Here is a 123,582-nt window from a genome sequence, read left to right as displayed (position 1 = left end):
TAGAAGCCATGCGCGTATTCTGTGAATTACATGCATGAATAGGAGAGAAAAAACACATTCAATGAAGGTGGGCTGCAGTTTCTTCTGTTGTGCTGGGGGGGCGTATTGGACCATTCTAGAAACCGTGTATGGCTGTGTAATCGAGAAAAATAGAAAAGAAAGATCAGGTCCAACGTTCCTAGGTTGCTTTCTGTCCGAAGCCTATAGGGACAACGAGGATAGAAGAGATACATTTCTACCGATGAGTATATATATTTTAAAATATAATATAGGCAGGAGAGCAAGTCTAAGTACTTGGAGTAGATAGATAGCCGAGTCAAGGAAATGTGAATCTAGCACTCATTCTCAGGGGTAAGTAAGAAAATTAAAAAATTAATTAAATTGAAAATAATAATTAAAAAAACCTAACCATAAAAATACATGATTAAATTGATTATAATATTTAAAAAAATATTTGATTCGGTTTGGTTTCGGTTTTATAAATCTGAAACTGAAAAATCTTAACCAAACTGAACCGGTTTATTTAAAAATAAATCGAACTGAAAACAACTGAACTAAAAAACCAAACCCAAACCGAAACTCATCAGAAAATCCAAAAAAACCTAAAAAACAATATAATTTTTTATTTTTAATATAAAAATAATCTCTCTACTTATACTAAATTCACTATACTTAAACTTAACAACCAGCCAAGTTCAAAAAGCACACTTTTCTTGTAATTTGTGAAATAAACTCCAATAAGAAGGAACCAAGCATCCAGCTAGCAAAGAGAAACATAAAATCAAATATCCATGGTGACATAATTAAAGGAATTAAAAATTAATTCCGTTATGTTTTTAACACAATATAAAATACATGTTAAAGGAGTTGAGACATTAACTGGTTTCTATATATCTAGTTATCCTGGCCAGGCAATTAGTTTTTTTTAAAAAAAAAATATTACAAAACCTCGAGTTCAAACAATAGAATGGGTGTCGTATGGAAATTTATAAATATCAAGGTGTGCTTAACCCCATTATATAGCTAAGAATCGTCACGGCAAAGAAAACAATTAATATGGATTTTTTTGTAATCAATCTATCCTAATTGGAAAAAAAAAATCATGATTGATCATGACTTTATATATGATAGAGAATAATATAAATTATGTTTTATAACTTTATCTAAAAATTTAAATTTTTGAGTTGAGATGATTCCTTAACATGGTATCAAAGCTTTAATGACCAAGCGGTCATGAGTTCGAATCTCACAATCCCTATTTATTTAATAAAAATTAAGCACAAGATAATGTGGGTTTGTGCAGGTTTTAAACTCAAATTACTTTCACTTTAGAGAATGTGTTACAGAATAATATAAATCATATCTTAAGATCTCACCTAAAAGTTTAACCTTTTGAATTAAAATTATTCTTTAACATTATAAACTAATCTTTTTCTAGTTAAAGTTGAAAGAAATTAATTTTGGATAGTTCAAGAAATTTTGGGTGGATTGTTCGAAATCTTTTTATATCCCTTTTTTTATACGTAATGAGTAAAATAGTTCAAAAATTAGTCTGGGATGCTTTAGCAAAACTTTTCATGAAATCCCATGATTTAGCAAATGATTTATTTAATTTTAATATGAAAAAAAACAACCCGAAAATACTTCGGTGACAAAACTTTTTTTAAAAATTCATTGATAGAATTGGCGGTGACGATAAAGATGATACTTAAATCATTTGTTTCACATGGTAAATTAATTGTTCCAAGTCTATTATTTTGGACTCAAATTCAAATTAAGCCGTGAGTAGTATTTTTTTCATAATGCATCGGTCTTAGCTCGTCTCTTTTAGAAAATAATTTTATATTAATGTCTGAAAAGGGACACGGAGATTTTTTATTGTAAAATCACAAAATAAATAAATAAAAAATAAAAGCCCTAGCTTATGTGAGTGAACCCTAAGTTTTAGTGGGAATTCAAGTATAAATTATGTGTGATACTGCGAAGTGATTTGATAAAATAAGCGAATTCAAATATATCTAACCGTGAAGCTCCTGAGACCTGAATTTATGCATCCTCTCCAGGGGCGCATATCTCACACATGGGCTCGGGATGGTCTCGAGCCCGAGATGCCTATGGCCTAATCTTACACCCGGTACGAGACAGCCTGGAGCACCAATGGATTTGAAAGCGGACCCGGATAAGGTCTTTGCATGAGGAGGGAGATGGGCTGCTCTCCAGCCTAGACAAGGGGCCTAACCCCGAATGGCATTCTTCTCCGAGCACGAGCTTATCCCGAGCATCCATTCCTTGATAAAACGTGGAAGATATCATGATTAGTCTTCTAGTTTGTATAAGCAAAAAAAAAAAAAAAACCTTCTCCCGCACGACCAATAAATAATTCAGCATTCCTAAAATATTAAATTGCCGATTCACATTTATTCGTGTTTTAATTGATGAATTATTTAATGTCTGAATGGTGATCCACGTAATTTGAATGAAGTGTGGTAATTTTACTTTTAATTTCGAATGAGGGTCATACAAATTCTAAATCATTTCAAAAATTTTAAAACTCTCAACACGTGTAGTGTTGGAAGTTAGAAGTTGAGTAATTATTTTTTAAAAAAATGATTTTTTGGTTGAAAATATATATAATATTTTTTATTTTATTCTTTAAAAAATATTTTTAATATTATCATTTTAAAACAATTCAAAAATATTTAAAAAATTAAAATAAACATAAAACGTGGGCCTGAATTTATCAAATAAATTAACTTAAACAATGTTTGAGAACATGGATTAAATTATATTTTTTGATAAATTAAAAATTATTTATATAATTGTCTTTTAGCTGAAAGTCCAACCTTTGCGATCCACTCCTAGATCCCTTCATAAATGCTGAGATATTGGCAGTGTCATTGTTGTTCGTTAGGGTGACAGGGACCCTGCCGGGGGTGCCATAATGACTCATGAACTCGATTGCCTTATCTATTGCTGTGGAATGAGATAGACAGTTATATAAATAATACAAAATTACAATGAACTTAGCCGGTAAGGATCACTGATACTATTACTGCTTTCAAGCGTCATCCATCTCAAATCTCCGCTGCATGAACACATAAAAAACCTTAATTGATTAAATTTTAAATTTATTTTTTTAAAATTATTGATTAAATATTTTAAATTTTAAAATCATTACAAATTTTAACTTTAAAACTTTAAAAATTAATTAAAATATATATAAACTGGTCCAAACACTTATGATTATAAAAAAAAAAGAAAAACACAACATGCCCACCTACGATTATAAAAAAAAGAAGAAGAACATAACATGCCCATCCCCTTCTATACTAGACCATTAATTATGAGAGGTGTAACTCAACTGATCAGACTTTAAGTTTGTTTCTTAAAAGTAATCAGTTCAAGTCTTACAAATCTCGAAGCCACTAAAAATTTATATAGTCGTTAATTTTAGGATCTATAATATTAGTTGAGATACGCACAAGTTAATTTAAATACTCATATTAACCTTAAAAAAAAAGGGATTGTTTTTAAAAACAGTTTATTTTGGGCTGTAATATGCTTGCAGTAGTATTTTTTATCATCGCATGATAATTTCACTATCATTAATTCTTTTTTCTATTCCCCTTGAACTATCGAATCATTGCACAATTTTCATAAATAACACTTCAGTTTTATCTCTCAAAATCATATATATATATATTCGTTTTAATATTTTAAATTCTATAGTGACTAAACCCAAATAAGTTCTAGCACATTTTCTACGATAATATCACACATTATCTGCATAATTTTCCCTCTTTCACCTTTCATGGTCTATTTGTCGATATGTCCAGTAAAGGGAACCATGAGTTCCCTTATGTTTTCTTTTAAACTTTTCACATGAATTATCGTCATCGGGCACTAACACAACCCACAATGCAATTAAAATATAAAATTTAAAAAATATTCTCCGATACCATGATCGGTCCTGTGCTTAAGGTGGGGGTATGGTTTTTTTTTTCTTTTCATCTCAAATAGATGCTTTGCTCAGTGCTAAACTACTATAATAATTATGTTTAAAGCATTAAACAAGCCACTGACACAATCTATTCCTCTAATCTATTTTTTCCACGATACAAAACATCTCCTAGCACAGTAAAATCACGCTAAAACTCAAAAATAAGTTTTGATTAGTGTTCCTTACCTCTTAACCATGATTTTTATAAAGAAAAATGGCAAGGAAACTAGTCTTTCCTTCACCCCCTCTTTCTCTTCCTCTCCTTTTCCCAAAACCCGCCCCTTCTAGTTCCTCTGTTGTTTGATTTTTTCTTCAATTCCCTGGCTAAACTCCTCCTAGCCCCCTTTTATCTTTGTTTTTCTAATGTATTCTTGCAATTTTTTAAAGGAAAATTTGAAGAATTTTAGGCAAAATCCCCCTCCCTCTTCTCCTGTGGTGGCCGTCCACCCTTTTAGAAGTCAAGAGTGCATTTATACTCCCTTATTTACACATATTTATTGTTCTGCTCTTCTCTTTTAATTTCAGGTGTTTTTTAAATCAATTATTTGTCTTGTCAATGTTCTTAAAAATAAACCACGTTCAAAGGTTTTTAATTCTTAAAACTTCATTTCTAAAATAATTATTAATGTTACGTTATTTTATTGTCATTTATTAAATTTTAAATACACATGGGATTTACATTTTTAAATACAAAGGATTACTGGATTCTCTCGAAACCCCTTCTCCCCGCTCTATGCATTTTGTTTACTATTGATAGTTAGCTACCGTGACGGTTTCTGTTTTTTCTGAACTACATTGAAAAAAAATATTATTTGATTAGTTGAACAACTTATATGTTTTTTTTATTGGATTTCGTATATAATGTATTTTAAATTCTATATTTGTAAAAGCTAAAATAAATTATTTTTTTTAATCAATGGAGACCTGTTTTTCATTAATCTTACATGTAAAAATCAATCTCACAGCGATTTTAACTGAAATTTTTAAAATTATAACTAAAAATATTTTTCTTAAACTTATTTTTAAAATAATAACCATAAAAGCTATAATAATGCTAAATACACCCTTAGTTCACCATTGCAGTTATGATCACCTAGATTGTATTTGAAATTATAGTATAAAGTATTTTTAAAATCAAAACTAATTTTTTTTCTTTAACTTATTTTTAAAATTATAATCATAAAAGCTATTACAATGCTAAACAGACACTTAGTTCACCATCACGGTTATGGTCACCTAGTTCGTATTTGAGATTATGGTATAAAGTGTTTTTTTCACTTAAAAATAAATCATTTTTCTTTTACATTAAGATGTTTTTTTAAACTATTTTTTTTTTTTCAAAAATAAATCAAAATATTTTTTTAGATTTTTTTTATTTCTAATAGTAATACGTCAAAATATAGAAAAAAAACAAAAAAAATCAATATTTTTTCAATGTAAATAGATATTAAAAAAAAGGCATCTTAAAACGGAAGCCACCATATTCTCACACCAAAGACCAAGTGCCGAGGTGACTAATATAACGTTGAACCAATTTGTGCGTACCTTAACTAATTCTATAGGTCCTAAAGTTAACAAACATGTAAACCTATAATGATCATGAGATTTATAAAACTCAAATTAATAATTTTTAAAAAATAAATTTAAAACATGACTAATTAACCAACACCCTTCAGACTTAATTCAATACCTTTCTAACATTATAATATTTGGCAGTTCTTGCCAAATATTTTAATGAATTTCGGTGGGAATCGATCAAAAAAATAGGTGTTAAGAGGAACATTTGCCTTAACCATAAGGGCGTGAGGGTGTTTTTCTCGCCAAAATAAAAACAAATCACCCATGGGCCAAAATGCACTGTACACATAGCAGCAGCAAGCCGGTCGGCTTTCGGCCGGAAATTGACCCACATCTATCGGATACGCCCACCACACCACCCTGATGCCTACCCACTTTTAAATTCTAACTTTACACACAATAAAAAGGAAAAAACAGATCTCCCTCTTCCTTGTCTAAACCTCGTCCAAAAAACACTGAAAGGGTTTCCATATCGAAACAACCAGAGTTTCTTCTTCTTCTTCTTATTGTACAGTAATAATTTTACCATGTCTATGTCTAAAGCATCAGTGATTTTGACTGTGATCGTGCTCTTGCTAATTAGCTCCAAGGAAGCGGCGTCGATTCAGTCGGGATCGCGTTCGATCCTCCGAGCTGTAAGCAGCGAAAACAAAGCGCAGGTTGATTACGCTGTTGATTTGAATAGCACGAATTTCGATGCTGTTCTTCGTAACACTCCCGCTGCTCACGCCATTGTCGAGTTCTTTGCTCACTGGTCAGTTACTCTTCATCCCAAACCACCTAGCTGTTACTTTCTCCTATTTATCTATTAAATGAAGCGCTTTAATTTTCAAAATTTTTAGTCTTGATTACGAAATTATTTTATCATTTTATGTATTAAATTCATAAAGCAGTGATTTTTAGCACAGAACTATAGATGGATTTTCCTGTTTGTGTTTTTTAGAGGGATGATTAAGAACTGAATTGTGACTAGTGTAAATATAATATGTTTTTTCATTCACTAGTTTGATCAGATAACGAGACTCCATCATTTGCTGAGTTATAAGTCCGCCGAGGAAAAAGAAAGACAGCTATAGTGTAAAAGGGTTGTTACTTTAAAGTGCTGGTGCTGTCTTTATTTTGATTGTGGCTTCTATAATGCCTTTCTTAATAAAGTAAGGCAACGACCTTTTCAACTGAATTCTGCGAAATACTCACTGCATTATGTTATTCGAAAAATTGGTTACTGAATTCAGTAATACAATCACCAAATGATATCCAATAAAATTCAGTGACTGTAAAAGTGAGCTTTTGCAGAATTCAGTGAAGATTTTGCAAAACATACACCAAATTCTGTAAAAATTGCACTAACTTCCCTTTTAGGGAAGCATTGTAGAATTTCCCCTGTATGACCAATATTGTTTCCATCTCCTAAAGCTAATTCAGTTTTTAGTTTGCAATCCAGCTGTTTGACAAAACATGAAATGTGAGATTTGGACTGGATCTGTTTAAATCAAATGACAATCAGCTTCTTGTGTCTGATTCATATTGTGTCTGTTAGACCTTCCACATAACATTTTTTTATATTTGATATATTAACCATAGAACATTGTATATACAGGAGCTTGAGAAAGGTATTAAGACTGAGTAAATGATGGAAAGTGTATAGGGGTTGTGCAATGAATAAAATTAAGGTTTCCATGCCTGTGACAATTATTAATTTCGATACTTGCTGCCACATTGGGGTCAACATACTTGTTTATTTAGCGACTGTTTCAAGTGCTCATAACTTTTTTCCCCTGAGATTCAATTTCTCACTACCTTATATTAAGTTTGATATCATCTCTTGGTCCACTGTTTGAATGCTCTCCTGTAAATTATTTCCTCTGCATAACCTGTTTTCTATCTTAAGTTATAATAGAGCCATTTTGCATATGATAATTGGTAATGTAGCCTGTATTATTCCTATATTTGTGTTGATTTTCTAAAACTAAAACTGAGAAAAAGATTTGTGGTCTGAAATGATAGAAGAACTTCACAATAATAAAACCTGTCTTCTATTCTTGTTTATCATTCCTACGACTCAAACCACTTCTAAATGGTATTTTTTTGAGCTAGCTAGCTGTCACAGGCCACCTTGGCCCTGGTGTTATAAGCTAACGCGGGGGGCGGGGTGATCCTTCAGTTCATGGTTTTAAGCTAAGACAGCCACCTTTTGTACTGATGTTTTGAGCTGAAGGTCAAAAGGATCTTCCTCTTAGTTTCATGGGCCAATTAAACAATTTAAGATTGAAATTGCTTAAACTATAAATAATCATGTATCTGCTGACCAAGTTATTACTTGGTCTATTCTATGTTGTCAACAACCGCATTTTTGTTGGTTTCTCAAAATCAGGTTAATCTGCTTGTATGCATAGCCATTAATTGAATATCTATTATACTGAACCAATGAAAAATTCATAAATTATCAAATTGTAAAAGAACACAGCACACCATGTTCCCATGCAGATTATTTGTTGAATCATGCCTTGTGCAATGATGGTTATTACATTTCCTGTGTGATTCATCTCTTGCTCATCTTATTTTAACAATAACAGTAAGTTATATGACCTTAGTTTCTCCCTGCAATGACTGTCTTTTTCAGGTGCCCTGCTTGCAGAAATTATAAGGTATTGTATGATACACTTTGCATTAACATTTTTTTTGTTTATTTTCTTATTTCTTGAGCTTCAAATATTCAGCCCCAATACGAAAAAGTTGCAAGACTTTTCAATGGGCCTGACGCTGTGCATCCTGGTATTGCATTGATGACAAGGGTGGATTGTGCTTTGAAGGTATATTTAACGTCTTATTGATTTCTTTTAATACACGCTGTGGTCATGTTCTACTCCTTTTAAATTATTTTGCAATGTACAGGAAATTAGTTGTTCCATTAGCACTTAAATTGTGCTTTCTTTGCAAAATTTTACATCTCCACAGATTTGAAAGAGAAGAACGAAGCTTGATAAAATATTGTTTCCAACTATTTCAAGTGATTGGTGAACAGGGAAAAGGATTGTAGTTATTCATATTGGCACAAATGTTTTCTAACCTCATCAAACTGTTGGTTTAACCTTTTCCTATTAGTGATGATGTTTGTAAAGTTGCGGCTCTTATAGCTCTGTTTCGGTCAATTGATATACATGGGTGGCTTGGTGACTAGTCCCTCTTTAACTTGTTTGGCAGCACAGATAAATAATAAACTCTGTGATAAATTTTCCGTGAGTCATTATCCTATGTTATTTTGGGGCCCACCTTCTAAATTTGCATCTGGTGGTTGGGAGCCCAAAGAAGAGAAGAGTGAAATACATGTCATTGATGATGGGCGGACAGCTGAAATGTTGCTTAATTGGATCAATAAGCAATTGGGCAGGTATTAGATATTCCTAACCACTGCTTGTTTAAGTGAAATCTTCATCTTGTAATTTACATGCCTTTTCCTCAAATGTGCTTGTTGATGTTAAAATTTGTTAATAGTGTGCCTATGAAACAGAATCATGTATCAAATTTCTCTAGAAGTAGAAAGAAATTGGATAAATTTTATGTTTCACATAATCATTTGATAGTGTACCTCGTACTCCCTTTTAGTTAGTTGATTTATTTCTTTCTTTTCTATTGTACTATTAGTAGAAAAAAATTATACTTCATATTTTTATTGCTTTCGTGTTAGTGACATGCACATGATAAAGTCTTGTCAGTTTTGTGATATAAGTGCTTAACTACAGCATGCATCTTGACTAAGCAATCAGAAGATGCTGCACGCTCTAGATGTGCTAAGCACTTGTTCCTTGGGCTTTGTTATTCTGGATTCAGAGAAATGGGTTTCTGTTCATTGAATTATGTTATTTTGTTTCAATGAAGTCTGTTGTTGAAGGCTTCTGATTCTGGCAGTGTATGTTTTTTCGTTTCTGCGATACTGGATTTTGGCTTCAGTCTGCTGCCCTGTTACAACCTTTCATGGTTTTATGCAGTTCATATGGCTTGGATGATGAGAAATTTGAAAATGAGCATCTTCCTTCAAACATATCAGACCTTGGACAGGTTTCTGCTTGCATAGTTCAAACTTTGCTTTGTTACTTTCAATATAAATTCTTTCATTAATTTAAGATATTAACTTCTATGTTGCATAACTTGTGAAAGATTGCACGTGCTGTGTATGATGTTGAGGAGGCTACATTCTTTGCCTTTGAAATCATACTTGAACACAAGGTAGACATTTTCCCCATCTGGTTATGTTTGTGTGGGTGCATGCTCATTTGCATTGTCTCTCTTTGCTCTTTGTCCACCCATGATTTATATGCTTGCTCTGCAGATGATCAAACCACACACCCGGGCTTCACTTATTAAATTTCTTCAACTTTTAGTGGCCCATCATCCTTCAAAGAGGTAAACACCATCTTTTTGGAATGGAATTTTCCATACCCAAACCAGTAATTACTTCATTGATCTACTCCAGATTATTTGTATTAGGTGCCGAAAGGGAAGTGCAGAAGTGCTTGTGAATTTTGATGACTTATGCCCACCAGATATGTGGTCACCTGACAAACAGGAAGCTGTCAGTGATAACAAGGGGATGCTGGGGAATTTCCAGATTTGTGGGAAAGAAGTTCCTCGAGGATATTGGGTAGGTGTTTTTCTCTTTCCTTAAGGAAGGAAACGTTTGCTGGTTTTATATTTTGATAATATCAAGCATTAGTCTGCCCTGGCCAATTTAGGACTGAAGTGTAGTGTAGTCAAATTGAACTATTTAGGTATGTTTTGACATTTACTAATAGTGGTTAGCATGTATATATTTTTGACTGATGTATTTTGATATTTTGGAGAGAGGTTAATTATATATAATTTTTGTTGATGGGTTCTGATATTAAATCTAAGATTACTGCAGAAATAAGCTCCTCTAAAATACTCAAAAATTTAACGGAGCCCCTCTCTTCTTTAGCAATTGTCACCCTTTTACTTGTATTCTTCTACAAATAGAAGCAAAATTGTCATTTTGGGCAAAAATGTTGCCACTCGCTAACCTTATATGATATAGTCTGAGCTGATTTGTCTAAGAAGTAAAATTATAAAGTGGCATTTGAATGCATAAGTTTAATGAAGCTTCTTTGTGTATGAGGCTTAAATCTATCATCTAATGATTGCACGTGAGCATTTGTGTCTCTGGGATATATGCCATTTATTGATCTGTGGGGTACTGTACTCAAATATCAGCATTTTTTAAACTGTTTTGTGTGCCATTCTTGAAATGGTATCATGTCAGTTAATTTCTGTGTGATAATTGACAATTATTGAGTTATTACTTGCTCTATTAAATTTCATTTTCTAAAATTATTGTGTGGTTAGTGCCTAGTTTAGACTGTTTTTTTTTTCATCTAGCCATTGTTTTGAATAAGTAAGAATTGGTGGAACATAATATTATTTCAATGCTTTCAATATTGAAAATGGCATCTTAACATTTCTGGAGCCATTCAGTAATTTTAATGTTTGCAAAAGCGCCCACCGATCCATATGATAAGAGTGAACTAAGTTTGTGATTTTTTAAAATATCCATTCCAATTTGACTTCCATTTTATATTTTTTAGATATTTTTTTAATTTTTTTTTGAGAAGCTGAAAACTTGTTTGTGAGATCAAGCAATGATGTATGGTTTATTTTTGTTGAAAATGTTATTTGTTACTGCCCTTTTAATAGTAGTTTGTGCCATGTGTTTAACTATGGCTTTCATCTTGTTACTTGTCAAATTGCTGGATTGATTTTCTTAATATATTATTTTAAAATGGCTGTGTTTTCTTTGTCAGATGTTTTGCCATGGCAGCAAGAATGATACCAGGGGCTTTAGGTAACAGCATATTTTCCTTATTCCAATTATTTACAGGATGAACACTTTGTTCAGTATGTTTTAAGTTTTGCTATAGCGCTCTACCCAGTTATTGATACACTAGAGATGGCGAGTTCATGTGTAGTGGTGCTACATTACTTGATATGACAAGGTGCATCCAAACTAAGCCTAAAATAGTCTCTTGTTAGTCTTGTATCTGTTCACATTGGAGCATTTCTTGTAATGAGTTATTCAGCTTGCTTGGAAAGGCTGTGTATAGTTGATAAATATGAATTCATACATTGTCATGTTCTCCATCATCTCCATTGTACCATCACTGGGTATGTCAGAATTTGAGGACTGATCCACTGCTTCATTTTTTGACCATTTTCCAAGATCTTTGACAAAAAAATGCAGATTTGCAAGAATGACAGTGGCAGTCCACACTCTGGGACTGTTAAATAGATGGGCGGTGTGGTTACTAGGGAAATAATAAATATCTTGGTGATAGTGGTGGATGCAGTTATCGCTAAGGTGGTAGCGATGATTGTTAGTGATAGCATGTACTGTTATAGATGCTAGTGTCCAGAGAAGCTCTAAGTTTGCTTTCAGATTTAAGAATCATTTCCTTCTGCTGATAAGCAGTAATTTGCTTTATCTGCTCTGAAAATAGGCAAATTTGAAGTGCATGGCAGTTTACCTTTTGGATTCAGAAAGAAAGCATAAATTGCTTTTACTTTTTGTGTGCCATTATCCATGCATATGTATGCGCAATCTTATGATAGCTTCTATTATAATGTTTGTGAGATGGTATCTAGTATTTACTGCCGCTTGAGGCTTATCTTTTCTCTTATAAAAAAATGGCTCATCTGTTTCCAGCTTACACAGTAATATAAAACTTGGCATCTCTAGTAGTGTTTTCTCATGCCATGGAAACAGAACTCTTTTATTTTGAACAGCTATAACCCTTATAAAATTCCTCTACTGTTGAATTGTTTAACCAATCATCTTCCTTGTTCCATTTGTTTGTTTCGTCATTTGCAGCTGTGGTTTATGGGTTGTACTGCATTCACTCTCTGTGAGGATTGAGGATGGAGAGAGCCAGTTTGCATTCACTGCAGTATGTGATTTTATCAACAACTTCTTTATATGCGAGGAGTGCCGTGAACATTTTTATCAAATGTGTTCAAGGTAAAATCAACTCAGAATAAGTCACCTTTAGGCTCTCAAGCTCCTTCCTACTTATATAGGCTTTTCCAATTTGCAGCGTCACTGCCCCTTTCAATACATCCCGTGACTTTGCCCTTTGGTTGTGGAGTACCCATAATAAAGTCAATGAGAGATTAATGAAAGAAGAAGCTTCTGTAGGAACTGGTGACCCCAAGTTCCCAAAGATTATTTGGCCTCCAAAACAGCTCTGCTCTTCATGTCATCTCTCTAGTAACCAGAGAGAGAATGGATTTGGTCAAATAGATTGGAACTTGAATGAAGTATACAAGTTCTTGACTGGTTATTATGGCAAAACTCTTGCATCTTTGTACAAGGAAAAAGATCGTCTTGGGGATGAAGTGACTGATGGGGCTATTGCAGATTTAGTGGCCTCAACGAATGCAGTGGTGGTGCCTGTTGGGGCTGCATTGGCAATCGCGCTTGCTAGCTGTGCATTTGGAGCGCTTGCTTGCTACTGGCGTTCTCAGCAAAAAAACCGAAAGTATTACCACCAACTACACTCTTTAAAGAACATTTGATATTAACGAGGATGATGAGCTTTTTCAAATTTGATATAAAGTATTAACCAAAAGAAAATTGACAGGATGGTGAGATGCTTAAAATTTTGTGGTGAATTTTCTTATTTGTTTTCCTTCCCCAACATTTCAGGCCAAGGAGAAGCTGGAACTAAGATATTTAAAAAGGGCAAAACCATACAGTCATTAAGGTGCCCAGTTGGGGTTCAATCAGACTCTCAATAGGAATCCAGATTACAATCTTACTGACCTGCTTTGAGGTCCTCCTTTGTACCCTTTTCTGGACATTTCCTTTTGAGCACACTTTTGGATTCTACAGATTAATATTAGAATTTCAATTTTACAAGAGATCAGTTTCTCCTTTCTTTATTATCTTTTTCTTTCTTTCTTTCTTTCTTTATTATTATTCTCCTCACTTTTAAAAACTGCAACGATTCACAGTTGAGCATGGATCTTATTACGATAGAATGGATGCTGCAGTTCTAAGAGGGTATGACTGTTCCTTTGTATCCGCTGGATTTTACACTTGGAATGTGAGATTAATTCAGTGTACAGTTTTTTGAACGCAAGTACCATATCTTGGCTCTGTTTATGTGCATTTGATGGTGTGAAAAAAGAAAAAGATATCTGTAACGTGGAAAACATTTGCACAGGAAAGTTTGACAGTGGATAATACCTTTTTCTATCCTCCAGACTTGACTGTTAAACAATTTAGCTGATTGACAACTTTGCGTATCAAGTCATTTGGTATTGCTGCAAGAGATTTAGATTTCAAATTCTAGCAGCTAGGGATGGAAAGATAGAGACTTGCACTCGTTAGGTCAGCTTGTGTTCTTCGTATAAATGTTTGTATACACAGTGGAACCTTTTTTAACTGTACAAAGCATTTGGATGATGGAGAAGTAAAGAAAATGCAAAACTAGGAATCTAAATCACTATTGTCTTCCAGGGAACTGTCGTTTGTTTGTCACTGTCAACAAACAAGATACCGTGCTCTTTCAGAAATCAGAACCCATTAAACTTTGCCCCGTGAGGAAGGCACCTTGGAAACTTGATTTTTCTATCTTTTTTTCACATTTGAGAATGAAATTATCTCCATCTACCTTGAAACAAACTAGTAACTTGAAGATCTGGCAGATTCTAATGAACATTTATTATATGTGGCCGAGGCTGCAGGGTTGGATGCTCAGCATCTTCATCATATGAATGAAATGACGAATTTGGAGGCTCCTGTTGATCAACAATGAAACCAAAAAATAGGCAAAGAAAAATTGATGAGCATCGAGTACATAGTTCAACAGCATATCGTAAATGTAAAGAAAGAAGCACGAGATCGTATACTGTGGCTGGAACCGACCTGATGGAGGCAGCAACGCTGGAGAGCAGTCACTGCTTTTAACATGACATAGATTGAAAGAATAATCCCAGCAGTTCGTAGAAATAACAACTGTCAAACAAAGTAAGAAAGTGTTGGTCTATGATTTTCACACATGATTTTCATCAATGTCTTTTCCAGTTGTAGTAGCATTTCAAATTGTTATACCATAAATACCGGGAATGAGATATAGTTGGTTCCATTAAGAACAAGAGGAAGAGAGTGCCTTAGAATTAAAAGAACCATGAACTGCAAGAGAACAAATAGAGTAATGAGATTGTTAAAGGGACAACGCCATGGTGAAAAAAGGAATAATATAGTTATAAAAGGAAAAGAAATTATAAGAACATGGTCTCATAAAATGGAAACATTAGCTTCTGAGAAATGAATGTCCATAACACGACAGTTGTATCTCTTTCACATGTCAAGGTTTTCCTGGAAAATCTCCTTTCATATTTTATTCCAAAAAAAGAGAGGAGAGAGACTTACAACTACAGCAATTAACCGACAGTAGATTGCATTTCTTGTAGTTGACGCTGAATACTCATCATAGTCATTGTTCAAAAAGTTACGTTCAGTTGAGACCACTGCTATGAAGTGAGGACCATTTAACTCCCTTCTGGAAGTCTCCCAATTTCCCCTGATGAAAGTGTTGGAGCACATTGGTGAAGTTCTAGTGAAATGGAAATACAATTAGGACAGAAGTTTAATGAAAACCAAGAAGCAAGCAAGATCACCTGAAGTTCACTGGAAACCCAATTTGGAACAAGGGAGTTGGTGCTGTATAACCAGGTTTGAACTCCTGAAATCAATGAAATTTTGTACCATTAAAGCTATGGTCCAATTTGTTGGTGACAAAGACTAGAACCTCATGTCAACTACAAAGATTCCCCAGAACCAATGATAGTAACTAGATTGAAGCTGAAAATGTAAGAACAAAATGTACCTGGTGGCATATCTCACATATAGTGTTACCCTTCTCATTACACCACCTCTGTACGCACCTGCGATGAACATACTGCGAATATGAACAATCAGACATGAACATTGTCAGAAAGGGCAAGCTACATATGATCGTATTGAAGGCTAAGTCAAGCTACACTAAAACAGTTGGCAAATTCATCTAGGAGACCAATGCATACCCTATCTATATGACATTCTGATATTTCAAGCTGGTTTAATAACATGACAAACATCAAATCAAATTTTGATGTTTAAGATGTTGATCTTCGTATAGTGGAAACAGGAAAACACCTTCAGTTTTTCTAAACCGCGAAACAGTAAAAGGAAAAAAGAAGAGCAATGTCCCTGTGGTTGATTTTTTAGGCATATTTTTGAACTTCAAACAAGAAAACTGGTCAACTGGGTTGAGTTAGGCAAATCTCAGTATATTTTTCCAAGTTCAACCAAGCAAAATCAGATCAACTAACCCCACTTGATGCTTGAGTCATTCAGCTATTAGCTATCTACCAAACTTTCCATTTTCCCTCCAGGAAAATAAGGAAAGTGTATAATGATCATGATATTAACACTTTTTTCTTTCTTTTTTTTGCTGTATGACTGTATCATATAAGATGTGATCCACGGTACATGCCAGTTAAGCAAGAGCGATGACAAGGGTTTCTCATGCAAATCTCACTATGGAAGCCTATATGAATCAGCTTATCAGTAAACCAAACGATCAAACGGTCCAATTACACGAGGAAAGAGAATATCGGTTGTGGTCTTTTTGGAGGAAAGAAAAGAAGCCTTCTAGAACATAGCAGTGAGGATGAACTTTTCCAAACAAGCTGGTGAGTTATTCTCCCTCCAAAAGGCAAAACAATTGTACAGAAAGACCGAAGCATTGAGTTTCAAACTTAATGACTTTGACTTCAGACCAATTGGCAACTTTACTTTGAATTCCAGAGTAATAAAAAGAAAGTAACGAAACTATACCTTGACAGTTGACTAACACTCATTCTCATATGCATGAAAAGAATTCATAATTTTCCAAAAAGCACCAATATAAATGAAAATTATTTTTGGTTGATAAAGAAAAATAAAAGCTCAACGAACCTTCAAGCTGCCACAACAAGAACATGGTGTCTCCATATTGGAATCATCATCCTCATCCTGGCATATCCTGCACTCCACCAATTTCCTTGGAGTCGATATATCACCAAAATCCACTTTCTGGGAGGATTTATCAATTTTAGTGTCATCAACTGTTGATGCTGTGGCTTGCATCGACAGGTTTCTGCTCTCAATTGCAGCTTCTAATGTGGATTCAGTTAACAGCCGATTCACCAGCAACACAAAATGATCCCCCATCTCTCAATTTTCCAAAACAACCACCAATTGACGAATCTCAACTAATGTTCAAGAAATCCGAGCCCAGAACCAAGCTGTTGTGAGCCCCCTTGAAAATAAATAATCACTGTGGTTGGAATAAAACAAGGAAAATTTGAAAGTTAAGTACTTCAACAAAAACAACCAAAAAAATGTTACAGAAAAAGAGAATACGGACATAAATATAAGGCGGAAAGAGGGCAAAATTCAGAAAAAAGAGTTACAACTTCGTGGAAAAAGGCTTTAAAAAACTGCCAAAAAAGTAGCATCACACAAAGAGACCAACAATCACAAGAAATGGCAAGGACCCAGATGAGGAGAACACAACTATAAGCATTAGAAAAAAAAAACCACAAACAAGAAACAGAGAAAACCCAAAAAGGGACAAGGGAAAGACAAAAGATGAAAAGAAAGAAAGCTCTCAGATGCAACGAAAAGGAAAGAACTTTACCAATTCAACAGGTAAAAGAAATAAAATGAGAATCAGCAGAAGAAAAGGCGGTATAACGAAAAAGATGACAGGAAAGGAAAGAAAGGAGAAACTTACGTACAAGAAAGGGATCGTAATTTCTTCAAGCTAAGAATATAGGTCTTACAATGAATTTTATAAGTGGTCTGTGTTGGTAGCTTTCTTTAGGTTTTTTGGTTCATCTCGTCAGGATTTTTCAGATAATTTTATAATCTTAAAGTGTAAAACTTCAATGTACTCATTCTTTTTTTCTTTTCTCCCTTGTTGCTCATTTCTCTTCTTTCTTCTTCTATTTTTGGATTTGCTTGTTCTTTTTTCTTGTCATTTGATCTAATTAATTAGTTTATGCGACTTTGACATGCCGGTAGTGTCCGGAAATGCGGCACAAATGTTATTTGGTAAATTTTTTTTTGAAATTTTTTTGATATATATTCTTAAATCATTTTAATATATTGATAACAAAAACAAAATTTATGATGCATATGAAAACTAAATAAGAATGAAAAAGCAATGGGAATGACACATAACTTGAAGGATGAAAATGTAAATCTTTTAAATGTTTGGGTGTCATGGCCCTCTCATCCTAATGCCTGCTTTCGCCCCTGCGAAAAGCTCAGCCACCGCATACATATGTATTAACCAACCACCTGCTAGTAAGATGATTTACATAATCCACAGAAAATACGGGTAATTAATGGCAAATATGATGGTCTACACTGCTCCTCATGATGCACACATATCGATATCGATGTTTAATATAAGCAACAGATTGGAGTGGGGACTCGTCTCATGTTCGAAATGGGGTCTGCAAGCTTTGGATATAGCTTCGCCATGAGATGCATTGCTTAGGTTTCCTATTCTAGACAGTTTTCTCTCTGGAAAAGAGGCCTTTGTTAAAGTGGCCGCCTCTCATCCTATCCTTTTCTTTTATGTGCCCAAAAATCTCTGTGCCATGACAGATTGGATGTCTGTTAAATGCATATTGTGGCTGGAAGCCTATCGGTCACACATGATTATGAGCATGCTTCGAGTAAGCAAATCATCAACTTAGGTAAGTCGAAGATCTCCGATTAGAGATGGTCATAACCAACTTCAACACCTCAACAAATCCCATTTCTCCACGTTTCATCTCTTTCCCGCCAACTCCTTCCTTCCCATTCCATATACACTTACTTCTCTCTCACCAAGACCAAGAAAACACAAATCTCCGAAACTGCCATCGATGGCAGCAACCAAAATTCTCCTCTCTCTCTCTTCTTCCTCTTCTCCTTCCTCTCCTTCTCCTCCTCCATTCCCACCGAAACCCTCCGTGAAGCCGCTGTAATCCTCTCGAATTCCGGCTACCTATCGATGTCACTAACCCTCCCGTTAGTCTCCAACTCTTTAATCCCACACACTCCTTCTCTCACAATCTTCTCTCCCTCTGATACTGCATTTACTCAATCAGGCCAACCCCCTCTTTCTATCCTCCGTCTCCACTTCTCTCCACTCTCTTTCCCTCTCAATTCCCTCGAGTCCCTCTCTCTAGGTGCCAAGATCCCATCTCTTTTTCCAAATTATTCACTTACCGTCACTTCTACCGGCGATGATGTTTCACTAAATGGGGTTAAGATTAAAGATTCCCCGGTTTATGATGATGGTTCTTTGGTAATTCTCGGGGTTGATAGATTCTTCGATACGGGTTTTGGGTCTTCGGGTCAAAATCTTGGATGTTCTGTTAAGGCTGGTAGTGATTATTACTCGTTTAATGAGGTTAGTAGGGTTTTGAAGTCAAAAGGCTACTCTGTTATGGCCTCTTTTCTTGATTTGCAATTAATGGCGGGCTTTACGGACAAGACTGCGTTAACAATCTTTGCTCCTGTTGATGAAGTGATAAAGGCTTCTCTCGGGGATTTGAGGGAGTACTCTTCAATGTTTCTCAAGCATGTTGTTCCTTGCAAGATTATGTGGGGCGATTTGGTTAATTTGGATGATAGGGTTGTTTTAGAGACTTAATTGGAGGGATTTGGGATTACTGTCTCAACATCTGGTGATAATTTGATGCTTAATGATCAAGCCTCAGTAAATTTCCCAGACATGTATCACAATGACTGGCTTGTGATTCAAGGCCTCCAATCGATACTTATGGAACGAGAGAGTGAATTTAGTTTCTTGGATGATGGTGATGAATTCTAAGGCTGCCAAGATATTGAATGCCTTTTTCGTTGTCATGAGGTACTTGGTTTTGCAGTTTTCTACCCTCCTTTTTATGTGATATAATGATGCTGTGATGTTAGAAATTGAAGCCTCTTCATTTCATGATATCCAATCTACATGACTTGATTTTCAACTCTTTTCTGGTGTTTCCTTTCCAGATTATGACAATACTACATGATGCGTGGTATGATATCTGAATTGAGTTGATAAACTAGAAAATGCAGGCATGGTCCAAGGATTTGACTTTTATTTACTTCTGTTAATTATGAAATTGGGAGGTGAAAGCTACACTGACATGCTTCTGTTACTGCCATTGGAAGTCCTGGGCTTGCCAGAGCATCTATAACATGAATTCAAGCATGTGTTTTTCAATGGCGCAGCTTCAAATTGGTGGATTATAGCGGGTAAAGTCACATCCTAAAGCGTAACGAAGACTGAATTGATAACACTACAGGCTAGCCAGTTAATTGGCAATATGTAAAATGTAGGAATTTTCCACTTAGGATTAAGACATAGCTGCCTTTTCCTTTTTTTTCTCTGTTGCATCTAAATAATCCGATGCATTCAACAAAGTGAAGGGCAGATGCTTAGAGGCTCATGAACTTGCATCCAGTTTACCTTTACAGGTTTCATTTTCTTCAAGTGATATCAAGTCTTGAGCCTACCTCATTTTAGGAGGTCGTTGCTAGAATATGGTGGGAAAATTTGACTTCGAGTGTACTTATCGCTGAAAACTGACTAAAGACAGTGCATAGCTCTTCTTTCTTGCTTCTCTGGTATTGAACGGCAGCTTGGCCTCATAACAAGCTATACATGCTTAGCCATTTTGATATGATTTTTTCCAACCTAGATTATATTTCTCCATTTTACCTGATCAAACTCTGGTGTCTGAGTTACTAATGATGCACTTGATCAAGTTGGCTATGGTTTTCAGTGACAATATAAGTTGTAATCTCACTGAAAATGCCTTGATCTTGAAAACCCAATGAGTGTAGGGGCTCTAAAATCTCTGATGATCCATGAAATTTAAGCAGTGCCCGGTGGATGTGCAGTGTCGCATGGATCATGGAGGAATGGTCATCAATTTATTAGGATAGAAGGATATATGACACGGAATGAAGGATGAGATCACCCCCCTTTCCCTATGTAGCAAGTGGGCTGAATTCTTGAATTTGAACATAGTAAGGTGCTTATTAGCAGTTCAGGGTCCTCAATAACTCCTTTTTTTTTTTTCTTTCTCCCTTCTAGTTCATGCTTTTCTTCATTAATTACTATGAATTAAACATGCATATATACATCAGACATGAACCTGGTGTAATAATGATGTTTTCTTCACGTATCCTTAAGCGCACAATTTTGCTTTTTCTCATGCCCAGAAGACTGTCTTCAAGGCTGCTCCTTTGGTGTCACAAAGGACCGACAAGGGTCTTACTGTGCTGGCGAATTGAGAGAAGTTCAAAGACATTTTTCTGCCACCCCATCAATATCATTATCAAGATCTGCTTTTGGTCCAATTAGTGTCTTTTACAACTGATCCGCAGTAAAATTATAGGCATCTAGCGATTGGAAGGTGGCCCTTTCTCCTTTCTTTTGCACAGAGGAAGCGAGAGCAGTGATTATTGTAGAAATTTGATTTAAGAACTCTTGGCTCATAGACGTATCCGAATTCAGATCCTAATAATTAGTAAATCCCTTTTTCCTCCACCATTGGTCGATTTGATAAATAAAAATTTACACGCCATTGGTAGACATGGTCACATGGCCATGACACCACCATGTCTGGACCATTAAGCAGGCCTCGATATGACTTGGTGACAGAATGATCATTTTATGAACTTAGGCCCAGTCACTCCACCATGTCATATTCACTCTCTTGTGGATGTTTTTGTGAGCTTTGCTTTCTTTCTTTCAGATCAGTGGCCCTTCAGGGTGTCCGTACTGTAAGGACTTCTTAAGCCCAATGACGCTATACAAGCCCATAATCATTTTTAGAAACGTTCAGAGCAACTGTTGATCCAATGCTGCAAGAGTTACAGCAAGACGTCAATACAGGCGAACTGGATCAGAGGTTCTGTCTAACCAGGTAGGATGAGCAGAAGCCTTATTCTCAGTTTTCATATCTTATATAAAATTTGAAGCCCGTCCATGTAGTTCCCGGATAAATCAGGAAAAAAAAAAGAGTGACATGGGGCCAGGAACATGGTCGCAAACCATACCTGAATTTAACAGGTCCCTGAAAAAGCCGATTATATCCATGCTTAAAACAAAACGAAAATAACCTCGGATTCAAAGCTTAAATGGCCGCGACTTGCAAGTAACTAGCTATGAAATCCAGGTACCAAACAAACTAACAAGAGTAAATAGTTGGCAACCATAAAAACCCGGCCCTCTGCCTCTAAAGACAAGCAATAAAAATTATAAAATAGCTCCTTCAAACTGTTCACCTCAACCATTAACAAGAAAAACAAAGCGCGCAGAAGGCACTCCACTCCAGCAACAGAAGGGCAGACCTCGTCCTGTAATCAACTAAGCAGTGCCTGACAATGATCGGCCTAAAAAATGCTTGCTGGGTTACGACACAGAATAGACACTCTTTACAGCATAATGATGCCAAATTGCAATCACAGAGCAACAGTCATGCATACCCAGCAGCACAGAACAGGAACCCTTTGTTTTAACCATAAGCCAAATTGACTCTCATACAGGCATTTGAAACACATTAAAATATATAAAATAAGAAACCAAAACATCCAGCGTGAAAGGAAAGATCATTTTCATATTGAAAATAACAGCTGATGACAGCTGACATACGATGAGCTTAGACTGTTCAACTGCCAAGATAATCCTAAAACCCCTAAACCTTCTTTCCTGGTAAAATTCTGAGCCAAAATTAAGGAGGGAACCCTCGACCTCTATCAATACTATTACAATGACAAAGCAGTCGAATTCCCGAACTTGATTAACACCCCCATTAAAAAATTTCAAATTTGTAAAAAAATCTCCATCTTCTAAATCTCAATCTACTTATCCTTGATAGTGATCCCAAGCTCCCCTGCAACAATAACAGTGGTTGCCATATCAAGAAACATCCCATGCTCAACAACCCCAGCGAGCCTCAAAATAGCATCACTAGCAACCTTTAAATCCCCAATATCCTTCTTAAAAAACAAATCCACGATGTAATTCCCATTATCAGTAACAGAAACCTTTTCGCCCCCATTATCAGTCCTCAATTTGGCAACGCACCCCGCGTAATCGAACAAATTTTGCAGCCTATCTTGAGTAAATTTCCAACAAAACGGCACAACTTCAACGGGCATAGCACCACTAGCACCAACATGAGCCACCAACTTAGACTCGTCAACAATAACAATAAACTTCTTGCAGGCACTCTCAATCATTTTCTCTCTGAGCAAAGATCCACCACGCCCCTTGACCAAATTGAGATTCGAGTCCACCTCATCAGCACCGTCGATGGCAAGATCAACGACGGGATGCGAATCAAGATCAGATAAAGGGATGCCAAGAGACACGGCTTGTTGGTGGGTTTTTGTGGAGGTAGGTATTCCTATAATGTTCTTTAATTTTCCTTGGTGTAAGAGATCGGCGATACGGTCGACGGCGTGTTTAGCGGTGGAGCCTGTGCCTAGGCCGAGGACCATGCCAGATTGGACAAACTCGACGGCTTTATAGGCGGCGATTTTTTTGAGCTCGTCTTGGGTTAGGATTAACGGGGAAGGAGATGAAGGAGACATAGCTCCTGACTCTATAGATAGCTTTTCTGATCCAATAAGGGGTGGACAAGGTATAGCCATTTTGTTTTGTTTTTTCAAAAGTAATTTGATAAGAAACAAGATAATAAAAAATGCTTGTGTAAAAATAAATGAAGAGGATAAGGAGAAGGGACTATAAGATCATTGTTGAGGGAGATGAATGCTGCGGAGGAGAAGTCGAGATATATGGATGGGGAGATATAGGGTTTGGAGATTGGTGTGTGTGGTAGAGAAGGGATAGCTTGTGGTGATCTTTATAGAGGAAGGAAAGAGTCGGGTGGTGGTGGTCCTGGTGGAGGAAAATGCAAGGAAAAGGGCTTGTTTGGAACTGGGATTATGATATAATTCGTCTTTCTATTGATAGAGAATATTTTATTAATTTCCTTTTCCAGCACGATATCTGATTGTATTTGTAAAAAAAAATACTTAATAAAATATATTTTCTTTATTAACGGATGAATAAAGTCCGTTTGAAATTGAAATTGAAATTGCAATTATGCATTTTGAGTGGGAATGAAAATTATGTGGCTGAAACGTAATTGTAAGAGGGAAAGAGATTCTCTTCTTTACTTCCTCCAGCACAAATCATATTTGCACTCCAGCCCCCTACCCTTTTTTTTTTTAAGCTTAAATCTCGATTTTCTCCCCTGCAATTCTTGTCTTATGTTAATATCATTCAAAATCTTGTTTTTTGTTTCAATTAAATCTATATAACTTCCAAATTTCGTCGCACCGTCAATCTCTATCGACGGAATCCTAGTAGGGTGGGTTTGGTAATAAGGGGCAACCTGCTGCTGCCCTCCAAAAAAACAACTAAAAGGTGTTTTTAATGAGGTGCAATCCCAAACGAGACTTTAAATCAAAAGTGGGAGAAATACATGTGATTCTCACGTGTTTTTTTTAATTTAGGATAAAATCTTAATTTATCTCTCGAGATTCATGGGTCGTCTCGATTTTATTGATTTTTTTTTTAGTTTCAGTTAATCCCCACGAGTTAGATTTTGTTGTAATGTCCACACCCCCGTGCTTTAGCCTCCTAAATCCCAAGCATGAACATGGCTGATGTCGATTTTATGCACCAGCTTGTAAGTTGGGTCTGCGAAATGCTTGTTTCTTTGTATCCTGAATTGAAGAAAAGCACAGCCGCAGGATGGTGAGGGTTTTTATCGTATGTCTGTCCGGATGATATTTCCACCCGGGCTTATGGTATTGGGAATCTCCAAATCGGAACACTCGATGCTCTGCACGAGTCCTATTAATTGAATGGTCGGTTCATCTCGTTGACAACCGCGTATCATACGAGCCACTCTTCCTGTCGTTTTAATATATATATATCAATTATTGTTTTTTAAATTCTGGGTAAGTTCAGAATACAGGCAAAATTGCCATTGGGAAAGAATTGATTCGACTAAAAGGATGGCTGGTATCAATCCACTACGGACCATGGTGTTCATTTGTGATTTCTCTGTCTTCTCGGATTAGGCCCCGAGGAAAAGGAAACAATCAGTGGAGGTTATGAAGCTCTCCTTTTCTTTTCTTCTTTTAAAGACAAAGAGTGGTGAACAAGGCGTGGGTCTTGCTCTTATTATGATTCTCGGCATATTCCCAACCACTGGATACAATCTGTCAGCCATCCACGACTCCCTTCCTTTCAGTACATAGAATATTACCATTTTTTTTTTGCTCTATATTGTCCCATGGATCACGCAAAACCATCCATGTTTTCATTATTATTATTATTATTATTAAGTACATAGAATATTACCATTATTTTTTCTCTATATTGTCCCATGCATAACGCAAAACCATCCATGTTTTTATTATTATTATTATTATTATTAAGTAAATAGAATAGTACTATTTTTTTCTCTATGTTGTTCCATGGATCACGCGCAAAACCATTTGTGTTTTTTATTATTATTATTGATATGAATGACTACATCAGTTTATATATATTTCGGTTAATTTTACGGTCTTGAAATTAATAATCAAATAAATTTTTAATAATTCTAAATTTTATAACATTCAAAATTATAATCTCAATAAACAAACTTAAAACTATCGAATGAGCTCCACCCTCAAAAATAACCACTTATGTTTTTATCATTACAGAGCCGCTGCCTTCGCCATTCTCCCTTGGCTAAATGGAAAGACCAGAAAAGGAGCGAGCTTGGTATGTATTTGATGATGCTATATAATGTTACGTAATCATCTACAGAGACTAAAAAGAGAAACACGATTTTGTTTCTGGCAGACATCTGCTTCGGAGAGTACATTGTCTAGATTAAGCACGAACAAGTCTTTTAACCATGACCAGTATAAAAAAAAATATGTTGAATAAATAACTATGACCAGACTTATCCATACAAGTCCATTCCAATCTTGGACTACAAATCTAAGACTAGGATCCATGAATCTCGTACAAGCAAGCAATTATATTGAACAGAGGAAAACAACCTTGCATCAATTTGACCATGTGTATAGAAAAGCAGCCACGGTTTAAAATGTGAACCACGAAAAGGTAAACAAGGGAAGAGACGACCATCCCAGACTTGGATTGCGTGAAACTTCTACGATGCTTGCAGGCAGAAATTGCAAGTTCTAACAAGCCATTTCGCCATGACTGGATAAAACAAATCCATTCTTTACAGGCCGGATTCATTCAGTTTTTTCTTAACAACTATGATTTCTCCGAGTTTGAAAGGTTTGCGAGGTATAATCAACATACTTCAACACTCTTTTGCTTAATTGATTTAGCGTTTATATCAAAAATATATATTAAAAAAAAACCATTGCAATTTTTCAAACAAAAATCAATATCAAATGGTGTTTTAGATAGTATTTGGTATTGTAATAAGAATTGTATTTTAAAGCCATTGTTGCTTCGAAATGTATTAATAAAAAGCAATAATAATAAAAAGCAGGTTCAACTACAATTGTAAACTTTACCAGAAAAGAAAATACAAAATCTATAGCAGTGAAGTAATGCATTTTTTCAGTTCAAAGTCACTAGTCGCAGCAAAAGTAGAATGCTGTCCGACAAGGAATTCATTAGAAATCCTGCGTCATTGTGCAGCAGCGGCCCATTCCCTCTGCAACTTTTTAGAAGAGCAAGACACGGTTATGATGTAAACGGTCAGGCCAACAAAAATTATAAAACCCACCGGTACAAATTAGAGAAACGGAGTCTTTAGCCTCTTTTTTCCTCTTTTTTAACTGACATCATCACAGAACTGAAAAAATCATCAGAATTAACAATAGAGAAGGAATCATCAGCTATATAGTCTATGAGAAAGTGTAGCATTTGTTTTGTGCTCCTATTCATATATGCATTTCTGTACCCGTTCGTATGCAAGTTAAAGAGGAAAACTGGACATGTCTGACTTCTAATCAGTTGGGGAATTGGGATAAAATATTCTAACAATTATTGGAAAAAATAACTTCTGAATTCAATCCAGCAGTTCGCAATTACAAATAGCCGCTTGCACCTGTCTACATCATATCTGACTGCTACATACGGGTCTGAGAAATTATATTACAGAACAAGAGCCGTATTTAATCATTCAACAATACCAAATTTAAGGGAGGAAGCACCTTTCACTAACATCACCAGCAGAGTAAAGAGAGCAAATAAACAGAATTCCATCTCATTAAAAGCCATGTACTTCAATGAAGGGCAAGGAACACAAAGATCTGGGACTGGATTATACCACAAGACCTCAAATATAAGCGAGTAATTTGAAGTAGATAACGATGTACAATGAAAGAGAGAAGAGGGCAAAGACATGCTGCCAGAAGAGAAGAGCAGAAGCCTCCTTTACTGCATAACCCCTCAGGCTGGCAATTGCTCCCAATAGAATGGCACTTGGTGTTGTGTACTGTAACAAGAGCACGAATCTGTACATTGCATCTCCCTGGACAAGAAGGTGCAGCTTATCAGCCAATGCTACTACACCAATTCCACACAGAGGAAGCACCAAAAGCCTTGCCACTGTGATGCCAATTGTGGTTCGAAGACCAAGCGTAGACTCTTGTGGCCCCTCCGAAAGCATACCCCCAAGAATAAGCATCACAGAAGGCACCATGGCACCAGCTAAAATTTCTAAACTGTCTGTAATAAAAGACAGAGGAGCATCATATCCAAAGAAAAAAGCTTTCAGTTGAGGCACCATTCCGATTATGATAGCTAAGAGAGAAGCGAGTGTTGGAGGTTGAAGTACGTGCTGCACAGGAGTTTGTTCGGCTACAATTCTGATCCTTCTCACAACTCTCGGCTCAGCCAAACACCGAATTGACCGAGGACTGCTCGAATTGCCTTCAGCCAGGTCAAGGTCTGGAAAAGTAGTCTGTGAAATACTTGAGATGCTATTAAAGATCCTAGCAACGAAAGGCGTCTTTGAATGTTCAGTTTCTTTTTCCTCGATGCCTGGCCATTCAGCTTCTACGAGGAGAGGTATACTAACGTCACTAATTGGATGTTCCTCAATCTCAGTCCCTTCCTCAACAATCTCATAGTACTGCATGGGAGGCTCCATCATGTGATAAACTAGGGTGTAAACAAGAATCACAGCGACCCACTGGGCAAAAGAGACATACGCCACTCCCCTCGAGTGGCAATGGGGTCCAAATGGGCTATGTTTAGTGTGGCAGACAGATCCAACAATGGCAAGGGGGAGATTTCCAGTATTGCCAAAGGCAGTCATAATAACGGTGAATCTGTTAAACTGCGGTGATGGACGACATATAAGCACCACGGCCACCCCGAGAAAGCAACCAATGACTGTGCTAAACAACACGTTGACAGGGATAAACCACCAAAGGGAAATGTTCTGAAGCGTAATGCTTTGACCAAGCTCAGTGAAGATTAAGCAGGGCAAGAATAAGGCAAAAACTAGCTTGCTTAACAGCCTAAACGTGGCTCTTGGGATCATTTGGGCTTTCGGGTGTGCAAGAACCAATCCTATAACAGTAAGGGAGAGAAGCTTCATCAAAGGCACTATAGCAGTCAGCAGATTTTCACCACTTGATGTCATCTTGTTTTCATATAATGCAGGCATATAACCAGGCATCTTTCCTCAAAGCACTCGCTTTCTGAAATAATTAGTAAAACAGAATTACAGAAACATTCATTCCAAATAAAAAACACAATTAACCATTTGAGGAATTTGATATTCTACAACATAGGTTTCATCAATCACCAAGCAAAATAGCAGAATCGCAGAGAACCAGCATGGATTTCATATAATAATGTTGTAACAAATTATAAAGAAATGAGCACATATGTCTAACAGAGTATGAGCGATAAATGATAAAAAAATATATATATAACTCAGATGCAAAATCAATGAAGAAGCTATGTGGCATGTGGGCTTTTATGGATTAAGAGGGGAAAAAAACAACTCAATCAACCACAACTACAGATAAGATAACTGAAAGAAATCTAGATAGAGAGAAACGTGCAGGATTTGGAGGCAATCAAGAATCGCAGAGGAGAAGAAGATATTCTTGAACACTGAATAAAAAATAATGATAAAGAAGGAAGCACCTCTGTGTCTATGATGGGACCCTCAGTAATAAAAATCAGTCTTAGAAACAAAACAATTAACGTTGCTGTTTCTCGGTCTATCCATCACCTTGCCATAAAAGAAAAGGAGCAAATAATATATGGACTATGGTGATGAATTTTCTTGCTCCACTGGTCAATGATATATTCCTTCTTTTCTTGCTCTATCTAAACCCAATTTTTAACATGGTGAGGAGGAGATAAAGTTGGGCTGTGTTGTCGTGATCATAAATAGCTTTTGTTCGCGTTTTCGGCTTTTTACCATTACCTTTTTTCGGCATTTTGCTACTAAATTTGGTTGCTGGCCCATGCGCAAACGATTATCATTACTCTTTTCCTTTCCTTTTTTTAAAAAAAAAACAGAGAATAAATTCCAACTCAAGACCTTTGAAATGATAGGTTTCAAAGGTGATTTTGAAAATTCTAAAGTTAAGGAGAAATAGCGATGGCAACAGGGGATTCGGAATGAGGGGAAGTTTTTCCTTAATTACAAGTCATAGATATTGAACTTTACTGTAGATCTAAGAACATAGTTAAATATGAATAATTAAAAGATAAAAGGATAAATTTATTAAAAAAATTTGAGTCCAATGAAATAATTTTCTAAAATAGTTTATAAATAAAACGTGGATAAGTGTTGGGTTATGACGGAACTAATGGATTTTCGGGCATCGTGCGTGTGAAAAGCTTAAAACATGAAAATTGTGCTGTTCGCTTCCTCCGATTAGAATTCCAAAACGTGATTTCGTTTTCGAGTTTGGCCCAATAGACTTGTTTCTCTCGGGCTCTAATTTGTTGTAATGGGTTTCGACCCGGATCTGTAAACCGCTTGATAGACTTGTTTCTCTTGGTTAGAACGGGTTTTGACCCAAGTCTCTAACCGCTTGATAGACTTGTTTCTTTAAGAACAGATTTTCACCTGAACCTCTAAACCAGAAGTTTTCTTAAGCAAGAAAATCTCAAGTTCAAACCCCGTCAGATGGTGAGGGATGGGCATGTTGGGATTTGCCATTAATGGACAATGACTTGTGCAGCCTACCCTAAAAAAAGAGAATTGCCATTGTCAATGGTAGTTGCACCTATTATTGACAAATGTATCAACCCATGTGCAGCTGCTATTGTTGAAGAAGAGGAGCCACCATACTTGCCTATAAATAGGCATGTCTTGTGGAGAGCAAATAGTGAGAGTTGTGAGAGTGAGAGAGAACGTGAAGAGAAGAGAAGAAGAGAGAAAGAGGAGCTGCTGCCATATGCAGCAGAGTGTGTGAGCTGGGAGTTGAGTGATCCTCCTCCATGTATTTATTGTATCCGTTCTCTATCCCTAAATAATATAGACTCTCTCCCGTGGATGTAGGCGATTTGCCGAACCACGTAAAATATTGTGTCACAGTGTGCTTTACCCTCCTTTCTGAGCAACTATTAGTACACCACCGGTCCACGCATGGGGTGCCGGAATTCCCCAACAGGGCACTGCTCCCTGTTATTATGCAGCCCTGGTATTGCATTTCAAATACATATCGAAAAACAATTTTATTTAAAATAAATTTTTTTTATTTTTTTAAATTATTTTAATATGCTCATATCAAAAATATATTTTAAAAAAAATAAATATTATTTTAATATATTTTAAAATAAAACATATTTGAAAAGTGATTATTCCCGCACTTACAAATATATCCCAAGACCCGTTCGAATTCCACTCATATAGTAGTATTCTTTATATTATAATTATAATATAACCAACAGAAAACTACATGTCCATGCCCTAAATGAAAACATTCGGCTTCCGGAAAGATTCTTGATCTTTTACCCTATCGAGAAAGGTTTTCGATATTTTTAGAATTAAATACATAATTATTTAAAAGAAAAGGATAATTTACGTGCACAATGTTTCCGGAAAACTACAAGATTTATGCACCGATTAAAAACTTTTTAGTTCTTGGATATTTCTTACTTGACACGATTTTGTTAATGGATGAACAAAAATATTCGTGATTACACGTCCAAATGATGCATTTTATCCTTCATACTTGTATGTTTTTAGATGATTCTAACGTATTTAAACTGGGACGGGAATTTAGTGCATCGATCCCTTCTAATTAACGAGATTAGGCATATATAAATATTATCAGTTGTTTTATTTTAAGAATATGAACCTGTAGGCATAAAGGATCACAACACAGACTACAGAACTAAGAAGCAACCTGCCTCCCACTAAAATCATAGAACAGAACACTACAAAAAAAAAATGCCTGTTAGCAACCAAAAAAAATTGCCTGTTGCAACATCATCCCACCAAATAAAATATGTTTTTGCATTCAAATAAAATATTTTTGAATTTTTTTATTTTTTTATTTATAAATTATTTTATATATCGATGTTAAAAATAAAATAATATATATATACATATATATATATTGTTGTGATATATTTCCAAGTAAAAATCACTTTAAAAAACAAGTACTACCACAATCTCAAACACCATATAAATATATATTACAAATAAATAATTACAATCCATACAATGAGAAATATTAATTCTCAATAAAACAATAACCACTTATTTCACAAATTAATTATCAATAAACAGATTGATATCAACAAATAAATTAATACCCACAAATATATTAACAAAATATAGTAAATTAAACAAAATTAAATTACTCATCATGTAAAATAAATCATACCCAATCACAAACCCATTTTTGTCATAAAAATAAACAACGCCATTTAAAAAAAAATCAAAACTAATTACCTCGAATCAACCAAATGAATTTCCTCCGCAAGCTACCTAGTTGACCTTCGGCCTAGTACTCCGCGGCCTACAAAAGGTATTGGAAAATCAAGCAACCACCGTGAAAAAAAGAGGACCCACACGCATTCGCCCATATACCTGTGGTAGCTTTATCGGCCTGTTCAAAGGCTACCTCGCCCTAGCGACAAAGGATGGCCGCCCGAATTTGAGAGAGGAGTGATGAAAATTGAAGTTCGAAAGAAAAGGAAAAAATGAACTTTATTCCAGTATAGTGACTTTGCAATTGAATTTTTTCCCAGGTCCCTTGCAAATGAACTTTATTCCAGTATACTGGCAAACTAAACTAAAGGGGTTAAACCAGTTTCCGGTTGCAAGTTCCTTGTAAATGAGAAATTTTATTACCCAAACATATGAACTAAAGAGATTATTTTCTATGAAAAATATTTCTTTAAAATGAGTTAATTTTTGTTGGTTTGGATGCATCAAGAAGATAATAATAATGATAATTATGATAGTATCAATAATAATAATAATAATAATAATTTTGATTATGATTATAATATTTTTAGTACTAATAATTCTAATTACAACAATAATGATTATAAGATAATTGTTGATATAATAGTAATTATACTGGCAATGATCATAATAATAATAAAATAATAATTATTTGAATAATAAAATGATGGTTGTGGCGGTAATGGTATTAAAAATTAATTTTGTATGTACAATTTATAACTAGTATTATTATTTTTAGTTATACACATAATAATTGAAAAAATAATAAAAATAAAGATTTATAATAATATTCAAGAACTATATTAAAATTAAAGAATAAATGAATCTACTAAATTATTTTTGAAATGAAAAAAAAAACAGCAAATGATCAGGCACGTCCTGACCCACCAATAGCAACCATGTTCGTGCGCCTACCCTTTTTTTTTATTTTCCCCTCTTGTTTTTTTTTAAAAAAATAATAGACAACAGGGTGGTTTGTCAATATGCAAAAAAAAAAATATATATATATATATATATGCACTCCCAGTTTTCGAATCTATGACCTCTGATTTTTCACGCGAACTAAACAGCCGAGATATAATATAAAATCATAAAATTATCATAAAACATGTATTGACGTGCTTTATTGGTATAATGTTTTGATTTCCTTTCCTCCGAAACAAGCTCACCATGCATCAGGCCGAGCAGGATGGAGAGTGGAGATTCAAACCACCAATCTCCTTCGAGGGCTAAATTAGAGAACGAATAATTGATTTATTGAAAAGAATACAAAGAATGAAATATAATCATCTCTGCAGTTTTTTTTTTAAATAAAATTATTCACAAAGAAATTACTGAATATATTTTCTACTAGTTTCATGCTCCAACATTTGCGACACTAATTAAGGCCGGGAAGCCCGCCCAAGGCCATCTTAAACATCTCCGTGAAATGGAAAAACATCATCGCGGTGGACATGGGCACGCTTAAAGAAATCAAGGCAATGAACCCTAAGGCCAGGCCAGGCCTTGTATCCATCAGCTGGGATTGCAAGAAACCCATCATTTCACATATCAATGAATCGTAGCTAGTAAAATAACGCTTTTCCCACTCCATCCAATTAGCAGGTGGCTCATAGTTCCTCTCCACCATCTTCATCTCATGAATTCTTTTTCTAAGAACAATCATGTTCTCGTCCACTATCCTGCCGCTGAAGTAATTTTGATCATGCGATTCTCTTCTTGAAGCTGAGATTCTTGCACTTACCCTTTTTCTGGAGTCGAGTTTCGTTTTCGAGGAGGCGAAAAGTGGATGATAAGAAAGGGAAGATGAACATAGAGAAGTTGATGCCATGTTTGTTTATGTTGTGGTATGTGTGGAAAATGATATCTCTTGACCCAAGAGAACTGCATTTATAAGCTTAATTAGCCAAGTAAATTAATCAAAGTTAATGATAATAATAATAATAATAATAATAATAGAAGAAGAAAAGGAGGAGGAGGAGGAGGAGGAGTATAAAATAACGCAAAAGAGGCGGGAAGGTGGGGGCGGGAATGTTGGGGGCGGTGGTGGGGCTTGCGGTGAGGCAATAATTGAGGCCAGAAGTGGTAAGGAGAGGCAAGACCGTGTCCTCGTCTGCACTGTTAGCGCGTAGAAAGTTGGAGTGGATTCGGTGATGGTGACAAATTTCACTTTTTTTTTCTCTCTGATTTTTTTTTTTTAAAGATCAAAGGTCACATCCTTTACAATGAACTTTTGCTCGGTCCTTGTTCTGATTGCTAAGGGATAAAAAAAAGAAGAATAAATAAATAAGTAAAAGTTTTAAGAGTGTAAAAATATCAAGGAATAAAATATTAAAAATGCTTGATAGTAATTACAAAATTAGAAGTAAAAATACCCTCAACATAAATTAAATAGAATTATAGATAATTAAATAATACTAAACTTGTGCAGAAGTAAAATATTTCCCCACTCAAAATCCCTCTGCTCCTCCATTTTAAAAGTCAATATTTAACCCGTCAAGCATGAGTACATGAGTTAAAAATTACTGTATTTTTATTTCCTTCACCGCCATACAAGACATCTATAATAAAAAAGTCACGGTCTCCTGCAACGCGGAGAGTCGTGCATGCATCGACAATGACACGTATTTTGAAGGGAGAAAAATTATTCCACACGAAAGATCATAAGAGAGCCATGTTATTGCATTCTTATCAATGAATTGGCTTGAGATATTTTATAAAACATTTTATAATAACCCTACATAGTACAGTCTTGTCTAAACTGTGCCGCCGGTATTTATATATAATTTTTTTTTAGTTTAACGTAGGTGTCCGGGCTAATTTGCGCGCACCTCGACTAACCTCACGGGTCCTGAAGTTAACGACCATGTAAGCCTCCAGTGACTATCATATGAGCAACCACAGGGTTCGAACCTGAGACCACAAAGGGAGCAAACCTCTTGATCCCAAGCTTTTATCACTGGGTCATCACCTAGATGGTTCGATATTTATATATAATTAAAGCTGAAGGTGGAGGTGGAGGAGAAAGAATAGTGCCGTCTATGATTTTGATCGATGCGGTCAGCTGAATTTAGTGTTTTTTTTATCTCGATGGAGAATTTAATTCATACATATTTTATATCTAATAGGAAAAAGAATAGTCACTCGTCCAAATCGATACTCTCATTGTTATCATTGTTACTGGGATTTATAAAATGAAATTTCAAGCATCCCTTCACGGTTATGATACGGTGAATGCATGGCGTTGACAAGTGTGATGATCAAAGACCTGCCACGATTTAATACAATCAACTCCAAGCTAGGCTAGAATAATTGTGCTGCTGTAAAACGCTGTCGCACTAGTAGCAAGGAAACTAGCCAAAAAAAAAAAAAAAATATTATTTGCATGCTCTTTATAAAGCTCCCGGAGACTATGTATGTATATAGTAATCAAACATGATTGAGAATGGCATTATCGACGTTAAAAAAAAATTGAGACTATCCTAATGGGATGGGTCCAATCCAATAATATCGAAGGTATAGTTATTAAACCCGACTCGGGTATTGACTAGGTCAAGAAGCCGGGTCTCGGGTTTTATGGGTCAACCCGAGTCAATTCGAATCAACTCATAAAATTTTAAAAAATATATTTAAAGTTTTAATATTTCATAAAAAAATATTAAAATATGGAAGATATTTTCTTAATGGTATTTAACTAGAAAATATATGCTTCGGTTATGTTTTATAATAAAACAATTTCCTCGTAATAGTAAATTTGAGAAGAATAAAAGAAAAGGAAGTGAACGTGGTTTTTTTTATATTTGAGAGCGAGAGAAAAATACATGGAACGAAATAAAATGAGCCAAAATTTAAAGGTAAGTAGAGTAATAGTTCAAGATTTATATTTAATAAAAAATCTCAAAAATAAATAAAATATAATTATTAATTAATTTTTATAAAATAAAATTTATCTCCGCTTGATAAAAACTCTAAGTGTGAAATAAAGTTTTAAAAATATTTTACTATGTTTATTTAAAAAACAATAAGCTAAAAGTATAATATTTTCAGTTAACTCATTTTCAACAAAGAAGGGTTGAAAATATTTGACGCTGAGAAAAGAGCGTAAAGTATTTTCCGAATCACTCTTAACGTAAAACAAAAATAATTCATGTTACTCTGTCTGCACCTTTCTTCTTCGCTGGCTCTCCTTTCTTGTGCCTTGGGCTCAAATTCTAATTAGTGAAGAGAGATCAACAAGTTTTCAATCTCCAGGTAAATCTTTCCCCTCTCTTCCCCGTGCTTTTTCTTTTGATTTTTTGTTGTTTGAGATTTTTTTTTCTCTTCTTATTCATGCTAGATCTGCGCTCCAAAGCTCTCTTTCCTTTTCAAAGACACGGATCTGAAATTTAAGTCATCGCTCACAACCAAACTTCTGTTAATTTTTCAACCTTCACAGATCCAAATAGAGATAAAATTTTAAATCTGTCATGGAGAGTCACTCGGGTCTCGCCCGGACTGGTCTAGCCACCAGGTCTACCGGATCCCAGGTAGACAGGTCGACCCGCTAGGCTAATCCGGGTTTAACAACTATGATCGAAGGTCTCTCTCTCACTTTTTATTTTGCTCTGGCTATATTAATTAATTATGATATTGAAATTAAAGGGTGGTTAATGAGAATAAAATTCCGTGATTAATGTCGAGAACCGACATCTTAACTAATATCCCAATGCTACGACATTCAATGCCACCCCGTGTATATATGATTTAACTGTTAGTACGGTTGCGTTATAATTTTCATAAATGATTCAGACTGCTTCATAATCTCGTAGCTAGGTACTCATATAATTTAATTACATGGCAGATTAGCAGGGCATTGCAGGCCAGTTTGTGCGTGCTGAATTAGGTTCCTATCTCGAACTAACAAGACTTATAAAACAAAACTTACACTTTGTGTTATGTAATCATTAATATTAATTAGAAAAAAAATTCTTTTATTATTTGTGAAAATCGACTTAGATTGAGTTTCATCTGTTTTTTTTAAATCAAAATAATATTATTTGAAAAAAACTTAAAATATGATGAGTGAAATTAATTTATATGATGTAGAGATAATTTTATTTAAAAAAAACACATCCACATCAAGTGCAATAATATCCACTATGATCTATGATTTATCATCACGTGCAGGCTCAGCGTGTGTTTAGTAATCCAGGTAATAATATATTAAAAATATGTATTTTTATTTTTAATATCATCTAATTAAATCCAAAATTATTATTTTAATTTTTTAAAAATATTTTTCAAATACAAAAACAAATATTCAATGATTGCGATAGCTTCCGCTTTAGGTCCCATGACCACATCCATCCAGTCCACGTCACATCTTAGTCCGCCACCCAACTGGCCTTATTTCCACGTGTCAAGAAAATATTGTCTACTCAACTCCGACCCCACACACTCCCAACCCAACCGAATATATACTCTGACTTGGCAAAGACCCCTCCCCCGCCTTCTACCGCAAAAAAAAAAACCCTACACCTCCTCCTCCATGAGGTAGCCCAGGCAGAGCGGTACTGTACCTCCAGTACCCCATCTCTACAAAGCAGATATTGCCAAGTCAGCAAAACATGGCTAATAAAGAAGAACCAAAAACAGCTCCACAGCCAGATCGGTGGTACAATCTAACCCTAGGTCCTTCCTTTAAAGAACAACCCTCCAACAAGTACTGCACTTTGCGATACGAATTCAAGCCAGCTTCGATCGATAAAACCAAGCCTGGGTTATTCCACAAGAATAAAGACAGTCGAGTTTCGGTCGAGTTTCAGAATAATCAATTAGGAAAACCGAAAGTCACTTTTGAAGGAAGCAGTGAGGATTATAAAGAAAACGATGCCGTTTTGTTTTTTGATGGCCAGAATTTCCGATTAGAGAGCCTTCATCGAGCTGTTAAGCAGCTTAGGCATCTAAGATTGCCTGGTGAATCTGCTGCCCAATCTTTTCCGACTGTGGAGGCTCCCGTGTTGTCTCCTGTTGGGAAGGGTGTGAAACCTGGTCATATTGGGCGAACTGGGTTCCCTGCTGTGCCGGTGAGTTACTGGAGCAATTTTATTTAGTGACCACTACAACGATGGCGCCAACCCGAACTAGTTTTTGTTTTTAATTTTTTTTATTCAAGCTTAGTTGTTGTCGATAAGTCTTTGTTTGCTTGCGCTGTTTCTGCATCGATTGTTTAGAAGTGATCATCCGAATCTCTTTATATCTTTCTGATTCCCTGCTGATGTTTTACATTTCTTGTGCTTCATGTCTGAGCAGGTAGAGGTGGAACGGATTGATGTGGGCGGAACACAGGTTTCAGGTATTTGGAATAGTTTATTTATTGGCAGAGCCTGTCCAATTTTTGGATAATATAGAAGTGATCAGAAATTCAAACCAAATTTTAATTTGAGAACGACACAATTGAATCCAGTTCTCAAGTTTTAGAAGTTGCAGGAGTAATTTCTAAATCATGTTGAAGAGCACCTTTGTTAACTAGATGCACTTGCTAGTTATTTGATATGATATTTGTTGCTGTTCATCTAGAGGGATGGATAGACTATGCATTTCGTTTAATTAAGGTGACCCAAGTTGGATTATCTGCTCGTCAGGATTTCCAATCCAGATTTTAATTATCATCCGAAATGGCCATGTGGCAGTACTGTTTTTTTTTTATTATTATTATTGACGTGAATGTCCGGGCCAGTTTGGTTGTACTTCGACTAATCCCACAAATTTTTAAATTAACAATTATGTAAATCTCCAGTGGTCCTGAAGAAACTTAAACTCATGATTATTAAAAAATAAATCGAAAACCTAATCAGTTAAGCTACCCTTACTGTTTGCTTATATAAGTTGTGCATAATTTCCCCGTATCTCATCTGTATAAGTTTACTAGATGTTTTTGATTTAACAGCTTAAAAGGAACGTTTCATTTGGAATGATTTAACATGCAGGGCTGGTTATTTTAGAAAGCAAAAAACTCTTACCATACCCTTTAGATTTTTCTGTATTTGAGTTGGATTTTTTTTTTAGATTTTTTTAAAAAATCTCTAGAGGAAACCAGGATGTGCTCCTTGTGATTTCTGTCACTTAGATTGAGGACCCTCTTAGATTTCCATTCTCAATATCCACCCCCCTATCCAATTAGACAACTCTCCTTAAGTTGCCGACATGGCCAATTAAACAGTTCCTAACTGTTTTTTCTTGATCTGCTTTTCACTTTTCTTACGCCGAATCTATAACTTATGCATTTTTGTTTGGTTATTTTCTTTTCCTGAAATCCAAGAATAACTAAATGGCTCGATTGTTGGTAAAATTGAAACCACAAATTTATTTTTCGCTCTTACTATTTGTCAAGACCATTCATTCATATGAAAATGACACTTTCAGATGATTACTGAGCAAGAAATAAGAATATATCCTGGGTTCCATTATTATCCATACGTGATTTTCAATGATCGCTCATTATTAAGTGATATTTAGTTTTTCAGCTTACTGTTATCTGCCATTTATACATCTCATTGTGTGTTTTCGTGCATCATGATGCTCTCATGACACAATAGGTACTAAAGCTGCCAGTAAGGGAATTACTGAGCATCCAACCCATCCACCAAATGTATCAACTTCCTCACCAAGCCCTAGGAATGATGTTGAAGAACATCAAGATATAGACATAGAGGACATTTTTGGTGCTGGCTCACCTGATGATGGGAATGCAATTGAAGAAAAAGTTGATGCTGGCTTTGATACCAATGTACCGCAGCAAAACAACACTGATGATGAGATAGCTGATGTGGATGATAGTGGTGATGAGGCAGACAAGGGTCTCAATGCTGCAGAAGCCCTTAGAGCCCAGAAAAATGCAGATGAGAGAGATAAGCAGACTTCCAGTTCTAGTAGCAGCAGTGGAAGTGGAAGCAGCGGTAGCGTGGGGAGCAGCAGCAGCAGCAGTGAAGACAGTGATGAAGATTCTGTCAACTCTATTTGAAAGTTCAAGCAACTCCCAAGAGGCATCTAAAGACAAGCAAAGAATTACCAAATGGATACTTATCAACCCTGGATATAGAGAGAAATAAAACAACCCGGTTTGAGGAGGAAAGCATTATGTTTACCTTCTTTCTTTGATGGGATGCATTATGTTATGCTATAATGACACCGTGTTTTTGTATGTCAAATATGAAGCAAACAGCTTTGTAATTTTTTGAGAACAAGACATACACGATAAGATTTGTATTTCAATTACAAGGGGCTTTTGGAAGGGTGACTTTGGATTTCACTGTCTTGGCTGGTTGAAATACAACGTGGTTAAGTTGAATATTAAGTTCTTGAGATTCCTGTGATCAGAGTTACTGGATGATTTTTTGATGCAGAAGTTCATGTTCCTGAGGCGAATGGACAACGCGGACCTGATGCTGAGGTAATCAGACATCATTGCTACTTCTAGTTTCCTGCGTTACAGACATCCCTTGCTCTTGGGTCAACAAAGGACGGCTCTTTATGTTCATATTTCTTTCTTTCGGCCCAGACCTTAGTGGCAAGCACTTCTGGGGTTCGTTTTGAAATTGATCGCGATGGTGGGAGCTAAGAAATAATACAGTAACAGGGGATCACTGCCATGTGCTCATTCTCTTTCTCCATTGGAATTAGCAAAAGGAGATGTTGTTGAAGTGCCGAAAGATTGATGGAAGATCACTGCCGTATAGTTGAATTGAAATAACTCCTTGGGGTACTCGTGATTGGATTGAAATAGAATTCATAAATTAGGCAATCACTCTCGTATTATTCTGTTAACCTTAAAGCAATTGCTATGGTGCAATTTTGGGTGTAATTGAGGACCCCGGCACGGCTGTTTCATTACCCATGACTTTCAACCTTAATCAAATTCAAAATCACTTTCATCGCTCTAACAAGGAAAGAGTAAAGTCCCAGTTAAGCCCAATCGTGCAGGCTTTTTTTTTTTGTTTGTTTGATAAAGAGACCCTAACTAAATTAAAAAAAAAAAAATTTTTAGAAACTCATTTTCAACCAAAAATACTTAGAAATCATTCTAATAACCTTTTTAAACTAATTCTTAACCTTCAAAAACACTAAAAACCGGTCAAAAACCCAAAATTAACTCGGAACCAATTTCTTTCCTATCACATATTTGTTTAGGCACTTTCGAGATAAAAAAACACCAAATTCAAACTTTTCTCATCACATTTGGAACTAGTTAAAACAAAAATCAAAATTTTGGTGGTTATAATTAAAGAAATGATATTTTTCTCTTTTTAGGCCGGAATCCGCTCACCCTCTCTCTCTCTTTTCACCCACTAAGAACTGAAAAAATAAAAACAAAGTTTATTATCGAAATGAAATTGTTAAAAATACAAAGGACCAGTCATCTTATAGCAAAAAAAAAATAAGAGACAAAATATTCTTCACAAATAAATTTGAACGCGCTGTTCATGTCACCTTTGTTTTGCATTTCAGTTACCCGACTTTCAATTCAACCCTCAACCACATAAAAAACATTCAATTAGATTTTAATTTGAGTTTAATTGCGCTAAAACAAAGTTGAAGTATCCAATTAATTTTTTTAATAAATTCTCACTATTATAATCCAAGTAAAACTTGAGATAATAAACAGTAAAAATATATAGAATAAAACAGCCACTCGTTTTATATTACGGGTAATATATAGTTAAAACCAGTTTTGATGGAGAATCCTTTTCGAAATGATTCAGTTACAAAACTTGAAAATACAGATTTTGTTGTTTTTGTAACACCCTTTTCGTCTCATTTGTCAAGGATAATGAGTAAAATCCTTGATTAGATTGATTTTAATTTTTTCCAAGAAAGTAGGTGGATTGAAGAATCATTCCGAACATTATGATTTACGTTGTTTTTTTTTTTCAGTTCTCATTCATCCGGGACGGATGATAGAGGGATTAGTGAATGAAGCGCAAAATTAAGTGCTTTTTTTGGAAGTTTGATATTTGTATTTTAAAGTTTTTTTTATTTACAAATATATTAAAATAATATAATTTTAAAATTTATTTCTCATATCAATATATCAAAACTATCTAAAAAAAATCTCAAAAAATGATAAAACAGTTGTAAGTAACGACCTAAAGCTGTTTTTATTGAGTTTATTCTTGGTCACATCACCTAAATTTGCACCTAACGCAGGACGCTGCGTGGTATTAATGCATTTATTTATTATTTTTTATTGTTTGGTGACCCAACTTCTAATGCAGCCACGTACTCAGTCCTCTTCTTTGCACGACCCTTTCTCGAAATTTTTAGAAGGGAAGGAAGCTACCAGCTCAAGCCCTCGTTTCCTTTTCTAGTCAACTACAAATGTCACCTTTCCATTCAGATACTAACTATATAGATGACTTGTGTTATGTTGCATGCTACTCGAGTTAATTTATTTAATATAAAAAATAATGATAATGTTTTTTTAAAAAAAAGAAAAATCTAGGATTTAAATTATTGATTTAAAGAGATTTAATTTAATAATATGATTATAAAATGAAAGTCAATGACAGTAATAATAAAAAAACAATGACTAATTAGAAAAAATAAACAATTGTGAGTATTATAAAAATATACATTCTAAATGATTTTAAAAGATCTCAACAATCTTATTTGATTTGATGACAAAATTAAAATTAAATAAAAAAATAATAATCTCATAAAAAAAAATTTGAAGCTCACTTACCAGGAAACCAAACACTAAATGACGATAAAAGGAGATAAAAAACTGATATGAATCAACATACCAAACTTGTGGTCCATACAAAGTAAATTGAATAAAACAATAGAGGCCAACTCACAAGTAAATTAAACAATAAAATGTGAAGTTGAAAAAAAAATCAATTACAAAAAAATACCAAAAAATAAAACAAGTCAACTCCGGTTACCTCAACTAAATTGGAGGTGATATTGAAACAACTCTGTAGAAATGAAAGCATCAAAAGACATAGAGTTGGACCCAATAATCTAACATCAAATATTATAAAATAAAATAAAATAGTTTAAAAAAAAAGGTAAAAAAATCAAAGTCAAACCATGCTAGTTTTCAAAACTTATGATATAAGTTACGAGACTAAGTTACTCTGTAGAAGATGAATCCGAAAAAATCACAGAGCAAAATTTTCAATCTTTCAAAATTAAAAAACAAAAGAAACAACAATTAAAAAAAATAAAGATCAAATATGATATAATAAACAAATATAATAAAATAAAATAAAAACAACGAGGTATAAAATTGAAAAATGAAACAAATCAATAAAATAATAATAATAAAAAGTAATATAAAAAACGAGGGCCAAAACAAACGAAGTAGAACATGGAGGGACAAAATTGAAAAATAAAATAAATCAAGGAAATGATGAAAAAATACAAGAAAATAACAATCAAAATAATGAGAACCAGATATGATGGGTACTTTTTTTATTTTTTAAAATATTTTAAATAAAATAAATAATAAAAAAACAATGATAAAATGTGAATGAAAAATAAATTGAAGAATTGTTTTAAAAAGTTTAAGGGTGTTATGCGAAAATCAAGAAGAAGAGAAAAAAAAATATATCATTGATGATGAACAAGAGGTATGCTAACAACACACGCTATCCAAGAATAGAGGGCTTGGAAGCCAATGTTTGAGGACTAGACTATGCCTTGTGGTCCACCTAAATAGCGCTAGTGTCTCTCACTAGATAGCACGTGTATTGCACGTCTCAACTAATTTTTTTTTAAATAATATTTTATATTTATTGAGATATCAAATTGCTTTCTTATCAGTTTGATTATAACCCGAAAATGATATTGAAAATATAAAAAAGCCCGTGAATGTTGACTTCATATTTTTTACTTTAAAAATAATCTAGTTATTCTACTATACTTAAAAAAAAAAAAACTTTTAAATGCTAGTTTGATTTTGTTTTCTTTCAAGGGCAGTTAAGTGCCAAAAAACAATGTGTAAAAAACTATCCAGCCCAAGCCAATTTAACAATGATCCGTGTATTATGTGAAAATAATTGTGTTATCTCTAATGTCTGATTGGTTAATTGATTTTATTTGAGAATATTAAAATGGCCAGTTCATTGTTTCCACCCAAAATGAAACGTGTCTTATCTACAGTAAAATAACAATTACTTCTAGGTTTTTTTTAAAAAAAAAATTTAACAATAGGTAAAAGTAGCTGCGAAAATTGTTTTGAGTGCAACGAAATGTGACGGTGTTGCTTACTAAAGAGGAATTAGTTTTAATTCCGGCAGTTCATTGGACTAATTTTTTAAACAGAACTCATAATTATTTTTGTATCAAGATGGAATAAATTTTTTTTTAAAGTCAACAGGAAATGAAAGATGCCAAAAACAGGCTAGTAATTAATCAATAGTCGTTACAGTTGTTACCGTAATAGATTTTTTCTTTTGTTAGATGGAATTGGATGTAACTAGATAGTGGAATCGGGATTGATTGCAAGTCGAATATTTTGCTATAAAAAAATTAAATATATGAGATTTTTAAATATATTTTTTAAAATTTAATTATAAATCAAAAAGTTTATATATGTATTTAATTAAAAACATTGAGAACAATCTCTACCGATAAATACTAATTTCAAAGTGTTAACGTTGTTATTCAACTTGTCTCGCTGCGGGTGAAATAATTTTTTTTCCAACGTAAATAAATTAATGTGTAAGTGTTACTAGCGTGTTTTTCGACTTCGATTAAAAAATACAATTATGAATCAAAAAACCAATACTTACATATAATAAACTATAATAAAAATCATATACATTGATAAAAATATCTAAGGTCTCAAATTACTTTTTAATGTAGTAAAAGAAAAGAATGATGCTGCAATTGATCAAATGAAATATTTTTTTTAATTTTTTTCTTTTTTCACTAGTCTTCGTATAACAACTAAAAAAAAGTGTAAAGAAAATTTTTTTAAAAAAAAATTACAAGAAAATAAGGATAAAATAAAAAAATTGGTATAAATAGATCAACTGTAAAATCATAAATATTTAAAGTATAAAAAATAATAAAATAATATTTTTTTTCAAAAATAATGATAAATAAGCGGATTGTAAAATAATAAAAATACTAAATATATAAAATATATAAAAAAATTGTTTTATATAAAAAGAATTATAATTTTGCAATAGCTCAAAATTTATAATCATGTCTTTTTTATAGGAAAATATTATCTCCTTTTAATACATGTATAATACAATGATACCCATCGGTACACCATATAAATATAATATACCCTACCGTTCCTTACTCTAATAAAAAAAATATAAAAGAAAAATAGATATACTTAGACACAAATCCCTTGTAATCAACGTAGTACCAACCATTTAGCGATCTAATTAAACAAGTGTTTTGTGAACCCAACAACACAATAATTGCCTAACTGGTAGGCATCAATCACATCATGACACCTCACTTTTTAATTTTTTTTTAAAATGTTTGCCCTACTTCCAGAACCAGAACACCACCCCCCTCTCCCTCTCCCTCTCCCTCTCGGCCCCCAAATCCCTTTATTATTGAAACAAGCAAAGGAAAATCCTTTTATTACCGAAACAGCAGTCCCTCGCGCGCGCAAAGAGTGTGTGTGTGTGTGAGGGAGAGAGAGAAACTAAAAGAATAATAAAAATAAAGAAAGAGAGACAAGAATGAAGAATCAGTCGGTCCCGATAAATAATTAGATAAAAAAAGGGATAAACTTTATCTCTGCCCCTACCGGCTCAGCCATATTACGCCTCTACCCCTGTGTTTAAGATTTTCCAATACCATCCTTCTAGTTTTCAAAAAGCTACAATGTCACTCCTAACTATATAAATAACTTACCTTTTCTATTTAATTCTTGACTTTTCATGTATCGGGATTTAAAAGAAAAAAACTGAGAGAAAAGTAAGAAAAATAAAACAAAAAAACTTGTAAAGGGTTTTTTGTTTTTTTCCAGCTATTTAAAAATAAAAAGCAAAACAAGATTTCTCACAACTCCATATTCATCTAAATAATCTAGATAGAGAAAAATTATCAATAAAAAATTAATAAATAAAAGTTTCATGAATATAAATGAGATAGTTAAAATTAACTCATAAAACTTGATGATGTCTTGATAAATTATATAAATAATGACTAACATGTAATTTATATTAGTTGAACTTGAATTATTGAATAAAAATTACTATTTCTCTCAACAAAGAGATTATGAAAACTTACCTTGCTATAAAAGGGAATTAATTTTTAATGTTTGAATTTTGAACTATTACTGGATCTTATTTCTTAAAGGAAGTAATGGAGATCTAATAGAGTGGCGATATTTAAAAATAAAATAAAAAATGAGTTCTCTTTTACATTATCATCTAAAATTTAATTTTTATAGTGGGAAAAGATAATTTTTTGAAATTCCACTCCGGATGTGAATAACCTGGAGTCAATTCTCATGCACGAGAATTTCCCTGCCATACACTCTCACAGCTCAAACAAAAAAATAGAATTTCTAAAAATACAGGGGTAAGATTGAGAAATTGAAAACTGTGAGGTTAGAAATCGAATATCAATGAATCATTAAGGGAAAAAATGTAGTTTACACCATCCACGATCAATGCCAAACCTTGTTGGAGCGCGTGGATACACATTTACAATGGAAGAAGGGTTCATGTCCCGATGGAGACAAATGCTCTCCGTTGGTAGAGCGTGAAAAGCACGCTCCACAAGTAAAAGTAAAAAGATGCTGCACCGAAACATTTTGTACTCACTACTCACACGTAAAGTTGTAAGTTGCACCCTTTTTTTTCCTCTCTATTAATACCAAAATCAAATAATTTCAGAGAAGACCAACAATCCATCACTGTAACAACTCAATTTCTTCCTTTCCGTTCATCACAAAGAAAACAAATCCAACCTGAAAACCCCAACCCTACTAGCTCACAAGAGGAGGTAGAGTCGTAGACTTGAGTGAAATACGGCATTATTTGTCTTTCAGTTTAACTGTGTTTACGAGGTTTTTTATTTTTTTTAGTTTTAAATTAATTTTTTATATTGATATTAAAAATAAATTTTAAAAAATAAAAAATATTATTGTATATATTTTTAATTAAAAAGCAATTTCATTCTCACTGAAAAAATAATAATTTCACGTCTCTATTAATGTTTATTCCATAGAAGCTGGCTCTATTAAAATAGAGTGACAAATATATACGTGTGTGTGTGTGTGTGTGTGAAGTAGTTTGTTCCTGATCTAGCCAGTTCTTCCCTTCTTTCCTTCTCTTTTTCTCTATTTTTTTCACTGTTTAGAACCACTGTTCACACGCAGCTCAAAGCTCCTCACCAAGATCCCAACAATCCCATCTCTCTCGATCGCTGAATTCAATCCAACACTATTCATTTGTACAATACCTGTCTCTTTATTTTCCCTCGAAACCCAAAATTCAGCTATAAAGTCTCAGTCTTTATTGATTCATACCCATCTATATATTTTTGTTTCCCATCAAATCTCAGAAGATAGTGAAAAAGGTATTGCATTTTAATGCATACCCATTTTTCCATCCCCTTTCTATACCTCAAATTTAGCTCAAAGTTTTGAACTTGAGATTTGATTTGCACCACCATATGCCCCATATCACCAAAAACAAGTATCGGCTTCAATATTGGATGTGTTGTTAGGATTGTTATTATGGGACCAGAGAAAAGATGGCTTTTCACTCTCTTCTCTTCAGCATTCCTTTCACTACTCTTTCTCTTAGTATATTCAATCTCTGCTTTCAGCTCCTCTAAACAGTTTCCTTCTATAATTCATCATGGAACCCACTACCCTCCTGCTTTTGCCTATTATATATCGGGCAGCAGAGGGGATAAGGACCGGATCCTTAGGCTATTGCTCGCGGTTTATCACCCAAGAAACCGTTATTTATTGCATTTGGGCGCTGAAGCATCAGATGAGGAGAGAATGAGGCTTGTTGGGGCTGTAAATGCAGTGCCTGCAATTAGGAGTTTTGGGAATGTGGATGTTATAGGGATGCCCAGTAGGCTTACCTATATGGGTTCTTCTAATCTGGCTGCAATGTTGCGTGCTGCTGCCATTTTGTTGAGAATGGATGCAGGTTGGACTTGGTTTGTGTCTTTGAGTGCAATGGATTATCCGCTGATTACTCAGGATGGTATGTTTCTTTTCTTTTGCTTTTTTTGGCTGAATTTTGATTGTTGGTTCTGGTTGTCCGTGGATTTGTTCGGTTTTCTAGTGTGTGTGTGTGTGTAGAGAGAGAGAGAAGATGGCTTGGTGAAGCATTGAACTGTGACCTGGTGCTGGAAAAATAACCCGAACTTAAATTTAGTGGCTCATTTGTTTTTTTTTAAGAATTTTATTCAGGCATCTATTTTTAAGTTTTGCTTTCTTTTGTTGTTGACTCTTGAATGAGAAATTTCTTGCGTTTTGCATTCTTAAAGCTCAATGGAAAGAGTGCATTATGGTCTGTTACTATTCTAAGCATAGTTGACTTTTGAATTTCATAATTTGCCTAGTGTTTTGGATATATTTGACATATTTATGTCATATTCTGGAATATGATATTTGCTGCTGTTGTTTGGAAAGTATTGAATATGACTTGAAGGAGCGATGCTTTGTGTTTCTTCTTAGTTGTCATTGCTGTTTACATGACAGAATCGACGAAGTCTTTTGAAAATTCTGGGCAGGCTAGATTACTTCATCGAATCGTAACACTTAAAATGTGGCTGCCTTTGCTTTCTTTGACTACCTCAAACTAGGGTACCTGCAGTCCACAATGGTTTAGGAGCCAGCATGAATGGTGCCATTTAGGCCACAATGTTGGTAGGATGTGGTATGGGGAGAAAATATTGTTTACATATGTTTACTTTTATGCAAAGATGCTAGATATTCCTTTGATTGCGATACACTTTGTAAACTAGAGAAAATATATAAAACGATTGAGCTGAACATATCCCTGCAAGTAACCGTAACCCTGGGCTTAGATCTAGGATTGGACAACTGTGGATAAGCCCACGCAAAAGGAAGCTTCTATTAGACCTGCTAGAATGTGGTTCAGAGTATAGTGAAGTAGGCTGCCATGTAGGTATAATGAAGGATGATTTTGTCAGAATGGAAGTTTTTATTAAAGTCTGACTTAATAATCGTTGCATGCTATCCAGGACGAGGTCCACCACATTATAACTTGTAAACATGGATGCACACTCATTTGTGCACTGGGTAAGTAGGTTGATGGAGGACCAAGTTTCAATCCCAGTCTGCTCATGTACAATGGGCTCTATAAAGGCTTTTTGAATTCTCAATTTAACCAGAAGCTAAATATGATTTCTTCATTTATTCTTTGCAGTCTGAAGCAGTTTTTTTTTTTTTCCCTTTTGGTGTCAGGATGAAGTTTTCTTAAGTTAGGATATTTGCAGTATTTGGCTAAACAGTTGCCTTCTTCGATCTTCCAACTCACACACAGCCCCTATGTGTAACATTAAATATGTTGATGGACGCCGTTTCAAAAAGACATTCTGAGTTTGCAAGAATTCATGGGTTTTCATTTATGTTGTCATGTTCATCAACTGTGTGTGGGCTTTTGAGTATTCTTGATGTAGGTCTTTGGATTGCGCATTACAGAATGCATGCATGCAAGAAACTTTTTTTTTTCTTTTTGAGGGGAAGGAGTAGGGGGGGGGGGGGGGGTGGTTGGCAATCTACATTACTGAGTCGACTAAAAAAGTTAAATGTGCTGGTCTGATGACTGTAGGACAAGCTGCATTAAGCTAAGACTATCAAATCAAACATTCATTCATACCATGTCCACACTGGCTATTATGTTGAATATTGTGAGCGCTAGATGACAAGTGAAGGCCCTTAACATAGGCTTCTTAAATATGACTAGTGCTTGTTTACTAAAGAACTTTTACCTCGAAGAGGCATGACAGAGCAAGACTGTAGAGTTTGCATAGTGATTTTTTAAAATTTTTAGCTTAGAGTGTTGGCAGGGCATTGAGGCTATTTAGCTATGACAGAGGACCATGAGTAAATTTGTACCAGAAGCATGTTTCAAAATAATTATGTGATTGGATAAAAGACTCTGGATATCATTTGGAACATATCCATAAAAGGTTTTGCATATTGATTCATACTTCTGGATTGGTTGGTTACTTGGCGGCAATTTTGCTATGAAATCTAATGTTTAAGGATGCAATCAGCTTGATGCACATGCCTGAGGTCCTTTCATAGCTGTATAAAAGCCTAATACAGTGCCATCCTTTACCCTTGCAAAAGTAAGGGCATCCTTGGCAATGGCTATTGGTATGAAGAGTTGCTGATGAGCTGTCTATACCTTTGATAATCCCTTGTTGATTTGGAGTCTGCTTCTTTTCGGGTGATGCATTTGATGTGGGTTAGAGAGATTTTGTAGCCACCAACACAATGCTCATTCCTGAGGACCTTTCACAGCCGTACAAAAGCACAATACATTTGATGTGGGTTAGAGATTTTGTAGCCATCAACTTGATGTTCACATGTGAGGCCTTGCCATTGTTCTATAAATCATAAAGCAATCTGTCCCTGGCCATATTGCACAAGTGAATGGCCAGGGAGGCTTAAGAAGTCAGATGATTATAATGTGTAAAAATTGAAGCTGATTAATGCTTACTTGGAAGCTCATCTGCCAAGTTATATGCTAGGTAACAGGGAATCTCAGTTGATAATTAGTAGCTTTGTCACTGTTTATTTACTATTGGCAGAACTGTCTTGAATCTGTTTTCTCCTATGTCCTTTGTATTTCACCAAGAAGTCTCTAGCATCAAATACACTGAATTGTTGAAAATTGCTAGGCTTCATTTCCACTGACTGTGTGGTGTCATTTTGCTCCATAATAGTATTCCGAGTTTCTAATATTTTATTCTGTATTCTTGCAGACTTGGCTCACGTGTTCTCCTGTGTCAGCAGAGACCTCAGTTTCATAGATCACACCAGTGAACTTGGGTGGAAAGAGTAGGTGACCTCTTCTTGCCTAATTTTATTATACTTCTGTGGCACAAAGATTAAGTTATATTTGTGTTCTGTTGGTTTGACTTTGTGTAGATCTCAGAGAATTCAGCCTATTGTAGTTGACCCCGGAATTTACTTAGCCAGGAGGAGCCAGATATTTCACGCTACAGAGAAGCGGCCAACTCCTGATGGTTTCAAATTATTTACAGGCAAAGTCTATTCTCTATAGCATGCTGTTTATGCAACTTAAATTAAAGTTACGCCCATGCTTTACTTTTGTGGAAATGTTACGTGTGGTGACAGTTCTCTACCACTGCAGGTTCCCCATGGGTCATCCTGAGCAGACCATTTCTTGAATTTTGTATTCTTGGTTGGGATAACCTTCCTCGAACCCTTCTTATGTACTTCAACAATGTGGTCTTATCTGAAGAAAGCTATTTTCACTCTGTCATTTGCAATGCACCAGAGTTTAAGAATACAACTGTAAACAGTGATCTAAGGTATATGGTCTGGGACAATCCTCCGAAGATGGAACCCCATTTTCTTAATACATCTGATTACGATCTGATGGTTCAAAGTGGAGTGGCTTTTGCAAGGCAGTTTCAGAGGGATGACCCTGTGCTAGACAAGGTTGATGAGAAGATCCTTAAGCGTGGGCACAAGCGAGCTGCCCCAGGTGCATGGTGCACCGGCCGTAGAACCTGGTGGATGGATCCTTGCTCCCAGTGGGGTGACGTCAATGTTGTGAAGCCTGGTCCTCAGGCTAAGAAATTTGAGGAGACCATTAAAAACCTTCTTGATGAATGGAACTCTCAGATGAATCAGTGCAAGTGAAAGATGCACATATTATAGGTTTATTGTCCGAGACTGGTGCAGTTTTTTTCGCATCTGAATTTTGTCTACCACTTCGGAGGATGACCATCAATCGACATTGATTGTTTGATGTTTAGGTCCGTTTATTGGGCTACTCCCCTCACAGGCTATGATATTGTTTGTAGGAGTGGCAGAGTCGAAGGGAAACAAGTGAATTTACTTGGAGGTTTTTCTGAATTGCGTCCTGTCATGGAACTGGTAAACTGTGCATCAATAAGAGGATCTCCCCCTTTATGCTGCCATCGGCACGCCCTTGTATGTTCAATCTGTTCTTCAAAAGTTGTAACGGAAGCTCATTCACTAAATTCTTATTTGCTCTCTATCTCAGTATGTATTGGCAAATGGCAAGAAGGATTAAACAAGGAAAGCGTAGCTTATTTTAATGGAAAAATGGTTAAAAACATTTAGATGGATGTGCTTTTCTTCTGACACTTTCTGTTGAGTGAGTGTTGAATAAGTGGGGATGAGCGCAATAGAAACAAACCCAAACATGTATTTGGGAATTGGGAACTTTTTTTTTCTCTTTTTTGTCTCAACAAATGGGTATGTAGATAAGTGACGGAACCTTTTCTTATCAACCAACCAGCCTGATGCGGTTCGAGGACTCTTCTCCAAAAAAAAATGTTTGTTAAAATCCCTTCGAGGAAGGACGGCTACTTCCAGTTTAGCCGCTTCCCTTTTTACTAAGCTTGATTGTCTCTATCAAACATGGGTCTCTCTCGATTCTCCGATTTTCTATCAAGAACACCGAAAAGATTTCCTCTTCTCTACTCTTCTTCCCTCAATCTCGAGCCTATTGTCTTGAGATCGCTTATAAACATCAAAAACCAAACTCTTTCTCTCCATTCAACACCCAATATTGAAAGCCCATGTGGGTCTCTATTAAAACCTCATTTTATCGTCCACAGGTCAATCCATGGTGATTTACAGTAAACCCTTGTCCTTACTGATGCCAGCAACAAAAGCACACAACTTTCAGCTGATAAAATCGTTGAAGACGCTGAAAATATCTGCAAATTATTGTTAAAAAAGTCCAGTTCTGGCGCTGAGGATTCGCTCAATAAGGCTTCTATTAAAGTGTCATCAAGTTTAATTTTTGAAGCATCGAAGAAGCTAAGCAATGCAGGTGCTCTTGCATTATCGTTCTTTAGATGGGCAGAGAAGAAAAAAGGGTTACAATATAGCATAGAGAGCTACCATGCCTAGATTGAACCTCTAGGAAAAATCAAGCAGTTTAAAGTATTATGGAACATAGTTACTGCCAAGAAGCTAAAAGGGTTATTGACTAAATAAACTTTTGCGCTGATTTCAAGGAGATATGTAAGAGCAAGGAAAGTTAAAGAAGCAGTAGAGGCATTTATGAAAATGGAGAAGTTTGGATTGAAGATTGAGTCATCAGATGTTAATAGATTGCTTGATGCTTTGTGGCTTGTGCAAGTCGAGGCAGATAGAGCGAGCACAATTGGTGCTCGATAAAATGAATAAGAGAAGATTCTTGGCTGATATGAGTCACATGCGATATTGCTAGAAAGTTGGGGTCAAGAGAAAAACCTCTCGCGGCTTATTGAAGTCTACAACGAAATGAAAGATGAGGGCTTTGAACCGGATGTTGTCACTAACGGTGTTCTTATCAATGCACGCTGTAAAGTTAGGAGGTATGATGATGCAATTGAGTTGTTTCTTGAGATGGAAGCGAGGAATTGTAAGCCTAGTCCTCGCATACATTGTATATTGATTAATGGCTTGGGAGCTGAAAAGAGGTTGAGTGAAGCACTTGAGTTTTTTGAGTGATCAAAGGCTAGTGGTTTTGCTCCAGAGGCACCTACTTACAATGCTCTTGTGGGGGCTTATTGCTGGTCAGAGAGAATGCATGATGTGCAGTGGGCGATTGATGAGATGAGAAGAGTGGAGTTGGTCCAAATGCGAGAACCTATGATATTATACATCACCATCTGATAAGGGCTGGAAAAACTAAAATGGCTTACTCAGTTTTCCAGAAAAGGAGCAGTGACGGATGTGAGCCAACTGTGAGTGCCGATGACGGATGTTTTGCAATGGGGATAGAGTGGATATGGCGATAAAGGTACGGGATCAGATGAAGGCCTAGGGAGGTCTTCCTGTTATGCATATGTTCTCTACATTAATTAACAGTTTGTGCCATGAGAATAAGCTAGATGAGGCTTGCATGTACTTTTCAGGAGATGTTGGATGTGGGTATTCGGCCTCCAGCACAGTTGTTTAGCAATCTGAAACAAAATCTTCTCGATGAGGGCAAGAAGACATTGTTGCGTTTTTTTTAAAAGAAGCTTGATAAGCTAAGGAGAGCTCCAATAGTTAGCTGAGGCGAGGGAGAGATGCCATGGGGTATTGGAAATTGATCTGTCTCAAGGTTTTAACTGACTCAGATAGACACATCTCATCTATTGCTGATTAATGGGATCTGGGTTTTGTATGTGATATTACACTGGTACCTGGTATGAAATGCATTAAATGTTGGCCTAATTCTATGAAATATTCTTCATATGTTCTGATATTAAATCTGTTCAGTGTTGTCATCTTTTCAAGTTTTTCTGGTTCTTATCAAATCTGTGCATGATTCAGTGCTACTGATTGTTTGATTAAGACAGATGACTCTGAATTCACTTGTTGGTCGGTAAATCAGCTAATAAATTGGTTTGGATTTAGAGGATCAGGGCTCGATGCTGCTATACATGCATCCGTTTCGATGAATATGTGCACATTTGTCTTAATGGTTTCCAAATTGGTCCCCGTCACTCTTCATCTGGCTCTCTGCACTCACGCTTCCTGTTTTGTTCTACCTTTACGATGCCATGGGTTTGTTGGAGATTTTAGTGGCTTGCGAGTTTGAACCGTATTCTGACTTCTTCTCAATCAGAAGATATGGGATCCTTTTGTACATGGCCTTGTAACAACTTACTGTGCTCAGAGATTTGCTGAGTTTGTATACCGTTGATTTTCTGGTTTGCCATGGACTGAGTACTATATTTCAGAGGAGCCTCGGAAGAATCGGTGAAAAATTCAGGGGGTTTTATTATTCTTCCAAGTATCACAAATTTCTGTATCCTCCTAACTTTCACAAGCCACCACATTTGCTCTATTTTGATGTTGACAAAAATCCAACCATCCTCCTAACCGTTCAATTTTTTCATATTCACTGAAAGCGGGCGTTACATCCAAAATTTTGCATATTTCTTCTTGATAGCAAGAGAAGGGCGAGGCTTTGACTGCATCATATTGTTTGATGCATACACACAATAAACAATGCCATGTACCCAGCATCCAAGAAACAAATATAACAGGTGAGCGTCATGTTCAATTTCTTGAATAAGACATCACCTTAGGCCCTGTTCTTTAAAAATTTGCAGTACTTGATATACATTTCCAGTATTCCAGCGTCCCTTTTCTAGAGCTCATTCATTGTTTGCGATGGAAGATAGACCAATACTGGTTTTTTAAACTTTCCTGTGGCTGTGGTTTACTTGTCAAGTTCCAGCTGCTCAATGATTCTGCAGTTCTGCTTGGAAATGCGATAGTTTATAGTTCATCTATATGGCATTATACTTGATTAACCTTCCCTGCCCTCAAAAGAAAATAAAGCATAAAATAATGGAGCGTTAAACTCTTTAATTGAGGCCGCAATCATCAATAATGATAATGCAAGAATCAGGCTTTTTGCATCTTTTGGTTCCATTCTTAATGGTGCAATCACACGTTTTGGAAATTAAGAGCGAGTCGTATTGTAACTTCAGCAACAAGGTCAGTTCAGTTGAAGCTGATTAAGAGGAGAACAGTAATTGTCTTCCGATTGAGAGCCCGTGCCGCTATCATTATCATGCTCGCATGGAAGAATAAAGCAATCACTGTTTCAAATATTCCTACTCAATGCCGTCGACCGATCCTTTTTCAATTGGTTGTAGCCTACTAAAGAATCCGGGCTATGACTTCGGCCTACAGATTAGAAATCATATATGTCATACAAAAACTTCTGACACAGCCAGGCAAATTGACTTGTCTACAGGTATTGAACCATTTTCAACACAAGTTAAAGAAAGCCTTGCAATCGCCCGGGATGACCATCAACCCAATTAGTTTGCCTTTAGCTTAGACGATATTTCATTTTCAAGAGCTCTGAAGGCACGAAAAATGATAGCCTTCAATAGCAATTCACAGCTATGCCACTTTCTTTTTTCTTAAAATATAGTTTGATTCTTAAAATAGATCCTCCACACTTAGACTGGCTCAAACTAGTATACCAATAATCTCACATCAACTGAGAAAGTTAGATGTCCATACAAGCATTCCAATAAGCTCAAATCATATCATAGATCAATTGAATCATGTATGAGTCAATATCATTGCATCCATCAGCTCATAAGTGTGGAAAACTAAAAAGAATTAGAATTTCATTTCAAAAATCATCATTTCACAATATCACGGCATGGTTTTATTGTTTCACATCAAGTCAATAAGAAAATGGAATCCAATTACAACACTAACAACTAGAACACAAACCTTTTTACAAGAAGGGACACGAAAGTGGCAGTGAATGAATGCACTTACAAAATAGAGTTCAGCTGAGAGGTACACAGAACCAGAAAAGAAAAGGCTATCAAGACCTTTATAGCCTTAAAATCCACTACAATCTTTTCAGCATTGCTTGCAGTTGCAGTCGGTTCTTGCATCACTAAACTTCCCTCAAGACCATGAACAGCAAGCCAACTACTGCTATAAATTTCAGGAACAATGACCTGAACTCCATTGAACATCAAGGAAGTACTAGATACAGTTACATTTATTTTGAACCCCCTCAAATATGTAGGTAACACCACCCCATCATCAAGACTAACCAAATCCCTCCACGAAATCTTGCAAGGCACGACATGCCTAAGAAAGATTGAACGGTAATCACTAAAATCACCCATAAAACCTTTCACAATTTCATCAACAGGAGCCAAGATTGTTAACCTGGTATGGTCCTTAAACTTTGCCAATTGCAAATCAAGAAACGAGGCCATAACAGAATACCCTCTTGATTTCAAAACCCCACTAGCCTCCTCAAATGAGTAATCATCGTCACCAGATGTAACATAGCATCCACGAATTCCACAAGTACTCCCATTAATGGACCCAGAAACCGTAAAATCCGGATCAAGAAAATTGTCAACACCAAAGATTACTAGAAACCCATCATCATATAAAGCCGGCTCATTAATCTTGACACCGTTTACCGAGGTTTGACTATCAGCATTAGAACTGATGACGAGGGAGTGATTGGAGAAAAGAGTGGGGATTTGGTATCCAGGAGGGAGGGATTTGAGGGAGTTTAGAGAGAAAGACCGAGGGGTGAAGTGGAAATGAAGGAGATCAAGAGAGGGCTGGCCCGAAAGAGAAAATGCAGTATCAGAGGGAGAGAAGATAGTGAGAGATTGAGATGGTGGGATTAGATCAGTTTGAGAGCCAAATTCAAGAATGAGAGACATGGCTACATAGCCTGAATTTGAGAGGATTTGGGTGGCATCAAGTATGCTGTATGTAGGGAGAGAAGATGAGAAAGAAATGAGGAGAGAAAGGAGAATGATGGACATGAGAAATTGGGTCGCCATTGAAGATCTTGGAGTTCTTTCTTTCTTTCTTTTTTCAGGGTTTTTGGATTCTAGTTTTGTAGTGAGAAATGGCTTGTCTCTGTTTGAGGGAGGGATGTGGTTAGCTTTGGAGGGAAGGTGTCCTTGGCGGGAAAAAAGTTTTACACGTGGAAGAGCAGGGCTTGTTATTGGGAGGTTGGAATCAAAAGTCAGTTATAAATACAGCTGGCGGATTAGGCTGTGGCAATTTTGACAGAAGCCGTATTAAGCCTTTTTTTTCTTTTTCCTTTTTTTTTGGGGGTATGATTTAAGCTTTTTTATCGTTAAAAAAAATAACAGAAAATAATCAAATTATATTCTCCAAATAAAGATAGAATAATTATGTAGCTTGATTTTATGCTACAATATTAGATATAACGTTTTAAAGGTTCCCATACAATTATTCTGCCCAAACAATGATAAGGGTGAGAATTCTTTGGAATGTGTTAGCGGTTGAGAATTCTCTAATCTAAGATTCATCAAAGTACAAACCTTTGCAATTACAACAGCATTGCTCTTGACATGCTTCACGCAGAGCCATGCAAACTCTGCATCATGAAGCTCACTTCCTATTGGACCCTTGTCAGACATGACCTTAAATTGGATGTCTTGGGGGGTAAGGTCATCTGAATCCTGAGCTAACCATCCAGCACCATCTTGTCTCAGTGAAAGTTTTCCTTTCTCGTTACTTTTTGCCTCCAGGATCCTCGATGTCTTTGATTTGCCACGGAGGATCTCGAGTCCCTTCTTTTTATACTTGGGAGCAGCAACAATCTCATGAAACATCCGGGTTTCACCATCTATCGGGCTTCTGAACTCCCTGGTTTCCTTAGCATGAGCCTATAAGCACATAAATAATAAAAATCCAGACAACATAAGGTAGAAATCCTTGCTATGGTTCTCAAGTCTGTATCGTATGCGTATAACTAGACAAATTCTACCTCGCGACTGTGAAGAGGCACTTATAGCCCATTCATACACCTAATTTTCATTGGTAAGCAGTCCACCAACCAAAACATTAAAGAAACTACAATTTGATTAACGACCAGATGCTGGTGAAAATCAATATTAACGACCAGATGGTTCTCAATGTTCGACTTGAAACCTATAAACCATAACTCACCTCATCAACTTCCATATTAAAGGCTACGATGCCACCAAATGCACTCACTGGATCTGCTTTGACAGCCAACCTATAAGCTTCGAGGATATCATGGCGAGAAGCAACCCCGCAGGGATTTGTATGCTTTACAACATCTAGGGTTCTGAAACTCTGACACGCAGTCCCAAGCTGCATCAGCATCTAAGTAGTTGTTATATGGCATCTCCTGCACCAAGAGTAACTCCATAAGCTATGTCAACTTGTTACGGTAGGCCTACTCACGTGGGTGATTCGGTGGTGAAATACAAAAAATAAAAAACTGACAAACCAGTGATAAAAAAAAAAGGTACAAGGAATGTAACTTGTGAACACTGATACATCATATGTTTTTGACAAGATTTCCATGACTATTTCTTGAACAAGAACAGTACAATAAGAGGGGTAAGCTAAAGATCTGGAAGTTTAAGAATATCGAAGAACTCCATCCACAGGGCAGCTGAACACACATGTAAATGTGCCAACACAGGCACAAAAATCTTAATGGGAAGAAAAGATGAACAAGCTATAGATGACTTTTTAAGCTAGCCAAGTTCAGTATAAAGGTAAGGAGAGGAGCCAGTATAGTTTTTTTAAGCAGGCGTGACTAAATGAAGCGGACAGTATAATCTTTAGAAGCAGGAATTACTGATTATAAGTGCTGAATTTTCTATGGGCTTCCCTTCTGAACTTTTTGCTCGCATTGATCCTCCCACCCACATTACCAGCAGCAATGACAACAATACCACAAGTGTGTTTTACATTTTCACTACAAAATTAAGTTTGAAATCTACATCAGGCATGCAAATGCAACAATATTGAAAGCAGGCAATATGCAATGCACAAAGCTAGTGCCTATTTTAGCAAGTTTCTGGGTCATTCAATCGAGGGGTCATTAGTCATAAAAAAAATGAAATGGAGAGTACTGTTTTAGGACAACAAGATGTAGAACAAAATAAATGAACCTGATTATCATCATCAGTTTTGAATTTCAGTTCTTGATGATAATAAAGGTGGATGCAATAGTTTCAGTCTTGTAGATTGCCTCACCTTCCCATGATGTTGAATAACAGTTGCAATACCACCAGCATTGACTTCAGAAATACTCTTGTCAACGTAGAATGCAGCATTTTGATGAGGATTTTCACCATAACGAAGAGAACTCTTAAGCTCAAGATGCACTGTAAAGCTGGGAGGGAATTTATCTTCAAACGTATAAGAACAGCCATGTCAATTTATCTACCCAATCACGGACCAGGAAAACACAATCAAGGGAAAACACAACATTGAATTTTCATAAAAATAATCCAGTTCTTATTTTTTTGATACTCGCAAACCATCCATGGTAATTCCAAGTTGTCCTTTCTGTTTTTATCAAATTATTTAGTAATTGGGAGGAGTCTTTTGAACCAGAATATATTATTAAATTGCATAACTGCAAATGTTTATTGGCGCCATTAATTGTAAACTGTGGGTTAAAAGTCCATGATTAAAGACAGTAAAATCAAAAGAATACCCCCCACAGTTTGTTTCCACAGCCACTCTGAAACTGCAGCATCATAGGAAGCACAATGTTGAAAAGCCTCCCAAGCAAGCTTTCTGTTCAGAAAGAATTGGTTAGTTGGAGCACAAACTAATGAAATGTGAAATAGAAATTTCCCTCCATGCATACATACAGTGATTTGCACACCATGATAGAATACTTTGGCCACGCTTGGTATTGAAACTTAAATAGGAGTTGGCAGTGATTTCAAAGCATTATGCATTGACAGGATGCAGAGTAAATTAATTTTGCATATATTTTTGTGTATGTTGAATGTCACGCCCAACAAGTCTCCAAAATTAAACAAAACATCTCGTTGTCTTCACTCTGTTTAGCCAGATTTCCATTCTTCCTTCCTCCGCTAATGCCAGTGCAGTACTGGAGGATTTGGCCCAGGATAAAACTGGAGGCATTGATAAAACAGACTCAGCACGTTAAATTCGATACATCTTTTTATTTCTTACTTCAGATGATACATCCTTTTTTTAAAAATCACTTGAAAACTTTTAACATGGAGAAGAAGAGGGGTTTTTCCATCGGTTTTGATGCTCAATCCAACCTAGCCAATCTACTTCGCTGCCTTGATTTGTTTCGCGGGGAAGTTAAAAGAAGCTTGAAACTTGTTTGCTGCCACGGATTACACTCCCCCGAACCGATAATCTATGTTGGGCTTTCCAATGGAAGGTTGGATTATATTAGACAAGCTAAGGAAATCCACGTCAAGCGGACTCATTCGGACTACTTCGCCAAGTTCAAGGTTGGTTTTTCAGCAAGATTAGATCGCTGTATAGATTGATTCCCTCGGCCCATAACTGTGGGCTATTTGAATGGGCCATGAATTTGTTTGGAGTGGAGGCTTTAAGTTTGCGTTGCTTGACAATTTATATAATCTCAACTTTATAGATATCGACTTGATGGGTTTTTTTTATAGTTACTCTAATGGAGGGTATAAATACTTGATTTTTAGCGCGTGCACACACGTGTGTGTATAATTCAGTAAATAGAGTGTAAATATTCATATTTTTTACCACCCGTGAAGATCTATTAGCACAGAGTCCTTACTGCTGGCTGCAAGACAATTAATCTTTTCTTTTCTATCTTGTAACCGAAGAAGCAGCATGGAAATGATCTACCTTTTCTGTAATTTAAAAATGTTTTTAAAAAAATTATATTTTTATTTTAAATTAAAATTTTTTATATTTCCAGATTATTTTGATATATTAATGTTAAAAATAATTTTAAAAAATATATTTTTAAACAAAAATAATTATAAAAATAACTACTATTATATTTTCAAATATCCTAAACATACTTTTCAGGCACGTCATTATGGCAAGTTGAAACGTGGAGCATGTGAGTGAGTGTAGCTTTAGACACGTTGACGTTGACCAACCAAGTCATGCATATGGAATGGAGACATGTGTTTATAATGTTTTTATAAAAATATTTTTCAATTAAAATACTTTTTTCAAATTATTTATTTATTTTTTATATAAACGTATCTGAAAATATATAAAAATATTTAATATAATATCCTTTAACATGAATGAATTTTGAAAGATGAAATGGAACAAACACTACTCTCGAAATCAAGAGGAAGCAGCACTGGATCTGTAATTAATAAGGCTTCGAGGGCACTGTGGTTCGAAAAATCGATAGATTTGATCTTGATCAGGGCCCAAAAAGGCCACCCTATCATATCTCTGTCAAGCAGACGGATACCAATCAATCAAATGAATCCCGACAAGACATTAGAGTAGTATCCATCATAGCCCTGAAGCATGGGATGATGGACCCCAGCCGATGACCATAAAAACCATCCCGGGTCTTTGATGGCCCTAGAGCTCTGTCCTCTCCCGAATTGTACCGCACTCCTTCTTTAGATTTCCTCAGATGCTGAGCTCGGAGAATTTCACTCTTTTGGGGAACTGAGACCTTAAATGGTCAAGTTCCACGACGTTGAGAAACAGCAAAAAGTTAGTCGCAGCTATGGAAATTGCGTGGTGGGAAAAAACCAGACACCTGATTCAGAAGAAAAGGTGATAAAGGCAAGTGAAGGAAAAGGCGAGCCCGCTTTGGTCTGGGACAGCATGCAGTGAGATTTGCAGTGGCTGAGCAGCAAGTAATGATGACCTAACACACACTTCCCTAGCCTTTTTAGACCCTGTAAATTCTTGCAATTTTCTTGCCTCACTTTAACCCTTTGTGTGATTGCGTGCCACCCTCTGGTCATGACTCTCTCATGATTTATTAAGCAAAAGCCCTTACACCATGTTAGGAAGCTAGCTCTTCTCTCCCCTGCGCCAATTGTCGTGGCAAGCATGAGTATTTTGTATGCAGATAGCTTCAAATAAGAGGAAGGAGGTTAGGGAATTGTGCACCAAAAAAGGTTAAAAAGTGAACTTTGTTTCCATTGTTTTTGGTTTTTCAACCAGGGCACGGGGCCAGGCTCTCCATCTCATGGTAAGAGACCAAATGGTCGTATTTATTTTTGCATAGATGACCCGTGGACTTTGCCTATTTTTATGTTTATCCCCACCTTCTAATGATTTTACATATGATTACCTGGAATTTCTTCTTTTTTTTTCCTTCAAATTAATTTTTTTTATTAGAAGTATGTTTTTTATTATCTAAAATTTCAAAGTTTTAAAAAGATATTTTTCCTAACTGCCATCACCTGGACTCAAATACAAAATACCAACGGCAAAAAACGTGCTTGGTTATTACATTAGCCCAGCCTTATGATAATTGGGCAAGCACCAAAAACGTGCTGTGAGCTCATTTCCAAGTAATAGAAACAAGGTAAATAACAAACTCGTTAACAAGCTATCATTGATTTCTTAGTCAAGTCCTCAAACAAAAAAAATACTCGATAAAATTCTCACACCTGGCAAACTTTGAGAAGTGTCCTTCTAACACAGCCTTGTTATCTTTTTTACCTGCCACTGGATTGTATGACTATTTGAGATTGTGGTTATATTTTTAAAGTAAATTTTATATTGAAATATATTAAAATAATTTTTTAAAAATTAATTTTAAGATCAACTCATCAATTTGATCAAAAACGTATAAAAAAATTAATTTTTAACAAAAAAAATTGAATTTTTATGGAATGCGGTTTGCACTGCGTTCTCAAACTGTGCTATATTTATAGCGGGTTAAATTTTATTTTTTCTTAAAAAAGTGCATATGTGGATTTTTATAACATGTTATTGTATAAGAAAATCTTAGATTAAATTAAAAAAATTGATGTATATATCTAAATAAATAAATTGAGAATAATTTACGCAACAACATAATTTATCAAGCTCCATCCCTAACTACCCAGAGTTAATAATCCAAAATGAATCATGAATTATATATATATATATATATATATATATATATATATATATATATGTGTGTGTGTGTGTGTATGTGTATGTGTGGCTTATAAAATCAACAACAAATAAAAATCAAAGCAATTGAAAAAGGATTCAAACCGAAACAAATCATATTACTTAGTTATAAATGAATCAAATATTAAATAATAAAATTTAAATAAAAAAAAAACAATTTTAATTGATAAAAACAAGAAAGAAAAAAAAAAGGCCAAGTCTCCCAGAATAAGTGTTGGATTTTAGTGACTTGTGGTCACTATAAAACTGAGGTGGTCTAATCCGAACAAAAAAAATGATATATGGAACCAAAATCAAAGTTCATAAATTATTATGAACTAAAAGTTAATAATTGAAATTTTGAAAGGATGAAGGTGTATGTTTAGTCTCGGGCTTGGCAAAAACCATCTTTTTTTTTACTGTTTTTTATTAATTATAGTCTCCTGTATTTGAATCTTATCATTTATTGATAATGCTTTTTAATTGACCATTAATTTAGGTATATAAAAGAGTACTGAAAAATAACGGTGCTTTAAAAGAAAAAACAAATCATTGTAGGAATGGCTAAATTTTCGTTTCAATCATAAAAATATTAAATTAATATTTTTTATATTATTGAAACTGAATTTTAATAATTTAGCAAACAAAAATCTCACAAAATATATTTTAAAAATATATAAAAATAATTTCTTTTAATTTTAAATCAAAATAATATTAAAACAAAAACAAAATCAAAATCAAAATCAAACCTCCGTATCAAGAAAGGATACCACCGTGTCCTTGAAGTCATCTACACTAATAAAAAGAGGAAGAAAAAACCCGTTGGTGTCGGGTCCAAGAATCAAAAGGACTGACTCCATCTTCTCTTTGCTTGTTTATAAATCAACCAGTTTTGAACTTTATTTCAAAACATCCAATCCGTACCTTACGAGTGTCGGTTTTCTTATTTTCACGAGAAAAAAATGAATACATGTGACGAACTGGATAGGGATAGAAGGCGGCCTGTCAAGTCGCTGTTCTTTAATTGTTTTCTCTCCTTCAGTTTTTAACGTTAAATCACATCACCTCAGATTTCACAGCGCAGAGAGCATCATCCCTCCTCGCTGCTGTTGTGTGGACTCCAACTATATTTTTAAATCTTTTATTTTTAAATTTATTTCTTTTATGTTTCTGAATTGTCTTAATTCTCTAATGTTTGAAATAAATTTTTAAAAATAAAAAATATTATTTTAATATATTTCAAAACAAAAAATATATATATATATATTTTTTCTACCACTCCAAACAGTTTTTTCCCAGTCTCTCGCCCCGCTTTTAACTCCCTCCGTCGACTACTGCTGCTGCTGGATGTTTATGTCCTGACCCTCCCCTCTTCTGACTTTACCTCCCGCTCGCTGACTGCATGTTCTTTTTTTTCTCTGTTTTTTTAGTTTAATATTTTATATGTATTTTAACTAGTTTTAAAATTAATAGTTATATAAATTTTTAATAATTATCATATAAACAATTACATAGTTCAAATTTAAAATTATAAAAAAAATAAATTTTTTAATTTTAAATTTTTATCACTAAACCATCATCTAGATAATTTACAGTTGGCATTAGTTTATGTGTTGCTGATTGTTTATTTAAATTTAAATTATTATTACTTATTAAGGGGATATTTAGAATTTCAGAGGATGTTTTTTTGAAATGATTTTCGGTTAAAAATAAATTAAAATAATATTTTTAAATATAACACATAAAAATAATTTAAAAATACTAAAAAAATTAATTTATTTTTAATTTTTTTAAAAAACTCTTGTTGAAACCTGTACTTAACGGATACTAAAGTTTGAGGAAGCTAAAACAACACCCATGTGCTTTTGTTTTGTTTGCTTTTGAGAAGCAGAAGAAGAGAAGGGAAGAGAAGTAAGAAATGAAGAATCTAAGTTCTCTATCTATTTATCTATAAGTGGCTGTGCAGCTTCAACCCTTTAACCTTTTACTCTCACAAGCTCATCTATAGATAGAACAATATGTGCTAACTTTTATTTCTTTTTTTTTTATATCTCTTCTCCTCTCTTTTAGCTGAGTGTTTTGTGCCTCTTTCCGTTACAAACAGTTCTGAAGAGATGACTAAAGAAGATGACTTTAAGCTACTCAAGATACAGGTCTCTCTCTCTCTCTCTCTCTCTCTCTCTCTCTCTCTCTCTCCTAGCCACATTCTTTCTGTTCTTTTTTTGAACTCCATTTTTTTCGTTGTTTTTTCCATATCTGCTGCAAAGTTTTGTGGTGGCCTTTTTCCTCAAGTATCTTCCTTCTCATTTTTGTTGTTTGTTTTCTTTTTTTGTTTTTTTTATGTACAGACTTGTGTTCTTAAAGTGAACATTCACTGTGATGGGTGTAAGCAGAAAGTAAAGAAACTTCTTCAGAGGATTGAAGGTGCTGCCTTTCTCATCGTCTTTTTTTTTTTTTATAAAAAAATCTATATTGTAATATTCTTTCCCTCTTCCTTGTTGATATGGAATTCTGGACTGCTTAGCTTGCTCTTTTTTCATTTTTGCAGCGCAGTCTTTTTGCTAATAAATTGGTAGCAAAAGAGGAATAGTTTTGCTTTGATTTTGTAGTTGGATTCCTCTTGAAAAACAGAGCACTATGAACGAATGAAATGGGAATTAAAAAGGCTAAAATTATAACCCTACAATTTTGCTAGTGACCGAGGAGAGCACTTGTGCTCTCCTATTTTCCATGTCAGGAATAGATTAATGATTATGTTTCATCATGTAGCTTTATCGATATTCCTTAAATTGAGTTACTCTTGGTCTCTCTGACATTCCTTTTTATCTTTTTTGGGTTAAGATGGGGGTAACGAGTCAATGTCTAATTCCCGCAGAAAGTGTAATATGTAATGATGATTATCTGGATTTATCAAATGTAGTTTCACATGAGGAATGATCATTCTTTTAGGCTTTTCCGTAGCCAGCGAGTTTGGGATATTCGCACTTTAGAAAGATTAGGTGACTTGGATTTTTTTTGTAGAAAACAAAAGGTTGACTTAGATTTGGTGAATTTCTTGTGGCTTGTCCAATTTCTAAAATTTCTTCTGTTTCCCCTTCCCTTAAACTCTCTTGTACAGGAGTTTACCAAGTAAACATGGATGCTGAGCAACAGAAAGTTACAATATCAGGAACTGTAGATTCAGCTACTTTGATTAAGAAACTAGTCAGAGCTGGTAAACATGCTGAGGTTTGGTTCCAAAAGTCCAACCAAAACCAAAAGCAAAAGAATAACTGCATCAAAGACGACGGGAACATTAAGGGTCAAAAGCCAGGTTTGGTCAAGGGCCTCGAGGCCTTCAAGAACCAGCCGAAATTCCCTGCATTCTGCGCTGAAGAAGATGATGACTATCTAGATGATGAAGACGAGGATGGGGATGACCTCAGGTTTCTCGGGCCAAACCAACTGGGTCTTCTCAGGCAGCAAGCCATGGGCGCAAACAATGCAAAGAAAGGTATTGGTGCCATTGCTGCAACTTCCAACAACGGTAACAAAATGAACAATCTTGTAAATGGGAATGCTGGAATTAAAGGAAACCCAAATCAGAATATAGGAATGAAGGCCAACCCAGGAGGGGGGATAGATCAAAAAGCCATGGCAGCGTTGCAAATGAAAAATGCCCATTTTGGTGGCAGAAGTACCAGTGCTGGGGAGTTCCAAAGGGGAAATGACATGAATGCCATGATCAACCTTCCAGGTTTTCATGGAAATGGTGCTAATGTTAGCAATGCAGCTGCTGCTATTGCTGCATTAGGAGGTAATCCCAATGGTCTAGGAGGTTTGCAAGTTCAATCCAACAATAATGCAGGATTCCCTACTGGTGGATATGCCACGGGTCAGTATCCATCATCAATGCTGATGAACATGAATGGGCACAACCATCCGACAGCAGCAGCATTGATGATGAACATGCAAAATAGGAATGTCTCGCAACCACCCCCCCAGATGATGTATCACAGGTCTCCTTATAATCCACCTACCACTGGCTATTACTATAATTATAGCCCAGCCCCTTGCCCTTGCCCTTACCCTTACCCTTACCCTGACCCCTACACTGAACAACCTAATTACAATGGTGATCACTCTGCTGCATCAACCGAAATGTTAAGTGATGAGAACACCAGCAGCTGTTCCATAATGTAATGAAAGAGACTGTAGAAAGAATAAAATAAGTATGGTGTATTGACTTGGAAATTTTATGTTTGGTGGAGTTGGTGGCTTTTGACAGCATTCTCTAGTGGCATGGTCTTTAGATTAGAGGAACGGGTCAGGTTGAGATATAGGTGTCTCAGTACTGAATTGTTTTTTTTTAACCAGTGTATTGTGAAGTTTGTTAAGATGGTGTTTCTTTTTAAATTAGTCCGGCTCTGTCTCTTGTTCTTGTCTCTGGGTGTGTATTTGTACAGTTTCCAATCCGTGTTTCGAACTGTTTTTTTCCTTGAAAAAAATCAATTATGGTCTTGATATCTTAATGTTAAGAATAAATAAAAATTTTAAGAACATCTCTTTAATATTTTCTGGAAAACATTTTTATACAAGTATCGTGCATCAGATTACTTTGTTTAAGATAAGAGAGGCTTTGTTTGTGGCATATATTCTATGGGAACCACACCCACCACTGGTCAGTTTTGGAGTGCCTTCAGTTTATTCCCATAACAGACAAGAAGACATTGGTTACTGTATACAGTACCAGAGACATTATGGGCCAGCGTGCAGAGGGTGGTGGGGAGGAACAGCTGGGTTGACAAATGCATAAGAACGAAAGTGGTCTGTAGGAGCACGTTAGCTTCCCTCACACGTGTTCCTCGCGTGCGCAACTTGTGCAATTGTTTAACCGACAAGACACCAACATTCCCAACCCCTTGAAATGGTTCCAGCTAGCCACGACAAAGTAATCGGGTATGGTTAGTCCTCCCATTGTCGGTTCTGATTCTCCAGATCATTTGCCCTTCATGGCCATTCAAACTTAATAGCTCTTCTGTTGACCATAGGTAAAAGATCCAGTGATCGTCCCATTGATCCGATGGCCGTATGATATGAATACTTGTCTACTATAGAGTCATAGAGTTTAACAATTATGTTTCGATGCACTCCCTAGCGACACCTCTGTGGCTGCAAAATTGGTTTATGGAGATGCTCAATATATAAAGCTGGCCGAAATGGACCTTTTTCCGGCTCCGACCCAAAGCGACAAACCACAATCAACTGAACTAGCCCATGAAGAGGAGGATGATACCAGCTGTACGGCCCCTGATTCAGCGCTGCAAGAAAGGTCCTTGTATACATGACAAGCTGGAATTTCAGACACCAGCTGTAGTCAATGAACTTGTGTTTTGAAACTGGCAAGATTAGCAAGCAATCCCTTCAAACAAATCCCTTCATCAATATTATTACTTTGGAAGGGCCTAAGTCAAGTTCAACGTATCATTCATCAAATATTGTAGGCTCGTGCTTCTTTGTTCAAACCCATACACGCAAACAGTGATTCAAACTGAGAGCACCATGTAAAGAAGTGGGAAGAAATTACAAAAGTGCTTAAAAACTGAAGCAATTACGTAGGGTTAGCCTCTGCCACAAAGGCACGAACATAGAATGTCGTGGACACCGAAAGGCAAAAGTGACTGAACGATAACCTGGTGGCCGGTTGCCGAAGTCTCCTTAAAGGTGAAAGGGTCATCACATACTTGCCCACTACTAAAGCGGGAACCACATACGAGGCAACAGATCAGACGAAGAAAGTGGATGAACCATGCTCGAGGAAAAATCAACGAAGCAATGATTTCCATTTGAGAAATTGGAAATCGGGAAAAATGCATTGAAGAGAGTAAGTAAATGTATAGAGTCAGGCGCTCCTTTTGTTTGCAGAAAAGCATCAATTCATATGGATTTATTTTGTATTAGAAGCAATAGCTATTGCACATACTGATCTTCACTTAATTCTGGAAAAGGCATAGCTGAAGTCAGCTTGCAGTTGCATTCAGTTACGGATCAAACTGTATTTTGTTTTTGGGTTAACGAGTATTTAGATGACAGAACAATTCTGATCCCGCACCATTTCGTCAGGAAAAAAAAAAAAGATCTCTTTTCCTCTAATGCTAAGCTGATTGATTCTAGACCTCACTCAAGGTGGGTTGGGGGGGGGGGGGGGCGGGTGGGTGTTTATTCATCTACTGAATTTCAGGCGTTTTTGCACAGGAAAAGCTGTCACAGGAATCGATAAGGCCGTGACTACAAAGCCCATTATTACTGAGCTCTGTACCATGGACGTCACAATCAATGAAGGTTACAATTAAATGGGCTTGGGCTTGACACAGATAGGCCCCGCATTCTTTTGTTTTAATTTAACTCGGGAGTAAACCATAGTAAATATTGTTTTTTAAATATATTAAAATAAAATATATATATATATATATATATATATATATTAATTTTTAAAAATTATTTTTGAGATCAATAAAATAAAAAATATATAATGTGAAACATGAACAAATTATATTAACATTAAAAACATCAAGACAAATTCAACAAAAGAGAGAATTAAAAGTAAATCAACATTCGCTAGAAGGAGGGCTTGAACCTCCGACCTTGTGGTTAACAGCCACACGCTCTAGCCAACTGAGCTATTCCAGCCACTTCACACTAAAGGCTGGAAATATATTACTTATATCTTTAAGTAAAAAACTAGGCTTTTAATAAATTCTCGTGGGCACATTACAATTTGCCTTAAGGTATCATAAAATATAAGTTTTGACATCGACCCTTCATGATTTTTTTTTTTAATAAAAAAAACTGGATAAAGTCTCTCTTTAAAACCAAAATATATGTTTTCAATTTTTTTCGACTTCTAATTTGTCCAGTTATTATTATTATTGTTAATTTATTGCATATCCACAGATAAGCTAGCTACTATTTAAATAGAAAAAAACTATACACTGGATCGGAGTTCAAATCAATTCATGGGGTTAAGAATTTTTATTTTTATGTTATAACATGTTTTTCAAAGCATTTTTTAAATTATTATTTATATAAAGACTATCAAATTAATATTTTTTTTATTTGTTTCTAGATGATATATTAATATTAAAAAAACATTATTTTAATATAATGTATCCATCGTCAAACATGTCGCTATATAATACACAGTACAGTACACACCACGTCCATGAACCTAACGAGCATGATCCCTCATCATATATATATATATATATATATATAGGTACACGCCACTTCCATGAACCTAACGAGCATGATCCCTCATCATATATATATATATATATATATATATATATATATATATATATATATATATATATATATAGGTTGGGTCTGCATCAATGCACTGTAACCAAGCGAATAGGATCCTCAGTACTGTTGATAGCTATGTTCAACCTAATTTTTATTCTCTTCTATGTTCCACTTACTGATTTTTTATTTGCTTTCTTAAGGAGTTCAACCAGATTAAACTTTGTCCTCGTAAGGTCCATGGTAATAAAATATTTTAAATAAAATTGAAAAACCGTTATTCAATTTTATCATAACAGTTATAAATGTTAGAATGTAATTACAAAAATTAAAAGAAATAAATTAAAAATGAAATATCAAGTTAATTATGAACATTAAAAAAAAATAATTATGTCAAAATTTAATTACAAAAACTAAGAGAAAAAAATTAAAAATTATGTTAATTATGAAAATTAAAAGAAATAAGTACAAAGTATAGTTTTAAGACTCAGCTCAGTTCAAGGCCCAGGTTTCGGGTTTTGAACGGGTTACCTGGTCGGCCAGGTCAGTTCTTTTTTTTTTTTAAATCAAAACGACGTCATTTTAATAAAAAAACAAAAGTCAATGGTTTGCAACCGGGTCTTTCCGTGTCAACCAGGTCATACCGAGTTTTTCCTTCCTCTGTTTTTTCTTCAACCCAGCCCCGGGGTGGCCAGATCCCAGGTCGACCTGTCGAATCGGGCCGGGTTTCAAAACTATGGTACAAAGTACTGTCTTTTAATATTATAAATATTCATATGGGAAGCCAATAAAAAACTTCCATTTATTATGATTTTCACTTAATTTATTTTACTATACAGTAGAAACTCTTGATTATATGTCTCTTTTCAAAATAAATATCTTTTTTTTTATTCATTTACAAAGTATACCGACACATAAAATCATAACAAAAAAGTTATGCAGATTCATAGCTACACACTATAGCTCAAATTATTTTGAATCTATGTGTTAAGAATACAAAATGCAGAGTACTCAACAATTCTAGAAATGACTACTTGTTTTATTGAACATTATTTGGCTTTATAAATAGCCTATTACTGGCTTAACAGAATGAGAAAAAACAGCTCATGTTACTCAACGTGATGAGTGCACCTAGAAGAATCAGGAAATACTAACTGCTAACCAAGTACCCTAAAGACTAGGACTTATCTAAGACTTATTCAAATAGAATGCAAAATCTCAACTGAATCTCTAAACTTTCTCTTCATTCCCTCCCTTAAACTAGTTACCACCGATAACTAGTTTAATCAACTAGTCTGTTTCAGAAACTTGACAGACTCTCAATTGACTTCGAAACCTCTAGAATGCATCCATTGTAAGGGGCTTTGTCATCACATCTGCCAACTGATCATGTGTTCCATAGTAAACCAATTCAATTGCTTCTTCTCGTGTAAGATCACGAAGAAAATGGAAGCGCACATCAATGTGCTTGCTTCGACCATGTAACACAGGATTTTTTGATAACTTAATTGTGGAACTATTATCACAAAAAATTGTAGTGCACTTACTGGTCTTCCAAACTCAGCTTCTCAATTATTCTTTTCATCCAAATAGCTTGACTTGCACAAACAGCTGCAGCTACAAACTCTGCTTCTGTGATAGAAAGTGTAACTATGGGTTGCTTTCTAGAAGACCAGGCAACAGCTCCAGACCCCAACATAAAAGCATAACCTGATGTACTTTTCCTGTCTTCTATATCTCCTACATAGTTACTATCTGCATATGCAACCAGACCTTCACATCCTCCCTTCTTGTAGAAAACTCCAAGTCCAATTGTTCCTTTCAAGTACCTTAGTATTCTTTTGGTTGCCATCAAATGTAGCTCAGTTGGTTTGGCCATGTACCTGCTAATCAAACTTACTACAAATATTAAATCTGGCCTTGTGGCTGGTAAATACACGAGGCATCCCACCATCTGCTTAAACAAAGTCTCATCAACATGAACCCCATTCTCATCTTTAGAAAGCTTATAACCTGGAACAATGGGATTGTGAACTGAGTTGTTGTTCTCCATCCTAAACCTCTTCAGCACCTCCAAAGCATACTTCCTCTGACAAATATAAATCCCATCTGATCTTTGCAAAACTTCTATACCAAGAAAAAATCTCATTCTCCCCAAATCAGTCATATCAAACTCCCTTAACATGGATTTCTTAAACTCAGTAAACATCAATTCATCATTGCCAGTAAATATTAAATCATCAACATATAAACTGACAATGAGAATCTTACCTCTTGTATTTGTTTTAGTGAACAAAGTATGTTCACTATAACAATTTTCAAATCCTTCACTTATGAAATGCTTCAATATGATTAAACCAAGCTCTCGGAGCCTGTTTCAGTCCATACAAAGCTTTCTTCAACCAGTAAACTTTGTTAGGACTGTTTTCCATCTGATAACCCTTTGGCTGCTCCACATATACTTCTTCATTAAGTTCTCCATGTAAGAAGGCAGATTTAACATCAAGTTGATAAAGAGTCCACCCTTTTTGTGCTGCTAAAGCTACAATCATTCTTATTGTGTCCATTCTCGCAACTGGTGCAAATACTTCTATGCAATCTATCCCTTGTTGTTGCACATACCCCTTTGCCACTAGATGAGCCTTTAACTTGTCCACTTCACCATTCTTCTTGAGTTTGGTTTTATAAACCCACTTCACTCCAATTTTCTTTATATCTTTAGGAAGATCAGTGAGTTTCCATGTGTTGTTCTTCTCTATAGCCTGTATCTTTATGTCTATAGCTGTCCTTTATTTGTCATGCTTCACTGCCTCTTTAAAATGTATTGGGTCTGAAGTAAACAGAGCTAAATAATGGAGATTGATATTTGTATCTTCTTCTCCGACTCCTCTGAAAGTCCTTCCCCAGTTACATAATCGCTTGTCCACCTTGGAGGCACTTTGTTTCTTTCTTCATGAGGCCTTCTGTTTATTTCTTCATTTTCCCCATTCTGGGGACTACAAATTGGTTCAATGACTGCTCCTTCATTTTCTATGTTTATTGTCTTATTATCTTCCCATTCCAAATCAGCCATGATGTGCTCTTCATAACTCCTATCCCAGCTCCAAGATTTATCTTCCTCAAACACTACATCTCTGCTAACTACAATCTTCCTTGCAGCTGGATCATAGAGTCTAAATGCCTTAGACTCTTCACTTACTCCCAAAAACACACAAGCAACACTCTTTGCATCTAACTTTTGCCTTTTCACATCTGGAACATGTACATGCACCACATATCCAAAAACTCTGAAGTATTCAACCGAGGGTCTGCTTTCACTCCAAGCTTCTTTAGGTGTTTGATTGTTCACAACCAATGTAGGACTTCGATTTAAAATATGTATTGTCCAGTTTACTGCCTCCGGCCAAAAAGTCTTTGGAATCTTCCTTTCCAAAAGCATGCATCGAACCATGTTCATCACTGTTCGATTTTTCCTTTCCGCCACTCCGTTCTGCTGTGGAGTATATACTGCAGTCAATTTCCTCTTGATCCCATGCTCTATGCAGAACTCATTGAACTCAAGTGAGGTGAACTCACCTCACTTTAGAATTGGATCTCTGTGTTGTTTTCCAATCATGCAGTTTGCACACACTGTTATTGGAGTCTTGAACTGAGGTAACCCATACACCATCTTCTTAAACTGGAGAGTCCTTAACCCCTTGTAACTCAAATGTTCATAACAATAATGCCATAAGTGTGCCATATCCTGCATGGAGGTGGAGAGGCAAACTGGTTTTTATGGCAGTGATTTTACTGATAATATAAACATCCGATTTGCTGACATCTCAGTTTGTATTATGAGCCCTTTCTCTGGATGATAAATCTTTAGCATTCCATGGTGGATGAGAATCGCCAACCCTTTTTCTTGCAGTTGACCAATGCTCAACAGATTGTTTTTTAGTTCAGGCATAAAAAATACTTCACTAATAACATGCGTAACGCCACTTACTTGCAGTCTCACATTGCCTTTTCCTAACACATCCATTTTTGTGTTATTTCCAAGCTTTACCTCCTACCTGAAGCTCTCATTTAGATTAGTGAATAAACTCTTGTTACCACACATATGGTTGCTACACCCGGAGTCTAAGAACCGGACATCTTTTTTTTTAGCACCATTCATTTTCACATATGACATGAGCAACATCTCTTCTTCTTCTCCTAGTTCAGCATAGTTGGCTTCCTTATCCCAGCTTGGACATTCAGATTGAAAGTGTCCAAGCTTGTGGCACTTAAAGCATTCCACTGTTGCTTTGTTGTAAGGTTGGCATCTCCTTCTTCCTCTGCTTCTGTACGCACTTTGTCCTCGTCCTCTTGCACCAAATCTATCTTCATGGCTGATCTTGAGTGCTTGTTCTTCTCTTGTATGCCACTGGAATTTTTGCTCATGAACAATTAAAGAACTCTGCAGCTCATCAATAGAGAGTTGATCGATGTCTTTGGACTCCTCAATCGAGGAGACAACATAATTGAACTTTTCATTCAGCGATCTGAGAATCTTCTCCACCACTGTGACATCTTGCATCTGCTCCCCATATGTTCTCATCTTGTTGGCCACTGATAACACTCTTGAAAAATACTCAGAAACTCCTTCAACAGTCTTCACCTCAAGGTTTTCAAACTCGCTGCGCAGAGCTTGTAGATGTGACCTCTTGACCCTAACACTCCCTTCAAACTTCTTCTTCATAGAGTCCCAAATTTGTTTGGAAGTTTTCTTCACAAGAATGGTCTCCAATATCATCCGATCTATGGCCTGAAAGAGAAAGTTTTTCACTTTCAAGTCTTTCAGCTTTAATTCTTTTAGCTTCCTTTGTTGTGCATCTGTTTGTATCGATCCACTTGCTGGCTCCTCATAGTCAGTCTCTACCAGCCCCCATAATTCCTTAGATCGCAGGAAATTTTCCATCAACATGCTCCAATGGTTATAGTGACCATTAAAACGAGGAATGGATGGTTGAACAAAATTCCCTTCGATAGTCATCTCCGCTGCTACTGCAACAAATTCTCAAAGACTGCTGCTTTGATTTTGCTAGACCTAGCCTAACTCTAATACCAAAATGTTAAGAATACAAAATGCAGAGTACTCAACAATTCTGGAAATGACTACTTGTTTTATTGAACATTCTTTGGCTTTATAAATAGCCTATTACTTACTTAACAGAATGAGAAAAAACAGCTCATGTTACTCAACGTGATGAGTGCACCTAGAAGAATCAGGAAATACTAACTGCTAACCAAGTACCCTAAAGACTAAAACTTATCTAAGACTCATTCAAACAGAATGCAAAATCTCAACTGAATCTCTAAACTTTCTCTTCACTATGAACAAGCAAAAACAGATTTGCTATCAACATGATAATTTTTTTAGTAAAAGAGAAAACTGTGTATTTCCCTTACAAAAAATCTTATCGCTTTTAGTTGTCAGTGTACTGTGACTGATAAATGGCAAAACTGATGGTTTTTTACTTGTTTTTTTCGTGTTTGTTCTCAATTAGAAAAGAAAATATGTGCATGGTTACTTTAACCTCATCCTTTAGTTAGTAACTTAGATGCCATGCACGTGTGCTGTTGTAGGCTTGTAGTATACTTAAGTGTTTTCGTGAACTTATAAAAAAATAAAAAAAATTATATAAAAAAACTGTTGAAATCTATAATATTTTCAAGAGAAAACTACAAAAATAATTTTAGAAAAAAAAAATATTATAGCAATCAAAATGTTTAAAGAAAAAAAACTACAAAGTTAAATTTTTAACCATCTCAATATTTAAAAAATAAATTCAACAAAGATAATTTTAGAAAAAAAACATGTGGAAAAACACTGTAATAAAGAAAAAATTATGTGGAGAAATACTGTAGTAATCAATAATATTTTAAAGAAAAAAACTATAAAGCTAAATTCCCAACCAATATATAGTAAAAAAATAAAATCGATAAAGATAATTTTAAAAAAATATAAAAACAAAAAAATAAAAATAATAAAAATAATTTTAGAAAAAAATGAGAAAAAAAAAAGCATGTGGGGAATGGGAAAAAACAAAAAAACAAAAAAAAAACATGCTGAAAAAAAAAGCAAAAAAAAATATGTTAAAATACTACAATAATTTTCCCGCACGTTTTAAAATATTGTTAATAATAAGATACAAAAAAAACCATGCCTCTCACATATAGACAGAGATGGGTTTGGTATCATGCACGTACGATTGGTTAATTATAAGCCACTCAAATTATAGGTTCGATCATATCTCCTATATATTGGAACAAAGCTTTACACAAATAGACTCCGAATCTAAAAAAGGTTGAGTCTGTTTTGGTACAAAAGTTTCAAGTATAATAATAATAATTGCGATGCTTAAATTAGCTCATTATTAATTCTCAATATATATATATATATATATATATATATATATATATATATATATATATATATATATATAGACTGTTTTCCTTTTACATATATAGATATATACGGGTTAGTCATTTTAATAAATGTTTTCCCAAAACGAACGAGCTCCGGGCAATCTTATATGTCAAAACGATCCGTACATGGAAAGAACGGTGTGCTGGAAGTTGTGGAAATTAGAAAGCCAGGTAGTTATCCAGAATGAGCGATGACTGTTTGTTAATGAGAAAGAATAAACAGTCTCATCATCCTTCTCTATATATCTACTAAAATCTCGTTGGAAACTATCAGTCAACGCGAAAACATGTGATAGCGCCATCTTCCTTAATTTATTTGTCCTCGTACTTATTTATCTGATTTTTAATGTTCTTGACAGAAGCTCGGTCCCGCTCTCTTTTGTCCCATTTCAACCTGTCTAGCCTCTCACAACCAATTTACTGGTCGAGGAGGCACTTTGTCAAGAATGATTAATTGTTTTTCTGATCAAAATCCATAGAGACTCATGCTTTCGAGACTCGTCATTGGGCCATTAGTCTTTCAATATTTGTAGCAAAAAAAAAAAACATTGTTAGAGAAATATTGGAGTGTCTAATGATCAGTAATAGATAGAGTCTTATACCTAACGGCCACCGACTAACCTAACCCCAAAAAATAAAAATAAATAAATAAATAAATTGTAAAACTGCTTAGGATACACCTCTTTCAGAGGCACATGCATTGCCAAACCACCGGTCCAAGTCAACCCTTTCTTCTTGCAAATTTCGAAGAAAATAAATACCACCATTTTCAACTGATCTCTCTTCCACATATATATAGGATTCTTGGGTATGATCTGCTCTCTCATTCGTTTTCAGTTGAGTAATTTCCTTTTGTTTTTAGAAACTCTGTATTAAGCTAATGGGGAAGCCTGGCCGTGATAAACAAGCCAAAAACCAAGGAGCTTGGTCTAAGCAAGAAGACCAGAAACTCATAGATTATATTCGAAAACATGGCGAAGGTTGTTGGAGTTATCTTCCGCAGGCTGCAGGTTTCTCCTTCTACTATATAAAACTTGTTTTCGAACTATTTAAAGTTCATTAACTATTTAGTCTCTCTCGTTTTATTTTAAATAAGCATGTTATGATTACTTAAGAACATTGCTAGAGAAATATTAAAAATATTTGGTTTTCATGTTGATTGATCAGGCCTACTTCGTTGTGGTAAAAGCTGTAGGCTAAGATGGATAAACTATCTGAGGCCAGACCTTAAAAGAGGCAACTTTGCTGAAGATGAAGAAGATCTCATCATCAAGCTCCATGCGCTCCTAGGAAACAGGTGAGATATATTCATATTCCACATTTTAATTCCCCCCCCCCCCCTTCAGTTTCAAATCCTACTGCTGAAATTAATGAAGAGACTATATATTTCCTAAATAAGAATTAAATTGCACCATGCATGGCATGTATCTTGACATACGATTTCATTAATGCTAAATTACAAGTCCTCTTCTAATAATTCTACAAAGAAAAAAATGGTAATACTACAACTACATCACATTTGACTTTTCTGTTCCTGTTAAAATGTTTTCAGGTGGTCATTAATAGCGGGGAGATTGCCTGGGCGTACAGACAATGAAGTGAAGAACTATTGGAATTCTCATCTAAGGAGAAAGCTTATAAACATGGGGGTTGATCCAAATAATCATCGTTTGAAACAGAATCTCCTGCGCCCTCATAACCCACCAAACCCTGCTAGTGCATCATCATCTGGACTGAAAATTCAGGCCATACTGCAGCCAACAAAACCTCATGTTGATAAGGATCAAGTATCGGATGCCTTAAGTTGCGTAGAGGATGATCCACGTGCCTTGCCTGACCTAAACCTTGATCTCACGGCGAGCTTTCATTATCCTTCAATCCCCCAAGTTGAAGGCAATCCAAAGGATTCGAGGCCACTAGATATTGCCCCTTCTCCCACGCTTCTTCTCTTTCAATAAACAATTAAAGACACCCGTTTAGGAGGGACTGATGATTGAGTTAAGCCTCATTTTTAAATCTTGATTGTTTGGAAACATCATATATAGGGAGTTCCGTCTTCCGGAAACATCATGAGAAATTAAAGAAGCAAGGCAACCTTACTGCAAGATCAGAAGATGCTATGTGAAGAGTTGATGGTTAATTTCAGGTCACTAGCTATTCAGAGATGAGTGATCCGTTGCTTGATGTTACCCGAAGTTCTCGATCAAGGCATTGTTCATTCACACTGGGCATGGATTCATGAAGGTCGTAATTAATTAATTGTCTGTCGCCATGACAAAATCGCTTAGTTGGACATAAATTATGATGAGCTAGAATTGCAGAAAATATGCATGATTAATATTTGAAAATTTGATCCTTGTTCATGTTTTTGGATTTTGTTCTATTGAGTATGTCATTCTGTTTTTACTTCCTTCAATTCCTTGATAAATTTAATCCCAAACCCTATGGTATATGTGGCTCAGGTCATAAGAAATGCGAATAAACAGAATGCAGCAAACAATTAATTAATCCTGGGACATTATATATATATATATATATATATTGGACATGCAAGCATAAGCATATCTATTACTAAAGGTTAATTGTAATTTGTCAATGTAAAAGAATCATTTCAATTTAAAAGCTAATTAAAATGACTAGGTAAGGTCAAAAAAGTAATACTATATTAATTTTCTATCATATTTTTTATTAAAAAAAAATCATCTCGATCTGAGTGAAGTTAAAAAATCTCTCTCTGTCATATTGAATTTGATAATAGACGATGTATTCTCGACTTGATATATATATAGATTCTGTATTGTTATTTTTATTCCATGCAATATATATTCGCTAACCAGGAAGAGGATTCAAGTGTTATGAATCCTGGCATAAATACATGCATGCATGTATCTCAGTACCGAAAATAAGATTGAGCAAGTTCCAAGCAATCTCTCTGATTAGAGTTCATGTAGAAAATATGTTACAAACTATTAATCCTGAGATATTAGGCTTGCATTCATATTTTTACCTTCCGTGAATAATACAGCTACCTATTATACCTATTTACCTGTCAAGGTTAATTGGAATTTGCTAAGGGTATAGTAGTGCTTATAATTCTAATCATGTGAATATAGGATAAGTAATTGATATTGCAGATTCAAATGAAATTAGTATTAATAATAAAAAGGAAGATTAAAAAAATTAGATTTATGCAACCTCCATTAATTAGACATATCACTTTCATTGATTTGATGATTCGGTCCACTCACGCAACCTTCAGAAACCAGTCAAATGAAAAATGACATCGAAGATGGTAGACAGGACAGATACTGGCAATTCTGTCCACAAATCTAGGTTTTTTTTATCTGATTTTCTATAAATTAACTGAATTTTTATTTTTGCTAAGAATCTCTTAATTCCCTCTCAGTTATTTATGGAGAAAAGTGATACTCTAATATATTGAGCTTTAAGGAATTTAGAAAAATGCACCACCTGTTTCTTGAATATCTCGCATTTATTTATCGTTTTACTAGCTTTGTAATGCAAAACTACTTCTAGTAAAAAACCCGTCTTCTTCCCTTCCTCATTACCAAGTCACTGCCTATAACACATTTGTTAACCAAGATTTTTTCTTGAACAAGAGTACAGAGTACACACTCATTCGAGAATGAAGATAAAGTTTGAAGATATATATGCTGTATTTTACAATAAAAAAATGGCTGGGAATTTATCATACCAAGTAATGTATATACATCTATGATTCTATATATCGAGCTTCTGTTCTATTACCACAGTTCGAGCAGTTGCACCTTGCATGTACATGTGCACCAATGTACGTAGCTACCAACTACATGCTTTGAAAAGAACATTGCATGCGGTAGAAACTATATTGGCGAACATATTGATCCAGCTACCATTCAATGGAACAATGTCATCGATATTTATCGGAATTTTTTCTCCGTCTTCAACTAGTTCTGATTTCTTCTACAAAAATTAATCTCCAATGTTCAGACAAACCAGAACTTAATATTTTTTTCCATAATAATCGAGAGCCTTATCAGTAAGTCAGAATACCATTAAGGGAATGGTATTTTGGATGAGAAGAAATACAGAGATATTGTCCTTCTTGCACTAGAGCAAGATGTAATTATGAAAAGCATGAATATTGAAAACTATACAAGGTGCAAAGATTAAATAAAAGATAAGTGGACATTACTTATTTTTCCAGCCTAAAATACGTTCAGATCCCCTAAACAAGTCACTGCGAGTGTATAAAAAGTTCTCATTCTTAGTCTTCATCCATCGAGCAAGTTGATGCAAAACAGTATCAAACAACTTATTCCAATCCAGTTTCTTATCCTCGAAAACCAAATCATTCCTAACGTTCCAAATCCTCCACAAAATACCGAGGATAATATTGTGAAAGTTACCCGCTGTAATTTTCCTTTAACCATTATACTCCATTGTAGTGTAAGGACTATGGACACCACTTATCTCCACATTGGTATGATATTGTCCACTTTGAGCCTAAGCCCTCATGGATTTGCTCTTGGGCTATACCTAAAAGGCCTCATACCAATAGAGATATTTGTCCATCCTTATATACCCATGATCCTCTCCATTTCTAGTCAATGTGGGACTTTGGTCGTATACCCAACAATCCTCCCTCGAACAAAGGACCACCGAGCCTCCCTTCAAACCTATCATTCATCCGTCCACTCTTTACCAACCAGGATTCTTCATTCTCTACTTCACCGTGTTGGGGTCAGGACACGTGTTGGGTATACGACCAAAGTCCCACATTGGCTAGAAATGGGGAGGATCATGGGTATATAAGGATGGACAAATATCTCCATTGGTATGAGGCCTTTTGGGTATAGCCCAAGAGCAAATCCATGAGGGCTTAGGCCCAAAGTGGACAATATCATATCAATATGGAGATAAATGATATCCATAGTCCTTACATGTAGCACCACTTGATCTATGCTTTTCGGCACATGCCAACTAATACCAATCCAATACATAAAACGCTGTCAGATTATCCAAGTGGCATAACAATGCAAGAAAAGGTGATTAGCATGTTCAGTTACCTCATTACAGAAAGGACATACAACTTGGCTCCAATTGATTAAATTCCTTCGTGCTAAGAAATCCCTTGTGCTGACTCTTCCCTGGAGAAGTACGTGAACATCTCCACCTTTGGAGGAGCTATTCCTTTCCACAATAAAGAGGCAAAAGAGAAAGTTTCAGGATGTGCATTTCTGTCCTGTATATTGGTGCAAGATTTGACAGTATACATTCCATGCCTCTCAGCTTTCCAGTATCGCTTATCCTCTTTGATAGGACTCAATCTGACCTCACCAAGTAACTGAAAACGTTGCTGATATTGGGTGAGTTCTGAAGACCATAACCTTCTTTTCCAATATAGCCGTCATATACCAAATTCCCATCATATACTCTCCCATTTCAGCCAAGCAAGAAGTCTGTACAATAGACAAAGAATAAAGCCTTGGAAATATGTCTCTCAGAATCCCAACCTGTAGCCATTTATCAGTCCAAAAACGAATCTTTCTCCCATTGCCAACCTTGTAAAAGCACTCATTTTTCAGCACAGATGAAGCTTCTAAGTTGGAGTTTATAATAGAATATATACCTTGCCAGTTTTTTGAAAGTGGGACTTTGAAGGAAGGAAGCCCATTTCCAAAAACAAGGTCTATATATATATATATATATATATATATATCCGATCACTATTGTCGCACCCGACATCGCGGCGGCCTTAAAAATAATTATTTCATGGAAAAGAACGGATTTCTGGCATCTTGTTCTTTGATGGTGAATGGTCTTTGTTTAAGGAGTCGCCACCTAGTATTATGGTCACTAGGAACCCTAACTGGTCAACAGAGATTCTATGGTTCGGGACTGGTTACGTAAAAGGGAAGATATTCACCCCTTAAACGTTCTGCCTGAGGCAGACTGCATTGCTGGTTTCGTCTCAAATTGCTAAACATTTATTATTTTATGTTATGATGATTTTGCTCATAATATTCCTGACTCTGTCGCCAGTGAATATTCAACTACGGATACCTCCAACTCTGGCGTTGGTAAATATTACGCAGTTATAAAACAAAATAAATTTAAATCCATATTTTTAATATTCCTGACTCTGGCGCCAGTGAATAAACAAATAAAATAAATTTATTTTTACGCATGCACATTCCTTTTTTATTTTTCTAGTTAAATAAAATAAAATACAATGAAAGAATAATATAAATTTAAACCGGTATTTTTATTCCTGACTCTGGCGTCAGTGAATAAACCAATAAATTTATATTGTTCTTTTATTTTATTCATGCATACATACTTTTTATTTTTTATTTTTTTAACCTTTTTTTGTTTTTAAATTTTTTTATTTTTTTATAGCTCAGCCAGCCCGGCTGGGCTCAGCAGCACTGTGCAAGTGAATTAAAATTCACTTGCACAGTGTAAAAGACGCTGAATTGAAAAGGAGAGCTTGCTTACCTGGTCTGCGAGGCGATGGAGACGGTGGCGAAGCTTTGGCTGGCCGACTACATCCTCTACTCTTCTCCTTCTTCGGCTTTCCTTTGTTTCCTTTTGATTCTGTGCCCGTATACTTTAGTTTTCCCGCAGCTCCTGAGATGACGAAGGAAACAATAATGAAGAGCCGGTTTATTGTGATGTTCTTTGAATGAATACTGGTCTTTCCTTTGTTTGCAGGGACAAAAGCAGTTTCAAAGATAATTCTTGTCACTGTGTGTGTGTGCTGCCCTTTTTCTCCCTTGCTCTCTGCGTTTTTATTTCTGCGTGTCTCTCTGTTCTGTTTTTTTTTGTGTGTCTTTTAGGGTTTTCTCTCTAATCGTTCTCCCCTCTTCCCCCTTTCTTTCCCTCTTTTTTCATACCCTGAGATCTGTATTTATAGTGCTAGAGTCCCTTCGCTTGTGAGAAACCAAGTTTCAATCAAACTCATTCTCTTTTTTGAAGTTTGAATTTGATTAAGAATCAAATTTGAAAGCGGATAACTATCATTATCTTAAAGACAAGGATTATCTCAAAGATAAAGATTATCTTGAAGATAGGGATTATTTTGAAGATAAAGATAAAATGATAAAAGCACATTGTAGTCCTTAATTTTCACGGAAGTTGACAAATCACACTTTTTATTGAAATAAATCTCTGATCTTTTAATTTTTCATTTTAAACCCTGTAAAAATTAAATTAAAAGTCAAAGGGCCAAAATTGGGTTATGACAACTATTTCAGGATTTGCCACCAGTAGCAAGAGAAGAATGTTAGTTACTGGAGGTGTTAAGATTTCAACCTAGCTAAGCTAGCACCACTACAACTCGGAGAAACAGTTTATTATATGCACTATTCAATGTGTGAAAGCTCCCTACTAAGATATCATCAATTTTAAAAAAACAAATTATGAAGTATAATTCTCAACAATCAACTCATTATTAAAAAAAATATATAAGAAAATGATTGAAATCAACTTAGGTTAACCAAAAAAAACTTGTGAATTGAGTCACGAAACCGAAATAATTTAATAGAAAGTAAATAAAAAAATAAAAAAATATGATTCTTAATCAACTCAATGTTAAATGATAAATTTAAAAATATCAATTAAAAAAAACTTGGGTCAACCAGGTTAACCCGCAATATAGATAATGAAACTAAAATAACTATATAGAAAATAAATTACAACAAATTATAAAACTCAATTTATAATAAACTTGAAGGATAAAAAAAGCATAGATTAAAAAAAACAATATAAAAAAACAGCATAATGAGCATTTCATAAGGTGATGCAACACCTTTAATTGCTGTTAATTAATAATAATAACAAAAAGTGGTTGGTGATTAGATCGTAATTCACACACACACACTCCTCCCGGTTGCTACCACACTTTTCGTTGTTTCGGTTAAGACCTTATTAATCATAAATCGCAGTCGATGCACCCAGTTATAATGACTTTAGGTCAAGTGCAGTACAAGTGATCTTCCACAGTTAAAAACGCAAAAACCAGAGAAAAGTCTCCCTGAGCGACCATCGTCTCGACGGAACGTGCTATGATTGGTAAAGACAAAGCACCCATGCTACCTACACATATTTTTGCCATACGGGGGTTTGGAACGTGCTATGATTGGTAGGTACGTAGTTACATACCAAATTCGCCAATCTGTAGAAATAACCTTTTTTTAAAAAAAAAATATATATTTATTATTGTCTCCGTAGGAGCATATAAAAGCATTTTAATTCCACGAGTCAACTTCCTTTTATATTTACAGTTGGCTGGGTAATATTAGTCTATGGGCCCTGACATCCACGACTTTACGATTGATCATGCCTTAGGTTCAGTGACGCTGCTCTCTTTTTTTTCTCCTCGTGTTGTAGCTGGCCGTTCTCAAAACTTATTTTTATTTAATTTAAAATTATTTAAAATCACTTTAATGATTTAAATTCTGTAATAAAAATATATTTAGTCAGTCAAAATTTTATATTTTTAACTACATATTCTCTAAACCTTTCACTGTCATGATTTTTTTATCAGCATCGTGGGTTTTTAAATATGATTTAAATCAATTAAAATATCAACTCATAAAAATTAAAATGATATAAATCTAGTAGAAAGAAGGTCAGGAATAGACATACCCACACCCCCGGCTCAAATAAAAACAGCCTGGGGGCGTGTGGGCCTGAAAATTTAGGCTTGCTTGCTTCGTTTCTTTGTTTTTTTAAGAGGATGGACAGCAACTCCTCCATAGGTGTAAACAACTGGCCACCCACTAGAAAAGTGGGCCGTAGTTTTTACATTTTTAAAATATAATTCTCAACCTAAAAATTTTTCCAGAGCATTTAAAAAACTCAAAATAATCATATTCTCAACCTCAAAACATCTTTTTATCATCCCAAAAATCAAACTAAATAGAATATAAATAGATTTTAATTTATTTTTTCTAGCATGACTAAGAGATAAAACAATCACCATTAAACTCTCCTTTCAAACACAAGTATATTAAAATCAAGGTTTTTTTTTTTCCTGTGATGATAATATATTGGGGTAAAATCTCTCTTTTTTTTCTAGTAACTTTCTTTTTTTATTTTTTAGAACTTAAAAATTGAAAAATAATGAAAATAAATTTTAAAAATTAAAACGTACATACATAAAAATATAAAAAAAAACTACATGAACAAAATTGAAATTTTGTTGGGCACTTTGTCCCCTGTAGGCCGTCTCATGGGTGTAGGAGAACAGTCAAATTCAATGCTTTCCTCGGGAAATGGTATATTTATAGGATGTATCGGCTACAACATCAATGATATAAAAATCCACTTCGATGGTAAATTGAAATTGCGATTTTGGTGAGGCCGGAGACATCCACTGCTTGGTGCTGCTCTTAACTCGGCCGACGTTTTGGGTGCCCGCCAAGAATGTACTATTTCCTACTGAATTCTGAAGAAAATGAGGTAGAAATATATAAGAACTGATTAAAAAAGAAAAAGAAAAAAGAAATGTGTTGTTCTTTTCCTAACCCACTGTTGGATCAACTTCGATGCAGGTGTCGAAGGGGTAGGGAGGAGGTTCCATTGAATAAATGTTTTAACAGAAGGGCTGATCTAATCGAAGGATTTCCATGAACACAGGCAGGTCGGTAAACCAGAGCATTCCATTGTTAATTTTTTCTTAAAATAAATTGAAAGAGCTGTGTTGTGGATTACTTGTTAAATCTTGAGTTACGCTTTGTTATAAGCTCTTAACATCCCGGGTGTGAAAGGGGATCGATACATTCCAACTGACGCTAGAGATTACTCTCGGCGCCGCTGCATAAACTAGCAAACACCAGTAAAAATTATTCTTCTCGGGAAGAAAACGATAACAAAGACAAAGGGAAACGTCTGGTCTAGTAAATAGCAAGACAAGACAGCTAGACTACACGGGTGAAGATTAGTTGATGTTGAAAATACGTGGATGTCCACCGAAAGAAACCATTTTACGAGGATATACAGCCAGTGGCCATCCACCATACGAAACAGACATCAAGTTGTTGGAAGCACGTCAAGACTTTAATGAGAGAGATCTTTGAAATAATTAGAAAGGTTCAACAACATAATACCGACAAGAAAATTAGCGATTAAACTTGCTGTATCGATTACAGTATACCACCAAACGCTCCATGCATAAACCTCCACCTTCTGTTTTGTTAGTGGATCCCACAGTCGTACAGGAAGGGATCGAGGGGCTTTTGTATGATTACTACTAACAACACAGCCCCACAGAAGCAAGACATGACTACGTGTCTCTATTTGACATTTTTTTATAGTCGGGGATCTTAAAGTTAATCAACTTAATATATATAAAAGATATCTTAAGTCAGTTTACGTGTATTGAATTAGATCTTTGCATCCTGAACAAAACTTTGCGAAATAAGATTTAAATAATGTGATTTGTGCTTATTAATAGTAGGGGGCAAAGAGAATTTAACTGGAAATCACATAAAAAATATATTTTTTAATCTTTATTTACTTTACCAACTCAATCACCTAGTGATAATTAAAATTATCTTTTTTAAAGTAGTCTAATCGGTTTTAAAAAAATAAAACCAAACTTAAATCATTACAAAGTCCACAAGTAACACATCAATAACGCATATCATTGTTAAGTAATATTTATCTAGTTTTATTTATTAAGGATATAATAGTATTGTTAGTTTAACCTATATATAATTTCTTTGTATTTAAGTTAACTTAAGCACTCATAATAAATATGTTATTAAGAATTCTAGTCTCCTTTTATGTTTGATCTGAATTACTTTAACATGGTATTAAATTCTAGTTGATCGAACCCTTGGCTTGTTAATTTTATGAAACTCGCTGCCCTTGTAGAAATCATGTTCACCAATGTCAGAGCCACTACTCATATCAAAATCGTTATCATCATCCACTTTCATTTCCTGTAGGATGTTCCAGCACGTTCAGTGCATTCCTTTGAAGCTTAACTTCAGATTCATTTTTCAAAACATCAGACATGAGTTGTTTGACCTATTAAAAGATGGAGGATGAAGATCAAGTTTTGTGCTTGCGGCTGAAGAATTAATATCTGAAACTTTATTTTAGATTCTTCAGCTTCTGCAATTTGGTATTTCTGTTCTGCCTCTGCAATTGTTTTGGTATTTCATCTTCTCTTCAGTTTCTGCAATTTGGTATTTCTGTTCTGTCTTTGCAATTGTTTTGGTATTTTGTCTTCTCTTTCTGTAATTTAGTATTTGAGTTAAGTTTCTGCAAAAAAAATAAAAATTGAAGTGATATTTTGTCTTCCGCTTCTGCAAAATCTAGTATTTCGATTGTCCTTCAGCTTCTGCAATTTGGTATTTCTGTTTGTCTCTGCAATTGTTTTGGTATTTCATCTTCTCTTCAATTTCTGCAATTTGGTATCAGCTTCTGCAATTTGGTATTTATGTTCTGTCTCTGCAATTGTTTTGGTATTTCGTCTTCTCTTCAGTTTCTGCAATTTGGTATCAGCTTCTGCAATTTGGTATTCTGTTATGTCTCTGCAATTGTTTTGGTATTTCGTCTTCTCTTCAGTTTCTACAATTTGGTATCAGCTTCTGCAATTTGGTATTTCTGTTCTGTCTCTGCAATTGTTTTGGTATTTCATCTTCTCTTCAGTTTTTGCAATTTGGTATTTGAGTTAAGTTTCTGCAATAAAAATAAAAAATTTGGAGTGATATTTTGTCTTCCGCTTCTGCAAAATATGGTATTTCGACTTTTCTTCGGCTTTTGTCATGACATCTACTACCAAAGAGATTGTTTGGTTACGTTGGTTACTTACTGATATGAGAGTTTTCTTTTCTCATCCTACTCCTATGAATTATGACAACCAGAATTCTATTCAGATTGCTCACAACTCGGTTTTTATGAGCGAACTAAGCACATTGAGATCGATTGTCATCTTACTCGTCATCGTCTCAAGCATGGCACCATTACTTTGCTTTTTGTTCATTCTTCTTTGCAGATTGCAGATTTCTTTACCAAGACGCATTCCATATCTCGTTTTTGTCTTCTAGTTTGCAAACTCACGATGTTTGTAGATGCCGCATCGTGAGTTTGAGGAGAAATGTTAAGTAATAATTATCTAGTTTTATTTATTAAGGGTAGAATATTATTTTTAGTTTAATCTATATATAATTCTTTTGTATTTAGGTTAACTTAAGCACTCATAATAACACACAGGGGCGGAGCTAGGATTATTTATTAGGGGAGGCCAAAATTAATATAACAAGACATAATATTTTTTAATTTATTATACATAAGTTATAAAATAAATACAAATATATAATGATCTTTGCACAAGGTAAAAAATTTTGAGCAATACCAAATTGAGTTAAAGTGATGAAGTTAATTTCATCTTCATCGTGAAAATTTTTTTGGTAATTTTGGTGATTTTACTAAAAATAAAACATTAAAAAAATATAATCAAGATAAACCAATAAAATATATCTAATTAATTAGAAAAAAATCATTATAACAAGAATTCAATAACAAATTTGATAAAACTAGCAGATCCGAGCAAAAAAACAAAAGGAAGCTAAAATAATAGAATTATGAAAAAATCTCATCAAATTCTTAATAAACATCTCAAAACAAGATAAAATAAATTTTAAATTTGAGGTTAGTGATGCTCAATTACCTTGATTTGTTTGATAAAAAAAATTAATTAATAGCGCTTTGCTTCAATTTTTTTGTTTGCTATTTATATTTTTAATTTTTAATTTTATCTTTTATATAAAGGCTGCAATTAGGAAAAAAAAAGGTAAAATCCATTAAGTTAAAAAAGTTATTTATAACTTTATATTTTTTCTTTTCATGTCCACGTAGATAATTTTAAAGTCAGTGAACTACAAATATATTTACTATTAGAAGGCCCACCTATTTAAATATCCCATCTTCTTACACTATCACCAAGAACAAAAAATACCTACAGAATTAGTCATCACAATTTTTTTTGCACGGCCCGGGCTCTAATTGCCTTCCCTTGATTCCGTATCTGATAACATATGTTATTGAGAATTCTAACTTTTTTTTATATTTAATTTAAATATATTAAGTAATATTTATCTAGTTTTATTTATTAAGAATAGAATAATATTTTTAGTTTAACTTATATATAATTTCTTTATATTTAAATTAACTTAAATACTTATAATAAACATGTTATTGAAAATTCTAACCTCATTTTATATTTGATCTGAATTACTTCAATAATCATAACACACGAAGGTAGAAATTATCTGGATGTGCTAAGTTGTGTTGCATCTTCGCTGTACATAGCATTTCAAGGATGTTATCCCATAGTTGGAATTAACAGCTCAGAGTGAGTAAGAGGGTTAGAATTATGCTTCTAGACACTTCAATACACCTCTGTCTCTGACAATTTGAATTAACCAGTATCCCAAACGAGATTAATCCTGTCGAGGGATAAAAAAATTAAAATCCTATAAAATTGAAACTTCTAATTTGGCATGACATGTTTTTAGTTTTAAATATATCATTCCTGTTTCAATTTAGCATTGAAGATTGTTTAAAAAAGTTTCATTAGTGCTAGAAATATTTGAAATTTCATATATAGTACAAAATTTCAAGCATATATATATTAATCTGGAAATTGCATTTTCCATAATTAATCAACAATTTATTATATTTTAGGACCCACACTTATCCACCTATCATTTAGCATATAAGTTTTGTAAAACTTTTTGTATGATTCTTTGTTTGGTGATTTTTTTTTTGTATTATACAACATTTTTTCTTTTGTAAATTTTTCTATTGTCTATTTTTGTGTTATTTTAAAATAAAATTGATTTTTTATGTTAAATTAATTTTCTGATATTTTTATATTATTTTGATTTCAAATATAAATTCTTTTTTTAAATATTATTTTAATATAATATAAATAAAAAATACTTTTAAAAAATCACCGTCAAGTGGGCTAAATAAAGTGTCGTTTGCGACAAGAAAAAGTAGGTGATTGGCCCGAATTTTAGGACATAATCCGTTGGAAGACAGTTTTCTAGCGATTGGGATAATATGATTAGTCTCTCTCTCTCTCTCTCGACCTTCTCCGCTACTCTTGACTTGACTTTTTTTCACGTGGATATTGGTATATGATCAAGAAAATTAGGAAAAGAGTTTACTTACTGGGAGCTGGCCAGCTATACACATGTTTCTCCGGCGGATTGGATACAAAAAATAATAAACAAATATTTTTTAAATATTTTAAAAAACTCCATTTATAATTTTGTCTAAAAACTCTATTCACCTCGGAATGGCTCGACCACACATTGCTGCATGCCATTGTTGCGCCGAGAATAGAGGCATCCTCCATTCTCTTTTTTTTTTTTTTTTTTTTTTTGATTATCGTGGGTGTCCGGGCCAGCTTGCGCGCACCTCGACTAATCCCACGGGCCCTGAAGTTAACGACCATGTAAGCCTCCAGTGGCCATCATATGAGCAGCCATAGGGTTTGAACCTGAGACCTAAGAGGGAGCAAACCCCTTAATCCCAAGCTCTTACCACTAGGCCACCACCTAGATGGTTGGCATCCTCCATTCTCAAGATTATAAGTGATGGAGATCAGAGACATTTAAGCTAAGCTAATTATATATCATTTGATTAATCTTTTGTACAACCCCACCGATGGACATCTTACACTTGACTTTAGGGCTGTCTCCTCGAGATTTAATTACGTTGTTTCGAAGACATGGTTGCTTGATTAATCAAATTAATTGCTCTCCGAGAGCCTTTTGTTTATTTTTTTTTAAAATCTAAATTCTTCAAAAGATAGATGAACAATTGTTTACTCTGTTTGTGTCTGATCAAGTCCATATATATATATATATATATTTGGTTTGTTTATTAATTCATTGAACAATTAAAGGGCAATAACTTTCTCCAACCCAAACGAAGTGCTTAATTATCATAGAAGAAAAAAAAAATTTCATTTTGAAGAGAAAAGTGACTTTAAAATCGTTATCAAAAGATTTGATTTTGAGTATAAAAATATATATATTCCCTCAATAATAAAATAAAACAAGGAACAAACACCACCTCATTCATTCGTTCACACAAACAAAAGCGCCACCTGTATTGCAAATAGCAATAGCAGCATCCTCCTCCGTGTCGTTGCTTGTTTTTTTTTTATCGTAATCCACTTCACAATATTCCATATCCAACCGTATACCCATCCATGTCCGCCCTCTCTTTTCTCTCGCAACCATCTCTCTCTCTCTCTCTCTCTCTCATAACAGCAACACAGCTTCGCCCGCGAAGCTTTCTCTCTCTAAACCAAACCAAACCAAACCTTAACTATGTTATGCTCTTGTCCCTGTGGCTTGTAGTAATAAAATAAAATCCAATGCAACAACAAACAACCTTCCCTCTTCTGTTTTTTCTCTTCAGCCTTGGACATCTCACCCTTAATTCTCTAATCTAATCTAAACTAACCTAACCTAACCCCCTCTCCTCCTCCTTACTAAACCCAACTCATTAACTGCCTACTGGACAGCTCTCCCTGCCAAATATGGCCGGCGGAGAGGACACCCTGGTCACGGCGACATTCCTTCTCGACCTCGTCCGTCAGATTTGCTCTGTGGGGATATCCGTTGCCGGCGATAAGAATAAAAACGACAGCGTTTTTAGAAAGGATTGCATGGATCTGGTGCGCAGGGTCTCACTGTTGACACATTTTCTCGAAGAGATAAATGGACACCTAGGGAAACTGGATGCATTGGGTTCTTCCTCCTCTTCGTCAAAGGAAATGAATTGGTGGTCTGATCTGGTCGCTGCTCTCCAGTCTGCTCACAATCTCCTATCGCTTGCTGGGTCTTTTCAATCCACTAATAATTCTGTATGTTTTCTTCCCGTTTCTTTCTTTTTTTCTCCTTTTAATTGTTGCTGCATTTTTTATTATTTTTATTGTTATTACTGGGAGCTTGAAAGAAATGAGATGGGATGGCCTAGAATGTTTGCTGGGCATTTTCATTCTATGCCTCCCACTTGGTTGATCTATTGATTTTTGAGCTTGAAAGAAATGAGATGGGATGGCCTAGAATGTTTGCTGGGCATTTTCATTTTATGCCTCCCACTTGGTTGATCTATTGATTTTTGTCTTTTAAATTGACAAGTGCTTGAATTAAATAATGTTTGAAGTCAATTATCCGGGCGATTAAAAAGTTAAACAGCAAGCATCAAATATTTTTTAGGTATATTTATGAATTTGATCACAGAATTTTCCTATAATGTAATGATTCTAGCACCAAATTTTGTCTTCTTTCCTCTGATGAAGAAGAAGAAGGAGCATTGGGGGTTGTTGTATGTGCTAATTCTTTAGAAAGAAATGCTTTGCCCCTCACGCTAGATTTTGGTCTTGGAAAACTTTTTTTTTTTTTTTTGCCAAAATATCGTCGTGTTCATGCACATTCTCTTGAAAATGTGGTGAGGTATCTCTTCTGAAGTTTTCTATACCTAATACCTTGATCTAATTAAGGATGGAACTGTCAAGAAAATTGTCACCCTTTTTCATGGCGTGACATGGAAACTGGAGAAGTCTTTGGCTAATGTACCATACGATCAATTTGACATATCAGAGGAAGTGCAGGAGCAGGTATGGATTGAGAAATCTGCAGTTTTCTCTTTTTTACACTATTGTCTGAGCTTGACTTTATGGATTGTTGCTCTACCAGGTTGCATTGGTGAGAGCTCAGTTGCGAAGAGCCACGGAAAGATATGGGTCTATGAATTCAAGGGAGGTGTCTTTTCCCTTTTCCCAGCAGATTGACAAAGATGTCGATCAGGCACAAAAGGGCAACAGGTTAACGGGAAGTTGTCATGTTGAGAATAGTGGCAGTGTCAATCATAAAGTTGCAGAAAACATTGAGACTTCTGTTTCAGGAAGCAATGGCTCAACAGACCGCACTGCAGATCTGGTAGCCAGTGAATCGAATGCTGTTGATTCGGCCAAGAAATATTCTTTGCCTAACAAGCGCACTGAAGACTTAAAGAAGCCCGACACACTTAAAATCCCTCATGATTTTCTGTGCCCCATATCTTTGGAACTAATGAGGGATCCTGTTATTGTAGCTACAGGCCAGGTATAGTTAGCAATGTCAAATACCAACATTTTTATCTTTCTTCAACAAATATTGCATGAAAATATCAAGAACTAATCTACCTTCATTATCCCTGCCTTCTGATTTTGTCTCTTTTAATTCTTCAGACATATGAAAGGTCTTACATACAGAGATGGATAGATACTGACAACTCAACATGTCCAAAAACTCAGCAGAAGCTTGAACATGTGACACTGACCCCAAATTATGTCCTAAGAAGTCTAATAACTCAGTGGTGTACAGAGCACAAGGTTGAGCAACCAACAGGGTTAGCAAATGGAAGGATAAAAAAGAGTGATGGATCTTTCCGTGTTGTTAGTGGGGACATGGCAGCCATCCAGGCAACTGTCCGCAGGCTCTCAAGCCGTTCCATTGAGGAGCGGAGAGCTGCTGTCTCTGAAATCCGATCATTGTCTAAAAGAAGCACAGATAACAGGATACTAGTAGCAGGAGCAGGAGCTATTCCTGTTCTTGTCAACCTTTTAACATCTGAAGATACGTCAATACAAGAAAACGCTGTTACTTCAATCCTTAACCTTTCTATATATGAAGATAACAAGGGACTGATAATGCTTGCTGGTGCGGTTCCTTCAATCGTCCAAGTTCTCAGAGCTGGGAGTGTGGAAGCAAGAGAGAATGCTGCCGCAACCCTTTTCAGCTTGTCACTTGCAGATGAGAACAAAATAATAATTGGTGCATCAGGAGCAATACCAGCTTTGGTAGAATTGCTCGAAAATGGAAGCACAAGAGGAAAGAAAGATGCTGCAACGGCCTTGTTCAATCTTTGCATTTATCTGGGGAACAAGGGAAGGGCCGTCAGGGCAGGGATCATTACAGCCTTATTAAAGATGCTTACAGACTCCAGAAACCGTATGATTGATGAGGCTCTGACCATTCTTTCAGTTCTAGCTAGCAACCAAGAAGCAAAGGTTGCTATAGTAAAAGCCAGCACCATACCTGTTCTGATAGATTTGTTGAGAACAGGAATGCCACGCAACAAAGAGAATGCAGCAGCCATTTTGCTCTCCTTGTGCAAGAGAGATCCTGAGAATCTTGCATGTGTAAGTAGACTGGGTGCTGTCATACCTTTGACAGAGCTTGCTAAAGGTGGCACGGAGAGGGCGAAACGAAAGGCTACATCGATGTTGGAACATCTTCGGAGGCTACAACAGCACTGACGAGGTAGTTGTAAGGAGAGGCATTTTTTCATAATCTTTAATTTTTTTTCTTAATTCTGTTCCCCAATTATTTGGCAAGGACTGCCGCTCATAGTGTGAAAACTGAGAATACGAGCGTGAGATACAAAGTCATTCTCATTGCTCTCTGTGTATTGTTTCCTTTTTTATGCGTGTAAAAAAAATACAGTAATCTTCTTTGTTATGGAAATTCTCTCGACATTGCCTTCCTGTTTGATCTCTTAGCGTAGATTTGAACCGAAGCATATTTTCATGCACAATGTGCTCCTTACTGCCAACGTCTTTGGGTTTATCTTTTCCCCTGGTTGCATCACTAGTAATAGTTCTTAATAACTGGCGGAGCGAGGAATTTTTTTTTTTGGAGGGGAGGCAAATTAATTTTTTTAAGGGGGGCAAAATTCAGAATTTTTTATTTTTAGGGCTAAAAATATAAATTGTCTAAGGGGATTAATTACAGAATTAACAAGGATAAATGTAATCGTTTTTTTTTTGTTTTTTTTTCATTTCAAAATCGAAATGGGTTTGATGAGTTGGGTTATTAAAAAAGGAGTGCCTATATTTCAACTTTAACGGTACCAGGATAAATTTATATGACTCCACCCCGTTATTTTCGGGTTTAGATCACAATAAATACGTAAAAAATAAATAAAAAGCTTTTTCGGCATGGAATGGTGGAAAAGGCCGAGTTTTACCATGCCTCCTCAACATGCATGTTAATGTTTTGAAACTGCTTTTCAAGGTCTTCGTCAAGTACGGACTTTGCAACATTGTGAACTCCATACGTGAACCGAAAGTTCTTGTCAACATGTGAGTTTGACCTAGAATTAGTTCCTATGGTCCTTGAATTGTTTTGATTTGAGTTCTTCTACTGGTCTTATGCAATCTTTTATGGATATCACAACCTAAATTTGAGCACCTGAACAGCACACAGGTGTCACGACACTCTTGGTTTCGCCTTGTCTATACTAAGCTCCAGGTCTGAACATAATTCTATATGAACTAAAAATTAAAGCAATATATAGAGATCAACCATCACTCTGTATTACTAGACCATATATACATATGTACTTGTATTCATACCAACTCAAAAGGATAGCCCATAAACCATTGTAATTATGTATCTTAAGCTATACACAACAGCACATATCATGTTTACAAGGTGGGAGTAAAAAATTAAAATAGTCCACACGAAAAAGTGTTGGGCATACCAACTTAGAGTATTGACATTGTTTACTTGAAAAGATTGAAATAATATAATGATCTAATTATTCATGAACAGGGACTAAACTCTAATTTTTTATTCATGAACATGTTTTTTATTCATGAACATGTTGCATATGTACATGTTAATTTTATTCAGGGACTAAACTGTTAATTTTTTATTGTAATTATGAACTGTAATTACTAGACCATGTATACATATGTACATGTTTTTTTATTCATGAACAGGGACTAAACTGTAATTTTCCATGATCCAGGGGTAAAATCATAATTTCCAGAGTTGAAGGACTAAATTGAAAATATCATAAATCTATGACCAAAGTGAAACTTGAAACTCATCATTATTAACCTCACTGCCAGTCTATCTAGGATCTAAAAATATGTTCCAGGGCTCAAATTACAATTAAAGTTTTCACAAACTGGGGACCTGACTGAAGTTCTGTCATCTTCAACCTCAACACAGATTTTTTTCCAGGTTTCAAGGCTGATTTTTCAACTCAATTCTTCCATATTTACCTATTTTCTTTCTAATATTAAGTTACTTAAAGTCTTACTCAAAATTCATCAATTAAACAAAGATATACATCAATTCATTCCTGTTTTATTTCAATTCATATTCATACACATATACCACTCCATACATCAAATGAAATCACTAACATATCAATTAACATTACACAAACCCTAACTTTTCCAACAAGTTTATTGTAAAGAAAAGGACTCGTAAACAGTACTATAAATCAATTAGAAAGAGATTAAGAAAAACTTACTCAAAAAGATAACTTATATATTCAATCATCACAGGTTAGAGCTTTGAAGAAATTCTGCAGAGAGAAAAGGGGCAAAGTATACTGGCGTTTAAAGAAAGAAAAGAGGGAGATGGTGTTTTTGAGAATGTACTGTCACCTCTTGGTTTTATATATATTGGGCTAGCAAAGATAATATAAAATTTAGGCTTCACCTAGTTGGCCGACCACAAAAAATAAATTATGGGCCTTACAGTGTACATCAAATTTCAGTCCACAAAATTAACTCAATAAATGGTCGATATGTCCATTTATAACTAAACAATTCCAAATAATAAACATAGTTTTTTAAAAAAAGAAGAAAGATTTGATCTTTGATTTTTTAAAAGTGAAATTAAAAAAATTATTGAAAACAAACTAAAATACAAAAAAAAAATCCAAAATCTTTCAAAATTTTATTCAATATCAATATATTTCACCTTTTTTATTCAATCCCAAAGCTTAATATACATTCAGTTTTTTAGATAAAATTAGATAAAAAAAACCAGCTAGAGTTAATCCGAGTTAGCATGACAAACATATAACTCAGGGAATAAGAGCCAACCCAACCTGAGTAATTAACCCATCAAATCTACAGCCCAGGTCAAGAGATCGGGACAACCCGATAGAAAAGAAAATATAAAAAATCACAAAGCTGGAAAGAACTTAAGTAAAAAAAAAACGATGTCAACCCCCATTAACCTTTTAAACTCGTGATCTAGAGCATTAGACCGAAAGCATCATATTTGAAAAAGCCACGAAGCCCAATTTCCAAACAATTAAATATTGAAGGATTATATTGGAAAATGAATATCAATTACACGAAAGAATCCAAAATAAAAAATGACAATTAAAAGAATGAGAATCAAAATTGAAATACAAAGCAATTTTATTTTTTATTGAAGAGTGAAATTGAAAAGAAAAATTAATTGAACAAAAAGACCAAAAAATAATTAAAAGAATGAGAATCAAAATTGAAATAAAAAAATAAAGACAAATTTTCAATTGAAATGTGAAATTGAAAAGAAAATCAATTCAACAAAAGCTTCAAAAAAATAATCAAAAGAATGAAGTCCAAATTGAAAAAAAAAAAGACAAATTAGGATGGAATGATGAAATAAAAAAAGGACTAAAGTTGATATACCAATAACAAAAGGATCGAGCTGTAATTTTCAGGGGAGCAGAGAAAAAGAAAGGGAAAAAAGACTCAATAGCAACAAACTTGACTAATACCGCCAACATGCACTGCATTGCCAGGAAGAAGACGAGGCGGCACTTTCAAAGACACGGCGAGACGACATTTTTGGACGTCGAAAGACATTGCACGCGCTGCCTGAAAAGCACAACTACCTCTCACGCGACAAAGAGTGCGCCATATGCACCCCACTTTTTTTTAGTATTTTTTTTTGATAATCACTAAATTGTTCATCAGGTGAACTAATAATAACAAAAAAAAAACCATTGCAAAACGATAAAAAAAGCCCCTTTTTTAGTATTTTTTTTATTTTTGGTCAATCACTAAATTGTTCATCAGGTGAACTAATAATAATAAAAAAAAACCATTGCAAAGCGATAAAAAAAACCCCTTGAGGTTTGTTTTGATTTTTTTTAGCTTGTAGAGATACTTTGATCATTTCATTGTGTTTTTTTTTATGTATCTAGTAAAATACTAAATTGACCCTAGGTGACATGATAATAATTAAAAAACCATCGTGATAATAAAAAAATGCCTCTTGGTGTTAATTTTAATTTTTTTTCCTTCAAATAATATTTGAGTTGTTTCACTGTATAGTTAAAATGAAAAAAACTTGTTTGTTCGATTAATTTAATAATAACTAATAAATTTCATAATTGTTTTTTAGAAAACCTGTAAAGGCCCCATAACCAGTGTTAAATTTTGTAATGGGAGGATCGAAACCATGAAAATCCTATTTCAATTAACAATGTTTTTATTCACACACTACAGTAAAAATATCTCTCTAATTAGCAGGGAATAATGCTATGCTATGCTATGCTACATTGGAAAATCCCTCACCGACTAGCTTTTGTTAATATTTATAGACACGGTGGCCCACATGTTTGATTTTATCAACAATAGTAGCATGAAGCCGTCGCTCATGGTACACTTTTTTTCTTTTGCCTTGATTATTAATAAACGAGGTCGGGAACAACAGATCGAGCACCATCATGAGGCGACTATTGAACAAAGACACGGAAATTATATGACAAAGTAGGAGAAAAGCAAGAGAGGGTAAAATAAAACGTGGGAAAAGTGTTTGCGATGGAGGCACAGAAACATGTCAGATATGACCATGAAGTCCTGGTAAACTAGCAAGATGGAGTCTGGTTCTGGGTTCAACTTGGTCAGTTGCTGACCAAAGAAAACAGGACCAAGATTATGCAGTGGTTGCTGCGTGAGATGTATAGATATGATGCTATTGTTCATGTCCTTTTCTTTTCTTTTTTTCCGAGCAGGATGCGAATGCATATTAGTAGCTCAATGACTACTGTCTTCAATTTCCAAGTCTCTCTTCAACAACCATTTTGTCATTTTCGCACGATTTTCAGCTTGTTTACACCCAAGCAATTCTAAGGTGTTCTTTTTTTTCTTCTTTCCTGGTTGAATAATTCTAGTTTTCTTAAATCTTTCGTTAAAAACTACAAATATCCCTTTTTTTTGGGGTTAAAATGTTAGTGGTACTGAAGCGGCTTTAATAGGTATGATTATAGTGAATATTGTCTCAAATTGCAAATGAGTGCCTAGCACAACTGATCCAGTCCAATAAAACGAAAAAAATCGTTCGAGGGCACAGTCCATAAGCTAATATATACTTGTGAATTTTTATGAAGAGATTTTAGGTTAAATTCCAAGAGGGGTGGGATTCTGTGACAGGAGAGGGCTAGCTATATATATCGTGATATCATTGTATATAACCTAAAGCCCGAGAAAAAAGATGGGGAAAATTACTTTTTTTTATAACTGTTTAGCACAGCCCATTACCATTACACTCCATTAAAAAAACGTTATATTTATTACAAAATCACCATTATACGTGTTAGCTAGTGACATTTTTGTTTTTTTCATAGAAATTCTAATGATATTAGAATATCATGGAGTGCTAAAGGTTATTTATTTCTCTAAAACCTGGGGCTGAAATAGTCTCTTTGAAAACTTCAATCATTTATACTGCATGTGCGGAAACGAATATTGGACGTACGCCTAAGAAGAAGAAGAAGAAGAAGAAGAAGAAGAATAGAAGCCAGAGGGATCTTAATTAAATTTCTTGGGATCAATTTGAGAAAGTTGTCACGACTTAGCTTAATTATTAATTAAGTTTTAAAGTAATTAACCAGTTTATAATTATGAGGACATATATATTGAGAATGAAGAAAGCCAGAGATGGATCGCTCCTTGTTGAAGATAACCTTGAAAGAACCAACCCCGTCCAAGTTGATCAGCGTTGTATCAATCTAGACCAAGGCCGTGATTTCACACTCAAGCTGTTTGCTTCTCTAAAGTAGGAACACAACATATAGTTATCTTAACTAACAATTAAACGTGTTAATTTATAGTTCTCTAAAGCGGACTTTTATGCATGCTATTTTCTTTAGACTGGCCAGGGAGACCAAGGAAAGGGAAAGAAAAGTTATGGGCGACCCAATAAATTCCTTAATTTTCAGCCAATCCAAAAGGTAAAAAAAAACAATCCACCATGGCATTAATTGTTTAGAGTTATTATTTTTAAGTTTTTTTATTTTTTTAATTTGCTAATAACAAAATAAATTTTAAAAATAAAAAAATATATTATTTAAATATATTTTCAAATAAAAACTCATATTAAAAACAATCACTATCATAATATCAAATAAATTATTAATACTGCCAATAAAACGATTCCCAAGTCAATGAAGTGAAACAGCGCCGTGATTAACGTTACTTAATATTCGTTTTCAAGATCAAAACGTCAATTTTCCCCACCCACGGGTTTTTTGGAGGTTACTAGCTAGCTAGTCGTACATTTTCCAAGACATGTGGCTGGCCGTTGAATTTCTTCAAATCAGAACAAATATAATTTTTCTCCTTGCTACTACATGCTTTCAACAGAGTTTAAATATGCAAAAGTCAAGATACATATTTTATAAAATAAAAAAAACAAAAATAATTTGATGGATGGAAAAAAATGACATGACACAAAAAACAAGAATCTAGATACAAAAAATATCATAAATTTATCAAAACTCCAATAATAAAATTTCCAGTATCATAAAAAAAGATCTTAATAAAAAAATTTATAGACAAAATGAAAAATCAACTTTGAAGTTGGTGATAAGATATGAATAAATGAGCATATTGTTAAGATTAACCTTTTATATTCTCTATAAATTTATATTATCAGGATATATTTAATGATACTGGATTGTTATTTCTAGTTTTTTATGTCATGTTATATTTTTTTCTCTAGCTATTAGGTTATTTTTGTTTTTCTTATGGTTGTTAGAACTTTATAAAACATGCATATTGAATTTTATATATAAAAACTCTTGGGAAATCATGTAGCTGCAAGGAGAGAAATTAAATTTATTAGCTACCCAGGAAGCAACCACGCAGCATATTTATTTACGCATGTAGCGTGCCTGAACCGTGCTAGTTTAGGAATCATGTTTTAAGCGTTGTGCTAGTCTACGAAAAATCTCTCACAATTAAGATAATTAAACTAAACTGAAAACAAAAATAACCGTTCAGTTTTGCTTGGAATATATATTGAATACGTACTTTTCTTCATTTGTCAAACTTTCGCCTATTTCAATTTCAAATCTTGCCTTCTTCGTTGACTGTAATATTACCAACTACCCAAAATCCTGGCGTCCTTATCTTCCACCCACCACGTACAGGCGCCTCTTTGTCAGCTTTATATATGATCCGATCCCTAGCTAGTAGTATAAAGTATTCACAAAGGAGCATTATTCACCTTGATTAAGGGCTTCATTTTGTTAATTGTGTGTTCAAAAGAGTGAAATTGATCCAAAATACCAAGTATGGGCAACACTTTAGGTGGGAAAAAGACTGCAAAAGTCATGAAGATAAATGGTGAAACATTCAAGTTCAAGACACCAGTGAAGGCTGGGGATGTAGTTAAGGACTATCCAGGGCATGTTTTGCTAGAATCAGAGGCAGTTAAGCATTATGGTATTAGGGCAAAGCCATTGGAAGCACACCAAGATTTGGTGCCAAAAAGGCTCTACTTCCTAGTAGAGTTGCCAGAGACTCCAACTGAGAGGGTTCCAAGAAGGGTTCGTTCGGGGATTAACATGAGTGCTAAAGACAGGCTCGAGAGCCTAATGCTCTCTAGGAGATCAACATCTGATCTTTCGATAATGAAACCTTCTAGCATTGTGTCCGACGAGGCAAAACGTGGTGCAATGAGGGTGAAAATGAGATTACCAAAGGAACAAGTGGAGAAGTTGATGCAAGAAAGTAAGGATGAGGCTGAGGCGGCTGCTAAGATTCTGGATCTTTGCATGGCAAACACTGCAGGTGGTAGCAATAATAGCTCTCATGAAATTGCACAAAATGGTCAAGAGAGTGGGTTGTCGCAACAAGTTCATTGGAAGAGTGGCCACGGGAGAGTCGGCAACCAAGGGATCATCAAGGCACGTGAGGTATGTTCATTTCGACATCAATCCTGATTTTGTGGCATGTTCACCGGTTTTTGCCTTTAGTTTTATAAATATACACCTCATTTCGACATCAATCCTGATTTTGTGGCATGTTCACCGGTTTTTGCCTTTAGTTTTATATATATACACCTCATTTCGACATCAATCCTGATTTTGTGGCATGTTACAGGTTTTTGGTTCATGTCATGTGGTTTGATTATTTGCAAATATGAACTCTTTCGAGCTACGGAACTAGTATAATAATAATAATAATAATAATAATAAAGTGGACGGCGTAGCTTCCTTAGGTCGGTTAACAGAACTTTTAAGTACTTAATGAAGGATCTAGTTAACATTTTCTTTTTAATTGAGGTTTTGTACTTCATGTTGTGGGACACACGGTTTTATTCAATTATTTTCAACCGAAATCTGACTTTCGTATCAAATGGAGATGGATTTAATTTTATTTTGTAATTAAGTAGTAATTAGTGTACCTGCTAATTAATATATATATATATATATGTATGTATGTATTTTTATTCAATTAGCACCGCTAGCGGCTATATATATATATATATGGGGTCCCTTAGGCTGTGTCAAATTAAGGCTGAAAATACTTCCGAGTGACAACTTCCTATGTCCAATTAATTAAAATCCTAGCGAAAACTAAACGAGCCGTGCATGAACAGCATTTTGTCCCCTACTTTTCACGTGCGTGGGAGGAAAGTTGGGTATTGCATCTACTTTCTTGCATTTAGTGTATCATTCTTTATTTTATTCATTCCAATCGTGAAGGCACGTTTGTTTATTGATAAACAAATACCCATCCATTCCAAAAACAAAAGCATTAAATTCGAGTTCATCTAAAAAGTTTAAATGTTATAATATCTGAATTTATATATTATTTTTATTTATTTATTTTGTACTAGCTGCTTGGTGATTATAACTAAGTATTTAGTTGAACACGCCATCAAAACAAAAATTGCCAACGTACGTATATGAACCATTAATTAAGGCTAGAATGTACAAAGAAACCCTGAATTACCGAGCATTTTAATTTACATCCCTAGCTATTATGTTTTCTTATTGATTTTATACGTGACTATTGAATGCTTGAATTAAGATTTCTTTTTATTATTATTATTTATTATCGAACTTCACTGTGAGTTTTAATTTTTAGATTTAAAATTTTAACAGCTTAAAATCAATACCCAAATCTAGTAATGTTCGGACTATTTTATGAATAAACCATTTTGTTTGTTTTGTTTTGCAGAAGCGAGTGAGTTTCCTTCCTTTCAGCGAAGGAGAGATGCAGATAGCTGTGGCTTCTTATTAGCAAATGATCCAGATATGCAATCAAGAAAAAGCAGTACTCTTACTAAATAAATTAGCAAAGCGAGCGATCAAGAGATAACCTAGCTGCTCGCATTCCCTCTACGTTATGTCTTGTTCTTGTGCATAAAACCCAAGGAGCTTTGAGGTTTTGAGCATTATGGAAGAGCTTAGAGTGCTGATCAGAGAGATGTGTCCTTTATATCTTTGGCCGTAAATTACTTATTTTAAGAAACATTCCACAATCACTCTAGGATATATATATAGCTAGAGTTATGTTTGTCTTCTAATCACAAAATATATATTGTACGTATTTTTTGGGAGTGATCTCTCTTATTAGCAATAACAATCACAATTCAACAGGAAAAGGAATACAAATATTGAATGCACTGATGAAATAATACAGATTTATTGAATGTACGGGGTTCTAACTTGCTCTTTCATATGCTAAGAACTTCGAATCCAAGTTTACCAGCTATTCCTGCCAACGAAGGAAAAAGATCACGGTGCAAAGCATAATGAGGTTTCTTATTCCGAGGTCGCAATTGCACATGTATAAAAAAAAATGTACAAAGACCTCTCGACAAGGAATTTTTATTCCCTCGTATACAAGTTTCTTGTTGGGCTACACTTTGCCCATACACGAAAGATTCCACCCAAATGAACAAAAAAAAAAAAAGGAAAAGAGAGAAATTTACTGGGATTGGATGGCGTCCTTCCCTTCTCCACTAATCTCTCTGACTGCCTTATTAATGAACAAATGATTATGAATGACAAGAATGCAGTGATTCAGTCCATGAAGACCATTGACGAGGTACAGTAAGAAAGTATGAAGTCATTGCTTTTCGGAATCTTTTCTTGTATTGTTTTGGAGAAACAATTGTTGGGGAAGCATTTTTCGGACCGCCAAGTATTCCAGATGCCTTAACCCACGTCTCTAAATGCTTGTCCCATGTATACTGTCTCATGAAATCAATGATCCCCAAAACCAGCTCCTTCCGCTCATCATCCACTCCAACGAGCAAAGAGTAGTCCATAACATCAACAGACTGTACAAGCGTGGAGACACGTGAAAAACAATTATAACAATGATATCATAGAAAAGAAAAATGCAATTCATTGATCCATGGCTTAGCAAGGTCCTCGAAACAAAAGAAAAGGAAAAGAAAGAAGATATCTAAACAATACCAAAACTGGAAAAATTATTTAGGTTTCAAGTGATGCCATGAATTCATTTTGATTAAACAACAAATATCATTTTCGTTTCAAGCAAATCAAGCCTTTTTTCAGTCTTGACAATTAAAACCTGGAAATCTACCTGCTAGTTTCTCACAGTATACAGAGATCCGCATTGAAGAATTAATATGATGAGAGCATTTTACGGGAGATTTCTAAGTAGAAAAGATAAGATTGGAAGTACTTAAGATTACACATATCATTCAAAGACAAACATAATAGCGTTCGGTTTATTAACGTATTAACTGAAGACCTTGATCACTCATGTAATTATCAAAAGAAAGTACTGAACAGGGAGGGGAAGGCGGCTGTTTATGAAAACTAAAGTTTCAGGTCTTTCTGGGTTCTGGCTGCTGCTACTGCTTTTGAATTTAAATTTCAGAAACTGGATGTTTGATGTTTATTGCAATTAATGAAAAAAGAAACACAAAACCAAAAAAGAGAGTATAAAAGACCCGATGCCAAAACTCCAAACCTTTTCATGTTTACAATGGTGAGATGTTAAACAAAAAGCTTACTGCTAAAAATGACGTATCATTCCATATAGCTCTCTCAAGGCTTCTCTTCGCCTTACTTCCAAGAAATATGGGCTCTGTACGCAGTCTTTCCACTAGATTCGTATCTAGTAACACCTTGTTAGACCCAGATGTGTCAGTATTGTAGCGGGATCGAGAAGAGCCCTTAAGGTCGTAGACTCTCCCAATATTTCTGTTAAAAAAGAGGTTTTCCATCACCATCAAATCCATTTTTGTTTCCTTGACACCTCTCAAATGCTTTACAGTAACCTGCCACCAAACTCATTAGATAAAGAATATGAAATCATATATATTTCACCCCTACACCCAGCATCACCCACCCATGTAAGTTGTACATTCTCATAAAAGAAAAGGACAAAGTCTAACCTGATAAATACCAAGAATTTTTGCCAAGCAAGTGGGGCTCCCTGAGTTGAGAGAATCAATCAGATACTTGAAATATTCTGGGGCAAATTTCTCGAAGGACTCCAACTCTGTCTTTTTTACTTGTTTTATGATGAATCTCTCATCCAATGACTTGGCAAAGTACACATTGCTTTTTCCTCCTTGTGCACTCCACTTCTGGCAGCGACTCAGTGAACGAACAAAATCAACATCACTAGGGCAGCATTTCTTCCTAAGAAAGTCAAACTGCTTCGCAAAATAACAAGTAACAGAAAACCTCACTTTGCCTTCAGCAATTGAAGAAGCATCTTCATAAGAAATTGTCAAGTGTGGAGATTTTTTTGAATCCATAACCAAGGTGCCCAAGGTTGAAAAAGGATCTTCAGACCCATAACTTCCATAGCTCATATAATCTAGGTCCATGGAGTCTAAAGACTGCCAGGATGTAAAAGAGGAAGCTGCAGAATCTTCTTTACTGTGCTTAATTGTACTCCAGATTCCTCCACTCTCATTTGACCTATCAGTAACCCAATCCTCATGTTCCTTAGAACTGAGGGCATAGGAAACTACACTTGCGGGATCGTTGTCATACACACCTATAACTAAGTCACTGTTGGCCCTCACTGGTAACAATAACCGAGCTCCTCCAGCCATATTAGCTGCGGAGGAGATAAATGAGTGTGTGGAACTGTGCATTAAATTCAACTTATGTGCCTCCAGTGGCAATGTCTGGGAATAAGTCCTCATTGCATTTGAAACAGGATCTCTCACCATACTCCTGTAATCTCCAGATGCATGGAATGATCTGATAGTCGACAAATGCAATGGAGGCAACCCTTTCTGGATTCTTTCTTGGGTTCTCAATGCAGAATCAAAAGAATGAACTCTCTCTGGTGCCGCCATCCTTCGAAAAGGAGGATTATCAAACAAATTTGGCTGCCTGACAGACACAGGTTGGAATCCATCTGCCTCTGCCTGAGATGCATGTGGAGGTTGAACTTTAATTGGAAGTTGATCGATACCCGTCCATGCAGAATCAATTCTGTCAGACAGATTGGAAGCATGGGAAGGGTTGTCACTAAATAATGTCTTGCTCGCGGTTTCCTCACCTGCATGCACTTCATCCTGTGTTATGATAACATGATGGCAACATTGAATGTTCAAGAACACAATGTTTGAAGGACAGACCTGTTTCTTTCTTCTCTGACTGAAAATCATTCCCTACATGTTCCTGTGATTTTGAATAGCCAGAGATATTTTCTTCATGATCATGGTCAAGCTTGCTATCCTTGCAAAATATATCGTTCTTCAAATCTTTCAGCTCAGTATATGACACATCCCCTTCTTGAGCCTTGACAAGATAGTTTGTCTTAAGGAGACAGTCCAGTGAATAAAGCTTCCGATACCAAACATGAGAACCAATTAGAAGAGTACGTCTTAAGCGATTGAGTTCTAGAATGTCCATGGCTGTTTGATCCAACTGTAAACTCTCCATAACTGCCAGTTGTAATATGCCCTGTTTGCAAGGGGACTGGTTAAAAGATTCATCACTTGGAATTGGTAAACATTATGCACAAGGATAAACAGGTTGATTACAGCATTAGACAATAAGCCTCTGGTAATAACACTTCATAGATCAAAAGAGCTAACACTAATTTTCCAAGGGAAAGTTTTAAGAATCAGCATGTACTTACACTGTAATTGTTTTTTTCCTTTACGAGTTGATCTTTCAGCTCCATGATGCGATTCTGTAACTCATTGGTATCTGACAATTCACTTCCAAAATATTTACTTCTCTGTTCCATGCTGTCAAGCACACCAAATATCTCACCATAGAAGGTTTCCATTTTTCCCAAGAGCTGTTTCGGAAGAAAAAAGGTTCAAAATATCAGTTCTACATTAAATCAGTCTGATTTAAAAACATGCAGTAAGCAAGCCTGCATTCTTAAAAAGCACCTCTGCTGCCTCTTTCCTTGTCCACTCTTGCTGAACAATGCCGTTGAATTCAAGCATTGATGGCGGTAAATGGACATTGAGAATATCAATAGGGGAATACCGGAAGAACACAACCATGCTCCCAAACCTAAGAGACTTTTCCATGAATACCGAAAACACAGAAAAAGCCAATAATGATAAATAATAATTCCATAACTACAAAATTTACCCATAGAATCTAAGACAGTCCCTCTGCAATGAATGACCACAGGGTGCAACACGATTGGCAGTTGCATGGTTTGAAAAGCTCAGTTCCAAAAACTTCCCAAAAGAAAGTCCCCAGGCAGCATCTGACATGACAACTCTACGAGTTGCTGGTGGAACTCCATCTATATGAGCACATCTTAGGCATCGGTGCCACATCCATATCTTACCATCACGATCTCCAGGTAGTTTTACAGAGGAAAGGGATCTAACATTGATTGTAAGATTACCCTGCTGATGAGTGAAACACAGAACATGTGCTTCGGCTGGCTCCTTACATGACCTACAGCATGATTTCTGGAGACAACAAACCCATTAATATCTAAGCTTCAGATATGTAACAGGATTCATGAGAAAGATAAATGAAACCGATAATGAGTCACCTGATCAAACAGATCATCACGAAGATATCTTCCAAGTGGCTTATCAAAATTTCCATAGAATTTTATGCGCAGAAGCCGAGAGCGTTCGCATACAGTTCCTTTCAGCACACAGCGACTTGAAAATGATACTAATATGCTCTGGTATGTGTCAGTGACTGAGAAATATTCACTGGAAACCTCATCTTCATCAATCTTCTCAGATTGTACTGATTCATGAGTCGCCAAAAGTTGTCCCTCTTCTTCAGCCATGATATCTTGAAGTTCTGGCTGTGAAAGATTTTTGATACCAGGGGAAACAGCAAACATCTTTAGACCCTCACATTGACTTGCAGAAAATGCATCCAATCCCCCCGCATTAGACACTAAATCGCCATGGCATGCAATAGAGAATTCATTTCCAGACCTACAAGTGACGGAACATGGAGATAAAGGATGAATGACACCAGCATCAAGGTTCCCCGTCAATGATTCTGATCCTCCATGCTCTAGTTTAAGACCCAGTGATCCATCATCCTGAGCAGACAAAGCAACTTCAGCATGGAAAATCATTGGAGGGATAACTGAAATGGAATTATCTGCTGCTGTTCTCTCAGGAATAGCAATTGAGGGTCTAATTGTCATCTTAGGAAGACTTGCACCCTCATCGGCGAGGAAAGAAGTCTCAAGGGACAAGTGATAGGCTGCAAAAACTGCATATTGAATAACATGCTTGACCTTCTTTAGCTTTTCACGACATGTGCCCCTCAGAAGGACCTAAGATATGGACAGGAACAACCTTATCAGAAACCAAAATCAAAATCTGAAACTTTTCTCTTTGCAAATCTTAAGAAGACCATGTAGGATCACAGAGCAATTACAAGATAATTTTGGAAATAGAAAATAACCATTGGGCGTTCGAAGATGTATTTTAAATATGAAGCTCCAAACTTACTTGTATTGCTTCAAAAGTATGACGCAACTTTCATGTGAAAATGAAGCAAAATCAGTCAAAGTGTTCAAAATGAGATCACCAACATAACAAGCCAGCATACTTCCTTTTCACTTATTTAATACATCAATAATCTACAAACAGTCGCCAGTAAAATACACGGGAAGGGCAGCCTTTATGCTTTGAGCACTGCAGCATAGATGGCCAGATTTTGTAGTAGACATCTTTTTTTCTCTCATTATCGTGGTCCATGAACCCTAGTAAAATGGATCAGACCTTGGACAAGAATTAAAAGAGACAATTTCCTATCTGGGAAGCACATGCACTTGCTTTAGTTGTATAAATACGAGATTCTTCCACGAGTGTATATAAAGAAATCTTAAACCAAAAGGAGGTGACATTCTCTCCCTAACAATTCTTGTTTAAGCATTCCACTCTATAAGATGTAAATTATTTGGAGGAAAAAACAATCAGAAAACTGCATTTTGCAGAATGTTTAATAGATCATTGACAATATTGACTTTACGCAACTGGATGCATTATTACACAAGTCTGGAGTGAAGTAAACACTAGTCAAAGAAACCTCCATTTCCATGAAAGGGGGTAAATTCACGACACAGACCAGCAATGAGGAAATAACTGGACAAGGTGCATCTCTATATATTTTAGAACCTCACCTAGCTGAATCCAAATTCAATGAAAACTAATAATAATTTAGAGTTGATTACATACCGTGCAACCTAAACGCCTTGGACACCCTTCAAAAAACATCAATGTTTTAGATGGCTTTTTGTTGAACTGATTGCTTGTCTCATGTTCTTCACTCACTCTCTCTACCCTGAATAGTTCACAATGTCCCAGTCGTGTTGTAGAAATATTCTCAAACGATGGACTAATCTGAGCACCTGTGCACTGAGCTATACGTTCCAGTAAAGGCTTTTTTACATTCAGCACCAAGGAAATTTCCTTTCCCAGTAGATATTCTTGGGCATATGGAGATACGCTTTTCTCAACCAGCAGAACATTTGGGCGAAGAGCCTCTATCTTCAACATGATCAGCTTGAGATGATCATTTTCCTGTTTCAAAGACAAGAATCCAAATCCTCAACCCATAAATCTTGATATACTTGAAACTAAACAAATTTACAAATTACTAATGTACCTGTTGCACTAATGTATTAAAAGAAGCCAACTGATTCACAACGCTCTGATATTCGAGTGCTCCTCCTAAAAGAAGTAATCTGGGATTTTTGTATTGTGTGGTCATGCGCTTGTGCTTTATATTTTTTGTACAAACTACTCCCTTTACAAGGGTGCTGCAGCACAAAAGGTATCCACAGCTTAAAAAAATGGTATAACAAAGTTTGAATGAAAAGACAGGGCGCGTTTGACAAAATGCATCAGCAGAACATGTAAAAGTCATACCTATCTCTTGGATTTCCTGATGCTATACATTTAACCTTTACATAATCAACCGGATCCATACTACCTCCTCTGCTGGTATCTGGTTTCACAAAAGCTGCAGCTTGCCATGCAATTGCTGTGACTATGTCTAGCCATTCTCCATTGTTTTCATCCTTGCTGGCTTTGATACCCTCTCCCTGTAAAAGCTGCGCCACAAGAGCCCTAAAATGCCCCTGTATCATAGCTTTAGTAGGGTCCTTGTTAATCTTATTCTGTTTCTCCTTTGATGGAAATGTGCTAGAGAGGCTACTACTCGATGAGAAAATTGCAGAAGAATCCCCAATATCATCATCTTCATCATCATATGTGAAGAAATTACTCTCCTCCTCATCATTTTCATCCTCAGGAGGTGGGGGAAACCAGATAAGGCCATTGCTTTCAAAATCCAATGGCTTTGGAGACTTGTGATATTGATCCCTCAAAACTGACGCGTCATCAGAGCAATCATCAGTATTCTCTGGATCCTCAGTCCTTTTGTCAGGCCTGCTTAAAATAGCCATATTTTCTTGATCAAAGGGACCATCACTTTGAGACAATGGGCTTCCTTCTCGCCCCTGCTGTACAGTATGCCCAACTCTACAAGAACTAAAATCAATCCGAGAGGGGCTGTCTAAAGGACTTGATCCCACCGTCTTACAATTGTAAAACTCAAGCCTAGCACTAACACTACTTGAATCTATATCTGAAATATCATGACAGTACTCACTCGATGGGCTGTAAAGGAGTTTCCCAGAATCCTCTGCTTCTTCTTCATCACTCCTGCATTAGTGAATACACATGTAAAGACCCATTCTCTACCCCCCGGGGGGGGGGGGGAATTGAAATGATACACACAGAATAAACGCGCAAAACATGAAAATTGTATTGGAACACTAGTAGTTTTGAGAATTATTACCTGCTTGATGAGCGACGAACAGAAACAGGAGACGGGTGAGCACTAAAAGAAGTCATACTCCTGGTGGTTATTGCATTAGGAGAAAACCCACAATCCCTGGATTCAAGATAAAGGGGAAGACGATCACTATGGATTGGCTCGGCACTAAGAGAAGGTGATGGTGGCTCAGGGCTACCTCTAGGAGAGTCAGTAGGGTGTACTTTATCACTATTCTTCCTTCCACCATAACGTTTCACAGTAACCCCATTACAGAACTTGCAAGATTTGATAGCCTCCCCAAAATCACCATTTGATTGGTAACCTCTCATACAATTGAAACACAACCACTTGCCACAACTTTGGCAATGGTATCCATTAAAAAACTGGTTATTGTTTGAATGACACTCACTACACATCTCGACAGTTCCGTTATTAGGCATCTGAAAATTAGCAGACAAACAAGATGCTGAAAGATCACTTGCTCCCCAAGAAATCCAAGACCTAACCTTGTCTAGTAGATCCAATAGAGAAGTATCAGGTATTCCCGTAGAAAGAAAAACCAGCCCAATTAAAATCACGACCCCCACTAAAAAAGTCTCTCTTCTTTGACTTTAGCAGAATTTGGAGGGGATTTGGAAAGAAAATCAAGAAATGAACTCGGTTGACTAGTGTTGAAATCCACGAGAAGGAAAAGGAAAAGAAAAGAAAGGTGGGTGCGGTTAATTTGTATGGTATTTTGATATTGAAGATGTAATTAAGAAGAAATCAAGATGAAGAGGAAACAAATTAAGAAAATCCTCCAAGAATCACAAAATATATCCAGGGAGGGCTTAGGAATCCTTACAACAGCAACAGCAATGGTCACTAGCAAATCTGACTACCGTTAACTAGTATTTACACCACAATTAAAGTAAACACCATTATAACACCAACAATAGCAACAACGACAAAAAGATATCCTAAAGAAGAACAGCACCACCACCAACCAAAGGAGGCACAAGAAAGAAACCTAAGAAATAAAAGAAAAGAAACATCTCACTAACCGATGCCGGATTCATCAAGAATGCATCCGCAGATCGATTCGAGCATATGAAAGAAAGAATCAAATTCCAAGAAAACAAAGACAAGGGGAGAGAGAAGTTAAATGCCGGGCAAAATGAGGATCAAAAGGAGGAGGACAAATTGTCAAGAGTTATGGTTGGTATTATTATTATTATTGATAATAATATTTTTTGCACGCATCTCGATTACTACTAATTCTCTTCTCTTCTTCTGCACTTCTTCTTCTTCTTCTTCTAATACTATGACTCCTCCTGGTAACGCTACCACCATCTTTCCTGCTTTCTTTTCTTTTTCTTTTTCTTATTTATTATTTATTATTATTATCCTCTCTCTTCACTTTCTTTAATAAGAACGGTACTCCATGTGTCTGTATTTTTTCTCTTTTTCCTTTTTCAAGAACTTAAAAGAAATGAGTAGCGCACACTTTCTTTCTCTCTCTTGTTTTGAAGCATTTCATGATTCTTTCTCTCTCCACAGGTACTTGTATTTTGGATTAGGGTTTTTGATGTTCATTATTGTAGTATGGTATCAGCTGTCCTCTCTTATTGGCTGGTTTGTGTTAAAGGGTACTATATTGTTTTTATTGCATTTCATGTTCAAGATTTCTCTGCTGATTGGCCAGCGTCCATACGTAATTAATTAGGAGTCAATTAAACCTGCACATCTCGTTCTTTTATTTATTTATTTTTCCTCTAGTGGTTAATATAGGTTTATTCGTTTATGTATTTTAAAAACATTTTTAAAAGAATTTAAATTTTTTTTATTTTTTAATAATTTTAAAAAAATAAAAAATTATTATTTTAATATATTTCTAAATAAAAAACAACAACAACCACACTTACAAACATCTTTTTATCTAAAAAAAACCTGCAGCTCTCTAAACCGTCGGCAACCACAGAGATAACCCAGATAAAAATAATAAAAGAAATCAGTTTGGCTATCTTGTGTACTCCAGCTGTGATTTAAATGGAGACGGTAAATAATATAAGAATACGTAAATTAGTTTGAAGCTTTTCTAATATTTGGGATTTTTTTAATATAATATCTATATAGATTTTACAACTATTTATACGTTTAGTTGACTTATTGACCAGCCCTGCCTTCATATAATATCTATATAGATTCAATCGGACCAAACCAATTCAACCTTATTTAATAGAGCAAAAAGAAAAAAGGTATAAATACAAACCTATGCTAACCAATTCCGATTTAGTTAGGTTTTTTTGGCTTAAACCAGACCGGATCTGACGAAAACACCCCTAATGCTATCCCTCTTGTAGTTAGTTAACTGTACATCCTTGCCCGTATCCCTCTCTAACAAGCTGAGCTTAAACCTGCCTAACAATTTCTTTTCCACGGAAGAAGGATTCTTTCTTACAGTTTCTTTCTTTTGGTAAGCAGAAAGGAAATAAACTAATAAAGAAGATTTCTTTCTTCACGCAATTTAATTACCGGACCACGCTTTTCTAGTCGAGCGTGCGGTTCACGCTTCTTGGGCAACATCTATTCTAGAATGTGCTCATCTGTGTCCTTCGGTGGTGGGTTTTTCTTAAATGAAATTATAATTTTAAAGCTCATATAATTTATGAAATTCGTCATTGACTGTCGCTTGTAATCATATAAGTTTACATCACATAAACTGTGTTTTGATGTATTCGAATAAAATATCACTAAATTTGTTTTTTTTTTTTCAAATTAGCTCCTTTTAATGAGAAAATGGGGTTGGAAAAATATGTTTGCAATATTGTATATTACAAAGGCCACATTAGACCAGCTTTGGAAAAAAAAAATCGATTCATATCATCTTTATCTATGTCAAGCCATACCCAAGTGAAGTGAAGTGTATTAATATCATTAAAATATTGCTTGAATTGCATTTTAAATGATATTTCTAAAAAAAATAAATTAATTTAATTAATTTTTTTATTATTTTAATGTCATGATATTAAAAATATTTTTATAAAAAAAATATTATTTAAAAATATTTTAAAAGTAATCATTATTTAATTTTTAAATACCTACTAAAAAAACAAGTACACCCAATTGACTTCAAATGAGAGAGAAAAGATTTGCATCAATGAAGTGGTTGAAAAAAAAATTGGATAATTTATCACTAATTCGTCAGCGTTGAAATTATTAATTCTCACAATGCGTTAGTAGACAAGGATATTACATGATCCTTGGCCAATTCAGTCTTGTTCGAAGAAGTAATTTAATTTTGATTGGCATGTTAATTAATTTAATAATATCTTTTATTGCAAAATAGAAGAAGGATCCATTTTTTTTCCTTTTTACCAATAAATCGCCATATAACGAACTCTAAATCCAAGCTATATGCTTCATAAACACCACCTTGTGCAGACAAACATATCGATCTCATGGGATCTAAATTTTTTTTAAGAATGACACCACCTCGACTGAGTAATGTTGAAATTAATCGAACACAATTATTTAAAACCCGAATTTGATAGAAAGAAAGTGGTGTGAGATGGCATGTCTCATGCAACATTTACAGGTAAGGTAGGGTGGTTTGGTAGTAAGGGAATTGGTTTGGTGAGAAGACAACATCTCCAGAGATGCGTGTGTGCTGCCGAGGGTATGCCGAAAGTGGAGGCTTTTTTCCCACATTTCCCCCCTTTCCGTGTGCTTTATCATGTTGTTTGTCGACGTCTTCTTTGATCAATAATTAAATTCTTCCGCACCGAGAGTATTAGCTTGGCGGTAAGAGTGGCTTGTCTCCTCCTGCTGTTTCTGGGTTCGAGTTTTTATGTGCACGTCTGTCATCCCCGCGGTGCCTTACATGCCCACTGGGTTTGTAGGGTGTTCAGTGGGTCATGGGATTAGTCGTGGTGCGCGCAAGCTGACCCGGACACCCACATAAATCAAAAATAATAATAATAATAATAATTAAATTCTTCCATGCCCCTAATCTCTTTTTTTTTTTTTCTATGGCTTTCAAGGGGTGTGACCAAATTGGGATTTCTGATGTCCTCCTGTCGACGCACCCCCACTCGAGTGGAAAGTTACAACACCTCCACATAAGTGTAGTCACTAGAGAGACAATGCGTAGATCAGTAGAGTACGAGCCGCCCCTAAGGAAAATTATTCTTCATCCTCATCATCCATGACTCATTTCCATGCGAGGCTTGTGTTAAGTTTTGTTGAATTCCTCTTGTATTGGTTTTTTTAGAATCTATGGTCACTTTGCTTTTTAATGGCAAATTTGGGTTCAAATGTCCCACTTTTGCATTACCTATTCATTAACTATAATGTAAAAGCTGCGGACAAAACACTCACATCACCATAGACACGGAATTAGTGTATCATGCATGGACTCTTACAGTATTGCAATTATTAATTTTTATTTCATTCTTACGAGACTAAATTAAAAATTAAAAGTTAATTTGACTTGATTTTTAAAAAAAATACAAGATTAAAAAATTAAAGGATTAAAATAAAAATAACGGAGGAAATTGTTAGTTTTTCATCATATTAGGTTCCTTTTATTTTCAAAATAATTTTAGTCTAAAATTTTATTTTTTTTATTTTTTCAATTTTTAATTTGAAAAAAGAGAAAAAAAGTCACTAAATTTTATTGATTGATAAAGAAAATCATAGGTTGATACCAATATTTTCAACCATAAAAATTATTGATCTTTGTGTTAGTATATTGTCATATTCCGTTCGACGAGAAAAGTTCTGTTTATGTGTTATTTTACCATCAAATTGTCTAAAAAAATAGATATGACATCATGAAGTTTTTTATTTTGAGTTTTTAATCGATTCTTAGGTTATAAAACGCTATATTCATTGCCAATGATGTTTTCTAGATATTTTGAATAAAAAAACAGGTTGAAAATGAATTTTTGAGCAAGAAAAACTTAAGATCTAGTATTCTAATGACCTTTAATATCTCAAAACTAAGCCAACAAATTATGTGTCGTGCCTTGTTTTTTTTAAGAAGTTAAATGGTGGATGATGCATCTTCTACCCTTGAATATTTATAAAAATAAAAGGGGCACATGATGCTTTGCTACTGGGAATAAAAAAGCCTAACTCACGAGCCATGCATTTATTATAATATATAAATCTCAATTTATCTAATTAAATATATGATAGTTTTGATTTGTTATTATATTTTTTCCATCAAAAAACACATTTAAATGTTTGCATATTCGTTTTTTCTTGCGTTGGAAATAGAAATTCATCCAGTCAACCGTGAAGCGCAAACCATATAGCTACTTTGCCTAAAATTATATACATGTCAATGCTCAAAATATCCATGTGGATGATTCCAATAGTTAATGCATTGTTTGGATAATAGTTGAGAATATAAAATGTGTTATAAAATAATATAAATTATATATTGACTTTACCTAACAGTTTAAGTTATTGAGTTAAGATAATTTCTTAATACGGTATCAGAGTCTTGATAATCAAGCGATCATGAGTTTGAATCTCACCACTCATGTTTATTTGATAAAAAATAAGCACAAGGTAATGTAAGCTTATGTAAGTTTCAAGGCCAAATGACTTTAACTTGAGGGAGTGTGTTAGAAAATAATATAAATCATATCTTGAAACCTTACTTAACAGTTTAAGCTATTGGATTGAGACGATTCCTTGATAAAATACACGTTCAGGACATGTATGACACGAGCGAGAAGGACTATTAAGATTGTCTAGGCATGATGATATAATGTTTTTACTAGATTTGTTTTTGTATTTTAAAAGCGTTTTTTTAAATAATTTTTTATTATTTTAAATTAATATTATTTTTTATTTTTAAATTATTTTTATATATTAATATCAAAAATATTTTTAAAAACAATCACCGTTACCTTCTTAAAAACTTCAAAATCAGCCTTTCGGGCAAAAGTAAAACTAGCCACTATATTGCAGGGTCTTATTAATAGCTATAATGGTACTGAATCCTAAAGTTTACGAAATGTTTGTTGTTCCCGCATTTCAATGATTCCTTCCCGAGAAATCAGAGACATGAGCCAATGGATTATTGGATGATGCGATGGGCATTAAGATTCCCACTAAGACATGTTTAAGTGTCCAATCACGTTCTCGATTTTCTTGCTAATTAGTCGGTAAATATCTCAATCATGCTCCTGGGCAAATATGCTCAAGGCATGCTGGGGTGTGCATGCTTTCTTTTGATATTTGTTTGCTTCGGATGACAAATCAAAAGGTATATTATTGGTCCGGTTGCCGGACCTGCTTTGTTCAAATCCTGCTCCTAACCAAAGGTTCACGGTGTATTTGAAAATATATCACTGATTATTTTTTTATTTGAAATTTATTAAAATAATATTTTTTATTTTTAAAAAATTATTTAAATATATGAAAAGTAAATTTAGAATTCAAGAAAACACCGTTCGCATTAGAATGCAGTTTCAACGACACCTTCAAAAGTCAAAAGTTAAAGCTAGTAGGTAATATGGCCAAATTCACAATTGTTGTCATCTTTTTACCTTTCGAGACCCCCTCGAGTTCTCGTATTTTGGTGGCCTTTCCTTTTTCTTTGAGATTTTTAAGAATGACTCTTCAAAAACCATATAACTTGCTCTGATTAAATTTTTATTTTATCTAACTTGAAATCCAAGGCATATTAGACTTTGGAATTTTGGATATCAGATGCACACAAGAGTTTTCATAGCTTTTTAATATTCGAAAACATGCTCCAGAGCCACAGTACTACAAATGGGTAGCAGACTTGAAGTACACCAGGCTTATCGTGCACACAATTCCAGGGAACTGAGGTAGGTACGTACCATAGCTGGCGATACAAGGTTTTGTATTGGAAGAGACGGACAGGACATGTCATCTTTCCGTCAACCGAAAGTTGCCAGCTACTTCAAGAACCCTCAATAAGTCTTCCTGTCTCGATCCATTCAGCCGGGCTTGATTTCAGTTTTAAGGCATCATTTTGGCGATGCGATGCCCTGCACTGCAGATTACAGACAACAAAAACATCATTTTTAATGTTTTTACTAGCCAAATGCCGACGCCACTTCAAAAAAGGATTGTTGTTTATCTTTTTAACTATGTTGGATGTTTTTTAAAAAATTAAAAGAAATATTAAAAGATGAAAAATATTTAAAACTTGTTTAATATTATAATAATAGTTATTTTTTAAAATATTTTTAACCAGAAAAATAAAAAGACATTAACCCAATCCCGAGGACCGTGTTCCTGAATTCAGGGGAAGGGTAAATAAATAGAAAGGGAGAGGATAAGGGGAATTGTGTTTCTTTTTTTCTTTTTAAAATTTCCATTCACTCCTCTTTTCATGAACCAACATTAGATTCAAATATTAAATATTTTATTTTATTTTTTAACTATATTAAAAATAAGCTAAAATACATGGAGTTTGTTGGTCTTTTCCACCCGTTCATTAATCATCAAAAAATTGTTTAGGGTGTATGTATTTTTTTATTTTTTATATAATAAAATTACTTTTTTATTTCTAAACTCAACAAAATTTATAATTATTGACCAATGATTTTTTTAATTTTTCACAAACTTCTTAACAATAAAAATACTTTCTTACCCTCGATATAAGAGTTTTTACGTGCCACGTTCTCTTGCCCACGATTTCAATAATAATAATAATAAGAGATTTAAAGTTTATGTGGCATGACGTTTTTTTTATTTTATAGCTTGTTATTTTTGTTATTTTGAAATGTTTACATGGTTTGATGTTTTTTTTTTAATTTTATCATTTAATATTAATTTTTTAAAATAAAAATGGATATTCCAGCCACACAAAGACTCAAGATAAGAGATTTAAAGATTTATTTTTTTACTCAGGTTTATAACATTGCAAAAAAATCCACACTTTTTGTATTTCTTTTATACTTTTAAAAACATGGCTATGGAGCGCGAGCAAATGAACTAATTTAATTAAAAAAATTATAAATAATTTTTAAATCCAACTAATATCCTTAATATTTCATTCTCTAGTCACCTTTTTATACGATCAATATTACACCCTTTAACATTTAACGTTTCATTTCTAGTTTTTATCTTTAAACCAATCATAATTTGAGGTGGCATGTATTTTTAGATGAGTACTAGTTCAACTAAATCCCGATTGCAATGGCAATTTTAGTTCCCCCAGCCGAAAATCCATCCATTAGAGAGAACAAGGTGTTCATGACAGCACAGAAATTCTGCCCTCGACAGTCGATATTGATGCTTAATACCTTTATACTGACAGGGACATGTATACGTATATATATTTACATGCATATCTTAAGTTATAGTTTCAATAAGACATTTCTACGTATATTAATCAATTTATTTTTTATTTTTTATTAACGTTGGTGTCCAGACCAGTTTACGCGTATCTCAACTAATCCTACGAGCCATAAAGTTAATAACCATATAAACCTACAGTGATCTTGAAATTTGTAGAATTTAAACCGGTGATTTTTAAAAATAAATTTAAAACAGTACTAATTAAACTAAACTATATTTAGAGTTAATATTAATCAGATTTGTCTATCATATTTACATGCATTTATACGTCCATTAATCAGTGGCACATGTTGATATTTACATGCATATCTTAAGTTATAGTTTCAATAAGACATTTATACGTATATTAATCAAATTTGTATGTAGATGAAGGGGGCAGATGTGCTCTTAGTAAATCCACGAACCTTGCTGCCAGCCCATGTCGGGGATGTGGGGCAGATGAGCTTCCCTTGTCATTAAAATTAGTTTGGTACTAACACAATGTTGGGCCTCATTGTATTAAATTTCACTGTCACGTGTCATCCACTTGGCCCAAAAATTGAAGTAACATTTATCTCTTAATTAAATTTGGATACGACTCGCGACTTTAATGCGGTGCAGCGTATGTATTTTATTTTAATTTAACATTTATCTCTTAATTAAATTAGATTAATAGTTTTTTTTGGAAGGCTGAAAATAAAGATATAAAATAATCATGTTTTTCAAATAATTTAGGAGTAAATTTTTATAATTTAAACAAAAAATATATGTTTTTTCTATATTCACTCTCTCTGTATCTTTGTCCCGAGAACACAATAAAAATTTTATAGGCTTGGGTCTTCTTGACGACAACCCTATGTATATCACTTTTTATAGGCTGTTTCAAATATAAACTTTCCATTAGCAAATCAAATCAATTGGCTTGTTATTGGAAGTAATGTAATTTTTTTTTATGTGATTATTGATTATTATTAGATTGATTAAGAATAAATAAGTTTTTTATTTATTTTTTAGCATAATAAAATGATTTAATTATCTTTAAAAAACACAAAATACTAAACTGACATCCATCCATGAACTTTTTCATAATTTTCTTACCATAATGATATAACTGAATTATCTTTAAAATAAAAAAATATTAAACTGACATTCATGGCTCATGGGTGTTCTGTATTAGAGCGAAGTAGGATTAATCAAAACCAGAGGACAAAACAAAATTAGTTGAATTATTATCCAAAAGGAATCGTTTTCAATGCCGGCGCCTGCGACTGCTAGCGAGCACTGGTGGAAGGAAAAAGGCGTGCAGAAGCCATTTTTCATCGGTTTTCAAAGATGGCGGGTATAAATAAATATAAACCTCAGCAGAGTTCTGTCTTCTTTCACAATAAATTACTGCTTTAATGTCGTACACTGTCCCATGTAAGATTTAAATATCACACCACACGAAAGCTTATTTGATTAGTCGAGCCCTCAACCTCACATTTTCCACATCACGTTGCATTAAATTAGCTATATATTAGTGTTAGCATTCAAAGAAATCACGCGAAACGCTGTGTATAATATTCAAATTCAAAGGATACTTGTGCATTTAATTACAAATTACATGCTCTTATTTTTTGTGCCAGTTTTCTATGTTATATTTGCACCAGTTGAAATCTATAGGATAAAATATCTCAAATCAAAAAACTTTATATAGTCCCAACAGCCATGGTTTGCAGTGGTATGGCCTATTGGGTCTGAGAATCAGTGGATGTGTGTCAACTTTTTTATTTATTTATTAATATAAATGTTCGGGTTAATTTACGTGTACTTCAATTAATCTCACAAGTTCTAAAGTTAAAAATTATATAAATTTTCAATAACCATCATATTAGTAACTATAAAACTCGAATTTGATACAGGTGTCTGTTAACTTTCTTCCACACAAAGGGATATGCTGACTCTATTTACTGTCTTTTTTATTTATTTGTTATTTTATATAAGCACTGCTCCTTGAATGGAACAGAAATATATATGGCGAAAGAAGAAAAAAGAAAGAAGAGGAAGAGGGAAAAAAGAAAATGATACATGCACAATCTTATAATTCTTGAAGAAGCAATTTTACTACGTGAAAACTTCGGTATATTATAACAATTCACAGCGATATTAGTATTTCTTTCTTCTTTATTCCTTTTATTTTCTTCTTTTATGAAGAATATATCACATTTTTTGTTACACAACAATACAAATGTTGCATTGTGGTAATGATGGGTCTCGGCCTTGAGATGCTTCTAGTTTGTGGTTTAATTGTATTTTTTAAAAGTCTTAATTTTTTTAAGCTTTGAATTGTATTTTTTTTTATTTTTTTATTGTTTTGATAAGCTAATGTTAAAAATAAAAATAAAATTATTATTTTTATATTTTTTTAAACGAAAAACACTATAAAAAACATCTACTAAACTCTCAAACATGCCCTTAATATTAATCTGATTTTTGAATTTTAAATTTATGATGATGAATCTTCCTGCAGGAGTGTTGATGGGGAGACAAAGATTATTATTATTTTTCTACTGGCGACCTTCCTGGATTAAGGAATAAAAAATAACAGAGAGGGGGGGGGGGGGGCTTCTACAGATTCAGCTCGATCAAGTTATTTCCATGGAAATATGAATAGTTACATCTTCGGGATGAAACTGTATAGAATGGGAGTTTCAATTTACTGGTAAAAAACTTGATAATCCATCTTAGGTTTATCAGCTGGGGATACTGTTACTGTGACAATGACACCCCACTAGATAGAATAGAACAATAAAGTAAGAAAAAGGCAGGCTACTGTCTAACCATTGACAATTTTAGATCAAAGTCAAAAACTTAATCCTTAGAACGAAGTTAAGTCTGAACAAGGGGGTTACTGCATTCCAGCATCAGCAACACATGCCAGTAAAACCTGACTTTTTTGCGCTGGACT

General features: G+C 34.9%; 15 protein-coding genes, 1 non-coding gene and 1 pseudogene across 24 annotated transcripts; 9 read left to right on the top strand and 8 right to left on the bottom strand.

Moving 5' to 3' along the window:
* Positions 1-5,807: 5,807 nt before the first annotated feature.
* On the top strand, positions 5,808-13,728 carry LOC133705742 (sulfhydryl oxidase 2-like). Of its 3 annotated transcripts, XR_009844333.1 has the most exons (13): positions 5,808-6,332; positions 8,202-8,226; positions 8,299-8,391; positions 8,788-8,969; positions 9,568-9,637; positions 9,737-9,805; positions 9,909-9,982; positions 10,067-10,220; positions 11,395-11,435; positions 12,459-12,605; positions 12,682-13,125; positions 13,293-13,419; positions 13,601-13,728. XR_009844333.1 is itself a non-coding variant. In XM_062131120.1 (12 exons), exons 1-12 carry the CDS (start codon positions 6,106-6,108, stop codon positions 13,312-13,314), a joined length of 1,548 nt encoding a protein of 515 aa, XP_061987104.1. In that variant the 5' UTR covers positions 5,808-6,105; the 3' UTR covers positions 13,315-13,507. The 3 variants fall into 3 exon arrangements, 2 of the variants coding, with proteins under 2 accessions (XP_061987104.1, XP_061987103.1); XM_062131120.1 differs by lacking the exon at positions 13,601-13,728 and having other exon boundaries at positions 13,293-13,507; XM_062131119.1 differs by lacking the exon at positions 13,601-13,728 and having other exon boundaries at positions 12,682-13,507.
* Positions 13,729-13,945: 217 nt separating this feature from the next.
* On the bottom strand, positions 13,946-17,697 carry LOC133705744 (uncharacterized). Of its 6 annotated transcripts, none has more exons than XM_062131128.1 (8): positions 17,413-17,697; positions 16,593-16,953; positions 15,481-15,552; positions 15,272-15,336; positions 15,024-15,174; positions 14,712-14,783; positions 14,517-14,606; positions 13,946-14,389 (listed from the first exon to the last, which is right to left on the bottom strand). In XM_062131128.1, exons 2-8 carry the CDS (start codon positions 16,845-16,847, stop codon positions 14,300-14,302), a joined length of 795 nt encoding a protein of 264 aa, XP_061987112.1. In that variant the 5' UTR covers positions 16,848-16,953; positions 17,413-17,697; the 3' UTR covers positions 13,946-14,299. The 6 variants fall into 6 exon arrangements, with proteins under 6 accessions (XP_061987112.1, XP_061987106.1, XP_061987109.1 ...); XM_062131122.1 differs by having other exon boundaries at positions 14,703-14,783; positions 17,413-17,693; XM_062131125.1 differs by having other exon boundaries at positions 14,703-14,783; positions 17,417-17,693.
* Positions 17,698-18,684: 987 nt separating this feature from the next.
* On the top strand, positions 18,685-19,329 carry LOC133705264 (putative fasciclin-like arabinogalactan protein 20). The gene has a single exon (XM_062130403.1). The coding sequence runs from the start codon at positions 18,685-18,687 to the stop codon at positions 19,327-19,329; it is 645 nt and encodes a 214-aa protein (XP_061986387.1).
* A 2,957-nt stretch (positions 19,330-22,286) lies between these two features.
* On the bottom strand, positions 22,287-23,545 carry LOC133705746 (probable ribose-5-phosphate isomerase 2). Its single transcript, XM_062131129.1, has one exon. The coding sequence runs from the start codon at positions 23,343-23,345 to the stop codon at positions 22,551-22,553; it is 795 nt and encodes a 264-aa protein (XP_061987113.1). The 5' UTR covers positions 23,346-23,545; the 3' UTR covers positions 22,287-22,550.
* A 3,389-nt stretch (positions 23,546-26,934) lies between these two features.
* LOC133705743 (protein PIN-LIKES 2-like) lies at positions 26,935-29,092 on the bottom strand. The gene is made up of 2 exons (XM_062131121.1): positions 28,849-29,092; positions 26,935-28,394 (listed from the first exon to the last, which is right to left on the bottom strand). The coding sequence occupies exon 2, from the start codon at positions 28,370-28,372 to the stop codon at positions 27,023-27,025; it is 1,350 nt and encodes a 449-aa protein (XP_061987105.1). The 5' UTR covers positions 28,373-28,394; positions 28,849-29,092; the 3' UTR covers positions 26,935-27,022.
* A 3,625-nt stretch (positions 29,093-32,717) lies between these two features.
* On the bottom strand, positions 32,718-33,568 carry LOC133704087 (uncharacterized). Its single transcript, XM_062128827.1, has one exon. The coding sequence runs from the start codon at positions 33,468-33,470 to the stop codon at positions 33,018-33,020; it is 453 nt and encodes a 150-aa protein (XP_061984811.1). The 5' UTR covers positions 33,471-33,568; the 3' UTR covers positions 32,718-33,017.
* Positions 33,569-37,129: 3,561 nt separating this feature from the next.
* Positions 37,130-39,929, top strand: LOC133704381 (uncharacterized). Its single transcript, XM_062129192.1, has 3 exons — positions 37,130-37,704; positions 37,931-37,973; positions 39,217-39,929. Exons 1-3 carry the CDS (start codon positions 37,246-37,248, stop codon positions 39,639-39,641), a joined length of 927 nt encoding a protein of 308 aa, XP_061985176.1. The 5' UTR covers positions 37,130-37,245; the 3' UTR covers positions 39,642-39,929.
* Positions 39,930-46,873: 6,944 nt separating this feature from the next.
* LOC133705747 (beta-glucuronosyltransferase GlcAT14A-like) lies at positions 46,874-51,940 on the top strand. The gene is made up of 4 exons (XM_062131130.1): positions 46,874-47,823; positions 50,582-50,657; positions 50,748-50,863; positions 50,974-51,940. Exons 1-4 carry the CDS (start codon positions 47,340-47,342, stop codon positions 51,486-51,488), a joined length of 1,191 nt encoding a protein of 396 aa, XP_061987114.1. The 5' UTR covers positions 46,874-47,339; the 3' UTR covers positions 51,489-51,940.
* Positions 51,941-52,460: 520 nt separating this feature from the next.
* LOC133705263 (pentatricopeptide repeat-containing protein At1g71060, mitochondrial-like) lies at positions 52,461-54,082 on the top strand (annotated as a pseudogene).
* A 1,852-nt stretch (positions 54,083-55,934) lies between these two features.
* Positions 55,935-57,289, bottom strand: LOC133704211 (putative fasciclin-like arabinogalactan protein 20). The gene has a single exon (XM_062128993.1). The coding sequence runs from the start codon at positions 57,149-57,151 to the stop codon at positions 56,105-56,107; it is 1,047 nt and encodes a 348-aa protein (XP_061984977.1). The 5' UTR covers positions 57,152-57,289; the 3' UTR covers positions 55,935-56,104.
* A 217-nt stretch (positions 57,290-57,506) lies between these two features.
* Positions 57,507-58,503, bottom strand: LOC133704473 (uncharacterized). Its single transcript, XM_062129302.1, has 2 exons — positions 58,293-58,503; positions 57,507-58,009 (listed from the first exon to the last, which is right to left on the bottom strand). Exons 1-2 carry the CDS (start codon positions 58,470-58,472, stop codon positions 57,530-57,532), a joined length of 660 nt encoding a protein of 219 aa, XP_061985286.1. The 5' UTR covers positions 58,473-58,503; the 3' UTR covers positions 57,507-57,529.
* A 6,551-nt stretch (positions 58,504-65,054) lies between these two features.
* LOC133704294 (heavy metal-associated isoprenylated plant protein 37-like) lies at positions 65,055-67,768 on the top strand. 2 transcript variants are annotated; one of them, XM_062129091.1, is made up of 4 exons: positions 65,055-65,138; positions 65,332-65,380; positions 65,576-65,651; positions 66,346-67,768. In XM_062129091.1, the coding sequence occupies exons 2-4, from the start codon at positions 65,342-65,344 to the stop codon at positions 67,407-67,409; spliced, it is 1,179 nt and encodes a 392-aa protein (XP_061985075.1). In that variant the 5' UTR covers positions 65,055-65,138; positions 65,332-65,341; the 3' UTR covers positions 67,410-67,768. The 2 variants fall into 2 exon arrangements, with proteins under 2 accessions (XP_061985075.1, XP_061985074.1); XM_062129090.1 differs by having other exon boundaries at positions 65,069-65,138; positions 65,298-65,380.
* A 2,054-nt stretch (positions 67,769-69,822) lies between these two features.
* On the bottom strand, positions 69,823-69,896 carry TRNAN-GUU (transfer RNA asparagine (anticodon GUU)). Its single transcript has one exon. It is a non-coding gene; the product is annotated as a tRNA-Asn (tRNA).
* A 7,800-nt stretch (positions 69,897-77,696) lies between these two features.
* On the top strand, positions 77,697-79,411 carry LOC133704799 (transcription factor MYB3-like). Its single transcript, XM_062129792.1, has 3 exons — positions 77,697-77,971; positions 78,129-78,258; positions 78,514-79,411. Exons 1-3 carry the CDS (start codon positions 77,842-77,844, stop codon positions 78,917-78,919), a joined length of 666 nt encoding a protein of 221 aa, XP_061985776.1. The 5' UTR covers positions 77,697-77,841; the 3' UTR covers positions 78,920-79,411.
* Positions 79,412-92,155: 12,744 nt separating this feature from the next.
* Positions 92,156-95,532, top strand: LOC133705091 (U-box domain-containing protein 11-like). The gene is made up of 4 exons (XM_062130183.1): positions 92,156-92,865; positions 93,505-93,621; positions 93,701-94,108; positions 94,234-95,532. The coding sequence occupies exons 1-4, from the start codon at positions 92,539-92,541 to the stop codon at positions 95,302-95,304; spliced, it is 1,923 nt and encodes a 640-aa protein (XP_061986167.1). The 5' UTR covers positions 92,156-92,538; the 3' UTR covers positions 95,305-95,532.
* Positions 95,533-102,114: 6,582 nt separating this feature from the next.
* Positions 102,115-104,734, top strand: LOC133705826 (uncharacterized protein At1g66480-like). Its single transcript, XM_062131212.1, has 2 exons — positions 102,115-102,989; positions 104,260-104,734. Exons 1-2 carry the CDS (start codon positions 102,366-102,368, stop codon positions 104,320-104,322), a joined length of 687 nt encoding a protein of 228 aa, XP_061987196.1. The 5' UTR covers positions 102,115-102,365; the 3' UTR covers positions 104,323-104,734.
* Positions 104,709-113,875, bottom strand: LOC133705825 (putative 1-phosphatidylinositol-3-phosphate 5-kinase FAB1C). Its single transcript, XM_062131211.1, has 12 exons — positions 112,344-113,875; positions 111,410-112,207; positions 111,147-111,300; positions 110,717-111,061; positions 109,057-109,809; positions 108,639-108,970; positions 108,431-108,557; positions 108,169-108,333; positions 107,663-107,990; positions 106,457-107,583; positions 106,073-106,339; positions 104,709-105,367 (listed from the first exon to the last, which is right to left on the bottom strand). The coding sequence occupies exons 1-12, from the start codon at positions 112,760-112,762 to the stop codon at positions 105,083-105,085; spliced, it is 5,100 nt and encodes a 1,699-aa protein (XP_061987195.1). The 5' UTR covers positions 112,763-113,875; the 3' UTR covers positions 104,709-105,082.
* Between the last annotated feature and the right edge of the window lie 9,707 nt (positions 113,876-123,582).

Source organism: Populus nigra, chromosome 10, assembly GCF_951802175.1.
Source record: "Populus nigra chromosome 10, ddPopNigr1.1, whole genome shotgun sequence".
Lineage (NCBI taxonomy): Eukaryota > Viridiplantae > Streptophyta > Magnoliopsida > Malpighiales > Salicaceae > Populus > Populus nigra.
This window is presented reverse-complemented; position numbering and strand designations above follow the sequence as displayed.

Bases quoted from the DNA above. Each gene is read 5' to 3' on its own strand.
- LOC133705742 (XM_062131119.1), top strand. From the start codon at position 6,106: ATGTCTATGTCTAAAGCATCAGTGATTTTGACTGTGATCGTGCTCTTG. The intron at 6,333-8,201 runs GTCAGTTACTCT...TGTCTTTTTCAG, and splicing joins GTCGAGTTCTTTGCTCACTG to GTGCCCTGCTTGCAGAAATT. The intron at 12,606-12,681 runs GTAAAATCAACT...TCCAATTTGCAG, and splicing joins TTTTATCAAATGTGTTCAAG to CGTCACTGCCCCTTTCAATA.
- LOC133705744 (XM_062131122.1), bottom strand. From the start codon at position 16,847: ATGGGGGATCATTTTGTGTTGCTGGTGAATCGGCTGTTAACTGAATCC. The intron at 14,784-15,023 runs GTAAGTCTCTCT...GTTCTCTTGCAG, and splicing joins GTCGGTTAATTGCTGTAGTT to TTCATGGTTCTTTTAATTCT. The intron at 14,390-14,516 runs GTCGGTTCCAGC...GTTGATCAACAG, and splicing joins AGCGTTGCTGCCTCCATCAG to GAGCCTCCAAATTCGTCATT.
- LOC133705264 (XM_062130403.1), top strand. From the start codon at position 18,685: ATGTCACTAACCCTCCCGTTAGTCTCCAACTCTTTAATCCCACACACT.
- LOC133705746 (XM_062131129.1), bottom strand. From the start codon at position 23,345: ATGGCTATACCTTGTCCACCCCTTATTGGATCAGAAAAGCTATCTATA.
- LOC133705743 (XM_062131121.1), bottom strand. From the start codon at position 28,372: ATGCCTGGTTATATGCCTGCATTATATGAAAACAAGATGACATCAAGT.
- LOC133704087 (XM_062128827.1), bottom strand. From the start codon at position 33,470: ATGGCATCAACTTCTCTATGTTCATCTTCCCTTTCTTATCATCCACTT.
- LOC133704381 (XM_062129192.1), top strand. From the start codon at position 37,246: ATGGCTAATAAAGAAGAACCAAAAACAGCTCCACAGCCAGATCGGTGG. The intron at 37,705-37,930 runs GTGAGTTACTGG...ATGTCTGAGCAG, and splicing joins CTGGGTTCCCTGCTGTGCCG to GTAGAGGTGGAACGGATTGA. The intron at 37,974-39,216 runs GTATTTGGAATA...ATGACACAATAG, and splicing joins GGGCGGAACACAGGTTTCAG to GTACTAAAGCTGCCAGTAAG.
- LOC133705747 (XM_062131130.1), top strand. From the start codon at position 47,340: ATGGGACCAGAGAAAAGATGGCTTTTCACTCTCTTCTCTTCAGCATTC. The intron at 50,658-50,747 runs GTAGGTGACCTC...GACTTTGTGTAG, and splicing joins AGTGAACTTGGGTGGAAAGA to ATCTCAGAGAATTCAGCCTA. The intron at 50,864-50,973 runs GCAAAGTCTATT...CTACCACTGCAG, and splicing joins TGGTTTCAAATTATTTACAG to GTTCCCCATGGGTCATCCTG.
- LOC133704211 (XM_062128993.1), bottom strand. From the start codon at position 57,151: ATGGCGACCCAATTTCTCATGTCCATCATTCTCCTTTCTCTCCTCATT.
- LOC133704473 (XM_062129302.1), bottom strand. From the start codon at position 58,472: ATGCTGATGCAGCTTGGGACTGCGTGTCAGAGTTTCAGAACCCTAGAT. The intron at 58,010-58,292 runs GTGAGTTATGGT...ATGTGCTTATAG, and splicing joins TTAATATGGAAGTTGATGAG to GCTCATGCTAAGGAAACCAG.
- LOC133704294 (XM_062129091.1), top strand. From the start codon at position 65,342: ATGACTAAAGAAGATGACTTTAAGCTACTCAAGATACAG. The intron at 65,381-65,575 runs GTCTCTCTCTCT...TTTTATGTACAG, and splicing joins TTAAGCTACTCAAGATACAG to ACTTGTGTTCTTAAAGTGAA. The intron at 65,652-66,345 runs GTGCTGCCTTTC...TCTCTTGTACAG, and splicing joins ACTTCTTCAGAGGATTGAAG to GAGTTTACCAAGTAAACATG.
- LOC133704799 (XM_062129792.1), top strand. From the start codon at position 77,842: ATGGGGAAGCCTGGCCGTGATAAACAAGCCAAAAACCAAGGAGCTTGG. The intron at 77,972-78,128 runs GTTTCTCCTTCT...TTGATTGATCAG, and splicing joins TTATCTTCCGCAGGCTGCAG to GCCTACTTCGTTGTGGTAAA. The intron at 78,259-78,513 runs GTGAGATATATT...AAATGTTTTCAG, and splicing joins CATGCGCTCCTAGGAAACAG to GTGGTCATTAATAGCGGGGA.
- LOC133705091 (XM_062130183.1), top strand. From the start codon at position 92,539: ATGGCCGGCGGAGAGGACACCCTGGTCACGGCGACATTCCTTCTCGAC. The intron at 92,866-93,504 runs GTATGTTTTCTT...GATCTAATTAAG, and splicing joins TTCAATCCACTAATAATTCT to GATGGAACTGTCAAGAAAAT. The intron at 93,622-93,700 runs GTATGGATTGAG...TTGCTCTACCAG, and splicing joins CAGAGGAAGTGCAGGAGCAG to GTTGCATTGGTGAGAGCTCA.
- LOC133705826 (XM_062131212.1), top strand. From the start codon at position 102,366: ATGGGCAACACTTTAGGTGGGAAAAAGACTGCAAAAGTCATGAAGATA. The intron at 102,990-104,259 runs GTATGTTCATTT...TTTGTTTTGCAG, and splicing joins GGATCATCAAGGCACGTGAG to AAGCGAGTGAGTTTCCTTCC.
- LOC133705825 (XM_062131211.1), bottom strand. From the start codon at position 112,762: ATGCCTAATAACGGAACTGTCGAGATGTGTAGTGAGTGTCATTCAAAC. The intron at 111,301-111,409 runs GTATGACTTTTA...TTTGTGCTGCAG, and splicing joins TCAGGAAATCCAAGAGATAG to CACCCTTGTAAAGGGAGTAG. The intron at 108,334-108,430 runs GTGCTTTTTAAG...CTTCCGAAACAG, and splicing joins CAAGGAAAGAGGCAGCAGAG to CTCTTGGGAAAAATGGAAAC.